Source organism: Oryza glaberrima, chromosome 6 (genome assembly GCF_000147395.1).
Source record: "Oryza glaberrima chromosome 6, OglaRS2, whole genome shotgun sequence".
Lineage (NCBI taxonomy): Eukaryota > Viridiplantae > Streptophyta > Magnoliopsida > Poales > Poaceae > Oryza > Oryza glaberrima.
In genome coordinates this window covers 21220982-21365160 of record NC_068331.1, presented here as the reverse complement: position 1 = coordinate 21365160, position 144179 = coordinate 21220982, and the positions used below count along the sequence as shown (strand labels likewise).

Below are 144179 nucleotides of genomic sequence, written 5' to 3'. Positions count from 1 at the left end.
CAGCGATTCGTCTCCCTCCTCCGCAACCGCGCCCGAGCTCCCCCCTCCTCCCCGCATCCGGTGGATGGCCTCTTCCGCGCCGTCCGCGGCGGCGGGGGCGACCCCGCCGGACCCCCTCCGCCGCGACCGCATCCTCTCCAGCAAGCTCTACCTCGACGTCCCGGGCTCCAAGGTCGGTCGCCACCGCCGCCAAGGCTAGCAGTTGATTCCTACCGGTCGAGTCGTCACCGCGGTTGCGTCTGTTCTCTTTCCCCTGCAGGCTCCGGTGGTGTACTCGCCGGCGTACGACATCGCCTTCCTCGGGATCGAGAAGCTGTGAGCTGCCTTCCCATGTATCCCCCTCACCATGTACTACTCCTTGCACACGAAGTCTCTCACTGCGCGCTCGCGGTGGACATGGCTGTGGCTGTGCAGGCACCCGTTCGATTCCTCCAAATGGGGCCGCATATGCAAGTTCCTCACCAAGGAAGGGCACCTGGAGAAGAACCGAGTGGTGGAGCCATTGGAAGCGACCAAGGACGATTTGCTGGTGGTAAGAACGGGAGCGATTAGGAGAAGCAAAGGGATATCTGTGTTCTGTTTGGTTCGGAGTGCAGACACCAGTGTTTCTTGGCCTGATATGTTCTGAATTAGTTGTTTGTTTTTGCTTGGACCAGGTGCACTCGGAGTCGTACTTGAACAGCCTCAAGAGCAGCCTGAAGGTTGCGTCCATTGTAGAGGTACTGGTTGTTTAGTAGAAGTCAGACTGGCTTGATTGTCTAGAATTATGTGATGTGCGGGTAGCTAATGAGATTGTTGCATCATAGCTTCCTCCTGTGGCATTCATTCCTAATTGGCTTGTGCAGCAAAAGCTACTGTACCCTTTCAGGAAACAGGTGATGCCTTGTGGTTTGGTGCTAGAAGTTGTATAGTTTGAGTATATTGAAGGCTAATTATATTTTCTTAGGTGGGTGGGTCGATTCTATCGGCCAAGCTTGCACTTGAGAGAGGATGGGCCATTAATGTTGGCGGAGGGTTTCACCATTGTTCGGCAGAGCAAGGGGGCGGGTTTTGTGCATATGCTGATATTTCTCTCTGCATTCAGTTTGCTTTTGTCCGTCTAAATATTTCGAGGTGAGAAAACCTTTATTGACAGGACCACAACAACTGCATATATGATTGTTTAGTTTTTGGAACTGTTCGTATCTGACACAGAACTCGCTCAAACATGTCAGTAATCTGAGAAGTGTGTAGTGCTAGTGCAGTGATGCACTTGTCCAGACCATTGTCATTCTGCAAGTGCACATGTCCGAGCCCAGCTCGGCACAGATGCACTCATCTTCCTGCCAGATTAAATGCTAAGCAGAAATAACACTTGCTTCTTCTTATTATACCATCATTCTAATGCCCTTGGTATCCCGCATTTTAGAAATACCCATAGCACATTGTGATAAAAGCGTCGCTGTGCATGCTTGCCCACCAGTGCTCAAGCTCTGGTGCAGGTGTGCTCACATTTGTACTATCATCATCAATACCAAGTCCCACCTTTGTCTCACATTTTTTTCTTCAACTGTCAGTATATTGTGCAAGTCTACAAGCTCTCTGTTTTGCCCCTAAAAATGTAGGGAAAATTTTAGCCATCATACTGCTTATATTCTCCATAAGTCATGGGTTCGTATCCTGGAAATTAACACAAACTATCCCCCAACCCATTGCATAGATTGCTGGGAATTAATTTCCAGTTACATCCAGAGAGATAAGGTGCCACACCAGGCTATGCTATCTAGCTTCTATAAACTATCTGTATTATTCCTCTGTCATGTCAATCCTTTTTCTTACTAGGAAGGTTTGGGATACTTGTTGGAATTTAATATTCGATGTGCTTTTCTTACTACTTATTGCATTAGTTGGCAGTGTTGCAAGCTTTTATATTCATTCTATACTGTTAAATTTATCTTTATATATGCCTAAATTGTTCGAATCATTTTAGAGTGATGATCATAGATCTGGATGCCCACCAAGGAAATGGCCATGAAAAGGATTTCGCTAATGATGGTATGACCTTTACTTTTTCTGCACATTATCTTTTCAATATATAGGTTATTATGATGCCAATTTTCTCTTGCAGGAAGAGTTTACACTTTGGATATGTACAATGCTGGAATATATCCCTATGTAAGAATAACATCTGGAGTATATGGGTTTGTGGTTATACAAGTTCTGGGTTTATTGTGTAGGCTGTAGGGGACACACTTTTGCATTTTATCAGGTTTAGACAACCAGTGTTGAACATATGTCAAAACTGAAACTCAAACTGTCTATTTCTGCAATTTATACAAAACTCTCTATTCAAATGTTGTGGTGTTGTTCTTTTGAGACGAAAATGTTGTGGTGTTCAATCTAAAAATGCTATGATTTTCATGTAAATTTTGACCAACTTAAAGTCCAGTCCTTGTCATTATCATTCCCTTTTATCTAATACCAGCTATTTTCTGACTTCCTATGTAAATTGACAACTTCATTTTAGGATCATGTTGCTAAGCGGTATATTGATCAAAAAGTCGAGCTAGTTGTAAGTTGCCTCATGGACCCTGCTTATTCCTTAAACTTTTCATTTAATTCAAATTTGAGTTAGATTTCTCATTACGTAATTGTGATTGTGCATTCTAGAGTGGGACAAAGACAGAAGACTACTTAGATCAACTTGACAAGGCTCTTAAGGTATCTTACACTTTTATGGCGTGATGTTGAAAACTGGCAGTTACATGATGTTTTCCCTGTACCAAGTGCAGTTTTAAGGAGATTTATTAGGTCAAGTATAACATTTTGAGGTGACAATTTTTGATTGATATATGTCCAGAATTTTAAGTAAAGTGAACAAAAAAGTGTTTTTTTACTAGTTAAGCTTCTGATGTTGAGTTAAATTGCATCCATGGCGCTGAGTAAGTTTAGCCTCTGTGCTCAAGGAAGATTGAAATGTGAAAATAAAATAGTACTTCATGGCCAATGCTTTATTGCCAGTACTGTTTCTTTATGTATTGGCAGCTTAATGCACTTGGAAGTTAGAAGCATACTTTCTGTTCCTCCATATCTTTGCAGAATGGCTGCGCTTTGAATCATCCATTCTTTGTGTATTTATTTTTCAGTTTTTACCTAACTTGTTACTTACCGGTTCCTCTTGGAGCATGTTATTTGCAGGTTGCAGAAAGTAGATTTCAGCCTCAGTTGATTGTTTACAATGCTGGGACAGATATCCTGGATGGCGATCCATTGGGAAGATTGAAGGTAACTTTTGGAACAATACATATTTCACAAAAAAAATGTTTGTTAAAGCAATCTAATATGTTCCCTACCAAATCTGGATTCTGTTCCAGTAATTCCTGGGTTTCATATCTATCTTGTGAACAAGATAAATAAGGAAAATGATCTGATGCAGAAGTATTACCTACCATGTACCAGATCGTTGTCTAATCCACTGAACTTAACATGATTTCTTTCACCTTCCAGATAAGCCCTCAGGGCGTGGTGATCAGAGATGAGAAGGTGTTCAGGTTTGCAAAGGATCAAAGCATCCCACTACTCATGTTAACATCAGGTAAGTACCAACACATTTATGGATTCTTAAGCCAATCACAGGCAACCTCTATTGCCATGGTATTCATGTGCACACTTTCCATCTGCCCGTTCTCAGGAGGATACATGAAGTCGAGCGCCCGAGTGATCGCCGACTCGATAATCAATCTCTCGAATAAAAACTTGATAGAGCTTGGTAGCCAGCTTGGCTGAACGAGTGCTTAACCTGAATCGACAGATCGCAGATCTACTGGATGTATATATCCTGTCTATAAGAGGCTTACACTAATGTGATAATGGTATTAATATAAGCCACAAAAATCGTTATCAACTCACAGAGTCACAGTTCACCTTGTACATAACCCCTGACTTGATGTCCCATTCTCAGCTATACTGTTGGCTTAAATGGTTTTCCGGCTGGATGCTGGCTGAAATTCCAACTTGACTGGACATTGCTTGGGATGCCTGGTTTATTTCAGAATTTGACAAACCTAGCTACATGTCAGCATGTCCATTCAAGAATCAAGCGGTAGCAACTTAGCTTCCCCCTCAAGATCATCAGACTGGTCATAGTTTTTTGAATGCATAAAAGGAGTTCTCTGAAACTTGAAGAAAGCCTAGTTTGATGCAGTTGATAATTCAAATATTCAATTAACTAACCTGGTATGACGAAAAAAAGACAAAACAAAGGGGAAAAAACATCTGTAACCAACAGTTAATGAATAAGCTAGCTGAGTTACACTATTTCACATACTGAATATAACTATAGGTAAATTCCTAACAAATCCCCTGAATTCTGAACTCACACTACGAAAGCAAGGTCCTAAGAAATAAATTAATCACCTAAAAGAAGCAACAAGAGTTACAAGACAGTGAAATGACTGAAGTGAAAACCGAAACCACCATTGCCACCAAACATAGCCATATCCTCCTGCCTTCTTCAGTTAGCCTCACCTCCTCCCTGATCCGGTCAAAACTGGTGTGCTCTGCCTCTGCCTACGGCGATGTCGGTGGCGGTGGCGCCACCGGCGGCGCTGTCCACGGCCTTCGCCACGGCTTCCTTCAGCGATGTCTCGTCGCAGACGTCGCCGGCCTACAGCAATGTTTTGACAAGTACACTCTTGTTAAGCTTCATTAGCAAGTATTTCTGACCATGTGATGCATCTACCTTGTACTTTTCAGTATGGACAATTAGCTGAGATTTCCCCACGGTGACTGAATTTGTTTTGTATTTGTAATTCTACTTGTCATTTTGTCAATGCCAAACAACAGACAAGTGATACAGATGTTAACTTGAATTGATCACATCAATCATGTTTGACAAGTATTTTACTTGAGGCGACCGTGATTCATAGCTTTTGAATGGTGGATAAAGATTTCCATGGTGGTGAAGAACATACATGGAAAAAGCTACCTTAATTACTTCTAATTTAACTTTCAACTCATAAACGTCATAAACTATTTGCCATGGAGCTGGAGTTGGAATGAGGGTAATTCAAGTATATTATATACAACTATATATATATGAGAGAGTTTAATTGGTCAGGTGAATCGTGTCTTCAAGGGCTAATTCAAATAGCTGGGTTAACTAAATACTATTTTGACCTATGTGGTCAACAGTTTTGGTTGATGTAAAAATAGTCCAGATTCTTTATAGATATCCTTTTTCTTTCTCTGACATTTCAAAGATTTTGTCTGATTTTGTCAAGTTATGATAAAAAAAAATTATTCTCCCCCTTCCTATTGAGAGCGATATAAACCGCAGGCCTCACGCAAGTGAAGCATCAATGCAAGTACACAGGAAGTTGACCGTACCATTCAACAACATTTGAATCCATGCATAGCTGTCACCACCAGAAAACCCTAATAGATAAAATCATATAACCACAACTCCACGTTATTATTTTTCCTAAAGTATATACTCAATCTATTCCAAAATATCTACATTTTTAGCCTATACCATTTGTTCCGAATAAGTTTACATTCCTGTTTTTCTCGTTATCTACGAAAGACTGATGAGTTTTATTCTTTCAATATATCTTACCTATCTTTACTTATCCACTCATCAATACTACTTTTCCATTGATAATGGATACTTTGTTTTTTTCCTTCATATCAATTTGCTTTTCTACAACTAAAGATAAAGCTATTTTTGGGATGACAATAGTACTCTAAGTTTGAAGTATAGTACTCCCTCCATTTCATATTATAACTTCTTTGACTTTTTTTTACATCTTTAGGTTTAACTAAATTTATAGAAAAAATAGCAACATTTACAACACTAAATTAGTTTCATTTAATTTAATATTAAATATATTTTGATAATATATTTGCTTTGTATTGAAAATATTAATATATTTGTTTTAGAAACTTGGTCAAATTTAAAGAAGATTGATTAAGAAAAAAAACAAATAATTTATAGTATGAAACAGAAGGAGTATATCGTAGAAAAGTCAAGAAATGTAAATAGTAAGGATCATACCATGACACGGAGCGTAAGGCTGGCTTGTGCAAACGAGCTGCTCCTTCGCCCCGCGTCGACGGACACCACGGCGAAGCGACCCATCTCTCTCAGCCGCGCGAGCACGGAGACGACGAGCTCCGACACGTCGCACTCCGCGCGCACCGTCACCCTGATGCTCACCTCCCGAGGCTGATCGGTCGACGCCGACGAGCCGGCGATGACAACGTCGACCTGCACTCTCTCCGACGACGACTCACCGCCACCGCCGCCGCCGCTTGCAGCCAGCCACTGGGCCTCGCCGGAACGCGCGGCGAGCTGCGCCTCCAGCTGCCGGTTCTTCTCCCCCAGCTCGGACACCTGAGATATCAGCTTGTCCATGTACTCCGTCGTGCTGGCGAGAATCGCCGCCTTGTCTTTCTACGATGATGATGATGAATGAATGAATTTGATGATCACAATGTGATGCAACGATGTTTGGATCGAGAGATGAGTTCTTGATTGGTTTTTGTTTTCTTGTACCTTTGAATCGGGAGGGAGAGGGAGCAATGCCCTGAGCGTCTGGAAGCTGTCGTTGATCCGTTCTCGCCGGCGGCGCTCCGAGATCATGTGGTGAAGCTGGCTGCTGCTGGGCGGTGGCGGCGGTGGCGGCGGCGGCGGCGCGGCGTGAGTGTCTCTTTGGCGCGCCGCGGCGAGCTCTCGGCTGCGCGTTTGCATGTGCACGCTGGCGAGGAGCGAGATGCCCGTCTTGATCATCCTCTGCCCCGGCGCGCCCGGCCGCGGCCGCGCCCTCGGCGAGAGCGCGGCGTTGTACGCCTTGAACGCCGTCGCCCTGCGCGGCGACGAGCTGGAGCGCGCGCGGCGCCGGGGCGGACGCCACGGCGGAGGCGGAGGCGCGGGGGTGGAGATGACCGCGAGCATCGCCTGCGCCATCGCGGCGTCGTCGTCGGAGCCCGGGAACTCGCCGTAGACAGGCGCGAGCAGGCCGCCGTGCACCGGGGACGGATCCGCGGCGGCGGACGCACCGACCGACGTCGCCATCGAGCGAACGAGCGAGGAGTATTCCGGGCTCCCGACGGACAGCGACAGCAGCGAGGACGACGAGGGCGACGGCGGCGGCGGCGGCATCTGGAGGAGCTCCTCCAGTATCGACTGCTGCATCTCACCCACCACCGCCGCCGTCGCCGTCGCCGAGGCGGCCGACAGCCCGACCTCGATCTCCCCGCTGTCGCATCCCATGAACACCGCCATCTGCCATGGCGTACGACACGATCAGTCGATCATATTCATCTATCGCCATTGATGATGCAATGCAAACGCATCACGAGACATTAATCGAACAGCTTGTCCGCGCTCCCTTTACCTTGGTGCCGGTTTCGTGGTAGAACTGCTGCTGCACCTGCAGCGACGCCGACGCCGCCAGGTCGTGCTCCGTCAGCTCCATGCACGCGGCGCCCTCCTTGTACGCCCAACCCGGCACGCACCTGCACGCCCGCCGCCATGTCCTCTCAAAATCTAGCTGCAACGCATGGAAGACGAACTCTCCTAGCCTAGCTAGCTTACCCGCTTACGGCGGCGCAGAGCGCCCCCCTGTACGCCTCGAACAGCTCCAGCGCGCGGTCACCACCGCCTCCGCCGGCGCCGACGCCGCCACCGCCGCCGATCCACGCGTCCAAGCAGAACAGATGGCTGCGCACGAACGGGCACATTGGGGAACAGATGAAGAAACCGAGACGGGAGAGAAAGGTGAGGATATATATACGCACTTGGGCTGGACGCCGCCGGCGATGGCCGCCGCCGGCGCCCAGAGGCAGAGGTAGAGGCACCCGGGAAGGCGCGCCGCGGCGCGGCCCATGGCGCGCGCCCGGGCGTCCGGCCGGAGCGCGAAGATGGCGTCCATGACGCCGAGGACGACGACGACGACGACGATGAGCCGGACCACGCACCACTCATGTCACGACACGCCACGGCGCGCCGCGCCGCCATGGGGGGTGCCTATGTATGGCCACCATGGGAGGAGGCGGGAGCTGACGGTGGCGGGAGAGAGGAGGAATGGAGGGAAATGGAAATGGTTGGTGGGAAGGTGGGAAGGTTTGAAAAGTTGGAAACGAAACGAAACTGCACAGAAAAAAGGGTGTCGTATGTCCGGATCAATTCAAAGGCTGGGCTCCGAGTCTTTCAGTTTTCAATTGGACGGATCATCGATGCACAGCACGGAGAACATGGGTGCATGTCAAAATTATAGGTTCTCACTAGCAACAAATTACCTTGCAATACCTTATGAAAAGTTTTGTAGGTGCCAAGTCCCAGTTCAAATCTTCATAAGAACAAATTTCACTCTCAATTGTTAGAGGGACTAAGCTCCCAATTTAAAAAGGCAGTTTACAACGCCTCAAACAACCGGGTATATAAAACGTCTTAAATTTTTCATCCAACCGGATATATGCAACATTTTTAAATACCCTCCTTAAAAAAATGAAAAGTTTCGTAACATAAGTGCTATTGTTTAGAGCGAGTACTAGCTTACTTATTCCCTCCGTTCTAGAATAAGTGGAATAAGTTGCACAGATAATTCCTTTATTTCTGCGGATTAGCTTAATTTCCCTACTAATATTAATATATCCCATGTGGGTCCATCAGGCTTACAGAAAAAGCACATGCCGATCTGCCTATGTATTTCCTCCGTTTCACAATGTAAGTCATTCTAGTATTTCTCACATTCATATATGTCTAGATTCATTAGTACCAATATGAATGTGGGAAATGCTAGAATGATTTATATTGTGAAACGGAGACCGTATAAGGTTATTAACCACATTCTATGAAATGGTTGACCTTGGGAAGACAAAAACAAGGGGCACTTCCTCATCATTCCATAACAAGAAATTTCATCAAGAATAATTTCCATTTGAACTTCTTCTGGCTTTCTTCAGAGATTTCCTCGGACCGTTTGTATTCTTCTAGAACAATTTAATTGTCCAAACTTTTTTTTTCTCTTCTCCGTTGATTCTCTTCTTTGTTTTTTTTCCTTTTCCATTCAAGCTAATCTGAAAGCTGTGGAAAGTCAGTAGTCTCTGAAGCTCGTTGGAAGCAGAGATACGATAGAATTCAACATCTTCCGCGTACTTCATCCATTTCATATTATAAGTCGTTTGATTTTTTTTCTTATGCAAACATTTTAAGTTTAATTAAGTTTAAAGAAAAATATCATAATATTTTTAATATAAAATAAACATATTATTAAAATATATTTAATGTTAAATTTAATGAAATTAATTTAGTATTATAGATGGTGCTAATTTTTTCTATAAATTTGATCAAACATAAAGGACTTTGACTTAAAAAAAAAAGTCAAACAAATTATAATATCAAACGGAGAGAGTACAAATCTAAGCCCCTCAGCATGTCCCTTGCATCTGAACCAGGGAGGAATACTGCATGGCTGCATTGTGAATTAATCCTTTATTTTTTATACTATATAATACCATTATTGATTTTTAACATAAGTTTGACTATTGATCTTATTAAAAAGATTAGTAAATATATAAGAATTTAAGTTGTATGTAAAGCATTTTTAATGTAACAATAAGACCAATCACAATAAAATAAATGATAATTATGTATATTCTAAATAAGATAAATGATCAAACAAAGTAACAACACTATATATTAAAAAATATCGAGGGAGTCTCCCCTTGCGCAATTAATTAGCAAGCTAATATCCACTATTCCCCTAACTAATACACATAGTTTTGACAGTAAATTGAAGTGTGAATATATAGTACAAATGATGCGACAGTTTGCCGACTGGATACTAGGATAATTTGTTTAGATTTATGGTCTCTTTCCTGAAATAATTTTTCGTAAGATTTTTTTAAGAAAGGAAGTATACTTTTGACCTAAGTACCAACTAAGAATGCACGTCAATCATATTTCTTCGTGAGAGAATAGGTTAGACAATTTAATGAGATATTTTTAATTAGCTTACTAATCGCTAGTGATAGAGATCAAGCAAGCAGCATCATCAATTCATCATCGGTGAGGAATTTCACTGTTATGGGGACAAAATAACTTCTTGGGACTTTTTTTTTAAAACAGAATAAGGGATTTACTAGGTGTGCATTCATACTGATTTTTTTTCCTTCTATGCTTCACCAGATACATTTATACTTGTTCTTATTGGGTCAATTGTTATAAGAGACAATCCAAGAAATACCATTGACAAACGTATAAATTCCAGAAATGCCATCAACAAGTGTGAGTTTCAAAAAATACCATCGTACAAACGACTTTATCCAAAAATGCCATTGCCGTTAGGGTTCCATCCATTCCACGCCGTTAAGTTCTATAGGATGGACAGTGTATTTAACGGCGCAAAATGGATGGAACCCTAACGGTGATGGCATTTTTGGGACAAAATCGTTTCTATGATGGCATTTCTTAGAACTCACACTTGTCGATGGCATTTCTGGGATTCGAACGCTTGTCAATGGCATTTCTTAGATTATCTCTTGTTATAATGGGATGCTAGGCCTTCCAGAAGATGGGATTGTATACCATATGTTTCTTAGTCACAAGTACCCCATCCATTTTATATTATAAGTAGTTTTAGATTTGTCCTAAATTAAACTTCTTAAAATTTGACCAAGTTTATAGTAAAAAAATCATTCTCAACACAAAACAAATTTATTATAAAAATATATTTAATGGTTCAACGAAACTAATTTGGTGCTGTAGATATTGCTACGCTTTTCTATAAATTTAATCAAATATAAAGAAGTTTAACTTAGTACAAACCTAAATAATCTTATAATAGAATGGAGAAAATAATAGGTTCCAGCTAGTGTACTAAAGATAAAATGTAACCTGCACTATGAAATGAAATGACCGTAGCTCGTCTTGTTAGGTCTCTTGTAGTAGAACCCGCCTATTGTTCTAGACTCGGTGGCAGATCTAGAAATTTTATGATATGTATTCGAGGTTTACAAAATCTCATTCAAGTAAAATGCCACTATAGATGAGATTTTTTTCTAATAAATCAATAGAAAAACAAAATTGAATAATTTTTAGGAAAGAAACAACATATGGAAGTTTCGAGACATATTTGTTTAAAAAATCTGCATAAATAATAAAAATTGTACAAGAGTAGAAGAATTAATAAAAGGAGACATATTGAATTTGAAGAATTACATATTTGTTTTGTTGGAACTTGTTGATGAAGATTCCGCGCTCGATCGATGGTGTCAGATCTGTGTTGGCGCGAACTAAGTCAACGAACACAACGGCCTAGGAGATCTGCTTAGCTTCAGTGCAGGTCTCAAATATCAATAAGAGGCGTGCGTGCGAGTCAGTTTGATCCTGTAACTGACAGGATATATAATTGAAGATCAAAGAGTCGATCGGCTGACAAACCGATGGAGTAATTCCAGCCGATGCTGATACTAGCCGATGTTAATAGGGTTTCGAGCAATCGGCTATATGTCCAATGTAGATAATGATATAAAGGCAATCGACTAACGATAATCAAAACAATAATGTAATTCAGTAAAAACCAATCAGCTAATAATGATATGATATAATGAACGCTGAACCGATGGTATAGCATACGTTGGCTAGAGGTCCGATGTCGTTAAATTCAAACAATTAGATAAACAGTGAAACCTATAAATATAATAATGTATAATTGTACAATTGTACAATTTAGAAAGGGACTGCCTATAAATATGACGCCATATTTTTCATGAAAAAATAGTCAGCATGTATTTACATTGTAAGTGCCTATATTACATATGTAATTTTAGTGTATTTACAATGTAAGTTCTAAAATAACACATGTAATAACTCCCTAAATTACATATGTATGTCGGCTGTCGGCTAGATTAAAGTTTTTTTTTCCCTTTTGGGAAGGCTAGATTAAAGTTGGGAGTACTGGATGACCAATATATATAAGTGGCAAAGCTAGCGATCCACCGAGTCCGAACTGTAAAATCAAAGGTGTTTTTGATTATTATTTTGTGATGAACAATTGGCATTGGAGATTATTGGTTTGATATTTGGAATTTATTTACGAAGTGGTTTTGGAGATGATTGGAATTTGTAGGTGAATAGGAACTGCTGCTGTGATTTGGGTCCGGTCAAACCGGGCATGTGCTGCCAGTCCGACCGGTGTGTTTTGTGCGGTCAGACCAGCCAGCCCACGGTCTGACCGGCTGACATTGTGTCGGTTTCGGTTTTGGGTTGTTTATTTCGATATCCGTGATTGTTTCATATTTATGGCTTTTAGATGGATACTATGCGTATGTAATACTGTGTTTGCTACTAATGAGTCAAGTTGGAGATAGCTTGGTCTCGGAGATGATTTCTTTGTTTGATTCATGTGTAGGTGACTTGATGCCTCGGGAGAGTATTGCCGGTGATGGATCGGGAGTCGGCTTGGAGATAAGACGATGTCCGTGACGGTCAGATATCATGCGGGATACTTAGGCTAGAGTTCAATACACGTGGTTAGTGAAGATTCCATATGGCATACGATGGAGGTATTGTGTGCGTATGGGATTCGGAGTCGAATTTGGAAGGAGTCCAAATTTGGTATGATTGGAGTTTGTACAATTTGTTTCTTGTACAAGAAGGTTTCCTAGGTGGATTAGGACTTCTAGTATGAGTTTGGTTCGTGGCTTTAGGCTGCCTACCTCATGTATAAATAGAGAGGGAGCGTGAGACTTCCCGGTATCGCTTTTGAGAGCAATTAAGTTGATAGTTTGGTTAGGATTTCGAGTTTAGTCGAGATTTTCGTAAGGAGTGTTGTTATTGCAATTTGTAAACACAGAGAGAAGCAATAAAGTTGTCATCTACTTTGAGGGTTCTTTGATTTGTGTTGTCTCGGGTTCGGCGGTCTAACCGGTGAGACATCGGTGGTCAAACCGGTGGCATCGCGGCAGTCAAACCGGTGGCGACTTCAGGCGCGGCAGGTGATCTCGGTGGTCCGACCGAAGTTCCAATCTCAGTCAGACCGACGGCTTGCAGGCGGTCAGACCAGCGCAACACCTTCGGTCAGACCACGATTCATCGAATTTGAGAGTAACTTTTAATTCCGCAAAAAGTTTGGGTTTTTAGGCATACCAACCATTCGCCCCCCTCTGGTTGGCTTAGTTCTTGTGTTTCGATCCTACACGAACAACTAATTAATAGTGTTTGTCAGGCATTGACACTCGCCAATTAACATATATAGCAATTGACACTTCGTTAATGGTGGAGGTAGGGCCGCCGCAGTACCTTCTTGGGAGGTGATGTTGATCATCTTCGTTCACATTGTCCAAAGCTTGGAAGAGGCCAAAAGGAAGATAATGGTGCAGAGAAGACCAAGGAGAACAAGCCGAAGAGCACATTCAAAGGGAAGAAGACTAAGGAGAATCTCAAGAAGATGTTTGATCAAATCTATGCGGCTTTTGAGCCACTAAGCAATGTAGATGGTGAGAGTGAAGATGAAGATAAGGGAAAGAACATCTCCGGTGTTTGCTTCTTGACACGTGGTGAATCGAATTCAGAGTGTGAAGACAATGAGGTGAGTTCTTTTGAGGAAGCTATTCTTATTTTAAGTGCAAAAAATAAGAAGTGTGAGAAGATGTATAAAAAACGGGAGTTTATTATTGAATCTCTTAATTCTGAAATTGCTAGATTAAAATATCTTATTCCCAATGATGATGATTGCAAAAATTGTGAGGTTTTAATGAATGAGATTTCGAAAATTAGAGAGGTCAATGCTGTACATGATTTGAAAAATAGATCTTCTCTAGCTCTTAGTTTTGTCTTACACACACGCACTTTGGATGAGTTGTTTTTGACTAAAAATTTGTTGAAAAAAATATCAAATTGCTTTTCATGCTAGTTTGATGTTTAACATGAATTGTGCCAAAAAGTTAAAATAACCACATGATGTTTTGGATTGCTCAACATGCTCACTAAATAAGTTGAAACTAAAGATGCCTTAAGTCGTGTTGAGTACATGGAAGATATTGTGAAAACCAATGAAGTGCTTTCTTGCCCCAAATGTCGTAAAAGCGAAGGTGTCATGGTAGATTGTGAAAATTGTGCTAATTTGGAAAAATAGGTTTCTTGTTTGAAAAGTTCTTTGCAAAGATTTTCTGATGGTAAAAAACAACTTAACATGATTTTGGATCAATCTAAAGTGACTAGCTACAATAGAGGTGTTGGTTTTGATGTTCATGACTATTTCACCAAAAATCAACCAAATGTTTTGAGTGTGACTGAACATGGTGAGATTTTGACAAAACCTAGTGCTAAGAAAACCGTTTTTAAATCTGCTGGAATTTTGCCTTATCTTTCTGCTACACTAAAAGAAACAAAAACAAATCTTTCAAAACCATCTTCTTCTAAAGAAAAGTATATTTGTTCTTTTTTGGTAAAGATGGACGTCTTGTTGGTTTTTGTTTTAGATTAGCTCGTAAACAGAAAAAGGAGAGAGAAATTTCTTTTGCAAAATCAAAGTGGCAAACATGAGGAGAGCTGACATTCAGTTCACCAAATTCCACCCCGAAGACTTCTTCATCACCTGCTCAAATCAAAGTGATCGTGATGCCATCCTTCGCCAGCCAAGGCTCTCCACTTCTTCTGGCAGAGTATACCTTTTCCGCCCCTGGGATGAAAGTCTACATGGCATCCAGTCTCGCTACCGCTACTGTGCCCGGCTCTGCATTGAGGGCATTCCCATGCACGAGCGAACTGATGAAGCAGCGGCAAAGGTGATTGGTCACAAATGTGCTATTCACTATGTGGAGGAGTACTCTAGGCGCGGCAACTACAACCGCACCTATGACATGTGGGTGTGGACGGACGAGCCAAGGGCCATTCCTCGTGGTGGCTCCTTCGCCATCACTGACGCCGATGAGGAAGGACTGCCCACGGACATCCCTTTGCCGGAGATGGATCCCCTCCGCAATCCCCCGCCTTCCGAGCCAAAGAATGGCTGGACCTACAATGTCCTGGTCCACGTTGATACCCTAGAAGACCTCCACACCCGCAAGGCTCGTGCTTACAAATGGGACTATGAATTTTAGGACGATGGTATCAGCTTCAAGGAGTACCCTCTCCCCTGCAGAGCTGAGCCAGACCATGCCCGGGGCCCGGACGATGAAGATGATGATAAAGAGGACCACTCCAGAAGCCGACACAGAAGCCGTTCACTCTGGGACAGGATCAGCGGCCGCTCTTCCAGTTGGAGTCGTGAGCCAGATCGGCGTGATGGTCAGCACCGCGACCAGGAAAGAAGGGGAAGATCGCGAGGCAAGGAGCGGTATGACCACAGAAGCCGCTCCCACCGTTCTCGTGAACCAAGCGAGGTTAGGCCTCCTTTTCCCTCCCAGTCTGGTTCTCGTGTAGATCACGTGCCTGTTTCTCCCCTCTCCTCCTCTACCCCTGCTACGGCCTCTCCATGCAAACTTCCAGCCACCCTCCACAACCCGAGTCCAGATGGAGACGCTGCTGCTGTCCTGATTGTCACCTCTGCGTCGGCCCAGACTACTCACCAAGCTGATTCTCTCCTGTCTTCGCAGGGTCGAGAGGATGTGCTCGAAATCCTGGAGAGCCATCTCGATCCCATGCTTCACGAGGCGGCGGTGAATCACTCTATATACTCTCCGGATACAAACTCTCCTCATGTTTCCTCCCCTGTTTTTGTGACCTCCTTTGCAGGACCGACAGCGGCTCCAACTCTGTCATCTCCGGCTGCAGCAAAGGACTCACAGATCGACGAGTTCATCAATGACATCGCAACGCCGATCCAGCCACCACTTCTCCCAACTCCGGATGTGAACGTGAGGAAGCCTTCCCGCGTTAAGGTGAAAATCCCTGCCATTGCCTCTGCTCAGCGTCACAGTGAACGACTGCTCTGCAAACGACGTGCAAATGCGAAATTTGAAAGTTTCGCCCAAGAAATACTTTCAAAAAAGTTCGGTATCATGAACGATTCTGCTTCTTTTGATGATAACGTCAAAAAGTTGTATTTGCAGCGATACAAGAAGCCACTCTCCCCAGCTTCACTGAAGACAATCGCTGATCTAGTGGAAAAGGGAGGATACAAGGCCATCCGGCTGAAGGTACCCAAGAAGAAGGCGTCTGTGGCGCCGCTGTGACCGACTCTTGCCGACCGGAAGCAGAAGCTTTTGCTCACCGATGATAAGACACCTTCTATTGTTGAAGACTCAGCTCTTCAGATGTATCTGTCTTTTAGATTGCTGCTACCTGTGCACTATGTTGCTTGCTGCTTCTCCTGTCAACTATGAATCAGAGTCACCGATGAGGTCTACCCCCTACCCCCTTTCTGGCTGTGTTTCTCCCAGCTGCGCTGGCTGTGTTTCTGCCATTTGGGCTGTGATAGTAGACCATTTACACTATGTCGCAGGATAATGTGTATCTGTTCAATTGGAATGTAAGAGGCTTGTACGCCAAGGCCAAGCAAGATTCTGTGAAAGTCTGTATTCAACAACATAGCGCTACTATTGTTTGCTTACAAGAGACCAAGCTTGCTGTTGTGTCTGACCAAATAATTTTAAACACACTTGGCCAACGTTTTGCGCGTCAAGTTGCTGTTCTACCAGCTGAAGGCACAAGAGGTGGAGTGATTCTTGCCTGTGATAACTTTTTTTCAATCTCTAATGTTCATCTGGGACGTTTCTCTGTCTCTGCAACCATAACTATGCAAGAAGAAGCTCAACAATGGTCAATTACAGTGGTTTACGGACCGCAATTAGAAGCTGAAAAAATTGCTTTTCTTGCTGAATTAGAAGGCCTTCAATCCTCAATGAAACCGGCCTGGCTCATCATTGGAGATTTTAATCTCATTTATAAAGCTTCGGACAAAAACAACGATCGCTTAAACAGAAGAATGATGCAACGTTTTAGGGGACTCATTGATAAAATCCAAATTAAAGAGCTAAATCTCCCAGGTCGGCGCTTTACTTGGGTAGGCGACGGCTCAAACCCCACTCTAACCAAAATTGACCGTGCTTTTGCGACCACGGATTGGGATTCCTTGTTTGCAAATTCGTGTCTTTATCCTCTATCCTCAACGTGTTCTGATCATGCCCTCATTTTCCTGGTTGGAAATGAACAAAGGAATAAATTTCCAAATTTTAGATTTGAATCTTTTTGGCTCCGTATCCCTGGTTTCTTGGAGGAAGTCCAAAGTTCCTGGCAAAAACTAATTCTCGCCATGAATAATCTCGCGATTTTGCGTCTGAAACTTCGTCGTCTAGCCCGCGACCTTAGAAGATGGAGCCGCTCTTAGGTAGGGGACATTAAACTACAGCTAGCAGTGGCATCGGAAGTCATCCTTCGTCTGGAGATAGCTCAAGAAACAAGACTGCTGAGCGATGGTGAGCGTCACCTTCTGTCAAATCTTAAATCAAGATTTCTGGGCCTTTCAGTCCTCAATAAAATACAAATTAGGCAAAGATCGAGATTAACGTGGCTAAAAGAAGGAGATGTAAACTCAAAATTCTTCCATATTAAAGCGAATTCAAGACGAAGAAAAAATTATATTCATTCGCTCCAAACCCCTTCCGGAATAGCCATCTCCTCAAAAGACAAAGAGGAAGAACTTTTCAGGTTCTTTAAAGACAGGCTGGGGACGATCTTTCAAAGGACAGTAAGCCTAAACTGGCTCCGTCTGAATTTACCCGACTTGGATCTTACCGAATTAGAGGAGGATGTCACAGAAGAGGAATTAAAATTAACTGTCTTTGACTTACCTCCTGAAAAGGCCCCTGGACCAGATGGGTCCATTGGAGCCTTTTTCAAAGCTGCCTGGGATATAATAAAAGATGACCTTCTAGCAGCAATTATATCCTTCATGCACCTCAACACCTCGCAGCTAGCTGACTTGAATTCAGCCTATATATGTCTTATCCCAAAGAAAGATGATGCTTCCGGTGCTGAACACTTCCGTCCCATTAGCCTCATCCACAGCTTTGCCAAAATTATCGCCAAGATCATGGCAAACAGACTAGCCCCTCGGCTCAACGAAATGATTTCCCAAAATCAAAGCGCTTTTGTTCGCAAAAGGGCAATTCACGACAACTTCCTTTATGTGCAAAACATGGTAAAGCTGCTTCACAGGACAAAAAAACAAAGCCTGTTCATCAAGATAGACATAGCGAAGGCTTTTGACACTGTGAATTGGTCCTACCTCCTAGAGATTCTTCAACAATTTGGTTTTGGAAACTGATGGTTAAATTAGATCACTAATCTTTTCTCCACCTCCTCATCCCAGGTGCTCTTAAATGGGTCCCCAGGGCAAAAAATCAACCACGCCAGGGGCCTACGACAGGGTGTTCCGCTATCCCCGATGCTCTTCATCCTGGCTATGGAGCCTTTTCATCGAATCCTAAAAGAAGCAGAAAATGTCAATGTCCTAGCTCCCCTTGGGGTAAGAAATGGGAGATTCAGGTGCTCGCTATATGCTGGCGATGTTGCGGTTTTTGCAAGCCCGAATCAAGAAGATTTGACAACCCTTTTTCATATACTGGCATGCTTTGCGCAACTATCTGGGTTACACACAAATATCAACAAAACTGAAATCTACCCCATCAGATGCGAAGGCATCGATCTGCAAAATCTTCTTGCTGGATGGCCAGGCCAAACAAAACAATTCCCCTGCAAATACCTTGGCCTACCTCTTCATTTCAGAAAACTAAGGAAAATTGATTTCCTTCCTTTAATAGACAAGATTGGGTCTAGGCTACCAGGTTGGAAAGGGCGTTTTTTCACTTCTGCGGGACGTCAAGCCCTAGTATCATCTGTTCTAAGTGCTATGCCAACTCATCATCTTACTGTCTACAAGCTCCAAAGTGGGTTTTCAAAAGAATCGATCGTTTCAAAAGATCTTTTCTATGGAAGGGTGAAGATCCGGACCATTCAAACCCGGGAGATAGTCTGATCAACTGGCAAACCGTCTGTAAACCAAAGGCCTTGGGAGGTGCTGGTCTCCTGGAACTAGAGCGTTTTTCCAGGGCATTGTGCCTTCGTTGGTTATGGTTTAATTGGAAGGAGGAAGAAATGCCTTGGGTGGGCATGAGCCTGCCCTGTGATGAATCTGACCATAGACTCTTTCAAGCTGCAACGACTATTTCGGTTGGAAATGGCGCCAAAACAAGATTTTGGCATGACAATTGGCTTCAAAATCGATGTCCAAAAGACATTGCACCAAGATGCTTTAGTCTGGCAAAGAGAAAACAAAGATCTGTGCAAGTTGAACTCACAAACAATAAATGGCTAACCTATTTCAGACAATTTACTTCAGTGGAGGAAATTCACGAGCTAGTGCAGCTAGGAGGCTTAATTCATCTGGTTATGCTTTCCCAAGAACCGGATAACATTACCTGGAATTGGACTGATTCCGGTACCTACACAGCCAAAAGTGCGTATCTTTACCAGTTTGAAGGGTCCTTTGCTAAGTTAGACTACCTTTCACTCTGGAAGGCCCCGGTGGAGCCCAAAATGAGATTCTTCGGATGGCTAGTCCTTCATCAAAAAACTGTCACTGCACAAAATTTACTTCCAAGACATTGGCCATGTAATTGGATTTGCTGCCTTTGCACTTGCGCCTTTGAAGATACAAACCATCTGTTCAGTGAATGCATTTTTACCAAACTTGGAGTCTAATCTGCCAGTTTCAAAACCTGACCCCTTTAACCTCGTCCCATTCACCTGACGTTGAAACTTGGTGGAATGGAACCAACCATGTGGGAAGCAAAGTTCAAATGCAGGTTATTAGAGGCTCATTACTAACTACTTGGTGGAACATCTGGCAAGAAAGAAACAGAAGAATTTTTCAAAATTCTTGCCTCTCAGTAAATGAAGTAGCACACCTTATCAAGCAAGATTTAGATTTGCGCAAACTAGCTTTTAAGCCCCCCTGATTCATTTTACTTCCTAAGTTGTATTTCACCTCTGTTATAGTCCTTGTAAACTCTTTGCTGGGCTTCGGCCTTTTCCCTAATTTAAATTCTGGCAGAACTCCTGCCGTCGTTCTTCTAAAAAAAAAATCTGGTTTTCCCTCGAGGAAACCGATCAGACCGCAGTGGGTCCCACGGTCAAACAGGCAGCTGTCTCACGGTCAGACCGGGCACCGGTTAGACCGACGGTACAGTGGCGGTCAGACCGGCCCCCGGTGAGACCGGTAGTACCTCGGCGGTCAGACCGGCCTCAGAGAGATTTTTCTAAAAATTCTCAAACTGTTTTTGCATGTGGATATATGCCTATTGGATCTACTGGTCGTGTCTTAGTACTGGATTCCTAAAGTTTTATTATCTAACCCCAGTACTGAGGCTTCGACGCCTGCTTGTGTGTAGGCTTTGGTGGCGAGGAAGGAGAACGTGTAGATCGTAGATTCTGGTTGTTCGCGGCACATGACCGGTGATAAAAATTGGTTCTCCTCCCTCAAACAGGCATCCAAGACTAAATCGATTATCTTTGGTGATGATTCTACTAGTGCTATTCTCGCTACAGGTTTGGTAAAGGTAAATGACAAGTTTGAATTGAAAAATGTAGCTTTGGTTGAGGACTTAAAGTATAATTTGCTTTCAGTTTCACAAATTGTTGATGAAAATTTTGAGGTTCACTTTAAGAAAACTGGAAGTAAAGTTTTTGATTCTTGTGGTGATTCTGTGTTGAATATTTCTCGATATGGAAGAGTGTTTAAAGCTGATTTTGAAAATCCCGTTTCACCTGTGGTAACATGTTTGGTTGCTAAGTTTGATAGGGATGTGATGTTTTGGCATCATAGACTTGGACATGTTGGTTTTGATCATCTCACGAGGTTAAGTAGTTTGGATTTTGTTCATGGTTTGCTTAAACTTAAGAAAGATCTTGATTTGGTTTGTACACTGTGTCGTCATGCTAAGATGGTTGCTTCTTCACATACTCCTATTGTTTCTGTGATGACAGATGCACCGGGACAGCTATTACACATGGACGCTGTTGGTCCAGCTAGAGTGCAATCTGTTGGAGGAAAGTGGTATGTGTTGGCTATTGTTGACAATTTTTCTCAATATTCTTGGGTTTTCTTCATGGCAACTAAGGATGAGGCTTTTCAACACTTTCGTGGTTTGTTTCTTCGATTGGATCTTGAATTTCTTGGTTCTTTGAAAATAATTCGAAGTGATAATGGTGGTAAATTTAAAAATGCTTCATTTGAACAATTTTGCAACGGAAGAGGTCTTGAACATGAATTTTCTTCTCCTCGTGTTCCGCAACAAAACGGTGTTGTTGAAATAAAGAATTGTGTTTTGGTTGAGATGGCTAGAATGATGTTGAATGAGTATCACACTCCTAGAAAATTTTGGGCTGAGGCGGTTAACACCGCATGCTATATTTCAAATCGGGTTTTCTTGAGGTCAAAACTTGGAAAAACTTCTTATGAGCTTCGGTTTGGACGTCAACCCAAAGTTTCACATTTGTGTGTTTTTGGTTGCAAATGCTTTGTCTTGAAATCTGGAAATTTGGATAAGTTTGAGGCATGCTCTACCGATGGAATTTTCTTGGTTACCCCGCACACTCTCATGGCTATCGTGTACTTATTTTGGAAACCAACAAAATTGTTGAGACTTGCGAAGTTTCTTTTGACGAGGCTAGTCCAGGTACTAGACCCGATATTGCAGGTACATTGTCACAGGTTCAAGGGGAGGATGGTCATATTTTTGAAGACGAGAGCGACAACGACGACGACGAGGTCGGCTTGGCCGGTTAGACCGGGCGTCAGGCCGGTCAGATCGCCGGCACACCTCCGGTCAGATCGGCACAGGAGGTGCGGTCAGACCGGCTAGGGTCGTTGGGATCTAGTTGTGTTGACGCTGATCAAGATGGTCCTCCAGAGGCTACAACTTCGACCAGTACTGGTATAGAACGTGAAACAACTTCAGAAGTCACTGCTCGTTTGCATATTCAACAACGACATCCGCCAGAACAAATTATTGGTAATATAGGTGAGTGGACTACAAGGTCTAAGGTAACGACTCATGATGTTTGTGCAAATTCTGCATTTGTTTCTTCTTTTGAACCCAAAGATGTTACTCATGCATTAACTGATGAATCGTGGATTAACGCCGTGCATGAAGAACTTGAAAATTTTGAGAGAAACAAGTTTGGACTTTAGTTGAGCCACCTTATGGACAAAATATTATTAGAACCAAGTGGGTTTTCAAAAATAAACAAAATGAGGATGGTTTGATTGTAAGAAATAAAGCTAGACTTGTTGCTCAAGGTTTTACTCAGGTGGAGGGTTTGGATTTTGATGAAACTTTTACTCCTGTTGCTAGAATTGAGGCAATTAGACTTTTGTTGGGTTTTGCTACTTCAAAAGGTTTTAAATTGTATCAGATGGATGTGAAAAGTGCTTTTCTAAATGGTTTTATATAGGAGGAAGTTTATGTCAAACAACCATCAGGTTTTGAAAATCCTGATTTTCCCAACCATGTTTTTAAATTGTCTAAATTGTTGTATGGCTTGAAACAAGCACCTAGAGCATGGTATGATAGGCTTAATAACTTTTTACTTGCGAAAGGTTTTCGAATGGGAAAGGTTGACAAAATGCTTTTTGTTCTTAAGCATGGTGATAATCAACTGTTCGTTCAGATTTATGTGGATGATATCATCTTTGGTTGTTCAACTCACGCTTTGGTTGTAGAGTTTGCTGAGACTATGCGCAGGGAATTTGAGATGAGCATGATGGGTGAGTTATCGTACTTTTTGGGATTGCAAATTAAGCCAACACCTCAAGGTACATTTGTGCATCAAACGAAGTACACGAAGGATCTTTTGAGACGGTTCAAGATGGAGAATTACAAGCCAATATCAACACCAATTGGTTCTACAGCTGTGTTGGATCCTGATGAAGATGGTGAAGCTGTTGATCAAAAGAAGTATAGAAGTAAATTGGATCTTTGTTGTATCTAACTGCTTCTAGGCCAGACACACAATTTGCTGTGTGTTTGTGTGCACGCTTTCAAGCTTCTCCTTGTGCTTCACATCGTCAAGCGGTCAAGCGAACAATGAGGTATTTGAATCATACACTTGAGTTTGAAATTTAGTATTCTACTTCATTTTCTATATGCTTGAGTGGATATTCTGATGCTGATTTTGCTGGTTGTAGAATTGATAGAAAAAGTACTAGTGGAACATGTCATTTTCTTGGTACATCATTGATTGCATGGTCTTCTAGGAAACAATCTAGTGTTGCTCAATCAACTGCTGAATTTGCATATGTTGCTGCTGCTAGTTGTTGTTCACAGATTCTTTGGCTTATTTCTACTTTGAAAGATTATGGTCTTACTTTTGAGAAAGCACATCTCTTTTGTGATAATACTAGTGCTATTAATATTGCTATGAATCCTGTTCAACATTCACGCACAAAGCACATTGATATTCACTTTCACTTTTTGAGGGATCATGTTGAGAAGGGAGATATTGAATTGACATTTTTGGATACAAAGTTACAACTTGCTGATATTTTCATTAAACCATTGGATTCTAATCGTTTTGCTTTTCTTCATGGTGAATTGGGAATTATTCATCCTTTTGGCATGGTGCGAGGGGGAGTTTTGTACCTCATGGTTTTATCAAGCAAAATTTGACAATAAGAAAAATTGAGAAAAGAGAGCTTTGTTCTATCATATGGTATTTTCTTGTGCATGCTAGCAATACTATGAAGGTTTATTTGTCTCTAGCATAGCTTGTATGTATTCTAGTATTTTTATGAGGCTTAGATATTGCTTTTAAGGGAGATGATGCATGACACTTAAATTCTATACTTGAATTAAGAAAATATGCAATATTGATGCTAGCATATGGTTTGATTTATAAATGCTTTATATATATATATATGTATATATATATGTATGTATATATATATATATATGTATATGTATATATATATGTATGTATATGTATATATATATATATGTATATATATATATATATATACATATATATACATATATGTATATATATATATGCTTTATTGAATTGTTGTTCCTCAAATAGTTTTGTAATTGCTAATTGTGCTAGAGAATAAAAATATCTTTGAGAGAAAAAATGAATACCGAATACTTGGAAATAGTCTTGACGACAAGGATGTATTCGATGTGAGCAAAAATAATGGGTGCCGAATCATTGGAAACAGTCTTGACGACAAGGACGTGCCCGGAATGATCGAGGGAAAAAATATGAGCAAAAAGGCTCAAGAAAAGAAAATGTTACACAAATTCTCTTGATTGTTTTGTGCTAAAGTTAATTTGAGAAAGAGTGATAAATGCAATAGGCATATATGTATAGTGTTTATTTTTAACCTACGTGCTTGTTAAGATGTTGCATTATAAATCATATGAAATCATGAATTTTGATTGTTAATTCAAACTTAATTGTAAAATCTTTGATTCATGATTATACTTTAATGCATGCTTGCTATATTATAGATGAGTTCATCTTCTTTTTATTGCAACACATGACTTGATATGATATATGTATGCTAAGCTCTTGAACATTAATGAACATAATTCTTATGCTTGATGAAATCATTGTCAAAAGGGGGAGAAGCAATGAGTTTTTGAAAGAAGAGGAATTTTTTTTGGAGAGTCTTTGAGAAGAGCATGTTTTTTTATTCAATTGGGAATTTCTTTATTTACAAAAGTGAGAGAAGTTTTCTTTTGGATTTCAAGCACGATGTGTACGTTTGTACGAAGTGTGCTTTTTACCACTTTTGTTTTTATTTTTCCAAACACCAAAACATTTTTTATGGGTTTGCCAATGTGTTCATCAAGGAGGAGATTGTAAAATCAAAGGTGTTTTTGATTATTATTCTGTGATGAACAATTGGCATTGGAGATTATTGGTTTTGATATTTGGAATTTATTTACGAAGTAGTTTTAGAGATGATTGGAATTTGCAGGTGAATAAGAACTGTTGATGTGATTTGGGTACGATCAGACCGGGCATGTGCTGCCGGTCCGACCGGCGTGTATTGCGCGGTCAGACCGGCCAACCTGCGGTTTGACCGGCCAGCCCGCGGTTTAACCAGCCAGCCCGTGGTCTGACCGGCTGACACTGTGTCGGTTTCGGTTTCGGGTTGTTTATTTGGATATCCGTGATTGTTTCGTATTTATGGCTTCTAGATGGATACCATGCTTATGTAATACTGTTGTTTGCTACTAATGAGGTAAGTTGGAGATAGCTTGGTCTCGGAATATGGTTTCTTTGTTTGATTTATGTGTAGGTGACTTGATGCCTCGGAAGAGTATTGCCAGTGATGGATCGGGAGTCGGCTTGGAGATAAGACGATGTCCATGACGGTCAGGTATCATGCGGGATACTTAGGCTAGAGTTCAATGCACGTGGTTGGTGAAGATTCCATATGACATACGATGGATGTATTGTGTGTGTATGGGATGCGGAGTCGAATTTGGAAGTAGTTCAAATTTGGTTGATTGGAGTTTGTAAAGTTTGTTTCTTGTAAGAGAAGGTTTCCTAGGTGGATTAGGACTTCTAGTATGAGTTTGGTTTGTGGCTTTAGGCTGCCTACCTTATGTATAAATAGAGAGGGAGCGTGAGGCTTCCCGGTATCGCTTTTGAGAGCAATTGAGTTGATAGTTTAGTTAGGGTTTCGAGTTTAGTCGATATTTTTGTAAGGAGTGTTGTTATTGCACTTTTAAACATAGAGAGAAGCAATAAAGTTGTTATATACTTTGAGGGTTCTTCGATTTGTGTTGTCTCGGGTTCAGCGGTCTAACCGGCGAGACACCGGCGGTCAGACCGGCGGCATCGCGGCGGTCAGACCGACGGAGCAACGGCGGTCAGACCGACGGTGACTTCAGGCGCGGCAGGTGATCTCGGCGATCCGACCGGAGTTCCAATCTTGGTTAGACCAACGGCTTCCAGGCGATCAGATCGGCGCAACACCTTCGGTCAGACCGCGATCCATCGAATTTGAGGGTAACTTTTAATTCCGCAAAAGTTTGGCTTCTTGGCATACCAACCATTTACCCCTCTCTGGTTGGCTTAGTTCCACCCCCTCTGGTTGGCTTAGTTCCTGTGTTTCGATCCTACACGAACATCTAATTAATAGTGTTTGTCTGGCATTGACACGCGCCAATTAACATGTATAGCAATTGACACTTCGTTAATGGTAGAGGTAGGGCCGCCGCAGTACCTGCTTGGGAGGTGGCTCCGCTGTTGGATCAATTAGATTTTGCAGGTTAATCAAATTGAGTTTAAATTTGCTTTCACTTTAATTTTAAGGGGCTGTACGTACGTGCGGTATATTTTGAAGGAGCTCGTGAGCTTTCCTACTCCATTTAAAAAATATGACGTGTATTATCTTGAACTGACAGTCCAACATAAACGATTCTTCTATCCCAAATAATCTACTCTTGGTTAAGGTGAACATCAAACAAATGTCAACACCAGTATTGCGAAAGTTATAATATCAACTTCAAACAATAAGGTACCGTTGAGAGAATATATCGATATATTTTGGGGGTGAAATGAGTATGTATATATACCGGTATTTGATTACAGTCTTTTTATTTTCTTTTGCGACGATGATTGTGAAATTGTAATATGTTTTTAGAGATATTTAAACACATTTCGACTTTTTGTGAGGACGCAGACAACTTTGTCAGTTCACTGTTCCAGACAATCAAAAGATCTTCTTGTGTAACAGTACTCCTACACAATCTAATGATCATCTTTTTTAACAGTAACAACAAGAATTAAGGGCTTAACATTGCAACGTGAAATTAAAGAGTAATTCTATTTGAAGTATATTCTACTAGTATATTTGATCTAACGGTGTAGACGCTGGGGCACGGGAGACGGCGGACACATGGAGGTTTGGCTTCTCCCGGCGCCGGAGGAATCGGGATGAAGGAGCCATGGCGGGAGTGAAGTGTGTCGGGAGCTAAGGATGCCGGGGACGCAAATGTATCGAGAAGAAGTGCTATCATGCGGATGACGAGATATTAAAAAACAACCGACGGAAAGTTAATCCCGATGAAAATAAATCTCTATTTTAAATAACTAAACAACTATTTTTAGATTTTTAATAAATACCTGTTATATACTCAGTACAACGTGTCGCTTCCATACAAGACAAGAGGAATCTCTCAAAACAAACCCGGATGGGATCAATGCTCCTGGTTCTTTTGTCATAGAGCGAGTCAAAAACTGACAAAAGCGGATCAGACGAATCGAAGATTATCCTGAAATGCAGATTATCCGTATGTTTGCAAGCGCTACACGTTAGGTCCAGTAATCTCTCTATGTGGTGTTCTTTTCTAACGAATATAAAAATTAAAGATCAAGTTAGGACACATAAAAAGAAAGCAATTAGCGCACATTTAATTGAGTTTTAATTATTATATAAACTTAAAAAAATGGATTGATTTGATATTTTTAAGCAACTTTTGTATATAAGTTAAGCTTTCACACGAAACACACTGTTTATTAGTTTAAAAAATGTGCTAACAGGAATATCTATATCTTATTCTGAAAACAACACCACAATAGGTTTTCTAAAAGAAAGCAATAGTATATGCCACCACATTAATTTTGTTGTATATATTTTTTAATTAACTACTTCGTTGTTTTAATATTCCGAAATAGTCCTAGTATGATTCTATGTTATTTTATATCATGCAAAGACATATAAATGAACGAAATTATTCCTAGAACCTAGTAACAGTTAATATGCTTTAAGCAATATTAGCACATGCATAATTTACTTTAACCTGTAATAAAGTGGCTAGTAAATATAAATATAAACATGCCATGAAACTTAATACTCTTCCTATGGATGTGTATCACTAGCTGGTTTTCGAGTATTATAATACAATGGCAAAATTTGCTACAGGACACCTAAAAGATATGTAATTAGCTATTAGACATCGCAAAAACGTGAATTTGCCCAAGGACACTTCAAAAGTGTGGTAATTTGCTGCAGGACACTAGACGCATTAAAATATAATATCCACCTAATTGATGAGAGAGAAACCACATCAAATGACCGTTTTGCCCTTATTTTCTTCCCTTTTTCCTGCTGTTCTTCCGATGCTTCCGAAAAGAATAAACACCAAACCAAATAAAATGCGCCGGCGAGCCACCCCATGGCTCCTCACACTCGAGACGCACCCTGAACACGCTGCTCGTCGTCACGTGCATAGGCATGGTGTTGCCCATCGCAAGCGCCTCCAATCGCGTGACCACGCCGCTCGCCGGCTCGCGCGTCGTGAATCACATGCCACCCACGCGCGCCGTGGCTCGCCCTTGCGACACGGCAGGGTCGTACACACGAGCAACGGCGACAAGTCAAAGCCCTTGGAAGGGACATCAGGTGGAAGGCGTTCAGCACCTTGCGCAATTCATCCTTGTCGTTGTCGACATTGCCAAGCATGTCCACTGGCTCCTGCGCGAGCTTGGTGATGGGTCACAGAACATATGCCATCTTCCGGAACCACTCCATCTTGTGGAGGCCTGCGAAGGTGATGCAGGTGTCTGGGTTGAGGTCAAACAACATCTTGATGAGCTTCCGTGCGTCCGTTGTCAACCACGTCGGGCAGCTGAAGTCACCCTGCCGCATCTTGTGATAGATGCACACCAGGTTCTCGTCTTGGAACAGTAGCGCGCCGGCGAGCAATAGAGGATGATGCTACAGGACTAGAGGTCGGCCTTGGTGCTATCGTAGCCACCTGGCGAGTACCTCGGGACAATGTACGTCGGCGTGCCATAAGCGGTGTGGAGGAGCCCGTCGGGGCACGCATGGTAGCTGACTGCGCTGAGCCCGAAGTCGGAGGTTCTCAGCCTAGTTAAGCAGCAGGTTCTCAAGCTCAAGGTCACAGTGATACACCACGCTGATGTGATTTGGTGTTTGTTCTTTTTAGAAACGTCGGAAGAAGCAAGATAAAGATAAGGGCAAAATGGTCATTTGATGTGGTTTCTCTCTCATCAATTAGGTGGATATTATATTTTAATGCGTCCAGCGTCCTGCAGCAAATTACCACACTTTTAGAGTGTCCTTAGGCAAATTCACGTTTTTGCGATGTCCCACAGCTAATTACACATTTTTTAGATATCCTACAGCAAATTTTGCCTAATACAATATACATCCATGGTTTTATATGTCTATTATATAGTTCTATGTAAACAATATATATTTCGCTATATTGGTATCACAAGCTTTTATGTGGTATATAATAACAATTATGCCTTACTAGCAGCACAAGTTTAATAATAAAGATAATGGTCACTTCTAATTTTATCTATATTATCTACTCCTTCCGTCCTAAAATAAGCGCAGCCATGAGTTTTCATGTCCGACTTTGACCGTCCGTCTTATTTTAAATTTTTTTGAAAAAACTAAAAAACATGAGTTACGCATAAAGTACTACTAATGTTTTATAATTTGATAACAATAAAAATACTAATCATAAAAAGAATTCAAATAAGACAGACGATCAAAATTGGACATAGAAACTCATGTCTGCACTTATTTTGGGAGGGAGTAGTCGTAGTGTAGTGCTCACAAAATAGGACACACACAACACATTTCATGTAGTACATCTGCCCAAATACCTCATTTATTTACTCCTAGTTTGTTGGTCCTTTTCTTTCATCTCTCTTGTATCTTGTAGAGTGTTCTTCTTATACGAGGGCAACTCGGCTCCTCCATATCATTATGAGAATCTACCTGACACTCTTTAAAAATAACTTTAAGGCCTTGTTACAGTTGCTCTCAGCAATAAGACGGAGAGACGATAGAATTCATCGTCTTCCCATATCTACCAATCTCAATCTCCTTCTAGTAACCTTTCGTTTAAAAGAAAATTGTGAAGATCATTGACCATATAAGAAGTAATTATTACAATAAAAACCTAACACTCGCGTGCGGGCCTCTAGCCTGTCTGCCCAAAAGTGTTTGCGATAATGACAATTTTTCTATGCAGGTGGTGCACCCGCACGCGTGCGGGTGCTTTTATGTCGTCCACGTGCAAAAACCAAAATCCGAAAAAAAAATCGCAAAATATCAAATTCCTCGAATCCACCGATCACTTGCCATGCGCCCGCCGCCCGCCCGCCTCCTGCCGCTGCCGCGCGCCTGCCGCCACCGCAGTGCTCCTCTTGCCACCGCCGCTGTATCCACACGGGGGATGGCTGTCGCCCCTTACCCGCGACCACGCGGTCGCTGGCCGAATGTCGCCTGCTGCTGTGCGCCCATCGCCTCCTACCGCGCGCCCACCGGCCGACTGCCACTCGCCACCACGCGACCACCAGCCATTGCTGCCCAGGAGTGGAATCGAGTGAGCGAGTGGAGAGAAAGTTCTCTCCCGGGAGAGAGAGAGGTGAGGAGATAAGGATGACTTAAAAAATTTGAAATGCTAAGAGGGAAAGATGAGGTAAGTCAGGTATTTAAGAGGCACGTCTAAAAAAATACATTTTTCCGTATGTCCGCTTAAGATATCCATTTGGAAAAATAGCCCTATTTTCGCATACGGCTACTTAAGATGTCTGTCTGAAAAATAGCCCTATTTTCGCATACGGCTCTTAAAGAGGACCATCTGCGAAAATTTATTTTTACATACGGACCTCTTAAGAAGCCATATGTAAAAATGTGGTCGATTTTTACGTACGCGGAAATTCATGGTCCGCTTATAATCTATTAAGGTGCTTATCCAGAAAAACCATTTGCATAAACTTTTATCTAGCACGAATGGTTAAACGTCACCATTCAAAAGGCAACGACGTCCTATACTTAACAGAGCAAGCATTCAGAAGAAACAAAACAAAATAGTACTGATCGATAATATTCCCTAAACTCTTTGAAGTAGATGCCATCTCAGAACGTGTCAAATTTGTTCTCAAAAGGAAAGAAAAAAGGACGTGTCAAACACCTCCTTTTTGTGGGGATAAAAAAAAAAGAAGATTAATGCCAGTTATTATTTTAAACGAATCTCGTTGATCATAGCAGCATGTCAGCATCTATATATGGCCTAGTCTCGCATCGATGAATTAAGTTGTAGTAGTGATGCCATCGTTGATCATAGCAGCATTGATTAAGTTGTCGCTTTTCCTCCCCCAACTCCACGATCAACTGAAGCGGGCGACGGCGACGAGCCGCGCGTGCGTGTGGGTGATCCATGGAGGCGTTCGTGTCGGGCGGCGCGGGCGGGGTCGGGGCGGCGGCGGTGGTCGGAGTGTTCGTCGCCGCGGCGGTGGTCGGAGGGTTCGTCGCCGCGGTCGCGCTCGTCGAGAGGGCCGGCGTGATCGCGCCAAGGAAACGCCCCAACGCGCCCCCAGGTCAGCCGCCCCCTCTCAATATCTCTCTCTCGCCTTAAAGCTTAAAGTACTATACTTTAGGGACATTTAATTTTTTCACCGCTTTTAAGATGTGGTAATTAATTATTTGTCACTCGCTGTCTATGACATATGGATCCTTATGTGTCTATGACATATGGGTCTAGTGACAAATCATTTATCACCCTCCGTGAGAGTGGTAAATAATTAATTATTCCTATACTTTATTCCTTAATGTTAGTTTTCATGCACACGGTGGTTGCTCATCTCCCAGTGACTTACTGTAGACTTCCGTTTACTTCTGGCTGGGAGCGTGATTTTTCAGTTGCAACAGTAGAAAGTGATTCTTCAATTGCAGTAGCTTTTTCCAAAGCTATCCTCATCGGACCACTTGGATATAGCAGTTAGTTGGTAATTATTGTTCTCTTGATTTTTTTTTCTAGCACATTAGTTCTTCTGACTAACGTAGTGTGGATTTGAAAATTAGGAAACTATCCTACAGTGAAACATTCTGAGTAAGTACATAATTAAATGATATCACATACTCCCTCCATTTCTAAATATTTGACACCGTTGATTTTTTAGCAAATGTTTGACCATTCGTCTTATTTAAAAACTTTTGTGAAATATGTAAAACTATATGTATATATACAAGTATATTTAACAAGGAATCTAATGATAGGAAAATAATTAATAATTACTTAAATTTTATGAATAAAACGAAGGGTTAAACATATTTAAAAAAGTCAACGGCGTCAAATATATAGAAATGGATGGAGTTACTACTATATAAAAAAACAACCCTAACTATGAATTTGTACACATATTATATTGTTATATGTGTCCAGGTTAGTTCGTAGGATTAGGTTTTTTAATGTGACGGAGGGGTAGAGACTAGCCTCTTGTAGTATGGAATAATTTTAACAAACTTTAGAAAACCTTCATCAATCCATAAAAAGTGTCCAAATTTATTCTTTCGTTTTATAAAGATATCATGCTAGGTTAGCATGCAATTATTGCCCCATGATGATGGAATAACATACATCTGTTTTCCGTTAACAGCCAATAAATTCACATAACTAGCTTTATTACTTTGCAAATAAAACTGAAATGAGAATCCCTAAATTTGTCGATTGTTACCTTCTTTTAGTATAAGTAGACAAAAGACTCCCGGTTCACTGGAGACACATGGTACATCATTTGTTCGTGGAACATGGACAATATGGAATTAACCGAGCCGAATCGGCCTGTCTAAGAATACGTCTATAAATTTATTAATAAATTATTTTTCATTTACAAATATACTGTTTCGCTTATTCCATCACTAAGCGAGACGATGGAGTCCTGAGTCGGCAGTTTTTTGTTTTGAAAAGTCTCGCAGATATGTGTGTGTTATATTTATATGCAATGTATTAATTATTCTGGTCTATAATCACCTAATTCTATTTGATATTCTGAGCTTATCGACCATCATCTTGTCAATATCTTACAACATCACCAAAGAAAGGGACAACACTAATTCATCACTAGGCTAGTAATTACTTGCATGAATATATGGTGTTATCATCTATGCAAACAAATTAAATAACGCATTTCAAGTTTTCAGTCTAGTGTACAAGTTAGTCTCCCATGATTCTATGATTTTATTTTATTGTCATGCAGCTGTTCCTGGTTTACCCATAATCGGAAATCTGCATCAATTGAAAGAAAAGAAGCCTCATCAGACCTTCACAAAATGGGCTGAAATTTATGGCCCAATCTACACTATAAGGATTGGGGCTTCTTCCGTAGTTGTGCTCAATTCAACTGAAGTAGCCAAGGAGGTAACTTAGAAGTTGTCTATCATTTCAATTGACTTGCTAACTCTAGAATGATAGTCTCACATTTGATTTGATCATAAATAACACAAACCAATACTGTACTATCTTTTGCAGGCGATGGTTGCAAAATTCTCATCCATATCTACCCGAAAGCTATCCAAAGCACTGACAGTGCTTACTCGTGATAAATCCATGGTTGCTACCAGCGACTATGGTGATTTCCACAAAATGGTGAAGCGTTATGTCATGTCAAGCACGCTGGGTACTTCTGCACAGGTATACTTCTCAACAATTTCATTTTTGATTTTTACTACTGATTATTCTCAATAACTCCAGTGTGCATTTTCAGTACTTATCATCTGCTACCAATTATACTTACAGAGTTTCAGTTATCTGTGGTCTGACAATGCAATGCTTCCATAAATTTCAGAAAAAATTTCGTGACACAAGAGATATGATGATCAATAACATGTTAAGCACTTTCCATAAACTGGTGAAAGATGACCCACATGTTCCTCTGATATTTAGAGATGTTTTCAAGGATGAGCTATTCCGGTTGTCCATGATCCAGGTTTGGATTGTCTCTCTGAACTTGAACTGTCAGATGGTCGATTTGTTATTTCCGGCACTGACAATGAATGTCGCAAACTTCAGAGCTTAGGAGAGGATGTGAGTTCAGTCTACGTGGATGAAATTGGGAGGGACATTTCGAAGGAAGAAATCTACAACGCCACTGTGACCGACATGATGATGTGCGCAATTGAGGTTGATTGGAGAGACTTCTTCTCCTACCTCAGCTGGGTTCCAAACAAGAGCTTCGAAACAAGAGTGTTTACCGCAGAAGCTAGACGAACCGCGGTGATGCGCGCCTTGATCAAGCAACAGAAGGAAAGGATTGTGCGTGGAGAGGTGACGAAATGCATACTTTGACAAATGACAACTTCTGTTTCTATGCCAAAAAAAAAAAGTTACTCCCTCTGTTTCTAAATATTTGACACCGTTGACTTTTTAATATATGTTTGACCGTTCATCTTATTCAAAAACTTTTGTGAAATTTGTAAAACTATATATCTACATAAAAAGAGTAAATTGTACTAGCAGTCCTTAAAACTTGTAACTAGGTTTCACTTAGATCCACGAACTTGTAAAACACGCATCGAGATCTTTAAACTTGATTTAATATATCATCGTGGTCCAAAGTCTCGTTTGACCGTGGTCTTACCTTACGTGGCATGCCACATGGACGATGACATGGCATAAATTTCTTTTTCCCTTTTTTCTCTCTTTCCTCCACCTTTAGATGTATCGGTGGCATGCAAAGGGAGAGAGGGAGGCAACGAGAAAGATGATGTTGACCATCGGAGGCAAAGCGCGTGGTCGATGGCGGAGCGGAGGCTGGGGGGACGATGACAACTCCGGGCGACGACAGTGATAACTAGTGGCATGGTTGCTCCCCAACGAGATCGTGCATTCTCCCGTGCAGAGCTCGTCGCCGCCAATCTCGTCATCCTCTGTCATACAGAGCTCGCCGCTGCCCATCACGTCGACCTACGCCGTGCAGAGCTCATCGCCTTCCACCGCACGGAGCTCTTTGCCCGACACTGACCGACTTGCCTGCCGAGGTCACGACTGGATCCAGCAAGATTGTGGCTAGATCTGGCGACCTCGCTGTCATCGTCGCCGCCGCGGTTCCCCGACCATCGTGAGGAGAGGGGAGAGGCGGTCCGATCCACGCACGCGCGCCCACACACACACACACAGAGGAGAGGTGAGGCCGCCGGGGATGGGAGAGGTGACGCTGCCGCTGGCGGTGGGCGGAGTGGGAGGGGAGGCATCGGCGCCTCGGTGGCGTCTGGCCATTTGTTGGCGTCAGTGGGGAAAAGAAGGTGGGCAAGGGATGAGAGTGGAAGAAGAAGGGAGGAAAAAATAAAAAATTCCATGTCATCGTCCACGTGCTACGCCACGTAAACAAGACCACTGTTAAACAAGACTTTGGATCGGGATGATACATTAAATCAAGTTTAGAGATCTCGATGCACGTTTTATAAGTTTGTGGATCTAAGTGAAATCTCGTTACAAGTTTAAAGGACCGCTAGTGCAATTTACTCACATAAAAATGTATTTAACAATGAATCAAATGATAGGAAAATAATTAATAATTCCTTAAATTTTTTGAATAAGACGGACAATTAATCAAACATGTTTAAAAAAGTCAACGACGTCAAATATTTAGAAACAAGTATTATGTCCACATATCATCTCTTTTTGGCTCCATGAAACTGAGATAAATATGCAGGCAAAGATATGCTATCTGGACTTCTTGCTGGCAGAGAACACACTGACAGATGAGCAACTGACGATGCTGGTGTGGGAGGAACTCATAGAGGCTGCAGATACTACCTTGGTCGCCACAGAATGGGCCATGTACGAGCTTGCCAAGAACCCTGACAAACAGGCAAGAAATATTTGTTACTCTGATCCAGCTCATTCTTGGCATTATCAACCCAAACGTTTTCTTTTGGGCGTTTTTCTGGTCATGCCAGGAACGGCTTTACCAAGAGATCCGGGAGGTGTGCGGCGACGAGGCGGTCACCGAGGAGCACCTGCCGCGGCTGCCGTACCTCAACGCCGTCTTCCAGGAGACGCTGCGCCGCCACTCCCCTGTCCCGCTCATACCCCCGAGGTTCGTCCACGAGGACACCAAGCTTGCAGGCTACGACGTCCCCGCCGGCACCGAGGTAAGCACAACCATACGACAATGGCAGGGTTTACACTTTCAGTTTGGGCCGAAGTTTCAGTTATTTCGGTGTCGCCAAAATTTCAGTGATTTCGATGTCACCGAAATTTCACGAACTTCGGTGTTTTTGGAACTTATTTTTGCACGAAATTATTTGAAATTTTAACTGAATTTGAATAAAATTTTAACCAAATTCACAAAACTTTGGAAAATTCTGAAAATGTTGGTTTTTTTTCAAGAGATTGGATTAAAATCCGACCTTTATATTCACACTGGACCGTAAGAAAACAAGAAAGCTAAGAAAAAAAATAGAAGACTAAGCTCTACTTATCTTGTATCCTTTGTTTCAAACCTGCCCGTTGAAATCCAATAACTTTTATCATATTGGACAAACTCGTCGTTCTTGACTTCTCGTAGAGTTTTCAGGTGGGCCTCATCTTTTTCGCTTATGCTTATACTTATCAACCAAAATTTAAATTTTTAACTTTAAATTTGAAACTGATTTTGAGAGTTTTTTTTTACAGAAGTTTATTTTTCAGCCTTTGCTTTTAGCTGAATTTGAAGCTAAGAACACGTATATAAAAGTTTTATTTATAAATTACTTTTTGTTTGCAAATATGCTGTTTGGCTTATTTCACGTATTCTTATTCCACGAATACGTGAAACAATGCGGCCATAATTGCTTTCTGGGGGAGTCCAAAATTTCAATCACCCTGACAATCTAACAAGTGATGGTCATTTGCTAGCAGATGGTGATCAACCTGTACGGGTGCAACATGAACAAGGAGTGGGAGTCGCCGGAGGAGTGGGTGCCAGAGAGGTTCACCGGCGGGAGGTTGGAGGTGGCAGACATGTACAAGACGATGGCGTTCGGCGCCGGGAGGAGGGCCTGCGCAGGGAACCTACAGGTGATGCACATCGCGTGCACCGCCATCGCGCGCTTCGTGCAGGAGTTCGGGTGGAGGCTGACGGAGGGCGACGAGGAGAAGGTGGACACCGTGCAGTTCACCGCCTACAAGCTCCACCCGCTTCATGTCCACCTCACGCCCAGAGGAAGGATATGAACCATTATATTCATTGGAAGCTGTTTTTCGATCGTTGAATAATGATATATACTTGTCTTTGGAGATGTATTTACTATTAGCAAAATCTCCATGCTTTGTTATGGATAGGAGAAAACATATATTATAATATATCTGTCGGAGGATGAACTCCTCTAGCAGGGAACCGTGAGGCCCCCCTTTGTGAGTTCGGCCAGGGGTAGCGGGTTAGATTCGAGGATTCCTGTGATGGGGGAGAGAAAGTGAGGGAGTCGGGCCCCTCAGAGAAGATGAGACAAAAGGGGATTATAAAGGTTCAGGCCGCTGAGAAGCGTAACACCTTGCTCCTGTGCTTGGTTGAAGCTGAGGGGATTACAAGCGCTTGAGACGAAGGATCTCAAGTGTGTGTTTGAAAAAGGGCTCATCCCCTCCCTTAGATGGCATGAACCTCCTTTTAAACCTCAAGGGGTTACCACATGGGCCCAGAGAACCTATCTAGGGGAGAAGGAGTACAATCTTTTTATTAAACGCATGTCTTGTTCCTTAACTTGGAAGCCACATGCACGCCGCCTCGGTTGTGGGGCCCATCAAATTATGTCGCCTGACACGGGGGACGCCCATGTCATTCGCTATTTAATGAGTGAAGACTTTTGGGTCCTTACTTGCGCGGGGATATGGAAACTCTGCTTTGACCGGGTCAGACGAATCGACTCCGGCTGGGATGAGAGGCTAAAAAAGCCTCCCATCATCACGATGTGACAGGGGATGCGCCGACTGACACATGGGCAGCGTGCAGGCGCACTACCCTAGTCCCATCGGTCACTCGACCAGTCACAGACCGGTCAGACGCGCTGCACGCCGCATTAAATACGGCGTGGTGCGCCCGTTCAATCCGCTTTCAATGCGGTTAGCTGGGCACTGGGTGCGCCCACCCAACTCGCACGCGTAGGCTGATGCGTCGAGGGGGTCGGGACGGCCCAACCCCCAAGTGAGGAGGGGGCAGCAGCCACTCCACCCCAGGCCCAACCCTCCTCGGGGGAGTGCCACATGGGTTTGGGGGCGGCCTACTCCCTCCAAACTCGGTACCCCAAGCTAGGAGGGGGCAACCGCCGCTCCAACTCGGGCCCGACCCCACTTGGGGGGCACCACGTGGGTTCGGGGGCGACCTCCTCCCTCTAAACATGATACCCCCAGGCCTATATCATGGACAGTAGCCCCCGGTGTTAGCCCTGACCAAAACCTTTCCCAGGTGGCCAGGGTTGACACCACTCTCCTAGTCTAATGAAATTTGGGCCTGGTCTTCTGTTCTGTCGTTCTGGGAGTTAGGCGGTGGGAGTTTAGCCACGTTCATACGTCACCTTAACTCCCCACTTCCTTCCCAGTTTCCGAGACGCTGTGGGCATGGGAGCGGAACCGATACGCGGGGTTTTTTTATGGCTCAAAACCCCCCTCCTCGCCATAATTCGCTCCTACTGTGACCTAGCTCCTCTGCTTTCTTTTTTCGCCGCCACCAATCTTCTCCTTTCTTTACTGGCACTAGAGCTCATGCGCCTTTTTCGCCCCAGCCTGAGGGTGACTCGCCAGCCCGTACCTTAGGCTGTGAACTTATTTCTTGTATCTATTCAGCAAACGTTGTTTGATTCTCTTGGGCCCGCGACCTCACGCTGCATACCTCAACAAAGCAAAAAGGGGTCTTATCAAACCAACCCACCCCATAAAATTGGAAAGAAAGATAAAGTAAGTGGACCTGACTCTTTGAATGAGGCCTCTATCCGCTATTCTGATATATAAATTCAATGTAGATGAAATTGTATAAGTGGATTTTTTTTGTATTTCTTTAGACTTAGACTACGCAAGGCAAGAATTTCTCGCTCGCTTGCCCCTGCCTTTTCTTAACCTCTGTTCGCGTTCTATTTCATATATCCAAACGATTATTTTCGCGTGAGTGTGAGGACCGAACTTTCCATACCCAGCAATCTTCACCCGCGATCAAGCCAAGGTGGGCGCCACAGCCAGCTGGTGGGGCCAAAGCCAGCTGCTACAAAAGAGCCAGTACAGGGGGCCCGGGCATCGACGGCGCCCAGAGCTCGACGAATTACTAGGATAGAGCTAGAAACCGTAGCCCCCACACTTTTAGCGAAGAACCGTTTGAATGGATGAAGCGAATACAAATTTCATGTTACCAAGGGGGCTAGCGAGCGCGACACGTGGGTACCACGAGACCGCGAGGAAGAGATGGGTGAGAGATAATTATAAGCCATAATTTTAATCATGCTGGACAAATGGTTTTCATGGATTTGTAAATTTTGCTGATAAGCATGAACAAGGAAGATATAAACTTAAAGGAAGTATTAAAAATGCTATGCTTAGAAAAAAACCCCTAGCCAACGCGGAGCTTTCCCAGAGGTGTCTGCTTTGGCCCGGGTACTGTAATACTTCCTTTGTTACCTTTGTTCATCCTTGTTTGAGAGTGTCACTTGGTTCATCTTGCTTGCACGTCGCAATCTTTCAAACCTTTGGCTCGAAGAGGGCTTCCCACCATAGGCTCCGAACCATTTAGGGAAGCCTGCGACCACTTAGGAAACGAGGTCAGGTTCCCACGAGCCTACGCCCCCATGCTACACATTCTGTTCGCTCTTTCCTTTCGGTGGCCTCCTTCAATCTTTCTTCCTTCTACACGTATGACTACTTTCGCACGAGTGTGAGAGCCGAAAAACTCTAGAGCCAGCAATCCCCGTCCACAACAGAGCCGAGCCAGGCACCATAGCCAGCCGACGGGACCCAATCAGCCGCTACAGAAGAGCCAACATGGCGGTCCGGGCTTTGATGGCGCCTAGGGCTCAACTTAATGCTAGGATAGGGCTAGAAAACTTAGCCCCCACACTTAGCGAAGAATCATCCATGTAGATGGGAGAGAGGTTAGGCTTTTCCCACCGAGGGAGCAAACAAATGCGCAACACACGAGCGTTGCAGGGCCATGAGAATAGAATGTGGGGAAATTTAATATAAGATTTCATGCTGTGTTATGCTGATGAATTGAAAATTTGAAAAATACTTGAAACTTGAATGGATGATTAATTCTTGAAAGATGGATGCTTTTGTGCATGGATTATGGTGGCGACAAGGCTTCCTCTTCGGCAACCAGCCTACAAAATCTGAGCACAGAACACTAGCAACTAAGAAAGGACCTTTCCGCTGGAGGAGAGGACTTGTCAATTACACAGTCATGCTAGGGCATGGTGTAAACCTGACTTCCCATCTTAACATTCTAATTCCCATAAACCCTAATCCCTTTTCTTCCTACAACCAACCCCATCGCCGGGGGCTAATGAAATTTTATCATACTTATTCAATGTATTGCAATATTTTTATGGAGTATTAACTCCATCCGGGTGATGCGGGCCCCGGTCACCCACCAGGTATCCTATGGGGGTGGGGACGGGTGATGTTTTTCGCCCGCCAATATAAATAGGCCCATTAGGAATGGAATTTAGAGAGGTGTCCTCTTGTCACACGATCGACCATGGGCCTGTTAGGTACGTATTTGTGTCCCTCTATTTGTCGACTTTGGGTCCCTCTATTTGTCGCCTAGTCCGATTTTTGTCCCTCAACCGTAAAACCGGGTACAACCCATCCCCCACTTATAAAAACCGGGCAAACAAGGTCCCTCGGCGGTTTTGAAGAAGGTTTGGCTGACGTGGCGCCTACGTGGCTTGTTTAACTAGGTCTCCATCCCACGTGGCATTGACGTGGCGCTTACGTGGCAATTATATCCTGGAAAAATAATAAAAAGCATGACCCCACATGTCAGCTGCACACAAAAATATTTTTAAAATTGTGAGGCCCACGTGGGCCCCACATGTTAGCCTCACTCCTCACTCCTTTCCCCTCTCTCTCTCCTTCCTGGGCAGCGGATGGCGCCGCCGAGGACGTCCGCGTTCAAGGTGTTCGAGATGGTGGACCCGCTGTCGGGCACGCGCATCGAGGCCCTGTACGCATGGAAGGAGCTGGAATCGCTGGGTGGGCGGATGCTGTTCGTCGCGCGAGGCTGCTCCAGATCGTATGACGCGGGCGACTATCCGGGCGATGAGTTCGGCGAGGGCGTCTACTTCCTGGATGACGGGAGGCTCTACCGCGAGTCGGCAGTGTTCACGGCTCGGCGACGGCGATATCCCTGCAGAGACACCGGCAAGTGGCTACCGGCGGCGGCGGCGGCGGTTCCGCGTGTGGACAGCTTCTTGCCGGAGCAAAGCCCGTCGGACTACTCGCCACCGGGGTGGCTTCTCCCCTGAGATTGCTCGTGTTAGTTTTGATCGTCCTGGTACAGGTATGATTCGCTGTCGATTTGATCCCTCGAGATGTGGTACAGGTATGATTCATGACGCTTTTTATTATTTTTCCGAAATATAATTAATTGTCACATAAGTGCCACGTGGGATGGAGACCTAGTCAAACAAGCCACATAGGCGCTACGTCAATCAAAACCGCCGAGGGACGTCGTTTGCCCGGTTTTCGTAAGTTGAGGGACGGGTCGTACCCGGTTTTACGGTCAAGGGACGAAAATCGGTCTGGGCGACAAATAGAGAGACTAAAAGTGAACTTATTCCATCTATTTCTTGGGCTTTGGCTTACACAAGTCTAAGAAATGTGACCAATACAATGTAATAAATCATTTTAGGCTAAAGGTTTTAACATCTACTCTTGGCAGTTTAAAAGCCAAGGATAAAAACAAAACGATAAAAAAGCAGTAAATTAATTTTACAGTTAAGTTAAAAAAAATTGGCTGCCACTGATAATAATATGCTGAAACAAGCATGCATGTCAATTTCTTAGCCTTTTCGATCAGCATGGCCCTAGACATGAAGATAAGGCTTTGCTTTCACCTTTCTCTAAAGGTGGATGATGCTTGAGATGAGGACACCCCATATGTATCTCGGCTGTCGGCTAGATTTAAGTGTTCTTTTTTTTTTTTTTGGTAGGCTGGATTAAAGTTGGGAGTACTGGATGATCAAATAGCGTTTGTCAGGCATCGTCGCCAAAACGCCAATCAACATAGCAGTCGGCACTTCGGTAATGGTGGAGGTAGGGCGCCTGCAGTACCTGCTTGGGAGGTGGCTCCCGTTGGATCAATTCGACTTTGCAGGTTAATCAAATTGTGTTTAAATTTGCAGGTTAATCAAATTGTGTTTAAATTTGCTTTCACTTTAATTTTAAGGGGCCATGTGGCATCTTAAATTTTAAGGAGCCCGTTAGCTTTCCTACTCCATTACAAAAGTATGACATATATTATGTTGAACTAATTAAACAGTCCAACATCAACAGTCCAATATAGACAAAATAAACGATTCTTCTATATATGTACCCCAAAAAATCTACTCTTGGTTAAGGTGAACATCAAACAGATGTCAACACCAGTGTATAATATCATCATCAAACGATAAGGTACCGTTAAGAGAATAATGATAGATATACAAATGGGTAATTGGGATTGTAAGTACTCCTACTCAATGATCATCTTTTTTTGTAACAGCAACAACAAGAATTAAGGGCCTAATATTGCAATGTGAAAGTACAACGGTCGCTTCCATGCAAGACAAGAGGAATCTCTCAAAACAAACCCGGATGGGATCAATGCTCCTGGTTCTTTTGTCATAGAGCGAGTCAAAAACTCGAGACAGTAGTGGCATGTCGCATGCAGCAAATACCTGACAAAGCAGATCAGACGAAATGAAGATTATCCTGAAATGCAGATTATCCGTATGTTTGCAACCGCTACACGTTAGGTCCAGCAATCTCTAGGTGGTGTTCTTTTGTAAAAAAGATAAAAATTAAAGATAAAGTTAGCACACGGAAAAAGAAAGCCATTAATAGATTAATTAAGTTTTAATTATTATATAAACATGAAAAAATAGATTGATTTAATATTTAAGGCAATTTTTTATAGAAAGGTTTTATACGAAACACACTATTTAGCAGTTTGAAAAACGTGCTAATAGAAATATCTCTATCTTATTCAGAAAAAAACACCACCTTAGGTTTTCTAAAAGAAAGCAATAGTATCTGCCACCACATTAATTTTGTTGTATAGATACTTTTTTATTAACTACTTCATTTGTTTTAATATTACAAAAATAGTCCTAGTATGATTCTATCTTATTTGATATTATGCAAAGACATCTAAAGGAATGAAATTATTCCTAAAAACTAACAATTAATTTTCTTTTAAGCAAATATTAGCACATGTATAATTTATTTTAATCTGTAACAAAGTAGCTAGTAAATATAAATATAAACATGCCGTGCATGGAACTAATACTCTTCCTATGGATGTGTATCTGCACTATCACCAGCTGGTTTTTCAGTATTATAATACATACATCCATGGTTTTATATGTCTATTATATAGTTCTATGTGAACAATATATTTTGCTATATCAGAATCACAAGCTTTTACGTGGTATACAATAACAATTATGCCTAACTAGCAGCACAAGTTTAATAATTAAGATAATGGTCACTTCTAATTTTATCTATATTATTTTCTAAGATTTACGGAGAAGTACAATATTTTCCGTGCAACATCACAAGCTTCTAATTTTGTAAGTTACGAAGCTAGTGAAAATATCATTTGCACTAATCTATATTAGTGCACGGAGAAGTACGTTCAAAGCTTGTGAAAATATCATTTTGTGCACTAGGATTTTCCAGCGGCATCATCTAGTAGTAGTGTAGTGCTCATTAATCAGGACACACACAACATATTTCATGTAGTATATCTGCCCAAATACCTAACTTATTTACTCTTAATTTATTGGTCCTTTTCTTTCGTCTCTTGTATCTTGTAGAGTGTGCGTCTTATATGAGGGTAGCTCATCTCTTCCATATTATTATGAAAATTTTCTTTCGTCTCTTGTATCTTGTAGAGTGTGCGTCTTATACAAGGGTAGCTCATCTCCTCCATATTATTATGAAAATCTACATGACACTCTTTAAAAATAACTTCAAGGCGACAAGGCCTTATTAGAATTGAGACAGAGACGATAGAATTCATTGCTCTCAAAGCAAGTTTTTTTTTTTTAACTTCCCATATGTACCAATCTCCTTCTAGTAACCTTTTTTGTTTTTAAAAAGAAAATTGTGAAGAGCATTGACCATATAAGAAGTAATTATACAATAAAAACTTAATATATACACCAATCTCCTTTATAGTAACTACTAGTAACCTTGTTTTTATTGTGATTTGTTTCATGGAACCGCATGAGTACTTTAATTATGACTTACATATTTTTATATGCACATTAAACTTTATTCTAGCACGAATGGTTAAACGTCACCATCCAAAAGGAAACAACGTCCTATATTAATAAAAACAGAGCAATCATTTATGTATATTCTTCTATTAGCATAAAGAAAGAAAACAAAATAGTACTAACAATATTCCCTAAGCTCTTGTAGTAGATGCCATTTCGGGACGTGTCAAATTGTTCTAAAAAAGAAAGAAAAAAGAACGTGTCAAAACACCTCCTTTTTGTCGGGATAACGAAAAAAAAAGATTAATGGCATTTTTTTAAAAAAAAAAAAACCGAATCTCGTTCTATATATGGCTTAGTCTCGCATCACAACCGCGCGACGCGAGTTGTCGCTTTTCCTCCCCAACTCCACGATCGAGTGAAGCGGACGAGGGCGACGGCGGCGAGCGCGCGCGCAGCGTGTGATCCATGGAGGCGTTCGTGCCGGGCGGCGCGGGGCCGGCGGCGGCGGCGGTGGCGGCGGTCGGAGGGTTCGTCGCCGCGGCCGCGCTAGCCGAGAGGGTCGGCGTGATCGCGCCAAGGAAACGCCCCAACGCGCCCCCAGGTCAGCCGCCCCCCCCCCCCCCCCCCCCCCCATCTCTCAATCTCTCTCTCACTCACTCACTGTCACTGTTTGATGGAATGCCGCCTTGGTGAGTGGTGGGGATTGGCACTTACCATCGGTGGAGAGGGGTGAGATTCGCATCGCACCGGGAATCAACAGGAAGTGGCCTCGCCGCCATCTCATCCATCGTGGTCGCGCCAGGCCCCGCCGACGAGGTCCGGGCCGCACGGCGCTCGCCGGACCACGGCTTGGTGCTGCCCACGGGCGCACCCCCCCAGCCGGCGCAGATGGAGCCGCTCGGCGCTCGTCGTCGCACGCGTGCTCCACCTCGCCGTCTCCGCCATCGCCGGCACCCACTCACACGGTCCCTCGCCGGGAGAGATCGGGGAGAAGAGAAGAATAGAAAGGGGGATTAGGGTCTACCTCAGCCGCCGGCGATTTCTCCGGCACGGGGGAGATCCTGGCCGTCCAACAGATCGGACGGTCGACCTCGCTCCCGCGTTGGCCCGCTGTGCTAATGGGCCCACCCGATTTCATGGGCCTTCCGCTTCCGCACCCACCTGGGCCGCGCCGCCGCAGCTCTTAGCCCGCGCGCACATGCGGCACGAACGCCTCTTGCCCCATTTCCACCGCCCTCTCCCGCTTCCGGCGATGTCCACGCCGAACAGCCTCACGACACGTGCTGCTTCGCTGCTTGTAATTGGCTTCTCGTCGCCGGTGGCCGCCGCCGTGTTGTTCTTCTAGCAGTCGATGAAGAGCAGCTCATCGGCGCAGTGGCCCTTCTCCCTCACGAATCGGCTCCATCCCTTGGTCAGCACGTAGCTCTGGCTGCTGTTGCTGGAAGAGTCACAGGTGGAGAAACCTTTGTATTCCGGTTCGTAACATCAATCGGGACTAAAGTTAGGATCTTTAGTTTGTACTCCCGGCGGGGTCGGGGCAGCAGCGGTGGCGGCAGTTGGAGGGTTTGTCGCTGCGGCCGCGCTCGCCGAGAGGGCCGGCGTGATCGCGCCAAGGAAACGCTCCAACGCGGCCCCGGGTCAGCCGCCCTCCCCCACCAATCTCTGCATCTCTCTCACTCACCCGCTGTCACTGTTTGATGGAATGCCGCCTCGGTGAGTGGCGCGCGATCGGCGAATTGGTGGAGAAAGGTGAGATTCGCATCGCACCGGTGAGTTTCTGAGGAATTGGAGATGTGTGTTGCTGCTTGAAATCAAAAACTCTGATCTCTTGATTCCCTTTGAAGATTTGAGAGCCAATCAAGTTTGCATTCGCCACAATTTTCGCACCGTTCTCCGTCACTGTCTCTTCTCACTCTCTGTCTCTTGATCTCTCCATTGATATCACTCGGAGACGGAGGCGGAGACGGAGACAGCGGTTGATGCCGCTGCTCGCGTAGGAACATGTTGAATTTTCTCCCCTCCTTTTGATCTCCCTTTGATGGAAACAGAAGCTTTTGTCCTGCCTTTAGGCAGAGACGATCAGAAGAATCTATCCTCTCCTTTGCTTTACATTGCCTTTTTTTCCTTTTCTTCATGTTATTCTTTTTTTTCTATTCAAGTAGAACGATATACCTCGTGGTGATCATGGTAGAGACCGAAAATGTAAAGCATTGCCATTATCTGCGAACAGAATGATGGGATGTTTAGTATTTTCTCAAACAAACATAGGCATTGCACTGACAGGATTGAATTCTAAATAAAGGAATAAATAAAAGATGGGCCAAATTGTTTCGAGAATCACTGGATCACACTTTGAATTGTTTGGATGAAATTTACCCGTATGTTTGCAACCGCTACATGTTAGGCCCAGTAACCTCTATTAAGGGAATTCGTTTCATTTTTTTTCCACAAAAAATGTTTCACCTAGTATATTCACAATGTTTCACTATGTATAAATCTAATGTTGTAATAAATTGAAACATTTTTTTGCAACAAATCACCCACATATTTAGAAACCCTCTATTAAGGGAATTCGTTTCATTTTTTGTTCCACCAAAAATATTTCAACTAGTGTATTTATAATGTTTCACTATGTATGGATCAAATGTTACAGTGAACTAAAACATTCTTTCGTTGCTGAAACATTGTTTTTATATAAAGTGAAACAACGTCTGGTTTAAACGATTGAAACATTTTCGATCTACTTATTGAAACAATTCTGATATACTTGGTGGAACATCGTGCAACATTTAAAAATAATTCAATAATAAGCTAATTTTTTTTTGTCAGAATATATCCATATATGGTCTTGTTTTAAAGATTTAATTGCAACGAATTTAATGGTGCAATCGAATCATGATTTAATTTGGATAAATAATTTAAGAGAAAAAATAGTTTAAAGTGGTTTTGCACGCATGCGTCATGCTGATGTCAGCGCCCGATTTTTCCCCTCCCTAATCGGGCGCCCGATGCGTAGCCTCCTCCATTCTTCTGTTAGATTAAAGAAAGAAAACAAAATAGTACTAACAATATTCCCTAAGCTCTTGTAGTTAGATGCTATTTTAGAACATGTTAAAACACGTCGTTTTCATCATCGGGATAACAAAAAAAATAAATAAATAAATTAATGGCCGTATTTTTTTTTTAAAAAAAACGAATCTCGTTCTTTATATGGCCTAGTCTCGTATGGATGGACGTGCAACCGCGCGACGCGAGTTGTCGCTTCTCCTCCCCAACTCCACGATCGAGTGAAGTGGGCGACGGCGGCGAGCGCGCACGCAGCGTGTGATCCATGGAGGCGTTCGTGCCGGGTGGCGCGGGGGCGGCGGCGCCGGCGGTGGCGGCGGTCGGAGGGTTCGTCGCCGCGGCCGCGCTCGCCGAGAGGGCCGGCGTGATCGTGCCACGGAAACGCACCAACGCGCCCCCAGGTCAGCCGCCCCCCATCTCTCTCACTAACTCGCTGTAATTGTTTGATGGAATGCCGCCTCGGTGAGTGGCGCGCGATTGGCGAATGACTCACTCACGATTGGTGGAGACAGGTGAGATTCGCATCGCACCGGTGAATTTTCCGACGAATTGGAGAGTTGTGTTTCTACTACTTGAAATCAAAACCTCTGATCTCTTGATTCCCTTGAAGATTTGAGAGCCAATCAAGTTTGTATTCGCCACAATTTTCGCACCATTCTCCGCCACTGTCTCTTCTCACTCTCTCTCTCTCTTGATCTCTCCATTGATATCACTCGGAGACGGAGACGGAGACAGCGGTTGATGCCGCTGCTCGCGTCGGAAAATCTTGAATTTTCTCCCCTCCTTTTGATCTCCCTTTGTTGGAAACGGAAGCTTTTGTCCTGCCTTTAGGCAGAGACGATCAGAAGAATCTATCCTCTCCTTTGCTTTACATTGCCTTTTTTTTTCCTTTTCTTCATGTTATTCTTTTTTTTTTTCTTCTATTCAAGTAGAACGATATACCTCGTGGTGATCATGGCAGAGACCGAAAATGTAAAGCATTTCCGTTATCTGCGAAGAGAATGAATGAATTTTCTGCACTAACAGGATTGAATTCTAAATAAAGGAATAAATAAAAGATAGGTCAAATTGTTTCAAGAATCGCTGGATCGCACTTTGAATTGTTTGGATGAAATTTACCAAAAAGCAAGTTGCTCTTCAGAGGGCATGCATTCATGCCCTTCAATAGGGCGTAGCAAGGAATTAGAGGTCCTGGTGCGAAAGGTATAATGGGACCTCAACATATGATTACATCTAGTTCTAATCGATTTAGCTTTAGATATTAAGCCCTGTTGTGCCTTCTACTTTTAGTTTTGGGTCTTAGGTTCTCTGACCGTCTGGGCTTTAGCATTTTAGTTATGCTGCTAATTAAGTACTCCCTCTGTACCTAAAAAATCAACATAGTACCAGATGTGTCACATCGTATTACTACAAATCTGGACATAGATCTATCATATTCGTAGTACTATAATGTATCATACCGGTACTATATTGATTTTTTATGTGACGGAAGGAGTATATACTTAGCACTTCATGTAATTAAGATTTGGGGCTGAACAATCGCACACCTCACTATGTTACTGTACGGCCTGTTCTCCAAACAGACAGCCCTTTCTCTCTCGCTATTACCAAAATTTCAGACGATTTTTTTATATTTGGAATTTCGAATATTTTTTCATGAATTTGATCCCCCCTCCTCCCGTAAATTCAAACAAATTTAAAATTTTTATGCCAGAGGCATTTCCTGCTTACTGGTACCTTCAAATTAACCGGTGCTGGATTACAGATAGAGGATGAGCCGAGGGGTTTGGCGGTAGCTTGCTTGTTTGCAGATAATAATTTTATTTAAACATATAAATTTGTATGAAGCATAAAGCGGAACGCCTTTCTTACCAGTGACTTACTGTAGCCTTCCGTTTATTTTTGGCTGGGAGCGTGATTTTTCAGTTGCAACGGTAGAAATTGATTCTTCAATTGCAGTAGCTTTTCCCAAAGCTATCCTCATCGGACCACTTGGATAGCAGTTTTTTTTTGGTAATTATTGTTCTCTTGATTTTTTTCTCTAGCACATTAGTTCTTCTGATTAACGTAGTGTGGATTTGAAAATTAGGAAACTATCATAGAGTGAAACATTCTAAGTGAAGAATTTAATGATATCACATAGAGACTAGCTTTTTGTATAGTATGTCATAACCTTAACAAACTTTAGAAAACTTTCATTAATCCATAAAAATCTTCCAAATTTGTTCCTCTGTTTTATAAAGATTTCGTGCTGTGTTAGCTTGCGCTTATTGCCCCATGATGATGGAAGGACATACATCTGTTTTCCATTAACAGCCAATAAATTCACATAACTCGCGTTATTACTTTGCAAACATAACTGAAATGACATTCCCTAAATTTGTCGATTGTTTTTCAATCTTCCTTTTGATATATCAAAATTTTAAAAAAGTAAATATAGTATAAGTAGACAAAAGACTCCCACTTTCACTGGAGACACATGGTACATCATGTGTTCGTGGAACAACATCGACAATATGTACTTAACCAAACCCAATCGGCATGTCTATGCGAATGGCAGAATGTGTATGGACAACACCAAGAGTCCAAGGCAGAAAAAAAAGGAGAGTAAATGGCATAATAAATAAAGAAAAACCTGATGACCCATAGAAACGAACAGGAGAATTTTGAAAATATTCAGATCAGCGCTATTCATTTTGATTTTTTATAAGTCAAACTTCTTTAGGTTCAATCAAATTGAAATAAAGAAACTATGAAAATATGTTCAATGTAGATAAACTAATTTAGTTCTATAAGTATTGCAATATTTTTTTTATAAACTTGATCAAACTTTCAAGAAGTTTGATTTAAAGAAAAAGTCAAAACAATTTATAATATGAAACAGATGGAGTATATATATTTTGTTGACCCACTTGTGAGTTGAGAGTGCAAAGTATTAATTATTGTGGTCTATAGTCACCTAATTCTATTCGACCATCATCTTGTCAATATCTGACAAAATCTGACAACATCACCGAAGAAAGGGACAACACTAATTCATCACTAGGCAAGTTACTTGCATGAATATATGGTGTTATCATCTATGCAAACAAATTATCAGAATAACTCATTTCAAGTTTTTAGTCTAGTGTGCAAGTTCTAAGTCTCCTATGATTCTATGATTCTATTTCATTGTCATGCAGCTGTTCCTGGTTTACCCATTATCGGAAATCTGCATCAACTGAAAGAAAAGAAGCCTCATCAGACCTTTGCAAAATGGGCTGAAATTTACGGGCCAATCTACACTATAAGAACCGGGGCTTCTTCTGTAGTTGTGCTCAATTCAACTGAAGTAGCCAAGGAGGTAACTTGGAAGTTGTCTATCATTTTTATTGACTTGCATAGCTCAAGAATGATAGTCTCAAGAAACCATAGATTTACTGTACTCTCTTTTGCAGGCGATGGTTGCAAAATTCTCATCCATATCTACCCGAAAGCTATCCAAAGCACTGACAGTGCTTACTCGTGATAAATCCATGGTTGCTACCAGCGACTATGGTGATTTCCACAAAATGGTGAAGCGTTATGTCATGTCAAGCATGTTGGGTACTTCTGCACAGGTATACTTCTCAACAATTTCATTTTTCATTTTTAGTACTGATTATTCTCAATAACTCCAGTGTGCATTTTCAGATTTTATTATCTGCTACCAGTTACACTTTCAGAGTTTCAGTTATCTGTGGTCTGACAACGCAAATGCTTCCATAAATTTCAGAAACAATTTCGTGACACAAGAGATATGATGATCCATAACATGTTAAGCACTTTTCATAAACTGGTGAAAGATGACCCACATGCTCCTCTGATATTCAGAGATGTTTTCAAGGATGAGCTATTCCGGTTGTCCATGATCCAGGTTTGGATTGTCTCTCTGAACTTGAACTGTCAGATGGTCGATTTGTTATTTCTGGCACTAACAATTAATGTCGCAAACTTCAGAGCTTAGGAGAGGATGTGAGTTCAGTCTATGTGGATGAATTTGGGAGGGACATTTCAAAGGAAGAAATCTACAATGCTACTGTGACCGACATGATGATGTGCGCAATTGAGGTCGACTGGAGAGATTTCTTCCCCTACCTCAGCTGGGTTCCAAACAAGAGCTTCGAAACAAGAGTGTTTACTACAGAAACTAGACGAACTGCGGTGATGCGCGCCTTGATCAAGCAGCAGAAGGAAAGGATTGTGCGTGGAGAGGTGAGGAAAGGCATACTTTGACAAATGACATCTTTCATATTTGCTTCTATGCCAAAAAAAAAAAAAACTTGCAGAGATCATCTTTTAACTCCATGAAACTGAGATATATGTGCAGGCAAAGACATGCTATCTGGACTTCTTGCTGGCAGAGAACACACTGACAGATGAGCAACTGACGATGCTAGTGTGGGAGGCACTCATAGAGGCTGCAGATACTACCTTGGTCACCACAGAATGGGCCATGTATGAGCTTGCCAAGAACCCTGACAAACAGGCAAGAAATATTGTTACTCTGTTCCAGCTCATTGTTGGCATTCTTGGCATTATCAACCAAAGCTTTTTATTTTTGGCCTTCTTCTTGTTGTCATGCCAGGAACGGCTTTACCAAGAGATCCGGGAGGTGTGCGGCGACGAGACGGTCACCGAGGAGCACCTCCCACGGCTGCCGTACCTCAACGCCGTCTTCCACGAGACGCTGCGCCGCCACTCCCCTGTCCCGCTCATACCTCCGAGGTTCGTCCACGAGGACACCAAGCTCGCTGGCTACGACGTCCCCGCCGGCACCGAGGTAAGCACAACCACTCGGGCCGAAACTTTCGTGTTTTCGGTACTTGTTTTGCACGAAATTATTTGAGTTTTTAACCGAATTTGTATAAAATTTTGACCAAATTCACAAAACTTTGGAAAATTCTGAAAATTTTGGGCGTTATTTTTAAGATAATTGATAGAAATCTGACCTCTATATCCACAGTGGACCATAAGAAAACAAGTAAGCTTTGAATAAAAATAACACAAGATTAAGCTACACTTTTCTTCTATATCCTTGTTTCAAACCTGCCTTGGCACATCCCGTTGAAATCCAATACTCCCTCTGTCCTAAAATATAGAAGCCTAGAACCGGATATGACATTTCCTCTATCCTGATACAGTGCTAGAAAATGTTCTATCATGTGCTAGGTTCTTATATTTTTGGACGGAGTATTTTTTATCATATTAGGCAAACTTATCGTTCTTGACTTCTCGTAGAGTTTTCGGGTGGGATATAATTGCTTGCCTGGGGAGTCCAAAATTTTAATCACTGGTCAACTCGCCGATCAGTGATCAAAATCCCCTAACAATCTAACAAGTGATGGTCATGTGGCAGATGGTGATCAACCTGTACGGGTGCAACATGAACAGGAAGGAGTGGGAGTCGCCGGAGGAGTGGGTGCCGGAGAGGTTCGCCGGCGGGAGGCTCGAGGTGGCGGACATGTACAAGACGATGGCGTTCGGCGCCGGGAGGAGGGCCTGCGCGGGGAGCCTGCAGGCAATGCACATCGCGTGCGCCGCCGTCGCGCGCTTCGTGCAGGAGTTCGGGTGGAGGCTGAGGGAGGGTGACGAGGAGAAGGTGGACACCGTGCAGCTCACCGCCTACAAGCTCCACCCGCTTCATGTCCACCTCACGCCCAGAGGAAGGGTGTGACCATTAATTCGTTGGAGCTATTGCTCGTTTAATAATGATATATACTTGTCTTTGAGATGTATTTACTATTAGCAAAATCTCCATGCTTTGTTATGGATAGGAGAAAACATATTATAATATATCATGGACTATATTTCTTTTATCAAATATGGCTGTATATAACTTGTTACTTGTTTACTTATTCTTTGTTATGGACAGGAGAAAACATATATTATAATATATCGTAGACTATTAATTTTTTATCAAATATGGTAGTATAACTTGTTACTTGTTTACTTATTCAAATATATGGTATTTATTTATGTGAACTATTCAATAGTAGCAGAAAATATCAGGGTGCCACTGTAGCCTTTTAAAAGAGTGCAGGCAAAGAACCTTACAATGTTAGCAGTGAATCTTTCTTGAGGTAAACCTCAAAAGAGCACCCAATACGACAAATCAACAGTTTCAAGGCTGAGATATTATAATCTGACCGACATCCACATATATTTCAAACCAATTTCACTAAAACAATCATTTATAAAGCCAATTGTTCACTACAAAATATTAATCATGACAATGATTTCACAGTTACTTATATTTTTCTATATATATACTTACTTTCTCTAATCGTACGGTTAAGAGTTACTTCGATTTCTTTACGGTGTTATCTAATCCTATGAAAAATTACTTCTATTTTTTAGTTCCTCTAGCAGTGTACTTGCTTCTAATGCCATAAAGAATTACTTCTATCTTTTAAAAAGTTACTTTCCCCTAACTATGTAATTACTTTTAATACCTTGAAGAGATATTAACCTCTCTAAATGCCGTGGGAGCGCTGAGATTTTAGAGCGCCACGTCAGTGATTTTTTTTCATAGAAGTCCCCGTACTTCCGGTTAATTATACATTGACCCCAGTTGCTATCCACCGTGAACCGTTTGATCTTGCTCTAGGGTTGATCTGCCGTCCAGGTGTCTCCCTTGTGGCGGCTCTTCCACATGCATGAAATTAATCGTTGGATGCGGAATGGATGGTGCCGATTTCGCCGACTGCATCAAACCCTAGCCCCGTCGCCCCCACCCTCGCATGCGCCCTCGCCCTCGCCCTCACCCTCCACCCTCGGTGCGTCGCCACGCTCTCCTCCCCTCGCATGTGCCATAGTTGTCGCTGCCGCCGCAGTTTCGCGCTCCTCCAACCATCGTTGCGGCGCCAGGCGCCGTCCTCCTCGCCGGCGTATCCGGCCACCCAGATGAGATGGATGCGAGTCGCTGCCCTCTTCTTCCCTTTCATCTCTACGCCGCCACAGGCCATCGCTTCCCTATCCCTCGCCCTCTCCACTCTGCTCGGCGAGGTGTTCATCAGAGTGTCATGGTTGTGCCATTGCCGGACATCACAGTGGCGACAAAGGAAGGAGAACAGGGGAAAGCGTAAAGTGAGAAGACGTGTCTTCGCCAAGAAAGCGTATTGTGTAAAGAGAGTGGTAAGTGTATGTGAATGCCAAGTGGGGCACAGGAGACAGCAGTGTGAGTGGAGGATAAAATCCCCTCGTCGTTGTAATGATACGATTACGAAATGAGAAATGAAAAAGAATCTCACCTCCCCCAAGTTCTGTCTCTTCTTCTCGCCTAAGTCTTCTTCTTCTTCTTCCCCATGCTAGTTCGCCGTGTCCCTCAACTCCGGTGAGCTTTGCCGCTGCGGATTGGGTTGTGACAAGTTGGTATCAGTCGCTTTGTTCGGTCTCGGGGCTGTCTCTCACATTCTCTCGGCTCGATCAGTAAATCCTGTGGCTCCGTTCGTGGTCTTCCTTCGGGTTGTCGCCGTGGTAAATCGTAGTTTGGTTTGATTGGGTTTGGAGGAGACGACGCCACGGCACCAGCAAAACCTAGTGCGCAGGTTCGGCACATGGTGGCGGTGATGGAATCTATGGAGGAGCGTTTGATGGATACTCTCAAGGCACTGGCACTCAAGGTGGATGGTGTGGAGGACATCGCCAAGCGTTTGACGCAGATCGACCTCAAGCTGGCGCAGCAAGGCGAGGGGCTAGATCGGGTGCAGACGAAAGTGGATCTCTCCATGACGTCCCTCGGCCAGGTTCAGCAAGAACAGAGTCAGGTGGCGCGTGCACTGAAGGCGGCCGCGGCACCACCAACACCACCACCGCCGCCCCCTCCGCCGCCTCCGCGTCCTCCACCACTACTTCCATCTCCGGAGCAGCCGTTGGGAGCATCTTCATCTTCATCAACACCACCACCAACACCACCGCCTCCACCACTTGTTCATCGGTCTCGTCAGGTACCAGGTCATCAAACTGCTCCTGATGTTTCTGATTTTGGGGATTTGGGGCGACGCCAGTGGACTCCGAAGATGGATTTTCCTAAATTTGATGGTACTGGTGTCCGCGTGTGGATTGATAATTGTGAAACATATTTTGCCTTTTATCAAATTGCGGAGGGGTTTATGGTGTCAGCTGCTGCTCTGCATCTAGTGGGGGATGCTGCTAATTGGTACCAGGTGTGGAAGTTAGAAGTGGGTTGGCATGATTGGACCATGTTAAAAATGGCTATCGCTGGAGAATTTGAGGTTAATCTCAGGAGTCTTAAGATGGATGAACTGATTTTGTTGACACAGACTGGCACAGAATATCGTTCCAAGTTCAATCAGTTGGTGTATCAGATTAGGCTCTATGATCCTTCTCTGTCTGGTTCGGAGCTAATTAATCATTTTTTGTTGGGATTGAAAGATGAGTTGCGTTCTTTTGTCCAAGCGGTGCAGCCAACTTCTATTACTCAAGCATATTTGGTGGCTTTGCCTAATGAGGGGGCACAGCTTGGTAATGTGGGCAAGAGACATTTTCAAAAGGGAGATCCTGTTGTTTGGAAACAACCTGAAAAGCCTAAGTTAGCCACTGGGGAGTTATGGAAAGCACAGCAACTCAAGGAATATCGTCGAGCTCACGACCTTTGTTTCAAGTGTGGGGATAAGTATGTGCCTGGACATGTGTGTGTGAAACCAGATAATGCTCAGCTAAAGGCCATGGAAGTTCAGGAGGATCAGGTGATTTTGTCTGATGATAATTTGGATGCTGTGGTGGCATCTGACATGGTGGAAGATGATTGCAATTTATCTTTGCATGCCATGGCTGGTACATGTTCTGCTTCTACTTTACAGTTGCGAGCAATGGTGGGCAATCAAGTTATTCTGATTTTGGTGGATTCAGGTAGTTCACACAGCTTTGTGACCGCTGATTTGTGTACTAGGTTACAGCTGCATCCTGTGTCAACTGTGCCAATTTCTGTTAAAGTGGCTAATGGGGAGTTGTTGTCTTGTGAGGCCACAGTGCCTCAGTTTACTTGGTGGATTCAAGGATTTCATTTTTCTTTTCCTATGAGAGTTATTGCTATGGGGGGGTTATGATGTGGTGTTAGGCATGGACTGGTTGACCAAACATAGCCCTATGCAGTGTGATTGGGTTGCTAGAAGCATTCAGTTTCCCTATCAAGGTGATTTGATAACCTTGCAAGGCATTCAGTCTACTCCTTTTTCTGCAGTTACTGAGGCATCTGTTCATCAGGTGGTTAAGTGGACTCAAGGCAATGATATTTGGGCTATGGCAGTACTTGAACCAGATTTCTCTAAGGGCTCCCCACCTGTTGAATCGGCTGTTCAGTCAGTATTGGATAAGTTTTCTTCCGTCTTTACTGCTACCAATTCTTTGCCTCCTCATCGTGTGTTGGACCACTCTATTGCTTTGATTCCAAATTCGGTCCCTGTTAATTCCAGACCTTATAGGTATTCTCCAGCACAGAAAGATGAGATTGAAAAGCAAGTTTTGGAGATGTTGAATGCTGGTTTGATTACTCCTAGTTGCAGTCCATTTGCTTCACCTGTTTTGTTAGTTAAGAAGCAGGATAATTCTTGGAGGTTTTGTGTTGATTATCGGCGGCTGAATTCTTTAACTATTAAAAATAAGTTTCCTCTGCCAATAGTTGATGAGCTATTGAATGAATTGGCTGGCACCAAGTTTTTCTCTAAACTGGACCTTCGCAGTGGATATCATCAAATAAGGATGTTAGAAACTGATGAATTTAAGACTGCATTCAAAATTCATCATGGCCATTTTCAGTTTCGGGTGATGCCATTTGGGCTCACTAATGCTCCAGCTACTTTTCAGTGTTTAATGAATTCTATTTTCGCTCCATTCCTTCGTAAATTTGTATTGGTATTCATGGATGACATCTTGATCTATAGTAGGAGTTTGGAGGATCACATTCACCATATAGAGTTAGTGTTACAATTGCTGCAGCAACATCAATTGTGTGCTAAGCTTTCTAAATGTTCTTTTCCTCAAAATAAGTTGGAGTACTTGGGGCATATCATTTCTGCTGAGGGTGTGGCTACTGATCCAGAAAAAACCAGGGTTATGCAGGATTGGCCACTTCCTAGCAATGTCACTGAATTAAGGGGCTTTTTGGGGTTAACTGGTTATTATAGGAAGTTTGTCAAACATTATGGCATCCTGGCAAAACCTTTAACCATGTTACTCCAAAAGAATGCTAAGTTTGTATGGACACCTCAAGCTCAGTCAGCATTTGTTGCTCTTAAAGAAGCTATGTGTTCTACACCTGTTTTGGCCCTTCCTGACTTTGCTAAGCCTTTTGTGATTGAGACTGATGCTTGTGCCACAGGAATTGGTGTTGTGTTGTCTCAAGAAGGACATCCTGTGGCATTTTATAGCAAGGCATTGGGAATTGTGAATCAGCGGCTGTCTATATATGAAAAAGAATTTTTGGCTATAATGATGGCAGTTGATCGTTGGAGATCTTATTTACTTCGGGGTCCTTTTGTTATCAAGACTGATCACAAGGCTCTTTGTCATTTAGATGATCAGACTTTGGACACTGAGTTACAGAAAAAGGCGATGACTAAGCTTATTGGATTACAGTACAAGTTCCAGTATAAAAAAGGAGTTGAGAACAAATCTGCTGATGCACTATCCAAAGTAGGGCATTTTTTTGGGATTTCTGTGGTTCAATCTGTTTGGGTTTAGGAGATTCTCAACTCCTATGCTGTAGATTCATCTGCTCAGCAGTTACTTTGTGAGCTAGCTGTCTCTTCTCCAAATGCTAAGGGTTTTTCTTTGTCTAATGGTTTAATCAGGAAGGCTGGTAAAATCTAGGTGGGTGCAAATTCTGCTTTACAGACTAAGTTGATTGCTGCCTTCCATGCATCTGCTATTGGGGGTCACTCTGGTGTGCTAGTCAGTTATCAGAGAGTAAAGAAGCTGTTTGCTTGGGTTGGTTTGAAAAAGGCTGTGGAAGAATTTGTCCAACAATGTTTGATCTGTCAACAAGCAAAGCATGAGCATTGCTCTTATCCTGGTCTCTTACAACCCTTGGTGATTCCCTCTGCAGCTTGGCAAGATGTTTCTATGGACTTTATAGAAGGATTACCTCTGTCAAAAGGTGCCAATGTAATCTTTGTGGTGGTGGATAGATATACAAAGTTTGCACACTTTTTGCCTCTCAGGCATCCCTTTTCAGCCTTGCAAGTGGCTGAGGTCTATCTGAACAATGTGGCATCATTATATGGGCTGCCTAAATCTATTGTCTCAAATCGTGATAAAGTCTTTACTAGCAACTTTTGGCAGACTTTGTTCAAGCACTTTGAGATTCCTTTACATCTGTCCACAACCTATCACCCACAATCCGATGGACAAACTGAGCGAGTGAATCAATGCCTTGAAATGTATCTCAGGTATGCAGTTTCTTCTACTCCACAACGTTGGTGTGCGTGGCTCCGTCTTTGGCTCAATATTGGTACAATACATGTTACCATTCCTCTCTGCAATGTTCCCCTTATAAAGCCCTATTTGGTCAAGAGCCATCTTGCAGTATGGTGCCTGAGCTTACTCTGTCCACTTTTGACAGTCCTTCTAATTCTCCTAATGCTGATCAGTTATTCCAGGAATGTGCTATGTTCTCTTCTTTACTGAAACATCATTTGTCTCGTGCTCAAAATCGTATGAAACAGACAGCTGATGCTAAGCGCACACCGCGCTCATTTCAGCCTGGTGATTTGGTCTTACTGAAGTTGCAACCTTATGCTCAGAAGTCTGTTGTGGCTCGTCCTTTTCCCAAACTGGCGTTCAAGTATTTTGGTCCATTTCCAGTTGTGGCTAAAGTGGGTTCAGTCGCATATAAACTGCAGCTCCCTGATCATAGTGAGATTCATCCCGTTTTCCATGTGTCTCAATTGAAGCAGTACATTCCAGATGCTTCACCGGTGTTTTCCACTCTTCCTTCTACTCTGCAGTTGGATGCCACTGAGTTGATTCCATCTGAGATTTTGGATCGCCGAATGGTTAAGAAAGACAATGCTGCAGTGGTTCAAGTCCTGGTGTGCTGGGGTACTTTGTCGCCGGAATTGGCCACTTGGGAGGATTATGACGTGCTGCGTGCTCGGTTTCCTTTGGCACTTGTCTGGGGCCAAGCTGGTGCTCGTGGGGGGGGGGGGGGGGGGGGGAGGGCAAATGTCACGTGTGCCATTACCGGACATCACAGTGGCGACAAAGGAAGGAGAGCAGGGGAAAGCGTAAAGTGAGAAGACGTGTCTTCGCCAAGAAAGCGTATTGTGTAAAGAGAGTGGTAGGTGTGTGTGAATGCCAAGTGAGGCACAGGAGACAGCTGTGTGTGTCCTTTTTTTGACTTATGCTTAATCTCTATGTGCAAACTTATTCCAGGTCTATAGACTACCGATTCCCCCTAACCTCGCTTTATTAATTGATGCCTAATTATCTAACCTAGCATGAGTGGCTATTTCTTTCAGACAAACACTACAATATTTATACACTTTTACCCACATAATGTTAAGTGATTCAAGCATTTTGGAAATTACAGGTGGTGATATTAGTCATCTGATATTGAAATATTGCCCCAATGTTTCTTACTTCTAAACTTTATTTGAATGAACCATTCGTAATAGCTCATATGTATTGCTAAATGCAACAACGGAGACAAAAATAACTGTTACATTTCCAATGCAAATGTGTTTAATAAGCTCCTGGTTGTTTGTCTGGATCCCAATGTGAAATAATACTTATACTTCAGTTTTTCTTGCAGGTCCAACAGATGGATATAAACTTGAGACTGTTTCTCTGAATGATGCGAGTGCTTATCTTCTGCCCAAGTCAGCTGATCTACAGTTGGGGAGGTTTCTTCTTTGAGCAACAAGGTGGGATCATTACCTTCTTTTCCATCCTTAAAAATCATTAGTGCTATTGCATATACAATAGAAAGATTCACATGAAAACATTGGTTCAAAAGTGTTCGGGTGGTCTATATTTTCGTGGATCCTGGTATTGATTCTGCCACTTTGTAGTTTGTTGATCGCCGCTGTTTCAAACCAATAGAACTAAAAACAGAGCAACAAAGTGTCTACTGCATCAGAAATTTTATGCATGGTATAAACTGTTATGTGTTGTTTCTGAATGCATTCTACATATATATTTATTGTGACGCTGACAAGTTTGTTTACACAAAATTTTTAGTAGCTTCTTTCTTGGCTATTTACGCACGTTGCTGCTGTGTATATGGTTTCTGTCCAGTCTTTTCAAAAGAAGCATAGTAAAAGTTGTTGGATTCTTACAAGGGAAAAGCATTTTTCTTCTATAAGATATGTCAAGATTTCAAACAATGGTTTTCCACTGTAGCGTTCCTTTACTCAAATACAAATTGCCATTTATGTCCACCTATTTGTATAATTATATTTTGTGCTTGGTCTACCTCGGTATCTTTTGGCATGTGAGATGCTGTTCTTTCAAATCTCTGCCTCAAATTTAATCAATTTTACACAATATGTGCCATGTGTGGGACTGCTATTATCTTTTTCAGGCAAGCATCTTGCACATGATTGTTTTGGAATTTGTTACTGGTCCATCCTTTCATACTGAATTTTTCCCTTGGTAAACATGCTTATGAACTTTTCGTTACAAGTTGGATTTCACGGTATGACTTTGTTAAGCCATTTTTTTGCTAGGAATTTTCATTAGATTATTTGGGATTTATCGGTGCCATGTTTATTGCCCCTCTTGGGAAGATGAGATCGAATATACTGATAAATGAGTGGCCATGCAAAATTTAGCTTTAGACATGATGTAGAACATATCTCATTATTCAATGCCACTTTGCAAAGGAAGTATCTGTCATCTACTATATAGATTGTTGCGAATACATGTAATGATGTGTTGTTTATTATCAATCTTAAAAAGACAATCATCTTTGCATCGGCAGGTGTCATGAAGAGCATAGCTATGCGGAAATGTTGAATGTTTCTCTGAAAGTCCATGTTTTTGTGGACTTCTCTAAAAATGAGGAAGAGCGCTCCTTGACTCCCCGAAAGAGATGGATCCTAGCATCCTTAGAGTTTTTCTAATCTATAGGCACGATTGTTTTTCATGTGTGGTTACTACTTTTGTCTAAGTGCACGTTATTATACAAATTCATATTGGATATTGGTTGCGATGTAAATTATTTCCCCATGTAGTGTTAGATTACCATATCGATGTTTACATACCGGACATTTGTATTTATTATGTGCCATTGACTATATATTCCGCGCACGCAGCGGAGTGGCTGTTTCTTCTAGTACTTATTATATGACACCATATTACTCTTTCCAAAAAAATATAGCGATTACTTCCAAATAAAAAAAATAATTGTATTTAGTCATGTAATCTTCTCCACATTTTACTTCGTATAGTTTCTTATTTCAATATAGTGCGATATGTTTTCTTTCAATGCTAGAGAAAAGTTTCTTCTATTGTAAAACTGAAAACTATGTTACTTCTACAATGTGAGTAAATTACTATTAAATATAAGAATATACTCTTGGACTCAATTTATGATATATTTTGAGTGTAGTATAATGGTTAAATTGGATCTTAAAAATAATGCACGGTTTAAAAATATAAATCATCGAAGGTTCCATAGAAAAATATCAGTGTAAAGAGATTATCAGTGTAATGATGGTTGATTGGTTGATGTTGTCATGCGCACGTGGATAGACATCTCTTTTCACCTACAATTTTAGCTAATTCCTTCTATGCCCCTGAATTTTTCTTACTTGTATGCCCCTAAAATTTAATTTGGATCCCTTCCATACCCCTCTTGTCAGTTGACCGTTACTTGACCGTCTAATTTCTATAAAAATGATCATTTTACCCTTTGGATAAACATAGAAATTTATGAATTACATTATTGAAAATGTAAAAGTTTATCGCATGAGACTATTATAGTTATGAGTTTGTTGTGCGATACATTATTTATGAAAAAATAATTTTAGATAATGAAATAGAAAATGTATTTATTTTATTTTTTAAAAAGCTATAAAAAATGAGGAGCATTCATACAAAGATAGACTACTAATGCTCATGATATTTTTTTATGAATGCTTCCATTCTATTATCCTATTAAAATTTCAAATAAGAATTTAAATTATTACATCTGTTTTATTTTCAAAATTTATGTCAAAGTTTTCTGCACTAATTATTTAATCTCATTAGTTTCATAAAATGCACATATTTTGCACTCAAACAAAATTTTCAATCGTTTTTCAAGCGTATATTCAAACCTAAATTATCAAGTATATAAAAGACATTTGCAACCAAACTTAGCAGCAAAATGAAGGAAAATGTAACAGCAGGGGTATGGAAGGGATCAAGTTGAAATTTCAGGGATATAGAAAGAATCGAGTAAATTTCATGGGCATGAAAAGAATTGGGTGAGTTTTCAAGGGTCTAGAAGAAATTTACTCTAGATTTGATACTTTATAAGTATCGTTCGATACCTGAAGGTACCAACTGATACCTCTTCAGTACCAGTTGATACATATTGATACCCGATACATATCTAAGCTGAGAGGGCGGAGATAAGAAATGATGAAGATGGTTTATTGATAAGTCTAGACGAGAGGAGGAGGAGGACCAGGTAACTTTATCTATACTTTCTATATAGTTGGTACCCACTAACAATTATTAGAAGCTAAAGCTCAATATGCAACCATGCCATATCATCACCCACTAGCAATTACTATTCTAGCCTATTTAAATCTCATGCAAGTATGACACATCATCTACAATATTATATTATAGATATCAAGAGTAAATTGCATTGGCGGTACATAAACTTGTTGGGTGAGTGCAATTTAGTACATAAACTTGTAAAATGTTCGTTTCAGTACACAAACTTGTCTAGTTCGTGCGAACGAGGACCAAAATAACTTGGCAATGTTAATTTTACGAAGCTGATGTTGATTAGGATCTAACGTGAGTACGTGTAGTGAGTATGCATAAGAAATGCAATATTTATAAATTTGGTCTCTACTTTATCCTTCATCATGGAAATAATGAATTTTATATATTTCTAACCCTTATATCATTGCTCGAATTTTTTAATCCTTTTCTCCAATCACTATATCCTATTCTATTTTTTATTGAAAAGGTGTATGTATAATACCAACCTTCTCAGATATATGTTTACACAATATCCTAATCTGCTTCTAAATCAATAAGATTAGACATGTAGTGTCCTTTTCACCTTCCTCCACATGCACCAGATAAGTTCATGCACCAAAACGAGCATTTTGCAAGTTCGTGCACTAAATTTTGCATCCACCTGACAAGTTCGTGTACCGGCAATATAATTTACTCATATATCAATAAGTATGTGTCAAATCATCTTCCTCAAATTATTTTCTCAACATTTTAACTTTCATCATTTCAAAAATATTTAACATATATTCATTCATGAATCCCGCGGCAATGCACGGGGTATCACCTAGTTGATACTATAAATGTCATACCAAAATCCCAATAAAAACATCTTTAATTTTAATAATAGTAGAGATAGAGATTATGTTGTATCGCAACAATTGTGGGATGTGGTATACATACTATACGAAAATGGACAATAAAAAATAGTTCCTGTTAGAGGCTAGATTTAATTCCTTTAATAAATATTTCCAACAATGATTTATTAAAGAAAATTTTATTTCCAACAATAACTTCACTTTGTAAATGGTTTAAGTTTTAGTATAAATTATCGAATAATTTAATCCTTGGGAGAAAATCAGAGCATGACAGCTATGAGTCATAATCACAAGCGTAATCTCGCAGGATAGCTAGGCCGAGAATGACTGGCTCACGAGAAGGCTCCTAATAGGGGCCACCTTGGTTATGTCCGATGGGCCCATGAAGGTCACTTAGACCAGATAGGCTATGAAAGGGTAAGAATGCCCCTGTAAATAGCCAAATCAAGGGGATAATCTTATAAAACCCTTATAAGTATTATAAGTAAACTCTAAGGTTTGTTTATCATGCCTGTAAGTTATAAGGACATATTTGATAGGGCTGCAACTCTTAATTTTTTGGGGCAATTTCGTTCTTGCCCCTACTCCGATGTCCAATATTGATTTTGCCACTGGTTTTCAAGATTTTCGTTTTTGCCCCTACTTTTTTGAAATGAAGCAACCATTTGCCCCTATTCTGTTAATTCTTACTAAGGTGTTAAATGTGAGGTAAAAATGATAAGTATACCCTTAGATATTTTCCCGTATTTTTGTACACCACTTTTCAAATTTGACCTAAATTTTGGCAACTTTCACAAAATTTTGACAAATTAAATTACTGCTATAATGACAGCAATCAATTTTTATTATGATTATGTCAAAAGTACGGGAAAATATCTAAGGGTATACTTGTCTTTTTACCCCCATATTTAACACCGTTAGCAAAAATTAATGAAACAGGGGCAAACGGTTGATTCATTTAAAAAAAAGTAGAGGTAAAAACGAAAACCCTAAAAATAGGGGCAAAATCAATATTGACAATCAAAGCAGGGAATACATGGTCCTAGAATGTATTACATCCCTCCAAAATCCATTATATTATAGGACGGAGGGAGTAATTACTTTATTGTTTTTATCCAAGTTTAAGAGAACTGTTTGTCTTTCGATGATAAATTGGCCATTATAGCAATATTAATTGTACACAAGTAATTTCAACGATTACTTCCAACTGATTCAAGCTTTAGTACGTACATGCTTCTGAAGTAGTTGTCCTGAGCAGTAACACATTGTTTGAACTTTGAATAATAACACACCAGCAGGACCGGTGGCTATGACCAATTAATGAACTAATCTGTGGTGCGGGTCATTTGGACTCCAAACCGTGCTGCAGTTATCGCCATTGACTATCAGAGTGCAGTGTTGGTTTTTACTATTTTTGTTCGTGTATGGATAGTACCGAAATTTCAGAAATTACGGTAGTTTTGTTCTTAAATAATTTTTTTTGAAAAAAATTAGTTTAAAATTGAATATTTTTTACCAAATAAATCCAAAATTTTGGGTAAAATAATTTCTTATCAGGGATCTGATAGACCCAAAATTCCCAAATTTTCACTCTGTAGTTTCAAACCATGCTCATGATATTGGTAAAAAAACGTTTGTTTGACTAGCTTTGGTGAGCCAACCAGCTGCTGGTATTTTCGGAAACCATGCTCAATTACATCTTCTAACATGAAACGGAGGGAGTATATCGATTTATATAATTTTCGGAATCCCTGAGATCCGAAAATTATGTTACCTTCTTTAAAAAAATAGATATAATTTTCGGTGGCGCTAATACACGCTGCGCGCGGAATATTAGTTCGAGCGCCGCACAATGCTCCCTCCTTCCGGTTTTACCCTTTTTTGGCACCCATCTTTCCTCTGCATCCCACCTTTCCTCCGTCCGTTTTTTTTACCACCCCACCTTTCGTGTTTTTTTTCTCTTTTCCATCTCATCTGCGCTCCATGAAAGGGCCTGATAAAATATTAACCATCCAGATTTCGTGTTACATTCATTCTCTCCAGTTTTTCTGTTTTTGTGTTTAGTAAAATATTTGCTGTTAGTTTTTCTTTCCGAGTTTTCTGTTTTTACAGTGTCTCCCCACATTTCAAAACTAACGAATTTACTCTGGCCCAGAGTTTTCCATCTACTCCCAGACTCCCACATCTGCTTATTTAAAAGTGACAAATTTACTCACATAAATACCCCCTTCAAAAGTAATAAATTTACTCAGATCATACGGCACCATTCCTAGATGGCTGTAAAAGAATTACTACCAGCTTACAAGGACGCGACTCCGGCTTGGGCGCCCGATGGGAGGAGGTTAAAATCGGGCGCTGATGTCAGCATGACGTCAGCGGCCGATTTACGTGCAAAACTACTTTAAACTGATTTTTCTCTTAAATTACTTATCCAAATCATGATCTGATTGCACCATTAAATTCATTGCAATTAAATCTTCAAAACAAGACCACACATGGATATATTCTGACGAAAAAAATTTAGCTTATTATTGAATTATTTTTAAATATTGCACGATGTTCCACCAGGTATATCGGAATGGTTTCATCGAAAATGTTTCACTCATTTAAATCGGGTGTTGTTTCACCTTATATAAAAATAATGTTTCAGCAAATAGCGAAAAAATGTTTCAGTTCACTGCAACTGCAACATTTGATCCATATATAGTGAAACATTATAAGTATACTAGGTGAAACATTTTTCGGCGGAACGAAAAATGAAACGAATTCCCTTAATAGGGGGTTTCCAAAATATGTGGGTTTTTTGTTGCAATGGAATATTTCAGTTCACTGCAATATTAGACCTATACATAGTGAAACATTGTGAGTACACTAGGTGAAACATTTTTTGTGAAACAAAAAATAAACCAAATTCCCTTAATAGAGGGTTTCCAAAATATGTGGGTGATTTGTTATAAATATTGTTTAGACTTCATGGTCTGCGAGTAAGATAACTAGCACCTTCCTCTCGATATAACCTATGATCTTATAGCCACCGTATAATAATATGTTTACTGATGTGTTCAATACACAGTATAAGAGTAAAAACTGATACTAAGAGTATTATTAATCTGTATCACAAAATGGCCATACGAGTAAAAAAAATTATAGGCTCAATCATATGCAAGTGATAAATTACTCACAAGTGAATCAAATTAGAAAAGGAAAAAAAATGATTCAGTCAAAAATCCATCTTGAAGCTAGGATCCTGGTGGCCTTGCTAGATCTTTTTATATATAAGGATGGAGAGGTTAGTCTATGTCTTGTGACTGGTAGTGGATAGGGCAACTGGGTGGTGAGCGGTAGTCGATGATGGAATCATAAAAGGATGTAGCGGCGTGGTATAGAGATGAGCTTGCTGATGCGCAGTAGCAGCCATCCATCATCTAGCAAGCATAAAAAAAATGCAAAAACACTCTCGTTCATGTCATAGACACGACGAGCCAAAGAAAAATAACAAACGATCACCATCACCAGTGGACTTCATAATATCCTCTACCTCTATGGCCATCCACATGTAGCACGGTGTGTAAATGTAGAACCTGTGCAGCCCATCAATTCACATCAGGTAATATTGGAGATTGTACGTTAATTTGATTTGCAAAAGGAAATTGGGCTTCATGCATGAAGGTGAAGGAGGGTATACAGATGCAAATTGGAGTGCCATTTCCTTACTTGCTTGTCCTATCAATCAACGTCGTCGACGTGGAGCAGCTGCCGGTTGTTGCTCTTGGCCCAAGTGAACACATCCTTGTTGGTTATGGTGCTACCCAGCGTCTGTCAACGAGGCCCCATGCAACACCTTCGCCTCAACTGCCGCCGGCCACCACCGTCAACTGCCACGGTGCCGTCGTCCTCCTCCATGGTGCGTCACAGATATGTGGGCTAGGATGGTGAATCGATTTAGATCCAAAAAAAGAGGAAAAAATGAAGTGGGGGTGAGAGTGGTTAGTTGGGTACATGGAAAAATATAATATATACCAGAAGTAGGGAAGTTGATTTTATCGAAATAAATCATTTGCTCCAATAATGATGGAGCGGGATGATGGGATGTGGAAACTGGAAAGTTGTTTTTATCGAAATAAATCGTTTACTTCGATAACGGTGGGAGCGGGACAAAGGGACATGGGGCGAGGTAGACCTGGGCTGATACATGTTTGGCGCTCAGAATACTAGGAGCGCAGCATAATTTTATCGACCTAAGTTCCCAAGTCAATCAAATTGAGGATAAAAGAAATTAAGCGCCATGCATGAACATATATGCGGGTTCGGACAGCGAAGGCGCCTCTGTTCGGCTGCCCCTTTTCCCAGCCCCCTCTCCCTCGTTTTTCGCGTGTACGTTTTTTAAACTGCTAAACGGTGTGTTTTTTAAAAAAAGTTTCTATAAGAAAGCTGCTTAACAAATCAAATTAATTTATTTTTAAAAAATATTAGCTAATACTTAATTAATCACACACTAATGGATCGCTATATTTTCCGTGCGTACTGTTCCCGTTGGGGACCAGCAATGGCAAACACAGCCGCAGCCCTATATATAATACTAGTACTAAACCGGGGATTGATCATCAAGAGAGTGCAGTGCAAGTGCAAACTCTCGCAGTGAGCCTGTGTGATCGATCGATCTGAGTAGGGGTCGGCCATGGAGTCGCTGCTCGCAGCCGGTGCGGGAGGGATCGGTGTGGCGGCGGCGGCCGTCGGGGGGTTTATCGCGGCGGCGACACTCGCCGTGGCACCGCCCAAGAACCGCCGCAACCCGCCTCCAGGTAACCGGCCGGCCGGGCCCGTTCGTCGATCGTTCGATCGATCCATTGCGGTGTTTTGCCGTCCGCTTCCTGGCCTGTGGATATATATCTACCTATCTAGCTTCATTGAAATGTTGGAGATGGCATGCAGCTGATGACCCTAATTAGCGATGAAAATGGAGTGGATAGTTTCTACTACAGAAGAAAAATGATATGGATATCGTGCGGAGTGGATAATTATTGGATAGTTTTTACATATATTTGTTTTTCCGGATGCGAACAAGAATATGTATCAGAATTTTTGTTGGATACATATATCGCATATCTGCTGAAGACATAAAACATATACCATTTCTCTCTAACTCATCTTTAACATACCTCTTTAGATTTTATTATTAATATTATTTAAATTTTTAAATATTTTTATAAAATATACTATATTTATATATTATAATATCAGTTATATATGTATTTGTACCAACTCTGTTATACATGCATGTAGAACTTAATTAGCACTGTTTAGTCTATGATCAACCTTATTATATAAAAAGAGCTAATTATGTGTGTTGGTGTTTGTTTCTATTAAATGTTTAGGTGGTTTTTGTGTTCCGAGAAATAAATTCTTGGTATTCGTGTCGGATTATATTTGATGATTATTTGCATTAGAGATAATTCTTATTTGTTTTCATATCTGACCTATTCGGTTCTGTATCTGGAAAAAAAATACAAAGATGAATACGGTATGACCCTTATCTGCATAAATTATAAAAATACAAAATCAAAATTATCTGCATAAATTATACAAAAAAATAGAAAAATGTTTGTAGCAACAAAATCACAATTATATGCATGTAAATTCAAATATAAATTCAATGATATTATTTTTGTCAAATAAGACATAATTTATAATAAAGTATTATTGGTCAAAATTTAAAGAACTGAATCTTAAATTGAGTGCACACCTTACTAAGTGGGACAGAGGGAGTACTACACTAGCTTACCCCCACGGTGTAAATATTTTTTCATCTTCGTTTTTATCAAACTGACAACTTAAAATAATGCACCACTTTTGTTATAGAGGCTATAAACTTCTATATTAATTGAAGAAAAAGAAAAATAAGTTCAAATACAGAAATAACATAAATTTGAAATTAAAACAAGAAATTTTCAAAGAAAAGTCTATCTAAACACAACCTGAGATTAATTAAAATTGAGAATAAACAAATAAAAGAATTCAAATAAAAATATAATTTGGGAATAACTAAAACTCGTAAAAAAGAAGTACTAAAAAGAGGAGTCAACCTGTAACACAACACGAGATTAGTTATATTCAAAATAGAAAAAATATAATAAACTATATTACAATACTAAATTCCAAATAAAATTTAAAAGAATCATGAAAATTTGGGAAAAAAATAAAAATAAGTAAGACAACATACCAAGAGGAGTCCATAGAATATATAATAATTAAATATTCAAAGTATGATTTAAAAATATAGAAATAACACGTATAAAATAACATTTGTGGGGAAAAAGAAAAAAGAGAGTCCATTCGGAAATACATTTTATATATAACTAAAATTGGATGTAAAAGTTATGGAATATTGAGAGAAGTGTTGGTCTAAAACATAACACGAGATTAATTATGGTTCGAGATGAAACTATATTTATCTATAATATTATTAAGATATTCTTGGAAGGAGATATCATGTTTGCAATGGAGACTAGAATTTACAACATTAATTGTAGAAAAAAAACAAAATCTACACTGTTAGATCATGGTGGAACCATATTATGTTGAATCCATGAACAAATTTGACTAGCTGTCTGCTTTCCAGTTTGAATACAAGGGTGTTTTTTTTTAATTGGACGTAGATGTGCGAGGGTAGCATGGTCCTAAAATATCAGGATGTTTAGATCCCACCCAAAATTTTACATCCTGTCACATCGAACATTTGAACACCTGCACGAAGTATATATTAAATATAGGCTTAAAAATAACTAATTGCACAGATTGCGACTACTTTACGATACGAATCTTTTAAGCCTAATTGCTCCATGATTTGACAATGTGGTGCTATAATAAACATGTTCTAATGACGGATTAATTAGGCTTAATAAATTCATCTCGTTCTAATGACGGATTAATTAGGCTTAATAAATTCATCTCACAGGTTTACTGACGGATACTGTAATTAGTATTTTTATTAGTGACCGAACACCCCATGCAACATTCTATATAATAACTTTACACCGATGGATCTAAACACGCCTAGAATAGAAAATTCCATTTCTATCAACGTAAGACAAAGACAAAAGTATGTCTGTGTTGGTAAAATTAGAGTAGAAAGAAATTTTGAATAGAAACAACACTTGTCGCACAGGAAAGTGACCAGGTCTGCATCCTGCTCAATCTGGTACTATCAAATAATTAAGTATGAATAAGTGAGAAGCAGACCTAGTCTGCATCTTGCTCAATCATCCTAGAATAGAGACTAGATTGTAGGGAGTATCAAATAGTAACTGTGATTGAGCATGATGCAGACTGGTATTGATGGTTGAATATAAGAGAAACTTTGGTAGTGTGTGATTGTGTAAATAGATAAAAATGCACATTATCAACATGCAAATATGTGAATATTTGTTTTTGAGTAATATTGTTAGATATTAAAACTTTAAAAAAAAATCAAGTTGCAAATGTGCGGACCACCCTACTATTTTATTTAAACGAACTATAAATGGAGGTGTGGTTGGTGGAATTAGAGGGCCGTAGAAGGAATTAGAGGTTATGGTGCGTAAGGTGTAATGGGGCCTTAAAACTTAACATGTTATCACGATCAACGTGATATGACTCGTAGAACTGTAGAAGATGGATAGCAGAATACGAACAAACGGCCAATCACGACGACTCGTAGAATATGATTACACCTCGTTCTAATCGATTTAGCTTTAGATATTAAGCCTATTGTGCCTTCCGTTTTTAGTTTTGGGTCTTAGTTGTCGAATTAAATTTAAAAATATACTATTAATTTGGTTTTTCGTAGAAATATTCGTGATATATACTTTTTAGCGAAAATATACCGGTGTCGTGTGATAGGAGCGCAAGACCGCACGGTATCACGTGATGAAGCATCGAGACCGAACAGTCTCGCATAAGGAATCAGCGAGACCGAATGTCATGTCCAACGGAGCTACTTAATTAGTCATTAATTACCCTAATTAATGATTCATTAACAATAATTAGTGATTAATTATTCTAATTAGTGATTAATTAATCACTAATTAACCTTATTCAATCGGCAGAGGCAGTCGCTATCGCTCACTGACTGAGCGAGACTGCTCGGTCTCGCGGTTTGGCCGCGCGAGACCACGTGGTCTGACGTCGCCACCGCGTACATCCTCGATTCCGTCGTTCGGTATCGCTGTTTCGTCGTACGAGACCGTGCGGTCTCGCGCTATGATCACGCGATACCGTGCAGTCTCGCGTTCTCCTCGCGCGAGACCGTTCACGACGTCACTCCCACGTCACTTTCGCGGAATAGTTATACGAGATCGACGGTATATTTCTGCTAATAAATTTACATTCCGAATATTTTTGAGAAACAAACCAATGAACAGTGTATTTTTAAATTTAATTCTTCTCTCTGACCATCTGGTCTTCATTTTAGTAATGCCGCTAATTAAGCATATACTTAGCACTGCATGTAGAGCCTGTTTAGATCCTTGGCAAATTTTTTTATCCTGTTATATCGAATGTTAGAAACATACATACATGGAGTATTAAATATAAACGGAAAAAACTAATTACACAGATTGCATCTAAATTGTGAGACGAATCTTTTAGGCCTAATTGCTCCATGATTTGATACTGTGTTGCTACAGTAAATATTTGCTAATAATAGATTAATTAGGCTTAATAAATTTGTCTCGTAGGTTACGGATTAATTAGGTTTAATAAATTCGTCTCGCAATTTAACCATTTTTAAATTATTTATGTGTGTAGCTGACATGTGAGCCCACGGTTTTTATTATTTTTCCGAGATATAATTGCCACGTAAGCGCCACGTCAATACCACGTGGGACGAAGACCTAGTCAAACCAGCCATGTAGTTGGCACGTCAGTTAAAACCGCCTTCTAAACCGTCAAGGGATCTCGTTTGTGCCGGTTTTGACAGTTCAGGGACCTGTTATATCTAGTTTTGGGGTTTAAGGACGAAAATCGGATTCGGTGTAAAGCTAAGGGACCCCAAATGAACTTATTCCTTATTTCATTATCATGCAGCTGTTCCTGGTTTACCCATAATCGGAAATCTGCATCAATTGAAAGAAAAGAAGCCTCATCAGACCTTCACAAAATGGGCTGAAATTTATGGCCCAATCTACACTATAAGGACCGGGGCTTCTTCCGTAGTTGTGCTCAATTCAACTGAAGTAGCCAAGGAGGTAACTTAGAAGCTGTCTATCATTTCTATCGACTTGCATAACTCTAAAATGATGGTCTCACATTTGATTTGATCATAAATAACACAAACCAATACTGTACTCTCTTTTGCAGGCGATGGTTGCAAAATTCTCATCCATATCTACCCGAAAGCTATCCAAAGCACTAACAGTGCTTAGTCATGATAAATCTATGGTTGCTACCAGCGACAGTGGTGATTTCCACAAAATGGGGAAGCGTTATATCATGTTAAGCATGCTGGGTACTTCTGCACAGGTATACATCTCAACAATTTCATTTTTCATTTTTAGTACTGATTGTTCTCAATAACTCCAGTCTGCATTTCCAATATTGATTATCTGCTACCAGTTACATTTTCAGAGTTTCAGTTATCTGTGGTCTAACAACGAAACGCGTTTTCATAAATTTCAGAAACAATTTCGTGACACAAGAGATATGATCATCAATAACATGTTAAGCACTTTCCATCAACTGGTGAAAGATGACCCACATGCTCCTCTGATATTCAGAGATGTTTTCAAGGATGAGCTATTCCGGTTGTCCATGATCCAGGTTTGGATTGTCTCTCTGAACTTGAACTGTCAGATGGTCGATTTGTTATTTCCGGTACTAATAATTAATGTCGCAAACTTCAGAGCTTAGGAGAGGATGTGAGTTCAGTCTATGTGGATGAATTTGGGAGGGACATTTCGAAGGAAGAAATCTACAATGCTACTGTGACCGACATGATGATGTGCGCAATTGAGGTCGACTGGAGAGATTTCTTCCCCTACCTCAGCTGGGTTCCAAACAAGAGCTTCGAAACAAGAGTGTTTACTACAGAATCTAGACGAACTGCGGTGATGCGCGCCTTGATCAAGCAGCAGAAGGAAAGGATTGTGCGTGGAGAGGTGAGCAAAGGCATACTTTGTCAAATGACATTTTTCATCTTTGCTTCTATGCCAAAAAAATGTTATTACTTCCAGAGATCATCTTTTTTTTTTATAATGGAATAGATAACATCCCGGCTTTTGCTCAATAAACAGCCCATTATTACAAAGAATCACTCAAACAAAAGAGTGTAGATCAAACTAAATTAAACACACTCAAGAAAAAAATAAAGCGACCAAACCAAAGATAAAGAGCAAACAATTATTCAAGTCTATTTGTGAATCTTTATCCATAATTGACAAAAAGTTGCATGATCGTCGTCTCAATCTTACGACATGCAACCTTTAGAAGCTCTCCATCTTCATCACACTTTTGTAGTTGTGCCTAAGACCGGAGCCAATATGTTGCCCTGAAAATTGCCTGCATATATGAGAAAGATGGTAATTTGTCAAAAATCAAATCATTACTATTCAACCACTGAGCCCAACATATAGTAGATGCTCCTACAAGTATTAGTTTGCTCTTCTTCTTGTCAACCCCAAAAGCCAACCATCAAACATATGGGATATGGTATTAGGGAGGTATAAACCAAAAGCAAACTGTACCGCCCTCCAAACAAATTTCGCAAAATGACAATCCATAAACAGATGTTGGATAGTCTCATTTTTCATGCAGAAGTAACATCTTAAGCTTCCATTCCAATTTCGTCTTGCTAAATTATCTTTGGTTAACACAACCCCTTCGAGCAAGTACCACATGAAGATTTTAATCTTGAGCGGCATCTTAAGTTTCCAAATGATCTTATTTCTCTCAATATAACCGTTATTGATTAAGGCTAAATACATTGGCCTTTCTGAAAACTCACCATTTTGATGGTAATTCAATCTAAAGCCATCAGGAAAATGATTCAATTGAAGAGATCATCTTCTTTTGACTCCATGAAACTGAGATATATGTGCAGGCAAGGACATGCTATCTGGACTTCTTGCTGGCAGAGAACACACTGACAGATGAGCAACTAATGATGCTAGTGTGGGAGGCACTCATAGAGGCTGCAGATACTACCTTGGTCACCACAGAATGGGCCATGTATGAGCTTGCCAAGAACCCTGACAAACAGGCAAGAAATATTGTTACTCTGTTCCAGCTCATTTCTGGCATTCTTGGCTTTATCAACCAAAACTTTTTTTTTTTGGTCTTTTTCTTGGCATTTATGACAGGAACGGCTTTACCAAGAGATCCGGGAGGTGTGCGGCGACGAGGCGGTCACCGAGGAGCACCTGCCGTGGCTGCCGTACCTCAATGCCGTCTTCCAGGAGACGCTGCGCCGCCACTCCCCTGTCCCGCTCATACCTCCGAGGTTCGTCAACGAGGACACCAAGCTCGCCGGCTACGATGTCCCCGCCGGCACCGAGGTAAGCACAACCACGTGACAATGGCGGGCCGGCAGGGTTTGCACTTTCGGTTTCGGCCAAAAATTTCACAAGCTTTGGTGTTTTTGGTACTTCTTTTTGCACGAAATTATTTGAAATTTTAATTGAATTTGAATAAAATTTTGACTAAATTCATAAAAACTTTGCAAGATAATGAAAGGCTTTTTTAAAGATAATGGTTAAAAATACAACCTCTATATCTACACTGGACCATAAGAAAACAAGAAATCTCAACTATTATAAAAATTGAAGATGTTTCTGCGATCCGTCATCATCCGTGTTTGAGTCGGTTTTAATTTTATGTTCTGATTTTAATCTATGTATCTTCTCTATCTCTATCTCTACTATTATAAAAATTGAAAATGTTTTTGCTGGTATTTTGGTACGTCATGCGTGTATGAGTCGGTTTTTAAATTCGTTTGCTTTTAAAAATATATATCCGTATTTGAGTCAGTTTTTAAGATTGTTCACTTTTGGTAATACAGAAGGAATCATATAAGAAATATGCTTAAAAAAACTCACATGTTAACTTGAGACGATCGAACTCCTAACTATATCTCATGATTTTCTATATATATATATACACATATATATATATATATATATACAAGTGATCTCCCACAGTGAATTTTATCTTAACTAAACCATATAACAATAATAAGATTAAAATAGACTTCACACGTTGCAACGCATGGGTATTTTTTCCAGTTATTATAAAAATTGAAGATGTTTTTGCCGGTATTTTGGTGCATCATCTGTGTATGAGTCGGTTTTTAATTTCGTTTGCTTTTGGAAATACATATCCATGTTTGAGTCGGTTTTTAAGATCGTTCACTTTTCGTAATACAGAAGGAATCATATAAGAAATCTATTTAAAAAAACTCGCATGCTAACTTGGGACGATCGGATTCCTAACTACAGCTCATGATTTTCTAAAAATATATTTATCCAAGCGAACTCTCACAATGAATTTCATCTTAACTAAACCATATAACAATAAGAAGATTAAAATAGACTTCACCCGGGTATTTTTTCTAGTCTAAGAAAAAAAAAGAAGACTAAGCTCCATTTTTCTTCTATATCCTTTTTTCAAACCTGCCTTGGCACATCCCGTTAAATTCAATACTCCCTCCGTTCCAAGGCAACATATCCTATTCACACAGGCCCTCATGTGTATACACGTGCACACCAACTAAAAAATGTCACCAAAAAATCTAGAAAAAATCATACACATGCTTTCAATTGTATTACACCTAGGGTTAAAATCTTAACGTCAAATTCATTATATTTTAGCCGTAACAAAAAAAAACAAAAAATCTGACAGTTTTAAGGTTGCAATTTTGTCAGAATTTTATCTTTTTTGTTATTCTCTATGTAGAATGAATTTGAAGATGCGACTTTGCACGTAGATGTAATACTATTGAAAGTACATGTATAAATTTTCCGAGAATTTTTTGTGATAATTTTTAGGTGGTGTACATGGTGTTTACACGCGAAGGCCTGTGTGCATAGGATACGCTCCCCCGTTCCAAAATATAAGAGCCTATAACTAGATAGGATATTTCCTCTGTTCTGATTCGTAGTATTAAGAAATATCCTATCTGATCCTAGATTCTTATATTTTGAGATAAAGAGAGTATTTTTTATCGTACCGGACAAACTTGTCGTTCTTGACTTCTCCTAGAGTTTTCTCGGGCGGGATATAATTGCTTGCTGGGGGAGTCCGAAATTTCAATCACTGGTCGGCCCGCCGATCAATGATCAAAATCCCCTGAAAATCTAACAAGTGATGGTCATCTGTTTCAGATGGTGATCAACCTGTATGGGTGCAACATGAACAAGAAGGAGTGGGAGTCGCCGGAGGAGTGGGCGCCGGAGAGGTTCGCCGGTGGGAGGTTCAAGGTGGCGGACATGTACAAGACGATGGCGTTCGGCGCCGGGAGGAGGGTCTGCGCAGGGAGCCTGCAGGCGACTCACATCGCGTGCGCCGCCATCGCGCGCTTCGTGCAGGAGTTTGGGTGGAGGCTGAGGGAGGGTGACGAGGAGAAGGTGGACACCGTGCAGCTCACCGCCTACAAGCTCCACCCGCTTCATGTCCACCTCACGCCCAGAGGAAGGATGTGAACCATTATATTCATTGGAAGCTGTTGCTCGTTGAATAATGATATATAGTTATCTTTGAGATGTATTTACTATTAGCAAAATCTCCATGCTTTGTTCTGGATAGGAGAAAACATATTATAATATATCGTAGAATATTTTTTTTATCAAATATGGTAGTATAACTTGTTACTCCTTCCGTTTCAGATTATAAGACATTCTGATTTTGGATAAAGTTAAACTACTTCAAATTTGATGAAATTTGTAGACAAATATAGTAATATTTACAACCAAAATTAGTTTCATTAAATCTATGCTTAAATATATTTTCATAATATATTTGTCTTGGGTTAAAAATGTAACTACTTTTTTCTATAAACTTGGTCAAATCTAAAACATTTTGATTTTGACTAATGTCAAAACGACTTCCTTCTTACTTATTCAAATATATGGTATTTATTTATGTCAACTATTCAATAGTAGCAGAAAATATCAGTGTACCACTGTAGCCTTCTAAAAGATTGTAGACAAAGAAACTTACAATGTTAATGGTGAATCTTTCTTGAAGTAAACCTCAAAAGAGCGTCACAATTAGACAAAACAACTATTCCAAGACACAGATATCACAACTGACCGACGTTAGTAAGTCACATTCACTCCAACATCCAAGTATATTTCAACCCAATTTCACTGAAACAATCATTTGTAAAGCCAATTGTTCGTTATAAAATATTAGCACAGTTACTTCTATTTCTCTATATGTACTTACTTTCTCTAAAGTACGGTTAATTCGAACAGATAAATTAAACACATGTAAGCTTGTACTCTAGCAGCTTACTTGCTTCTACATAAAGATTTTTTTTTTAAACGAACCGCACAAGACAGCGCAAGTTTCATGTATTGATAAAGGAGGAGGAAAATACAAGTCTATAGTTCTGTAAGACTATAGTCAGAAAAGAAAAAACAGCCACACCGCACGTCTACCACAACACCTGCTATGAGAGCGAAAACAAGAACTAGCAATCTTCAATACGACGCCGAGAAGAAAGTAACTAGGAGAGACGAGATTATGCAGCAATGCCCCAAGAGGAAGACGGCACCCACAGGCGTCGTCGTTGCCGGCCCGAAGGCATAGCTTTCGCCCATAATTATTTCGCCCCTCCCACGAAAGGTTCCCGTCACACTCCGCTGCCACCACCGTTCGAAAACCTTCAATGCGCAGCCACCACTTTGGCGCCTCTGTAACACCCTGAAAATTTCAAATTTGAAATAAAAAACAAAATTCGGAATAATCAAAAATCTTTTTCCAAATTCCTTCGTGCTGGAGTTTATATTCCTTCGTGCTGGAGTTTATTGGATCTTATTTTACCTTTTCTGTTGTGCTTGGACCACAAGGATGGGAATCTGGAATAAAATCTATTTTGGATTCAAATATTATTAAAAGAACTATGATTATGAAATAAGAAAGTATTTGTAAAGATAAATCATTTTCCTCCCCTTGTTTTTATAATTTAGAACCCCCTTTGGGTGTTTGATTTACGAATGTCTATAATCATTAAATCTTTAAAGAAAACCGCTTTAGGGACAATTCCCGGAGGAAGTTATTTTATCAATATTGATTAATTAATATTTGAAAATCCTTTTTAAGAAATAATCTTTTATATTTGTTCTATAAATAAAGGCTAGTGAGAATTTGCCATCAAAACTCTATTTACAAACCTAAATATAAAAAGATCTTATTTCAACATAATTCATGAAAACGTCTAGTTTTCCTCCCTGAAGGGCCTAGCCCAGCTCACACAATAGAACATGTGTTTTCTTTGAGTGCATTTAGGATTTTGTGCCAAAGATCTTGATTAAATCAATCCTTGTAAATCCCAGCTCTCGCCATACATTAAATCCCTTGGGATTCAAATTCCGTAGTTCCATCCTCCTTTTAAATTGATCGTCTCCCGAACAAATTATTCCCGTAAATGGAAATACCCAAACCTAGTAGTTTCTCCAGAATCGCCTCTCAAGGTAATCTCCCTTCATTGACCTCTCAACCCTCCATTTATTCCGGTAATTGCAATTCCATAATCGATATCCCGAGAAGCCTATTATCACAATATTGCGTCATTCCCTTGAATCTTTGACTACTATGATTAAATCGTTCCTTCTAAAGGATGTCCTCCGTTCGATGTCCTTCCTAGTCCTCTCCCCTCTCCGTCTGTTTCGTTAAGCACTTTGGTGCAAAGCTAATAGAAGTCCCGAAACCCTTTTCAATTGTTGCTATATCGTATCTTTTCCTGAAACCTTGGAACACTAGAGTTGAATCGAAAAACACTCCAGCTTAGCCTTCCTCAGATTCTTTTTCCCTGTTTCCTTTTACTCAAAATCCTTGAGTTCAGCCTTTCATTTAAAACCCTAAAATCGTTCGGCGAAGTCGACCGTCGTGTGTTGATCCAAATATCGTTGAAATCGTCCCTACCTTTGAAACATCCAATGAATTTGTATGCCATGCGCCGATTCTAAACCCTTCTTCGATATCGTCATCCGTTCGTTCAGGCAATTGCAAAGAAATCCTAAGTTTAGTCCTTGATCGACTAAGCAGCCGAATCAAATCTCATCCTATTTAACAGTCCAATTACAAAGGCAAGATAAATGTCCAACTATACAATCCATTTATAATCTCCAGAGCAAATTCTAATACAAATTCCTTTCAAAATTCTAATCCAAACTCATTGGCAAAATACAAAAATTCCTAGCAATTATCCAAAAGGATCCTATTACACATCTTTTCGTCTTCCAGCACATGGCAGGCCCAGCACTACAACCGGCCCAGTACTCCCCCTCCTCCCTGTGGAGTCCATCCATCCCAAAAGTCTAACTCAGGTCCCTTTAGTTATTCTTTACCAGAAAAGATGCCCGTGCGTTGCAACGGGTAGAGCCAATTTAATTTGAACATATGTCAGTAGATAAATAATCAAAGTTCATTATTTCGTCTATTCATGTGCATACCTGAATCACTTATTACCAAATAAAAGGCTATTTGTGTGTAAATAAGTTCTAAAATTTAAATTCGGCTTATAAGAATAAGCATTAGCCAAACAATGAGGCATTCAAACACGAGCCCAATTTGTCATCCAGCTTTATCTCAAGTCAGGCAAGAATTGATGACGGACGGAATCAACAACTTCGATCATCTTTTTATTTTAGTTGGCATCCTCTTTTCGAAAGTAAAATTGATTCTTATGTATTATTGTAATGGTATCCCTAATAGTACATACGAGCATGTGTGGAGACTGACTTGAAATCATGCTAACATGTCCTAGGAATCATGTTGTGTAATGCGAATAGAATCGGATGATCTAAGCAACGATGTACATGATATCCATACGGAGTCTGCGAGTTTCATTCACTTGGTATCTACATCACACGGACTCTCTTTCGCAGTTCGTTTGCGAGTAATGATTTTGCAATGAATGTTACGCGTGACGGGAATCAGATACGGTCGACATTCCATAGTTTCGACAAAAAACATCTTCAATTTTTAAATCACGGGTGAGGACGATACAGTCCCAATCAAACATGCGACAAAGGCAAATCGTGCACGCGAGGGTGTCGCGGGCCCAATCTGGCATGCAGAAAATCACACACACAAGGGTGTTGCGTGCGGCAAGGGACGCATGAAAAGTGCGTGCCCAATTAATTTACGCGCGTCTCGGATAAGACGGACACTTTGGCATAAAATAAAAGAAAAGGATTTGACTGAAACATAAAATTAAAACCGATTCAAACACGGATGACGTACCAAAATTTTGGATGAAACATTTTTACATTTTATAATAGTAGACTAGCATAATGCCCATGTGTTGCAACGGATTCTAAATAAAATTGATCGATATAAATTAAAATTATAAACCACATATCACAATTGGACCGAAAGAAATATGATTAAATTAAAATTGTAAACCATATATCGCAATTCGACTGAAGGAAATATAATTATAGAAATAACACCATAAAATTAAAAATAACATTCGCCGAACGATATTTCAAAATTTTTTAGAGGAAGGAAGATGGCTTGACCCTACCGCCCGAGCTCCCGTCAGATCCGCCACCCGTAGATCCAATTGTCCTCTCCCTCGGCATCTTCTTCCTCTCTCGATTCAACGGGAGGAGTGGAAACCGGCGGCAACGGAGCTCGAGTCATGGGCGATGGTACTGGTGACGAAGCTCAAGGCGGTGAGGTCAAGCCACAAGAGGTGGAGCTCGGTTGTGGGCCATGGGTGGTGAATCTGGTGGCGACTCGGGTCGTGGGTGGCGGATTCGGTGTCGGCTCGAGGCGTGGGTGGCGGTATCGACAACAAAGCTTGGGGTGGTGGAGTTAAGTCTCGTGGATTTTTTTTGCAATTGTTATTTTTTTATCTCAAATAAATATTAATGTGAAATATTTATATAATGTTAACGATCTCAATAAAATAAAATATTTTTGGCAGAATTGAATCCCCTTGGATTAGCACAATGTAAAAACACACATTGACATTTGACTGCAATTTAGTCCAATCTGAAGCTCTTGTTTTTTCAAGAAAAGAAAAGAAAGATTGTTGCTGTACATTACCGAGGAGAGAAATTTGGAGATCCTTATCCTCTCACTCTCACTCTCTCGTTCTCTCTCTCCCACTCTCTCTCTTTCTCCCTCATTACTCTCCAAGCCGTCCCTCGTTCTCTCTCTCCCCCATTACTCTCCAAGCCGGCCAATGGGGGCGCGGAAGGGGGGGGCGCGTCCAGGTGTAGATCAGGGTCGGAGACAGCGACTCTAGCAACGGCTAACTGGCCTGGCAGCGCAGATCGGTGAGATGGGTGTAGGGGCAGCGCCGAGGAGATCATCGTCGGTGGTGGTGCGGAAAGGTGCGATGGGCGCACGTTCTCACCAATAATCCATGCCGTGCCGCTCATCTCTCCCCTACTGGCAACGGCCCTCCTCCCACCGTGAGTTGCCCCTCCCCCATCGGCTGCGCCCCTTCCCCTCCCTCTCCCCCCACCGTTGGCTCCTTCCCATTTCGTCAGGGTGCCGACGCCGCCTCACTCCTCGCTAGATCCGGCTAGTCGGCGGCTCCCAGGCGGCGCAGTGGCTCAGGATTGGCTCCTCCCACCAGCGACGGCCCTCCTCCCACCACGAGCTGCCCCTCCCCACCGGCGGTGCCCCTCCGTGTGCCTCCCCACCGGCGGCGCGACTACTGAAGAAGCTGAAGAAGGAGGTCAAGATGGATATGTAAGAAGGGATTTGTCGATTGCTTTAGGCTGCAATGCTAATTTTGTTGGGGTGGATTGGAGTTCTCCCATGGATCCCTTTGTTGATTTTATTTGGGTGAATCTTTGGTTATTGTGTTTGCCTTATGGTGTTGTGCATCCGATTTGGTTGTGTCGAACTATGAAAGTCTGGTTTTGGAAAGTGCTTCCATGAGATTAGATTATTGGTAGGATTATCTCTCGGTGTAGTTCTAATACTAACTATGATGTTCGATTGATTTGTTAATCGATATTTGATTTTGTATCGAACTCTTTTTTTTCTTTTTTTTGGGCTTTGGCCGTCGTATGGATGTAATTGCGCGTGTGTATGGAGGATGCCGCTTCTCAGATTGACGGACGAAAAATTACTGTGACGAAAGGAAAATTACGAATATTTTAATTAGTTAAGACTAGCAAAAATGTCCGTGCGTTGCAACGGGTGAAAACATTCTAATGATAATATGCGTTTTTCATGAATAATCATGTCAATGACAATGTTTGTACTTTAATGAGAACCTTTTTTTTATAAACAGTTTTTTTCCTGCGCGATTTTCTCAAACCATTCAGCAATGGCTCATTTCTTTCTAAAAGTTTTTTTTCTAGCATGTTTTTTTTGCTTTTTATTTACAATGAAAACCATATTTTTCTCCCTTTTTTCTTTTATTTTCTTTTCTCGTGTGTTTTTTTGCCTTTTTTTGACAATTATTATCTCGCGCGTTTTTTTGCTTGTTTTTTTTTCAAATGTTCCTTTTTTTTTGCTTTTTTTCAATACAGGAGAATATATGACAAAATAAAAGCCGTGTAATAGGTGGCAAAAAATCGATGGATCCTATCCGACTCAGAGCGATTTTTTTAATAGACGATGTTTTTTCTTGCATGGTTTTTTAAAACCATTTTTTAAAAAGGCATGTTTTTTCTGACATTTTTTTCGTCGCATGTTTTTTATATTTTTTTATGGAAGATGGAAAGCCTTTTTAGCATGTTTTTTTTATTTTCTTGTGTATTTTCTCTTTTTTAATAGTTAGATTATATTAGAGATAAAGAAGAGATATATATTGATTAGAAATCAGACTTTGTTTCGCCCTTTCTATCTTTTTTCTCGTGTGCATTATTTATTTTATATGAACCAGCTTTTTATTTTTTACGAACCATTTTTTCGCCACTTTCTTAGGGAATCGGATGAACTTTTTTAAGGTGTTTTTTTTGGTTTTTTTGCCTTTATAGGAATCAGACTTTTTTTTCCTTTTTTTCAAGGAATCGAATCTAGTATTTTTTTTTCACCACTTTTTTTTTCCTTTTATAGGAATCGAATTTTTTTTCCGTTTGGATCTATGGTGTTTTTTTCGCCACTTAGGGAAAACAGAACTTTTGTTGTTGTTTTTCTTTTCTTTGTGCAGCTTTCCTTACTCTTTTCGAGTAAATTGCATATTGGTCCATGTTTTTTAACCATGGTTTCACATTGAACCACCATTAACTCCATGCTTTCACTTCACACCAGATTTTGTTACCAAAATGTATCACTTTGGACCAGTGGCCCACTTGTCAGTGTGGCTGAGGGAGGAAAAGGAACACCTCGGTTTGGAAGGCACCAGCGAGTCCGTTTACTCCTATTCTACCACGCCGGCGATATCTTCCCAATTTCCCTCAACTATCTCGTGGCGGTATGGGAGATTACGCTAATGCCTTGGGGGCAACATGGGGGAGCTTGGGACTGGAATGACGCGAGCGGAGGTCGATGTCAAGCGACGCGAGCAAAGAGGAGCTCGTGTGCCCAGGTACAGCGGAAGTCGAATCGGGGAGGCGACGGCGGTGGAGAAGAGCTTGAGCCCAAGGATGGTGTGTCCGTGTGTGGGCATCGGTGAAGCCGTGGAGATCGAGGTCGAGCCGGGACGGCGGAGAGGAGCTTGAGCCCAAGTACAACGTGCGAGTGCTACTAGAGATCGAGGTTGAGCGGGGTGCGACGACAGGGAGAGGAGCTCTAGCTCGGAGACGACGTGCGGGCGTAGGTATGGACGTAGTCGAGCTAGAGAGCGGCGACGGCCGCGGAGAAGAGCTCGAGCTCGAGGACGGCACGTAGGCACGACAGAGCCACGTAGGTCAAGCCGAAGCCGGGTGGTGGAGAGGAGCTCGAGCTCAAGGACAGCGTGTGGGTGTTGCTGGAGCCTGAAGGTCGATGTTGAGTGGGGGGAGACACGGCGGAGGTCAAGGCCGGGGGTGACGTGCGGGCATGGGGGAGTTCGTGGTCAAGACGGGGCATGACGACATCAGAGATTGAAATCGAGACAGGGAAATGCGTGCGTGTGAGAGCAGGCGGAAGTCGAGGTCGAGCCAGGGGACGACAGCGGCAGAGATCGAAATTAAGCTAGGGAATGGCGTGTGAGTGTGGGCGGAAGTCGAGATCAAGCCAGGGACAACGCTAGCGGACATCTATCGAGCTTGAGCTTGAGGCTGGCTGGCACGACGGGAACAAAAGTCGAGCTAGCGTGACGCCGTGTTAGCGGAGGTTGACCTGACCTTGTACTGGCGGGACTACGAGCTTGAGATGCATCGGCGTCAGCCCTGTTATGCTCGAGCTCTGCCTTGGCACCACATAAAGCAGTCGTGGTCTTTGGGCCTATTTGGATTGTTACCAAAAACATGCCCTACCAATATTTTGGTAATTTGAATAGTAGTTGTGTTTAATTTGGATTGAAGCCTATTCATTGGTAATACCTAATTTAGATTTGGTATCATCTAGAACATTCTTCACTACAATTTTACATTTTAGCTATATATTGGTAGCAAACCAAATATGATCAATGCAATCTTACTTTACCAAAGATTTGGTAGTGCCAAAACTTGCCTACATTTTGGCACTACCAAAAAATTGGTAGGGTAACAATCCAAATAGACCCTTTGTGATCTATAGAGCCATGGACGAAAAGAGTCGAAGATGACCAGGTAGATAGTGATGAGAGATAGGCTTTGAGAGACTGATTATGGGCCAATGGCCCAAAGTGAAAGGTTTTGGTAATAAAATCTGGCCTAAAGTGAAAACATTATGTTAAGAGTATCCCAAAGTGAAAACATGGTAAAAAAATATGGTCCAAGATGCAATTTACTCTTTTCTCTTTTTATGCACCTTTCTGCTTTTGTTCTCTCTCTTTTATTATTATTTTTAATAAAAACGACCTCAAGTAGCTTATTGCAAGATTATAGGGACTCAAATATAAAAGTACAAACCCAAAAATTAAAATCATATAAAAATGGAATGCTCTCGACCTGTAGGTTCCATTTTTTAAACAGATTTTCAATCCGGAACATCATTTTGTTTCACCAAGATGTGTGAGATATCACGATATAGATTGAAACTGAAAGGAGCAGTCGCTCGTATCTCGGACTCAAAAGGATGGCGCCTTTTATTTTTCGTTTTTAAGGGGGAACCGGATCTATAGTCGGACTTTTTTTTCGTTTCTGAGAGGGAATCGAACAGGAGTCGGATTTTTTTTATTTTTTTCGCTTTTTTTATCTTTCGCCCGGTTTCTTTTTTCGGTTTGTTGTAACCATGCCACCCTATATTTGCAAAATTTGAGACATGCCACCCGTATCTCAATGACATGTAGGACCCACATGAGTCAATAACATGTGGGTCAGGGTGGCATATCACAAATTTTGCAAAATTTGTGTGGCATGGTTCAAATTCTCCCTTTTTTTATCGGACAATTATTTTTGGGAATCAGACAAATTCATTTTTTCCAGCGATTTTTCTTTTACCGCGTTCAGATTTGGTTTTTCTTTTCTTTTTTTCGCACGTTTTCTTTCGCCCGGTTTTTTTGATCGGACAATTTTGGTTTTTTTTCACCCGGTCTTTCTTCGGCTTTCTGGATCGGACAGATTTGAGATTTGGTTTTTCTTTTTTTTTTTGCACATTTTCTTTGGCCCGGTTTTTTATCGGACAATGTTGCTTTTTTTCGCTAGTTTTTTTTGCCTCTTTTTTTCTGGATGTTTTCTTTCGCCCGGTTTTTTTAGATCGGACAATTTTGGTTTTTTTTCACCTCTTTTTTCTGGATCGGATAGATTTGGTTTTTCTTTTCTTTTTTTCTCGCCCGTTTTTTTGGATCGGACAAATTTGGTTTTTTACGTCCGGTTTTTTTGACAGATGATGAAAGTACCTCTTATTTTTTAAGTAGCAGAGATAGAGATATAGAGATGGAGATATGGATAGATGAAAATAAGGTCACCACGTCATCTGAAGGATGGAATTGAAGGACGACATGGGACATGGGCTTGCATACAATCGATCTGGTCTTGGGCCTACATGCAATAGATCCTGGAACTGGAACGCGTGGGAAGGAAATCGCACGGAAAAAAAAATCAATCCCGTAAAAGAAATCGAACGGCCATATACACGCACACGGGGTAAAAAAAAAGGACGAGAAATAACTGCGGGTGGATAGAGTCGGACAATGTATGAAAAAATTTTGACAAAAATATTTTAATTTTTTATAATAGTAGAAAATTTTTATAATAGTGGATAGAGTCAGACAATGTACGGAAAAACTTGTTTTTTATAAAAATATTTTAAATTTTTATAATAGCAGAGAATTTTTATAATAGTAAAGATATAGATAGAGATAGAGATTTCATTCCTTACTTACCCAGCCCACGAGCAGACGAGCCATCAAGCCGAGCCAGCCACCACCACCTGGCTCGATCCCTTTTCTCTTCAGTCGCGCCTGGCCACCGCCTTTGCTCACAGTCGCGCCGCTTACGGGGATGGAGCAACCCAGTCACCGCTCCTCTCGCCGGCACCTCCACGCGCCGCTCGCCGTGCCGTGGCGCCGCCATTTTCCGCCGAGCCGTCGCTGCAGCTCGCGTGCGCCGCCCCCAGTTCTCTTGGTGCGTCGCCGCAGGCGTCTGCTCGACCCGGCCTCACGACGCGATGCAGTGGCGGACACCCTGGGTAGGCCTAGTAAAAAAAATCTAAATGCAATAACAAATAACATTGAAACTTACCTAAATGACAATGTAAATTGCCCCTTCATCAACAAGATCTGGAGGTGGAGGTGGTTCTTGTTCTTCACATGCCCCTTCATCACCTAGAATCGAAGATGCGTCTTCATCAATTGGAGCATCATCTACAGCAGGAAACTCGTTTTATCATGGAGGGAGTGGTTATCTTACATGAGGTGCTTAACTCAATTCATCAAAAAAAACAAAGTGGCATTCTTTATTTATAGAATGTTGAAAGCAAAAGGTTTTCCAGATCAGTGGTGTGATTGGATTATGAAGGTGGTAATGGGTGGAAAAGTGGCAGTCAAAATAAATGATCAAATTGGTCATTTCTTTAAAACCCATAAAGGCTTAAGACAAGGAGATCCCCTCTCTCCTTTGCTGTTCAATTTGGCAGCAGAAGCTCTAACCTTGTTTCTGCAAAGAGCTGAGGAGAATTCCCTTATTGAAGGATTAGGGACCACTGGAGATAACCAAATTGCAATTTTGCAATACGCAGATGATACAATTTTTCTCATCGATGACAAGCTGGATCATGCAAAAAATCTGAAGTACATTTTATGCTTGTTTGAACAACTTTCTGGTCTTAAAATAAATTTCTATAAGAGTGAGGTGTTCTGCTTTGGAGAGGCCAAAGAAAAACAAGACTTGTATAGCAGTATCTTCACCTGTAAAGTGGGTAGCCTGCCCTTGAAATATTTGGGGATACCCATTGATCAAAAAAGAATTCTTAACAAAGACTGGAAACTGGCTGAAAACAAGATGGAACACAAACTGGGGTGCTGGCAAGGCAGACTTCAATCTATTGGAGGGAGGCTGATTTTGCTTAATTCTAGTCTCAGTAGTGTACCTATGTATATGATCTCTTTTTACAGATTACCAAAGGGGGTTCAGGAAAGGATTGATTATTTCAGGAAAAGGTTCCTCTGGCAGGAGGATCAGGGTATCAGGAAATACCATTTGGTTAACTGGCCCCTGGTTTGCTCACCTAGGGACCAAGGGGGGTTGGGAGTTTTAGATTTGGAGGCAATGAATAAGGCAATGCTTGGGAAATGGATTTGGAGACTGGAAAATGAAGAAGGTTGGTGGCAGGAGATTATTTATGCAAAATATTGTAGTGACAAACCTCTCTCTGGGCTGAGACTAAAGGCTGGTAGTTCACATTTCTGGCAAGGGGTGATGGAAGTGAAAGATGCATTTTTTTCCTTTTGCACAAAAATTGAAGGGAATGGGAAAAAAAACTTTGTTCTGGGAGGATAGTTGGTTGGGTGGTAGACCATTGGCTATTCAGTTTCCTTCTTTATATGGAATAGCGATTACTAAGAGGATTACCATTGCAGATCTTAACAGAAAGGGGATAGATTGCATGAAATTTAGGAGGGACTTACATCGTGATAATCTCAGAGATTGGAGGAAAATTGTAAATAGCTGGGAAGGGTTAAATTTAGTAGAGAACTGTAAAGAAAAACTCTGGTGGACTTTATCTAAAGATGGGAAGTTCACTGTGAGATCCTTTTATAAAGCTCTCAAGCTACAGCAGACTAGTTTCCCTAATAAGAAAATTTGGAAATTCAGAGTTCCTTTGAAAATCAGAATCTTCATTTGGCTTTTTACTAAAAACAAAATTCTCACGAAGGATAATCTTCTAAAGAGAGGTTGGAGGAAGGGAGATAATAAATGTCAATTTTGTGACAAAGTGGAAACGGTTCAGCATCTCTTTTTTTATTGTCCTTTGGCTAGGCTTATCTGGAATATTACTGCATGTGCTTTGAATGTGAGACCTGTGTTGAGTAGACACTAGACATGATCTGTTTGGATCCTGGATTCAGAGCATGGACAAATTTACAAAAAATCTTGTGATTGTTGGAATAGTAGCTGTTTTATGGTCTATATGGAAATGCAGGAACAAAGCCTGTTTTGAAAGAAAACTTCCAAACGATCCTATTGAGTTAGTTTATATGGCGTGTAACTGGGTGGATTCTTGGGCGATTTTGCAGAAGCAGGAGGCAAGTCGAAGAAATTTGCAGCTGGGAACCAGACTTCTAAAACAGGTGGCAAATGATGTTTTTAATTCAAGACATGGATGGAGGGGCGGCACCAGAAGAATTGGAGTAGGATGAAGGCAGATGGTTGTCCCTGATTAGTTTGTTATAGCTTTTCAGGATCTGTGTCGAGCTGTGTTAGTTTACTGATTAGTCAGTAATTGTCAGACTGAATGCTTCTTTTGTAAGCTATCAGATAGGGACCTGGTCTTCCTATCGATAGTTATCTTCCTACCTTTTCTTTTTTTGTCAAGACTTGTTTGTAGCTACTGTTCATTTCTAGTAATGGAAATGGGGGTGCTTGCACCCTGGATAAAAAAATCTACAGCAGGAAACAAACAACCCTTCATCCACAGGTGGGATTGGTAGATCACAACATGACACTTTTTTGCTTCATGCTTCTGAAAAAGAAATGCAATGCTTGACTTCTTCATGCCTCAATCTCCTGACAACCATCAAACCAAGCAAAAATGTCATATGAGATTCATTGTGGCGCACAATTTTGTGGTAATCTATACAAATTACTATATCCCCAATTGGCTAATCATGGATATAAAGAACTTGATTGTTGAAGGAGATAGTACTGCCTACTGACTACTAGAAGGGGGAGAGCAGAGGGACTGAGGGAAAGGAGAGCCAGACTGCCGGAGAAGCAGTGGTGCAGTGCTCACCGGAGGGGGAGGGCCGCCGGATGCGGGATGCCGGCCGGGCGGCGGGTGCTGGCCGCCGGGGCAGGGTGCGCGTGCCTACGCGCGTCGGGGAGGCCGGGGGCGGTGCGACCGCGACGGCGCGAGTTGGGACTCGGGAAGGTGGGTAGGCCGGCGCTGGCGTGAGGGGCAGAGCGTCGCTGCGCCGTCGCGGCGCCGTCGAGACTCGGGAAGGCAGGCAGGCCGGCCGCCGGCGCGAGGGGCAGATTGCCGCTGCGCCGTCGCGGCCTTGCGGGACGCGGGAGCGGAGGCGGTGGCGTCGGGCGTTGACAGGGTCGAGTGTCAGGGCGTCGGAGCGACGGCGCATGCGTGTGCGACTGGGAGGACGGTTGGAGCCTAGTAGCAAAGTTAGGGTTTTTTTATGAGCCAGGCTATGTTTATGGGCCATGAAAAATGAATATTTGCTCTTTTCTAGGCCAAATTCTAGGGTAGTCCTGGGCCTACCTGGACTACCCTCTGGGCCCACCACTAACGCGATGGGCACGGCACGGACGCCAAAACCCATGTGCCAACCGTTACAACAAATGTGTAACAGATAAGGTCTATCATCGGTAACAGTTGAAGGCCCGTTACAGATGAGGCCCTCATCTATAACGGCTCCAAGTTTTGAGCCTTTATAGATGTCGGTACATTTTTTTCTAAAACAAATTCAGATCTAGCCCGTCGCCGTCGTCAGGGTCTACCGCTGATCATCAGCATCGCCTTTGTTGAGATGGGTTCATCACCGACCATCGACACCGCCACTGCGCCCACGCCCACCACCGCCATCCGTGCCAAGAGCCCAACACCAGAAGAAATGGGAGGGAGGAGGGGACCGCCAACGCGAGGATGGGATGCTGCCCTGCCAAGCTGCAAGGACAGGGAGATATGGTCATCGCAGGTTATTGTTGGGGGGAGAGGGCGCTCCCGAGGAATGGGCTGGTAGATCCGCCTACCGCCACCGCGCCTATGCGCAGAGCCGAACATATGAAGAAGGGGGAGTGAGGAGGGGGCCATCGACATGACGGCCATGATCGCCGGTCATCGCCACGAACTGGCAGATCTACCTACCATGGCGCTCGCGCCCGCCGCCACCACACCTAGAGCTCAACACAGGAAGAGCAAGGGGGGGAGGAGTAGGCCGCCACCACCATCCACGCCTAGAACCACTAGCCGCCGACACGAGGAGCCGCGAGCCCACTTCTGGATCTATGTTCCCGAGGGCGGCCAATGATGGATTCGTGACTCCTAAGGCATGCCAATGCCAGTGGAGGAGATAGTGGTCGCATGGGTTAGGGCCTTGGTGGGGGAGGAGGAGAGGCCAAGAAGGGGTTGCAGAGCGGATGATAGCCGCTGGTGGGGGAGGAGGAGGGACAGAGGAATGGCGGTGGTGCTGACACGGCCACATGTCGGCACCAGAGGAGGAGATAGGTGTTAACAGTGAAATTTGGTAAGCCCGGAGTAGTCATTGGTTTAGAGTCAGCATCGAAGTTCTGAGATTAGCCGATGAGAGTTGTCAAGTCGTCAGTTATCGGATTCTTGCTATATTCGGTTAAGGAAATTGATCTACTAAAGGAAGCTTATCTAGAAGAGACCGAGTTCAAAGAGAATGCGGCATGGCAAGTTATCTATTAATAGTTTGTTAGTTTCCTTTTATCTTTAGGAAAGTGTGTTTAGTGTCCTATGCATCGTCTTCGATCTCCAACGAAGGGATAAGTCCAATGTTCCGCCGATCCAGGCAATTATATCGTTTACGTCGGCGTCGTTCAAGGCTGCATCAGTACATTCGACCTCTTGGATTGCTCTGGTTTGGATGATATATTTGCCTACCTATTTATCATATATCTCTGTTAATCTAGTCCCAGCATATCAATTTAGCTCTATCGGCTGCTTCTCGTTTTAGGGTTTCTGCCAGTATCGGCTAAATCGCCTTGCTAGATTATATTAGCTTAGACATCTACCACCCTGAAAACTCAGTCAACGGCTTGATTGTTTAGATATTATGTTTCTTTTCATACTTAGTGCTGCATCAGTTGAGTTTGATCTACTAAGTCATGCTTAGAAAATCGTAATCTCTAGCCTGCTTCTTGATTGCCAATAAGGGTTTCATTGGAGTTTCAGCCGGTGAGTTATCTGGATGTTGCATCGGCTCATAAGGATTGCATATACATATAAGTTGGATTTAGTCGATGTCAACAAAGGTTTCATTGTTTAATCTAATCTTGTGGATTTCATGACATCGGACCTCCAGCCGATGTGTGCTTTAACCTTCGGATCGATGCTTATTTATCATATCATTATTTGCCGATTGGTTTATACTGGATTATATTGTTATTTTATTACATCATCATCAGCCGATTGCCTTTATATCATCATCTATATTGGATATATAGCCGATTGCTTAAACCCTATCGCTATCGGCTGGTATCGACATCGGCTATTATCGGCTATCGGCTGGAACTACTCCATCGGCTTGTCAGCCGATCGGCTGTTTTGATCTACTATTTGCATATTTTGTCAGTTGAAGGATCAAACTGACTGGCACGCTCGCATCTCACCAACCTTTGGACCTGCACTGGAGCTAAGCAGATCTCCCAGACCGGTGTGTTTGATTTTTTCGTCAACAATAGGAGTGGAGATGAGAGGCGAGGAGATGGGTGTGGAGGAGAGCGGAGGACAGCAATGACGATTGAGGGACTAATTTTTTTTTAGGCTAAGACATCCATCTGTAATAGCCCTAAATTATGAGCCATTATACATCACTAGATAGACATCTTATTAATGGCTCTAAATTATGAGTCGTTACAAATATCCAAATCATCTGAAACGGTTCTAAATTGTGAGCCGTTGCAGATGATTAAATGAAGATATGTAACAGCTTTTTTTTTTTAATGAGCTGTTACATATGTATCAGTAATGGCTCTTAGTCGACTTGGCTATCTGTAACGGCTGTCAAGATTACCCGTTATAAATACGGTCATATGTAACAGCTCTCTTTGGCCTTTAACAGATGGCCAGATGTCAGGATCCGTGCTAGTGACTTACCGCTAATGCCAAAATATCAACCTCACAGGTGCCTAGCCAGTCAGGAACTTTTCTACTTTGCTTGGTATATTTTCCACACCCTTCTCATGAAACTCAACTGCTAACACTACCTGATGACAAAACAACTATATTATTCTAAAATTCCACAGAAGTACGTAATTTCAACTTCCAATCCAAGATGATTCAAGCTTTAGCGCACATGTACACATGTTTCTGAACTTTGTCCCGAGCAGCAACACACATGGTTTGAACTTTGAACAATAATACACCAGTAGGGAGTACGTGCATGGTGGTTATGAGCCTATGACTAACAGATCAATCTGTACATGTGCCGGCCATTTGGACTCCACCGGATCGTGCAGTTAGATAGCTAGACACTCATCTCCAAATTTGGACAAATATTCTTCACGCCATGGACAGAAACCGGCATATGGCATGACTAAAATTAACTGGCTCAGGTAACGTTGTTGACTGGCTGTCATAGTCACAAATATATAGTCCTAGATCTGCTTAATTACACGCGTGAACTGTATATGAATATGTTAATTAGTATTGATATATTCTTCACACGAGCTAGCTAGTATACGTGTGGCAATAAATTATTGCATACATTTCAAGGAAAAAAAAAAGGGAGAATAGCCAACATGATCCTTGAAGATTTGCTCGGGGATTAATTTAGTCCCTAACCTTTTATATTGTCCAAACGAGTCCTTATAATTTGTCATGTGGGCTAATATAGTCCTTGGGCCCACTTAAATCGCCGTGTGAGCATGCCATGTTATGCTCTCATGCAAAATATATGGTGAAATGTCCAATATACCCTTCCATATACCATACAAAAATAATGAAAAGAATTTACAAACTTTGTTCAATGTGACTTAGGATATATGGCAAACTTTTTTCACTGGATTATGCTAATACAAAGTTAAATTAGCTACAACCACTAAATATATAATTACCATGCCAAATAAATTTAATGTACGTAGTTGCATTTCAATGTTAAAACTCTAATGGATATTTAATATGCAAGATCATCTACTTTTTTTATTTTTCTCCTTTTCTTTGCATCTTTTTCCCCATGACGATATGTGTAAGGGCAAATTGGGTATTTCATCATATATTTTCATTCGAAGATGACATGGCATGCCCACGTGGCAATTTTTAATGGGCTAAGGACTGTATATATCCATATGATAAATTTTAAGGGCTTGCTTGGACAATTTGAAAGGCCAACGACTAAAATGATCTCAGAGCGAAACTTCAGGGACTATAGTGGTTATTCTCCCGAAAAAAATTAAGCATCGCGGTTTTACCATGACCGGTAACTGAATATTAACCTCTCTAATTAAACACCGCGTAGATCGCTGGAAATTCACCGCTTCATGTCAGCCTTTTTTGCAAAGAAGCCTCCGCACTGTCAGTTCATTACGCATTACCACTATTGTCCACTGTACGATCTTGCGCTAATTAAGATAAACTAAGGATGATTAGAAGGAAATATATCCTATGTAAATAAACTTCCCGTACACACTCCATGCATATTAAATAGCAAATGCCATAGAAAATTGTAGAAAAAATCGGACAAATACTAAAAATCTTAGTTCTCGGATTGGAAATTTATGTTGCGAAGTTTTTTTTTTCACTTTTTAAGACGCCAGTACTGATTATGAATGAATAAAAGAAAAGGGACATCATCTGCTATCTCACTATCATATCCGAGTTGAGAGAGCGGAGATAAAGAAAGGACGGAGATGGTCATCAGTGTCATTCCTCCCACTTCGGGACGGTGACGAGGAAGCGCTCAAGCGGTGCCAAATCCGATGGCCAAGGATCTCGGGGTTTCAAATCCACCACGGACAAGCAACGAAGACAAGTAACGGAGTTTCAAATTCCCCCATTGTGTGAACTACGAAGTTCTGATTTTGATCACAATGACCGCTTCCTCCCTCGCCATGACCCTAGGCAAGAGGAGGAGGAGGACCAGGAAACTTTATCGATACTATGCTATTAGCCATTAATACGAGCACATGTGCCACGTCTAAAACTTGAATTTGGGTAGGCAAGTTTCACCATAAGAAATCTAAACAATTGAGTTATGCTCACTTTACAGTTATATAACTTTTAATTAACCCGTTCCAATGGTCATATCTTAATTTTATTTTGAATGGCGTAGTTCCTATATAATATTATTATAAAATATATGTGTTTTCTATTCGGTATTTTAGTCTGCATATTGTTGTCAGGAAGGAGATAAGGATTTGTCACATAACTTCGTATCCTTTTATTATCTTTTTAAAATTCTTGACCGTGTTTATGTTGACAGAGATACTGTTTTTATTATTAAAAATTGATCGGGCCTTAATGAAAACTATCATGGTCGGACTAATTTATAACTTCTGTGTTTATTTTTTAAGGCAAACTAATATGGTCGACACTAGATAAAGAACTGACGTAAATTCTTTGAGTAAAAACTTTCAAATATAACTACTACAGTGTAATTCCAATATAACTATACTATAACTACACTAAAAATTTTATGTAACTTGTATATATATAAGTATTAAAATGCATGTCACTTTATAGTAAGTTATATATATAAAGGCATATAGTTATAGTGTAATTACACTGTCGTAATACCAACATTACACCACAGTTACATTGAAAAATCTTTTAAGTCGGTATTTAGCAATTACCAAGTGGGTATTAATAACGAGGAGAACAGCAAAAGTAATTAGTCGAAACTCGAAAATCAGGTGTACTTGCATATGGGTATTACTTGGCATAAAGGCTGGTCTTAATTTCAAAGCACGTGAGCTGACCGCGCGATGAATACCTACCTACTACATGTGGCTCCCAAGGAGTACAGAAGAAATTAAACGCAAATTAATGAATGTGCATGCGTATGTGTACATGGCCCTACCAAACAATGACGACAACGACACTACAAGAACGACGTAATATTTTTAATTGAGGTAGCTGCTACACGTGTTAAATTTGTATTACAAAGCTCTAAAAAATTTAATGATATATTCACATCGTGAAACAAAGTGATGTTAAGAGTTTATTTTTTTTTAAGAATAGTACGTATAGACTTATTATTCTAGTGTGTTTGAAAGAAGAAAGAAGATTAAGAAAATAAACCATTAAATATGATTAATTAAGTATTAATTATTTTAAACATAAAAAACAAATTAGTGCAATTTATTTATAGAAAAAATTATAAAAGAAAAATGATGATTACTACTCCCTCCGTCCCATAAAAAATCTATCAGAGGTTGTTTAAGGGAGTGCTCACGTGGAAAGGGAGCGAAACCTCTCTCTTTCTTCTAGCAACAAACGGTCGAACGCAGCCAAAAAGCAACAAAAAAGACTTCCAAGTTGGTACAGCGACGACGCCGCCCTTTCTTATTTCCTCGCTCTTCGACGTGCTGCGGCCTCTATAAATAAGAAAGCCGGGATTAATTAAAGAGTGCGTGTGATCTGATCGTGTGCCATGGAGTCGATGCTCGTAGCCGGAGCGGGCGCGGCGGCGGTGGCGGCCGTCGGGGGCCTCGTCGCGGCGGCCGCGCTCGCCGACAAGCTCGTCGCGGCGCCGCCTCCGCGCAAGAACCGCGCCAACCCGCCTCCAGGTAATTAATTAATCCAGCTCGCCGTGTTCGTTTCGATCGATCAAATGATCTTCTCCAATTGGTTTGATCCTCACTGCTGCTGTGTCTCGGTGTTCGTCGTACTCTCTCCATTGATTGATCTCTGTCGGAGATGGCAGTGTATGTGATTAGTTTGTTCGTCGGAAAATATCTCGAATTTTCTCTGTTTCAGCTAGTGCGTAAGCTTTTTTTTTTTTTTTGATGGAATGGTAATTTCTGGTGTCGCAACAATTAGAAATGAGCATGAATGATCAGTTTGGCGTAGATAACAGGATTTGAGCTATAACAGCACTCACGGCTGCGACAGCACACCTATTGTGCACAAACAAGTACTCCGCCGTTCTAAAACGTATTTTTTTTACATGTACACGATCTCCGAGATGATACTTTAATCAACAATATCTACAAAAGTAAAATGTCTTAAATAAAAAGAGTTGCATATTATGATAGTTCATTTAATGATAAATATAATAAAATCAAATTTACATGATTAATCTTTTTTAAAAAGTTTGACTTAGCACTATTCTAAAATGCTTATATTTTGAAACAGAGGGAGTAATATAAATGGAGGAGGTGGTTAGTGGTTTTGGCAGATGTAAATATAGTATAATTGTAGTGTAATTACATTGTAACTTGCATATAACTACGATATAAATTTGAACCGTTCGATTTGCTTTAAAATTCGCAAGGGATGTAGGAAAAAATCACAACCCACTCACATGTGAGGCGATTCAGTACCATTACCTCTGTTTTCACATAAGAAGCACGTCACCTAGGATTTTTGAAAATTACATACTCCCTCCGGGCTGATAATATTAGTCGCTTTAAATAATGATAAAATCAAACCTTAAAATCTTTGACTATAAATAATTTCTAAAATATTTATCTTAAAAAATGAAAACCATATATATATATATATATAAGTCTTAAAAAGTACTTCAATAAAATCATATATTTGTTGATATTTTTATATATATTATAATAGAAAATAGTTATCAAAGCTACTCTTTGGAGACTGTGCCCTTGTCCAAAACGACAAATATTATTAACCTGGAGGGAGTACAAGTTAAACTATAGTTACATGCAAGTTACGTTGTAATTACATTCACGGTATTTACACCTATCAAATTTTTTAGCCAAAATTTAACGACAAATGTATAGCTAATCCCTTAATTTTGATATATTGCTTGAAAATCGAATTTTCCGAACAGCAATTTGTCGCGATGGACCATATAGGAATTAAAGTGGATAATCCAAATCCACTAGATTTTATTGAAACTATATATCCTAATCCTAATACTAATCCGTTGGATTTTGAAAAAATACTTACCATATCTCCGTTCGATTGGATTCAGAACGGATCAGATTGAAAAGTGTTAAATCATTTTTCATCCTTTTTTTTTGAGAAATCCTTTTTTTTTCTGTAGTCCTTGGTTCAGTTTTGACTGAATGTCTGAAAGGGATGTTGTTTAATTAACTTGAAACAGTTCAAAATTACAAGCATTCATGTCTCTGTCAGTTGAAGTAGCCTTCTCCTTCTCTTCTATATGTTCGTCAGACTACTTCAGAAAGTAGGTACTTCCTCTAGTCACGAATATGTTACTGAGAGGCTATAACTAAAAACACAGTACCTCTGATTTGTAATAGATAATGCCCTTAACTTTTAAAAATATGTTTACTCATCCATCTTATTTATAGAATTTATATAATAATTATTTATTTTTTGAGTTATTTTATTATTAGAAATATTTTAAGCATAATTTATATCTTATTCACTTACCTAAAATTTTTAAATAAGATGAATAGTCAAACGTGTATCAAAAATTAACTGAGCCGGATAGAGGATATCTGAAACTATGAAAAGAGGAGCAATTAACCATTTCTTCCTTAATCCGCCTGCATGCAACTTGAAATCACAAAAGCAAACTCAAGTCAATGCCATGGGGAAAATTTACAGTAGCCCCTGCTTGTAGGTACCAAAAGAAAATCGATCAATTTCATGCAGGTGTGACCAAAGTACTGGATTCCAGGCATAGCACAAGAACATTCCACGGAAGTACCACAGCAAACTCAATCAATCGTTTTACTTGGTCCAAAAGAATTAAGAAAACTGTGCACCTCTTAACTCATTCTAATGATGAGGATCCATTTCCTAATTAAAGGACTTTGTTGTCAATCAATTAGACTATATTAATAAAGATGAGCCATTTATTTTATCTTTTTTTTTTTGAAAAAAGTTGACCAGAGAAGAGAAACATCCCAAAGGCATTGCCATCTTACCCGTATACGGACTCTGTTGCCACCGTTCTAAAAAAACTTTTAAACCGATTTTCATTTTCTACGGAAAAGAGTATTAATGTAGAATAGTCAAAAAATGATTAAATCATTATCGGTATTTCCGACGGTGGCGGGGAGTTATATAATATATTTTTATGATGAATTGTATTCCCCTGCTTTTGTTGAAACAGAGTGTTCTTTCAATATCTCATTCACTATTCATTTGACTTATATGGATTTTAAAAATAGGCAATTTATATGCCATACCGTTATCCATTCTGAACATGGATTAACTATACTTAGAACGTAAATTTTGAATAGACTAACCTTTTAGTGTGCCGGAACTATTAAAAAAAACTCTAGAAAACTTTTATTAATCCATAAAATGTGTCCGGGAATGTGTTCTTCGGTTTGTTTTCTTCTGGTTAAGTATGCACTGGTTCTGGTTGGCACATGTATAATAGTTCTGATTGTATAATAGATATCTATTTTGCTGATTAAGAGCAAACAAATGGAAATAACTTTCTTTGAGTTACACTTTCAAGTAAGATTGTTTTGAAATTATTAGTGTGCAAAATGAAAGTAGTTATTATATAGATCATTTCAGATATGTCTATTTTGGTGAGCCACTAGTGCCTGTGTTGAAAATGCAAATTATTCTAGGCAAATTTTGCCAGAGGACATCGTGACTTCGTGATTTCAGCTGTACGACACTGCACAAAGTAACTTTGGGGGACAACACTCTGTGAACGTGAAAATTGGCTCGTCGGCACCGTTTCTATTAGAATATTCATTTCTGGTTGAATAGGAGAGAAATCATGTGAAAGTTCTTAAATACCTCTGAGCCTACATGTGAGGTCTACCATCTCTCTATCTCAAGCCGGAATTTTATCAGATATTTTTAGCTTATTTGATTGTGTTTACTCCATTTGTCCATCTATCCATGTGCATAGCTAGCACTCTTACTGAAAAATGACCCAATAAAAGGAAATATAGAACCAGTACATGTTAACTTTACTTGCTTGACTAAGTTCTGGCTAGATAATTCTTGTAACTTTATTTCTCACGTGGCTCGTGAGGAGGCTGTTGCCGAGTAATATATCTCCCGTTCCCCGCAAAAAAAAAAACTTTACTTGCTTGAATGTTTGGTGTTTACATTTATGCAGAGACGAATTACCACAAACAAATTAATTTCAGTCCACTACAAGAGCTTTAGTAATAACATCGTTAGTTATTGTAATGCAGCTGTTCCTGGTTTACCCATTATTGGAAATCTACATCAATTGAAAGAAAAGAAGCCTCATCAGACGTTTGCAAAATGGTCTGAAACTTATGGACCAATCTACACTATAAAGACCGGAGCTTCTCCAGTGGTTGTGCTCAATTCGACTGAAGTAGCCAAGGAGGTATGCAAGTTGTCCTTTTTCAGCATTTTTTTTACCTGTTAATGTTTTCATTTTCTTTCCGACTACCCAAATTGGTGTCCCCATATACTCTCCACTCTTTTACCCACACTTTTCATTCACCGATCTCCTGGACTAGCACCACAGTTTGCTCGAGCTAAGGGTGCTGGTGGTCCATCTTTGTTAGGAAATAGAATAAAATTATCATGATCGTTGCATCAAGCAATGCATGTATTCTTACATAATTGTAACTCTGGTGACCACATAATGTTATAAAATCAACTTATCCGACACATATTACAACTCCAAGTCTTAAACTATAACCGACTTTATACACTTAGTTTTTCCTTTTTTTTTTTCAAAATTTTCACTTAATCTATCTTTAGACTCTTTTGAATTTCTATTCAAACAGCTAAAACTCTGAAGAGCAAGGAATTCAAAAGAGTACAAATATGTGATGTTTTTTTTTAAAAAAAGATGAATTCAAACTGATGAAATTTAGAATAAATAGGCAAGGTTTCAGATTGATCAACTCGAAAAAAATTGCTCTAAAATGCTAAAACACAAATGAAGGGGTAGTTACGGACAAGGAAGCACACGTGGTTACAGTTACACCATTGTTTTTACGCTTTTCAAATTATCCTTACACATGCAAAATAGAGGTGCTTTTAGTATGATGCGTGTGTAAATTGCATGGTTTTGACAATTTCAAATGCTATCCTATCCAGTTACTTAGTTTACAGTTGATTTTTTGACTTGTGCAAAAGTTTAGAATTGTAAGTGGACATTTCTCTTGATAAATTAAATGTGAATATCATAATTACAATTAATTCAGATCATAAATGAAATTAACCTACAGCATGAACTCTAGAGCTAATATGATATTATTTTTGTCTCTCTTTTTCCATGGAGGTAAAACTGTAAACGCTTTGGTTCATGCAATTGTGCTATGATGTTGGCTTCTAGTTCATAACATGGGTGCTATGATGTTTGATATGTTTTATCTTCCTTATTATTCTTGGCTTCAAGGTTGACATGTTTGTATATGTTTGTGCAAATACCTTGTTTGGAAAGAAAAATAAAGGCAACGTAAGAGATAGCATCCCTAAGACTTGAACTCTGTTTGATCTTCAATATATCTAAGTCTTCAAAAAAGAACTTTTATACTATTTTTTCTTATTCTTGCATAGTTACATATACTCAAGAATGATAATCTCATATTAATTGGACTGTAAATAACAAAAACATACATTCTGTACTACTTTTTCCAGGCGATGATTGACAAATTCTCATCCATATCTACTCGAAAGCTACCAAAAGCAATGTCTGTGCTAACTCGTAAAAGTATGGTCGCAATCAGCGACTATGGTGACTACCAAAAGATGGCGAAGCGTAATATTATGATTGGCATGTTAGGTTTTAATGCACAGGTACAAATCTCAGCAAAATTTAAATTCAATAGTAGTTTTCGGGTACTAATAGCACTCAGTTAATTGAGCTCTAACAATGAAATGCTTGCATAAATTTCAGAAACAGTTTCGCGGTACAAGAGAAAGGATGATCAGTAACGTGTTAAGCACTTTGCATAAGTTGGTTTCTCTTGACCCACATTCCCCTCTGAACTTCAGGGATGTTTACATTAATGAGCTGTTCAGCTTGTCCTTGATCCAGGTTTGTATTACCTCTGAACTTGAACTCTCCAGTGGTCCGTTTGTTACTTCCAATACCTGTCATGATTGTTATGAGCTTATAATTGTTGCAATTTCGTAGTTACTAGGACTGATCTTGATTGTTATGAACTTATATATATTTGTTACAATTTCAGAGTTTAGGTGAGGATGTGAGTTCAGTTTATGTGGAAGAGTTTGGGAGGGAGATATCCAAGGACGAAATCTTTGATGTCCTTGTGCATGAGATGATGATGTGTGCAGTTGAGGCTGACTGGAGGGACTACTTCCCCTACCTCAGCTGGCTTCCAAACAAGAGCTTCGACACAATAGTGTCTACTACAGAATTCAGACGAGATGCTGTCATGAATGCATTGATCAAGAAGCAGAAGGAGAGGATTGCACGCGGAGAGGTGACACAAAACTTCTATTCGTATCCAAAAATAACTTTTTTTTTCTGCAGATCATCTGAACTGAACTGTAACGTATTGCATGCAGGCAAGGGCATCCTACATTGACTTCTTGCTGGAAGCTGAGAGGAGTGCACAGCTGACAGATGACCAACTGATGCTGCTGCTATCGGAGTCCATCCTGGCTGCAGCTGATACTGTCCTGGTGACCACCGAATGGACCATGTATGAGATTGCCAAGAACCCTGACAAACAGGCAAGAAATTAACTGATACTACCTCCAGTTTTATTTTTTGGTTTCGGACAACACATGTTTTAGCATGTTTTCTTTGTAACTTGTCGTAAACGTCAATTAATCTTGTCCGGAGGGAGTACTTTCAATTATCTTTTATATATGCTCTTTCTTGTATTGGGATCCTCTGACATAACTTTCTCTTGATATGGTCATTGACATGTCAGCAATCATGTCTCTATAGCTTTACGAGAAAGAAAGTCAGAGGATCTCAATCCCTCTTTCTTTCAAATGCATTTCAGCATTTTGTTGCCAACCAAACTAATAAACAATTGATTGTTTCTTGTTCTTGGCACATCGATCAGGAGCTACTCTACCAAGAGATCCGAGAGGCGTGCGGCGGCGAGGCGGTGACCGAGGACGACTTGCCGCGGCTGCCGTACCTCAACGCCGTGTTCCACGAGACGCTGCGGCTGCACTCCCCGGTGCCGGTGCTGCCCCCGAGGTTCGTCCACGACGACACCACGCTCGCCGGCTACGACGTCGCGGCGGGCACCCAGATGATGATCAACGTGTACGCGTGCCACATGGACGAGAAGGTGTGGGAGTCGCCGGGGGAGTGGTCGCCGGAGAGGTTCCTCGGCGAGGGGTTCGAGGTGGCGGACAGGTACAAGACGATGGCGTTCGGCGCCGGGAGGAGGACCTGCGCGGGGAGCCTGCAGGCGATGAACATCGCGTGCGTCGCCGTGGCGCGCCTCGTGCAGGAGCTCGAGTGGAGGCTGAGGGAGGGCGACGGGGACAAGGAGGACACCATGCAGTTCACCGCCTTGAAGCTTGACCCGCTGCATGTCCACCTCAAGCCCAGAGGAAGGATGTGAGCTAGAAGAAGCAGTTCCATGCATGATGAAGAATTAATGATATTCTCGAACGTATTTTGCAGGATGAATAGTGATATTAAAAATATAATGGTATATACTACCTCTGGTTTTTTAATATGCTAGAAAAAAATGTATGTGCACTGCTAGGGGAGAAATTAAATTTATCATGAACATCATAGTATCTTCTTTTTAAAATGTACGACGCCAACGTTTGACCATTTGTCCCTTATATATTCAATGGTACAATTTAGATTTAATCAAATAGAGAAAAAAAGCATTACACCTCTCCAGGTACGATGGATATATGTGTTTTCCTTTTGTTTGCACTAGTACAGATCCTTCCATCTATGACGGCCTCTAACATGACTAGAATTATTGGGCTATCATAAGGAAGTCATCTCAATCGGGCCAAAAAAAATGCCCGATTAAGATATAGTCACATAAACATATTAGATGGGTATAAAACTCAGACCCGTCACGGATGACATCTATCGGGCCGTAGTTTAGGACCGATTGAGATAGCATTCCATATCTCAATCGGGCCCCAAGTTTACGCCTATCACGGATGACAATCATCCGTGACGGGCGCCAACTTAGGCCCGATTGAGATAACAACTAGGTCCGTTACAGATGACTCATTCGTGATGTGCTCTATACTAATGCCCGATTGAGATGACTTAATCTCTATCGGGCTTTAACTAATGCCCATCACCGATGAGTATTTTTCTATTTTTCATATGAAATGTTTATATTTGTAAGTTGACCTGTAGTAAAATAATTAACTGCAGTATAATAATTTATTTTATTTGTCAAAATAATTTTTCGGGTAGTAAATAATTTCAAATGGAAAAATTATCAACGACAAGGTTGTATAACTTATCAAGATTTACAACTTTTAGTTTGGTCATTTTTCTATATAAGTTTTTTTTAACAATTTGAATTTGAATTTGAAAATATGACAACTTCAAAACAACATTTTCAAATATAAATGATTTCAAATGGAAAAATTGTCAACAACAAACTTATATACCTTATCAAGATTTACAACTTTTAGTTTGGTCATTTTTCTATATAACTTTTTTTTGAACAGATTGAATTTGAATTTGAAAATACGACTAATTCAAAATAACATTTTCAAATACTAAATGATTTCAACTAAAAAAGTAAAAAGTTATGAACAACAAAGTTGTATAACTCATCAAGATCTGTAACTTTTATTTTTGTAATTTCTTCATCCGATAAAGTGTTGGTAACATTGTTCACAAAATTTACATATATGTGTTATAGTTTATAAAACTAGATGAAAGATATGTGAATTTTGTGAAAAGTATTACTATCATTTTGTTGGATGAAGAAATGACCAAAATGAAAGTTATAGGTCCTGATGAGTTATACAACTTTGTTGATGATGACTTTTTCTGTTCAAATCATTTAGTATTTGAAAATGTTGTTTGAAGTACTCATATTTTCAAATTCAAATTCAAACTATTCAAAAAATGTTATACAGAAAATGACCAAAATAAAAGTTGTAAATCTTGATAAGCTATACAAGTTTGTTGTTGACAATTTTTCCATTTTAAATCATTTACTACCCGAAAAATTATTTGAATTTCTTATATTTTAAAATTCAAATTCTATGTAATTCAATCAAACCCGAATGGAGAAATGACCAAAATAAAATTGGCAAATCTTAATGAGTTCTACAACTTTATTTTTGACAACTTTTTCATACGAGTTCATTTAGTATCATAAAGTTCAATTTGAAATTCATTTTTGCCTAAAAGTTTTATTTACCTTCTCTTTCCTCTCCACCACTTCAAAATTTCAGCAACCTTATCTTCTCTTCTCACCCAGTCCTCTCTCAATCTCCACCTTATCTTCTCCTCTTCCCTCTCTCACTCAGGCGGCGGCCGGGCGGTGGTTTGGCAGGCGACGGCGAGACGGCAAGAGTGGCGGCGGCAGCAGAGAGGCTTGGCAGCAGTGGGGAGGGTCGGCGACGCTGGCCTCAGGGCGGTCGGATCCGGGGTTGGTGGCCCTGGAGCCACCGGATCCGATGATGCTCAGCGGCGCAAGGCGATGGTGGGAGCTCGGTGGCTCAAGGCAACGGTGACGAGCGGATACGGCGGTGCTAGCCTCGGGGCGCCCGGGTCACGACGACGGGGGAGCAGCGCGCGGCGGCAGGCGGGAGCGGATTCGGGGCCGGCGGTGCCCTCCCCCACGGCGACGACGACCTCGGGCGGCGGCACCACCGCCATCCCCTCGTCAGCGCCGCTCCCCCTTCTCACCGCCACCACAGCGAGGGCAGCTCTGCCGTCTCCGGCGGCCTCGCCCCGCGCAGATCCAGCGCTAAGGGTGGCGGGGGCGCCGATCCGGTGCCGGCGACGACGGCGGGCGGCGGGGTCGACGGATCCGGCGCCGGCGACGGGAGCGGGGGCAGGTTGCGGTGGGAGCGGCCGGCGAGCTCGGGTGGCGGTGCCGCCGCATGCGGCTAGGGTTTCTTTTTTTAGAATTTTGTTTTTTTAGCGATTTTTTCTCATCCGTGACGGGCTATAATTTAGGCCCGATTGACATGAGAGTCATCCGTGACGGGGTATAGTTTAGGCCCGTTTGAGATGAGAGTCTTCCGTGACGGCCTTTTGTGTTGGCCCGATTGAGATCTGTGTCATCCGTGACAGCCGGATGCCTGATTAAGATATTTTACCACATCAGTGACCTTTGCTCTGTGACAGGGGCTCTACCCGATAGAGATGAGACTTGCTGCCTGTTACAGATGACTGAACCCGTGCTACTGTTGGTTTATGAAGGAAAGCTGAAATTTGGCAGCCAATAAAAGAAAGGGTTAATTGAATACATATGCCATTAAAAATTTACAGGTTTTAAAAAATACCATTACTACTAGACTATTGGCAAACATGTCTACAAATTGGGTGAAACAACCTCCATACCACTTTCTAGGCTGGAATCGTCATGGTTGACCACGTTTGATTTTACTACCAATTGGGACAAATGTTTACCTTATGCAGAATTCTCCTATAATAACAGCTACTACCTTCGTCCTAAAATATAACAACTTTTAGCTATGAATCTGGATATACAGTTGTCCAGATTCATAGTTAGAAATGCTTATATTTTGGGACGGAGGGAGTATCAAGCAAGCTTAAAAATATCACCCCGTGAAGCTCTTTATGGAAGAAAATATTGAACACCGCTTATGTGATCTGAAGTTGGAGAAAAGAATGTATTTGGAACAGATCTTATTAGAAACAGACTTAAAATAGCTCAATCTAGACAAAAAAAAAAAAGGTTATGCAGATTCTAGGTGTAAAGAATTAACTTTTGAGCAAGAAGATTTTGTTTATTTAAAAGTTTACCTTTGCGAGGGATAAAAAGGTTTAAGGTAAAAGGAAAATTAGCCCCTCGCTATATTGGACCGTTTCGAATAAATGCTAAACGTGGAGAAATAGCCTATCCACTAGCTTTACCAGATTATTTGTTAGAGGTACACCCTACATTCCATGTCTCACATCTAAAGAAAACTTTTCTACTGACATTTTTCTATTTTATTTTGTACAACTCTTATTTTAGGTTCAAAATATAGACATTACGGATCATGTATTTTTGGTTTGATTATTTAATAGAGCAACAATTAAATTAAAAATTAGATTTATAGCTTTCAATATTATTGATAGTTTGTGTTTTAGTTTGAGAGCTTAAAGTAGAAAGGGGGAAGTAGTGGAGAGCAGAGAGTGTGAGCCAAGGGGGAATGTGTCACGCCCGGAATTTCTATCCAAAATTCCAAACGATTACATGTGTGTGAACCCTCGTCCAGGAATCAGCCGAGGCACACAATAACAAATTGATAATAGAGTACAATTATTACTCTTAATTAATAAGCGAATAAAATGTCATTACAGAGGTAGATAGTTCCTCTCAATCAATAAAGATCTAAGCAGCGGAAAAATAAGATAAACGGCGCAGACGACTCCACTCCACAGGCATCTTGACCAGGGCTACACCTAATCCTCCACACCACCAGCATCACTGTAGAACTCCTACTCTGATGAATGATTGCAAGGTGAGTATATGACATACTCAGCAAGCCACGCAGCAATTATGCAAGTGCACAGGGTAACAAAGGATGGCATAGTAGGGTTTCATTTGCATAAACATCATTTAATAAACATTTCAGAATTTAATAAAACAGTTAAGTAATAATTAAACAATATTAATCTAACGCTATACAACATACCCTGTTGCATAGGCCCAACCATTCTGAACAACCATCCCGGCTGCACAGTTCTATCTCCAAACCAGGAATATACCATTCCAAGCCAGGAGCTAATCAAATTATTACCAGTTATAGCATCTTTCATTATGACGAGAGGTGTGAGACTAATCACGAAAGACATTGTTAGACCCGCCCATAACCGCGGGCACGCTATTCGAATAGTTTTACTCTGGCCAGAGTTGTACCACTGTACCCACAAGACACAGCCCCACGACATGTCACCATGCGCCTTGATACCACCACGGTACCTCGGAAATGAGCTGTGACAGTACCCCTCGCACAACACTATCCACCACAGCGCACCGTTCCTGGATCATAATCACCCCCTTATAAACAAGGCATGGACTCCCCAGCGACCCCCGTGGGCTTATCTCCGCCACTTCTCAGTCTGGTGCCCCGCAATGAACCATGCTATACAAAAGGTAAAGTCGTTGCCCACGCTGGCTTGTGGTTGGCACGGTTAATGTTTCACAACCGAAACTCGTGAACCGGTCCTTAATTGTCATGAGCACGACCATCAGAACCATGTGCTCACAACCCACCATTATCAGGTTTTAGTTGGGAAATTAATTAATTAACCAATCATGATTAACCATCATGATCTATCATTAAGCCATCATTAATTAGTAGTGAGTCATAAGTTATCCCAATAGTGTGCTAAAGTTTCTAAGCATGGCTAAGCAATCATATCTAATATCTAGCTGAACCAATATATAAAGCCCAACTAGTCAAGTTATAATAACCCAAGGTATCAAGGAATAAAGTGAGCAAGAACAAAAGGGCTACAACAAACAATAGGTTAATTCCACCCAATAACATTCGAAAATAAATGCAATAGTTGAATAGAAACAATAGCTTTAAATGGGATCAACATGCTCAAAGGGTTGTTTGCAATCTGTGTGACTTGCCTTGCTGGCCTTGGAACTCTTCAAATTCTTCTCCTGCGAAAATGGACTCTCCGGAAACGTCGGAATCTAAACAGAAAAGAGAAAAAACACCAAAACAGCACATAAACAAGCATGAACAGTACATGTGGATATTTTTAACATGTAGATCTCAATTTTAGAAAAATTTAGAAAAATTTAGATGAATTAGTTATGAATTTTTAAAGATTAAATCGGATTAAAACACTTATATGGATTTTAATTGAATTATGACGCAATAATGAATTATTTTTGAAAAGGAAAAGAGGATTTATTGTGTCAGCGGCTAGGGTTTGCGGTGGACCGGGTGCACGACGGCGGTTCACGAGATTGGACGGCTGAGATCTATCCTACCCACAACGGACGGCCGAGATCGATTGAATCCACCGCGGCTCACGGATGGACGACGACGATGACGTCAGCGACGACGTCACCACCGGCGGCGACCGAACCGCGCGAGCTCGCCGGCGAACCACGGCACGACAGCGCGAACGGAAAGCCTCTACGGGTTGCGGGCGGCACGGCGAACTCACCGGCGACCAAAGCGACGGCGGACGATGACCGGATGACGTCGGCGACGAGGAAGAAGCGGCGGCAACCTTCGGCTTGACGACGGCGACAGAGTTCCGGTGGTCGATAGCGACGGTGGAGGGGCGGACGAGGACGGCGACGCGACGGCGACCACGACGGCGGCCTTCCCGAGCGACGGCGATGACCGGAGCGACGGTGGCGTACAACTGGAGCGACAGCGGCGACGGCGGCGCTAGACTGCACGGGGCTAGGGCGCTACGGGCGGCGAGGGATGAAGGCGAGGGTGGCGGCGGGTAGCGGCGGGCTTGGGGGTGCTTTTATAGCGGCTAGGAGGCGGCGACGGAGGCCCACGGCGACCGGTGGCGGGAAGGAAAGTCTAGGGTTCGGAGGAGAGAGACCGATCCGATTCGACCTCGAATCCACGAATTTCCAAGCGATTTTAGCCGATGATTCCAAAAGAGAAAAGATAGAGGAGATCGAGAAGATCATTTCCCCTCTATCGATTTCATTGGAAACGGAAAGGATCGGCCGGATTGGAATGGCGGCGGCGGCGCGGCGCGGCTAGGGTTTCGGGCGGTGGCGGCGGCGCGAGGAAGACGAAGACTGACAAGTGGGCCCCACCTGTCAGCGGGCGGACGCGCGCGTGGGCGGCGGCTGCGGGCCGGCTTGGGCCGAGGGATAGAGAGAGGGTTTTGGGCCGACTTTCGGCCCAAAGCCAAAAGAGACTTTTAAAAACCTTTTTCAATTTAAATTATTCATGAAATGCAATTCCATTTATTAAAAATACTTCCTTAGCTCAAATAAATCCGAGAAAAATCTAGGAATTATAGAATCAAGCAAAGTATTTAATGAAATTTTATCTGGCCCTATTTTACATTGGAATTTATTATTTAAAATTAGATCTTCTTTTCAAGGCTTTTAAAATCAATTCTAATAATTCCAATTAAACAACAATTTATATTTTTAGGATTTTTAGGATGTGACAGAATGGGGCGATGCATTGGGGACTTTATTTTTCTAAACAATTTAATTAAAATCAATGATGATATGTTTTGCTTTTTTCTTATAGTTTCTAAGAGTTTTTCTACTTTTGAAGACATGACACATAGCGGCTTAAGATTTTTCTATAGGTAGACCTAATGGTTGAAAATAATGAATCCACTGACTTAAGCGAAAACCCATTGTCAAATATTATTTTCCCCTTAGAACTTATATTTTTTGTTCTAATTTTTAATACTTGACACGTGGCAAGTTAAGACCACTACAAAGGATTTAGAGTGATTTAAGATTAATTATGTAATGCATGTTGTCATTTTATTTATATTGTTTCATTAATGTTGTTATTATTTGGTCGGCATACAAAGGACATGGGTCTATGTTCAAATGACATATTTTATTTTTTATAAAGTAAAAAAATATGAGGAATATGGATCTTAAATTATTTATTTGATTATAAATAAAGCAATAGTTCAAACAAACTAAAGGCTTAATAATTATGATTTTTTAGCTTCTTATTTATTGATTGTTTTTATATTAATAAGTTGTTAGTTAAAGAAAGGAGAGGAAGAAGTTGAATGGGAGAGAATAGGATGGGAGAGAGTACATGCACATATAATAAAAGTGGAGGGAATCATATGGTAGGGTGAAGGGAGTTTGTTTTCTTTAACATAGATCAATGGGTTTGAGTTCTTAAGATGGTATAAAATAATAGGTCCATCGCAGTAAGTAAATTTGGTAAAACAATATTACCATTATCTTTTGTTTGTGTTTTATAAGTTTAATATGTCTCAGTTAAGAGCTTTATTGATTTATAAAGATCTATCCGCTTCTACTTGTCTTTTTGTGCAATATATTCATAGTATTTGTTAAAAATATGAGCATATAAAAGTATATAAATGGGTTTATTTTGCATAGCATGCTTGGTGTCCATCAAGGAATAAAAAGAGAGAAGGTACGTGATTAAAGTATTTTTCCAATGAAAATTTGTTTTTCTTAAAGTTTTGTGTAGAAACAATCATTTCTCTTTTGAAATGAGCGAGATTGATCATTAAAAAGTCATATCTAACCAGATGTATGACCGTGACAATCTTCGGAGCACCATATCATTGTTTATATTTTGATAAAGATCAGTAGTTCAGCGTCTGGTTTGTTTTCGTCTATGTATTGTTCATAATTGCATGAGACATCTTTGCTAATCCTAAGAATATATTTATTTTTTCCAAAATTATTTAAAGTAATTAATTTGTTAGAGTGCACTTATAGTCACTTAGGTAGGGTGTATGGCATACATCATCTACTATAAGAAAATATATGATAAAAGTTGAATGCATAGGATTGTTGATTTGTTATCGTATCTATTTGGCAAAGAAAAGACATATTTGACTATAATTCCTGTGATGGATTAAGGGGTTGTATTATGGCAAGATCATAGCTTGGAAATTCCAATCAAATAGTTATAAAAATTATAACAAAAATTGAGAATCTTAATCTCACATTAACTAAAATTATATCAAATCTAATTGAAAAACCACAATGTTGTTCCACTCTCCCCGCATGTGGATTTGAATTAGTGTTATATATTTGTCAATGTATATTTGAGATCATGCTGATCCTTTCTGTCATGCGAAACTATTTAAAAAAATAATCATGACATTAATTATTATATGTTGGCTAAGTTATTTAAAAATAATTATGTCGGCCCTATGTATTCAGCACTACAATATAACTATTATATGTGATCAATATTTTACTTAGAGTAAAATATATTGCTGGTCCTTAAACTTGAGTGCGGGTGTCACTTAGGTCCATAATCTTATAAATTGCACATCTAGATCTTTTAATGAATCGTAGCCGGTCCATACCCTGTTTGACCGAAGTTGACCGTCTACAAGGCATTCCACGTAGGCAGCTCATTTGCAAATAGCCCCTTCGTGCTACAGTAGAGCCCTGGGCACCAAAAAAAAAAATCCCCAAATCCCTCGGCCGCCTCCGTCGTCACCTCGCCCGCCGCCGCCACACGTCGTCCTCGTCGCCAGCCCCTTCGCCGGCCACATCATACTGATGGTCGAGCTGGTGCGGTGCCTCGTCCATGGACGTGCATCCTACCGCGGCGATCGCGTCCCTCCCGACGTCCTTCGTCGACGCCGTCACGCTCTCAGAGGTCAAGCTCGATGATGTCCCCGCCGGCGCCAACATCAGCGGCGTGGTGACGATACGATACATGTAATAGTACGTGTGTTATTAGCTGGGAAGGGGATGGTAGTGTAAAGAACAGAGGTGCAAGCGTGGAGAACACCTCGGTGGGTGGTTTCGTGTTAATTCAGAAGCCTCAAATCAGGCTGATCACAAGTACATGCATATATACAGTCGGCAGGGTTGTTGAGCTCATCTCCTAATACAGAGGGATAACAACAAACTTTATCTAGAGCTAACAACCCTATCCAAACCGTATGAAACAATATTTCACGTAAATCCTAACACCCCCTCAATCTCAACCTACCAGGTTCAGATTGTTTCTAAACATCTCCATCTGCCTTACTGTCAAGGTCTTGATAAAGCCATCTGCAACTTGATCTTTAGATGAGACATACTCTACCTCAAGTAACTTGCGAGCAACTCGTTCTCTAACAAAATGATAATCCACCTCTATATGCTTTGTTCTGGCATGAAAAACTGGATTTGCTGTTAAGTATTTAGCTCCAATATTATCACACCATACCTTAGCGGCTCTAGGCCCTTTTACACCAAGTTCCTGAAGTAATGTTTGTATCCACATAATTTCCGCTGTTGTATTTGCCAATGCCTTGTATTCAGCTTCAGTACTTGATCTAGAGACTGTAGCTTGTTTTCGTGCACTCCAAGATACAAGGTTAGGTCCTACAAAAACAGCAAATCCTCCAGTGGATCTTCTGTCATCAAGACAGCCTGCCCAATCTGCATCAGTAAATGCACTAACAAGCAAAGAACTAGACTTGTTAATCTGTAGACCAAGTTTCACAGTATGTTCTATATACCTCAATATTCTTTTTACCGCTGCCCAATGATCTGTAGTTGGAGCATGTAAATACTGACATACCTTGTTTACTGAAAATGATATATCTGGTCTTGTTAATGTCAAATACTGCAGTGCTCCAACTATGCTGCGATACTGAGTGCTATCATTGGGACCAAGGGACGCTCCCCCCTTGACTTGACAACTTTTCAGAGATGGACAGAGGTGTATTCACTGGTTTACAGTCACTCATACCTACCCTTCTCAGGACATCTGAGGCATACTTTTCCTGTGTTAGCAGTAGCCCATCATTTAACTTTTTAACCTCAATTCCTAGGAAGAAGTGAAGATCTCCCAAATCCTTCAGTGCAAACTCCTGATTCAAATCCTGCAGAAGAGCAGAAGAGCTGAGGTGGCATTTTCGGAAGAACTAGCCACAATGATGTCATCAATATATACAAGCATAAACATAGTAACTCCATTCTTATCATAGAAAAACAGAGATGTATTTGATTTTGATGACACAAACCCCAACTCATTCAACTTTGTACTCAGCCTCGAATACCAGGCCCTAGGTGCCTGTTTCAATCCATACAATGCCTTATCTAATTTGCACACATAGTTAAGTGCCTCAGATTTTACATATCCTAGTGGTTGTCTCATATACACCTCTTCTTCTAGAACTCCATGCAAGAAGGCATTTTGAACATCTAACTGACGAAGACTCCAACCTTTAGAGACTGCTAAGGATAGAACAGTTCTTATGGTTGCAGCTTTAACAACTGGGCTAAAGGTATCTTCATAATCTATGCCATACCTCTGCTTGAAACCCTTTGCAACCAATCTAGCCTTGTATCTATCTAAACTCCCATCAGCCTTTCTTTTAATTTTATAGACCCACTTACAGTCTATAATATTAATTCCCTTTTTAGGAGGAACTAAATGCCATGTTTCATTTTTCATTAATGCATGATATTCTTTATCCATAGCCTCTTTCCAGTTCTTATCTCCTAGAGCCTCAGCTAGATTTTGTGGTTCCCCAGAGGATGTAAAACAACCATATTTGACTGTACCATCAGTATAAATTTTCTCTTTTCTAATCCCACTTTGGAGTCTAGTTTTTGGTCTACCATTAATCTCACCTTGCTCTATTTCAGCGATAACCTCCGGAGCCGCAGACGATCCTGCCGCATCATGACGAGGCCCTAGCGACGTGTCACCTCCGGGCTGGTGGTGGCTTGCGATGGAGCGAGAACTCGCGCGGGAGCTCTGTACAGCCGACGACGTGGCGGCTGCTGGTTCGGTGGCGGTCGCAGGTTGCTCGGGGGCCTGCATGGCGCGCCACTGATCAGTACGAGACGGCGATTCTTCCGCCACTTCTGTTTCTGCTGTGTGTACCCCGGTTGATGCACCAGGATGAGTTCCATCAGGTTGTTCTGCGTTAATCTCTGCATTGCTGTTGCTAGCATCTGCCTCAGTGTCATCTACAGCATCATTCTCAAAAGAGGAATCAGCAACAACAGGTAAGATATTATGCATATGATCATTGCTATGTGCTACTCCCCCTTGATTAGATGCATGCGATGTAAGATCAGCAGGAAGAAGGGAAATTTCAGCACGTAGACGCGCTCCAGCATTTGGCTGAAGCTTGGAGAAAGGAAATTCCTGTTCATCAAAGGTGACATCACGGGAAATATAGACTCGACCGGTTGCCACTTCTAAGCACTTAAACCCCTTATGTAAATTGCTAAAACCAAGAAAGACACATTGTTTGGACCGGAATTGCAATTTGTGAATATTGTAGGGACGAAGATTAGGCCAACAAGCACAACCAAAAGTTCAAAGAGATTTATAATCAGGTTGTTGGTGAAAAAGGCGTGCAAGATGTGTGTCAAAGTCGATTACTTTGCTAGGCAAGCGATTAATGAGATAAGTGGTTGCAAGAAAAGCTTCGTCCCAAAATTTCAAAGGCATAGATGCATGAGCAAGGAGAGATAGCCCAATCTCAACAATATGACGGTGTTTCCATTCAACGGCACCATTTTGTTGATGGGTATGAGGGCACGACACTTGATGTGCTATGCTAATTTTCTTAAAGAAGGAATTCAATTTTTGATACTCTCCTCCCCAATCTGTTTGCATGCCTACAATCTTACGATTAAATTGTCTCTCAACCATGCTTTGGAACTCTTTAAATTTCTCAAAAACTTCAGACTTAAATTTAAGAAAGTAGATCCACACAAACTTACTATAATCATCAATAAAACTCACATAATAGCGCTTGGCTCCAACGGAGTCAGAGGCAGGACCCCATACATCTGAATGAATAAGTTCCAAAGGATTACTAGAGACACTAAAAGACTTAGGAAATGGCAACTGGTGAGACTTTCCCTGTTGACAAGCATCACAAACAGACTCACTAGGAGACTCATTGCTACAAGGCAATTTATTTTGATTAATAACCCTAAGAACAATGGGCTTTGAGGCATGCCCTAGACGACCATGCCATTGCTCGAACGATGGCATCACAGCAAAGACTTGTTTTATTGGATCTCCAGCAGGCAAGGGGTAGAGACCGCACCGACATGGTCCTTCAAGAATTGTCCTCCTCGTGACCTTGTCCTTAATTAAAAAATACTTTTGATGAATCTCAAGGAATGCATAATTATCAGCAACAAGTCTATGAACTGAAACAAGATTTTTTGACGCCTTAGGAACATGCAAAATATTTTTAAGATGGAGGGGGCGGCTAGATGTAGGCACATAGGAATGACCAATATGCTGTATATCCATACCTTCAACACTAGCTGTGTGGATTTGGTCGGTGCCCTTGTACTTCTCCCGTGTGGTCAGCTTGTCTAGCTGCCCGGTGATGTGGTCGGTTGCCCCGGTGTCAACATACCAATTGGTGTCAACACCGTAAGCGTGCGTCGCAGCGCCTCCTAGCTTCTCATCGGGGACGTAGTTCTCGTCGTAGCGGTGCCAGCAGTCCGCCGCCACATGCCCTTTCTTGTGACAGACTTGGCAGGTGGGTCTGTTATCAGCGCCGCCGCGTCCATTGCCACGGCCGCGCCCACCACCTTGGCCACTGCCGCCGCGTCCAGCGCCGCGGCCGCGGGGGTTGCCGCCACCATGTCCCTGATTTCCACCGCCACGGTTTCCACTCATAGCAGCGCACGCCGTTCAGATCTTCACCCTGTTTTCAAAGCCAAGAAGCTGTGAGTAGACCTCTGCAACTGTGACAGATGCATTCTTGGCGACGAGGGCTTCCACCACTGGATCAAACTCTGAATCAAGACCATTAATAATGTAAGCAACAAGTTCTTCATCATCTATTGGCTTCCCTGTTGCAGCAATTTCGTCACCGAGAGCACGCATCTTGTTGACGTACTCAGTGACAGTCGATTGGCCCTTCTGAGTGGTGGTGAGAGCCAATCTAACGTTGATCGCGCCTGCGCGAGATCGTGTCGAGAACGTGTTCTCGATCGTCTTCCATGCCGCGGCTGCCGTCGGTGCGCCTGCGACTTGCGACAGAATCTCCCTGGTCAGGGAGGTGAACAGAAAACCAAGGACCTGTTGGTCAGTGGCAAACCATTCGCCATACGCCGGGTTTGGGACTCTGACGGTCTTCTCTCCTTTTTCTCCTTCCTTCTGCTCAAGCTCGGCTTCTGGCGGAACGGATGTTCCGAGGACATGGCCCTCCAGTCGCGCACCCCTTAGGGCTGTGAGAACTTGCACCGACCAGAGGGAGTGATTTTGCTTGGTGAGTTTCTCAGAAACTTGGACGCCGAACAAAGGGTTTGCAAAAGCGGTGGAGGAGGAGGAACTCCCCATGAGACTAATCTAGATGGAGTTTTGCTCTGATACCATGTAAAGAACAGAGGTGCAAGCGTGGAGAACACCTCGGTGGGTGGTTTCGTGTTAATTCAGAAGCCTCAAATCAGGCTGATCACAAGTACATGCATATATATAGCCGGCAGGGTTGTTGAGCTCATCTCCTAATACAGAGGGATAACAACAAACTTTATCTAGAGCTAACAACCCTATCCAAACCGTATGAAACAATATTTCACGTAAATCCTAACAGGTAGTAGGGTAGAACGGTGGGATGGTAGTCATGCACCAGCATGGCGCGGTGCCGGTTCCAGGCTTCCAGCTCCGGCCGCAATACTCCATCATGTCGCCGTACAGCTCGCCGTAGCAGTTGGTCACGGCCTCCAGCTGCGGCCGACGACATGAGGAGCACGTAGCTCGCCACCCGCTGCATCTCCCACCGGCCCCGGTTCTGCTCGTACGCCACCAGGTTAGCGGGTATGGCGCAGTTGGCGTAGTTCTCCACGGTGGGATCTCCAGCACGCCGTCACGTACGCCGGCTGAACGTGACGTCGACAAGGCTGCACGGCGGCCTCTTGGCGCGGAACATCACCCCGGCGTCCTGCAGCTCCGTCGCCGGCGGCATCTGCCATGGCATCCGCTCGTGGATCGGCTTCGCCAGCCACTCGTCCCACGCCTCGTCCTCCTCCTCCTTGCTGCCCACGCCGCCGCCGCCGCTGTCGCTTGTCCTGTCCTTCGGTGGCAAGAACCAGGTAGTAGAGGTGGAGCAGGTGGAGGATCTCGCCATCGGGCGGCGTCCTGTGGGGTGTCCATGGTGAGGTACTTAGCGACGGCGGGCTGTACGGCGCCAGCCCACCGGTGGGGTTGTCGTCGAGCTTGACCTCCGGGAGCGTGACGGCGGCGACGGAGGACGCCGGGAGGGACGCGATCGCTGCGGCGGAGTGCACGTCCAGGGACACGGCGAGGCCGGAGAACGTGATGAGCGAGGCGGCACAGCCGTGGTGCGCGACGAGGACGATGTGCGGCGACGAGGATGACATGAGGCGGCGGCGGGCAAGGTGACGACGGAGGCGGCCGAGAGATTTGGGGATTTTTGTGGCGCCCAGTGCTCTACTGTAGCACGAAGGGGCTATTTGCAAATGAGCTGCCTACGTAGAATGCCACGTAGATGGTCAACTTCGGTCAAACAACGTCCGATTTAAACGATTGAAACATTTTCGATCTACTTAGTGAAACAATTCTGATATACTTAATGGAACAGCGTGCAATATTTAAAAATAATTTAATAATAAGCTAAAACAATTTTCATCGAAATATATCTATGTGTTGTCTTGTTTTAAACATTTAATTGCAACGAATTTAATGGTGCAATCGGATCATGATTTGAATAAATAATTTAAGAGAAAAAATAGTTTAAAGTAGTTTTGCATGCACGCATACATGCTGACGTCAGCTGACGTGGGTGGTCGATTTTCCCACCCCAGATTGGACGCCCGACGCGTAGCGCCCTCCCAATTTTTCTCGTAAAAATTATCTTGTATATACCTGATAATAAGCGGAAGCGGGGACCTTTTAAATGGATCTAATCTAATGGTAAAGAAATAACAAACTCACCAAGTAAAAATCAATGGTTAGTTCTAAAGTGCCACGTGGCGGTTTAGAAGTGTTTGAAGGAGCACCACATGGCAATTTAGGAATGTTCGTAGGAAGCGTTAGGTGGCAGTATAGGATCGTTTGTAAGAAGTTTAATGAACTTTTATTATATAATATAATAGATAGATGTTAATCGTACACATGTAATTTCAACTATTACTTCCAACTGATTCAAGCTTTAGCAGGCACATGCTTCTGAACTTTGTCCAGAGCAATAACACATGGTTTGACCTTTGAATAATAACACACCAGCAGGACTGGTGGCTATGACCAATTAATAAATGAATATGTGATGCCGGCCATTTGGACTCCTCACCGTGCAGCAGTTATATAAAAGTTAGAGCAAGGTTAATAGTATAACCAACTGCTGGCTCCAATTTATTTAGTCAAAGTTAAACTACTATCAGTTTAACTTTAGTCAAAGTTATAAGACGTTTCGACTTTAGTCAAAGTTAAATTACTCTCAGTTTGACTAATTATATAGAAAAAATTACTAGTATTTATAACACCAGCATAGTTTCATTAAATCTATAATTGATTAAATTTTCATAATATATTTAGCAGCTACTGATGATAAGAAGTTTTAGTGTTCATTATTTCGGTTGGGTATCGACAGTACCAAAATTTCGAAAATTACGGCAATTTTGTTCTAAAGTAATTTATTTTTTAATTAAAATTAGGTCAAATTTGAATATTTCTTGCCAAATAAATCCAAACTTTCGGGTAAAACAGTTTTTTTATCAGGGATTTGATAGACCCGAAATTCCAACAATTTTTAGTCCGTAATTACGAACCATTGCTCATGATATTGGTAAAAAAGACATCTAAATAAAATAACTTTCTCGCCATGGACAGCGACCTACGCGCAGCATCTCCCCGCACGAAAACTGTGGTGGTTTATTAATGTATAATTAATTAAATATTAGCTAAAAATAACATAAAAAATAGATTCATATGATTTTTTTTAAAGCAACTTTTGTATAGAATTTTTTTTAAAAAAATGCACTGTTCAGTACTAAAAAGAGTGCACGTGGAAAATGGAGAGTGGTAAGTTGGAAAAATGAGCTAGTTCAGCTTAGCTGTTCCTCCTTTTTCATTAGCACGTTTTTTAAACTACTAAACAGTGTATTTTGCATAAAAATTTTCTATATAAAAGATGCTTTAAAAAACCAAATAAATTTATTTTTAAATTTTTAATAATTAATACCTGATTAATCATATGCTAATCCTGTTTCTCGTTTTACGTGTAGCTAAATATCCAAACCGGCTAGCTGAAAACAACGCGGCCAACCAGCTGCTTAATTCCATGTGAATATGCGGCTTTAATTTACGATGATCGGTGACCGATCGAATTAAGATAAATCAAGGATGATGACACAGGAGTATATACTCTCACGACCGGATATGGATATCTGCATAATTATGGCAGGGAGACACAAACAGCAATAATAAAACCGAGAGTACTCTACCATAGGGATTCATTCCCGTGAACATCATTGAGCTACGTAGCAGCAGTAACCCATTAATTTTGCTCCGTGTCCTTCATAAATACTATATCGATTTATATAATTTTCGGAATCCCTAGTTGTAGATCTGAAAATTATATTACCTTCTTTTCTTTGTGATTTGTGAAAAGATAGATATAATTTTATCGATTCTCTCTTAAAAATGCATTATATGGAAATATATATGTCCAGATGTACGTATATACTAGTTATACGTTCCCTAAAGCTCATGTTATTAGTGATTTATTTTTTAGATGATGTGGCAAATTATAAAGGATTGCTTATATGGATTAATTAATATTGTATACTCCTTTCGTTTCATATTGTACTCCTCCAGAAACAAAACACTTATCATTTTGAATAACTTTAAAGTTTAAAAAGTTTGACTATAAATAGTTTCTAATATACTCCAAATCAACCTGTTACGCTAGCCGAGAACTTGACCATCCCCATTAACACATCAGCTAGCCCGTCCGGATGCAGACGAGTGGTTGGGTCAAATGAGATCGACAATAGCCAACGTTGACACTGCATTCAAAGCGGTTGTGGCATAAGAGCAGGTATAATAACAGGCTATAAGACAGGTATAAACATATTTTAAAAGATAAAGAAAGAGAAAAAAGTAGCGGGCTACAGATTTGTAACCAGCGACAGCACGGGCTCTAAGACGTACTGTGTGTATGACAGGTAGGACCAGATATTAATAGTACAATAAGCAACTATTATATGAATTAGCTATTATATTGGTTATAGATGGTCTGTAGCTAGTAATTAGCTATACTATTAAGCGTGTCTCCTACCAGGGACCGCGAGGTAGAAGCTAAGCCGAAAATCGTCCCAATAAGAACAAATCTCCGCCTCGACAACAAATTAAGACACTCCCCAAACGATGCCGACGATCTCCGACAGCCCATCGATCGAGGGGTTGGAGGGATCATTGTCAAGACAATAGCGATAACTGCATGCCGGGCTCCAGACCAAGATGACAATCGTGGCCATTGCGAGGATCGAGAATGAAGAGACTCTCTCGGTCACCCCGGCGGCAAGATGACAATAATTGTTGTTCTCGGACCATTGCTCCTGATCACGGTGACCCTTCCTCTTTGTCCTTGTTGTCCTCCTCAAACAAGTAGTACAAAACTTTCCCTTTCTTTGTTCAAACTTCAATGATTGACTGCAAAATTTTAATCATTGTTAGAATTAATAGATGGGTCTTAGCCCATTCAAAAATTAATCTTTACAAAATCACAAAAGCCCACCTCATGGGATGGCATGCATGGAGAATTTAGTACCATCTTATTTATTCTAGGAGAGGGGGACCTCCTTATAAGGGAGGATGTAATCCTAGCCACTTAAGCATGTGAGGTGGAGAGAAGAAGGGGAACACACGCGCGTGCTTGCCTCGCCTCGTATGACATGTCATGGCGGTGCGCGTGCACGATGGTACGTGTCGAATGTTCCGCTAAAATTGGCTCCTCACCCTTGCGCATATGCAGAAATTTAGAAACACTCCGCGTGGTACGTGTCGAATGGCAAAACCTCTAATGGGCGATCGATCGCCCTGGGGATGGGGTAGCGCCCCCGCCCCCCCTCCCTCCACCTGGTTTCCATTTTTGGCACCGCATTACTTTCCTATTTTGGTAAATTTATGCACCTAAAGTTTATACAACTCAAGTTTACACATCTAAAGTTTAGACACCAAAAGTTTATAAGTCAAAAATTTATATATCCGATTCAAATTTAAATTTGAATTCAAATATTTTTTATATATAGTATTTCTATACATCTAAAGTTTATACACCTAAAGTTTATAGACCCAAAGTTTATAAGTCAAAAGTTTATATACCCGTTTCAAATTTGAATTTTAATTATATCCGATTTGAATTTGAATTCATATATTTTCTATATATAGTATTTCTATACATCTAAAGTTTATACACCTAAAGTTTATAGATCCAAAGTTTATAAGTCAAAAGTTTACATAGCCAATTCAAATTTGTATTTGAATTCAAATTTTTTATATATAGTATTTCTATACATAAATTTTCTAACTTTTTGTTTTTTTTTAAAAAAAATTGTGGTGAACTGTAGTGGGAAGAGAAGAAGGGGAGGAGGAAGGGGGAGAAGAGGGAGGAGTGTATGTGATTATAAGGGAGGGGGCGGACGGGTGATCGCTGGGAGCGTTACCCGCCCATTAGGCGTGCCCATCGAATGGTCCGCTAAAATTGGCTCCTCACCCTTGCGCATATGCAGAAATTTGAAAACACTCCGCGTGGAGTCCGGATAAGTTTCGCGCGACTTATCTGGTTACGTGGAGCGGAGATCGTGCACGCCGCCTGGCCTGGCATGGCAGCACACGTGCACGACGTACGCGTCAAATGATCCGCCAAAAGTGGCTCCTCACCCTTGCGCAGATGCAGAAATTCGGATTTGTTTGTTTTGGAATCCGGTGGGTGAAACGGTGTGGAGTCCGGATAAGTTTCGCATGACTTATCCAGTTTGGTTACGCGGAATGGAGATCGTGCAGGCGTCCTGATATCTCTATATAAGCTGAGCCGCCGCCTCCACGCAAAAAAAAAGAAATCAATCTAGGGTGTGCCTCCTCTCTGTACTGCGTCGTCGCTTATAATCTACTCCATCCCACTCATCGGCGTGCACTGGCGATCGGGAGAGCACGTCTCTGGAATCACTGCCTTTGATGTCCTACACCGGGAGAAGGCGGCAGTAAGTCTTAAGCTCCCCCAAACAGACCCATAGATTGATCTGGAAGCAAAGATCCAGCTGATGGAGCATTTAGGCCTATGACTGATGTCACGCCCGGAATTTCTATCCAAAATTCCAAACGCTTACATGTGTGTGAACCCTCGTCCAGGAATCAGCCGAGGCACACAATAACAAATTGATAATAGAGTACAATTATTACTCTTAATTAATAAGCGAATAAAATGTCATTACAGAGGTAGATAGTTCCTCTCAATCAATAAAGATCTAAGCAGCGGAAAAATAAGATAAACGGCACAGACGACTCCACTCCACAGGCAGCTTGACCAGGGCTACACCTAATCCTCCACACCATCAGCATCACTGTAGAACTCCTCCACTGATGAATGATTGCAAGGTGAGTATATGACATATTCAGCAAGCCACGCAGCAATTATGCAAATGCACAGGATAATAAAGGATGGCATAGTAGGGTTTCATTTGCATAAACAGCATTTAATAAACATTTCAGAATTTAATAAAACAGTTAAGTAATAATTAAACAATATTAATGCAACGCTATACAACATACCCTGTTGCATAGGCCCAACCATTCTGAACAACCATCCCGGCTGCACAGTTCTATCTCCAAACCAGGAATATACCATTCCCAAACCAGGAGCTAATCAAATTATTACCAGTTATAGCATCTTTTATTAGGGTGAGAAGTGTGAGACTAATCACGAAAGACATTGTTAGACCCGCCCATAACCGCGGGCACGGCTATTCGAATAGTTTTACTCTGGCCAGAGGTGTACCACTGTACCCACAAGACACAGCCCCACGACATGTCACCATGCGCCTCGATACCACCACGGTACCTCGGAAAGGAGCTGTGACAGTACCCCTCGCACAACACAATCCACCACAGCGCACCGTTCCTGGATCATAATCACCCCCTTATAAACAAGGCATGGACTCCCCAGCGACCCCCGTGGGCTTATCTCCGCCACTTCTCAGTCTGGTGCCCCGCAATGAACCATGCTATACAAAAGGTAAAGCCGTTGCCCACACTGGCTTGTGGTTGGCACGGTTAATGTTTCACAACCGAAACTCGTGAACCGGTCCTTAATTGTCATGAGCACGACCATCAAAACCATGTGATCACAACCCACCATTATCAGGTTTTAGTTGGCAAATCAATTAATTAACCAATCATGATTAACCATCACGAGCTATCATTAAGCCATCATTAAATAATAGTGAATCATAAGTTATCCCAAAAGTGTGCTAAAGTTTCTAAGCATGGCTAAGCAATCACATCTAATATCTAGCTGAACCAATACATAAAGCTCAACTAGTCAATTTATAATAACCCAAGGTATCAAGGAAGAAAGTAATCAAGAACAAAAGGGCTGTAACAAACAATAGGTTAATTCCACCCAATGACATTCGAAAATAAATGCAATAGTTGAAAAGAAACAATAGCTTTAAACGGGATCAACATGCTCAAAGGGTTGTTTGGGATCTGTGAGACTTGCCTTGCTGGCCTCGGAACTCTTCAAAATCTTCTCCCGCAAACTCAGACTCTCCGGGAACGTCGGAATCTAAACAGAAAAGAGCAAAAACACCAAAACAGCACATAAAGAAGCATGAACAGTACATGTGGATATTTTTAACATGTAGATCTCAATTTTAGAAAAATTTAGAGACTTGAACCAACTAAATCCGAGCTACGATGAATTAGTTATGAATTTTCAAAGATTAAATCGGATTAAATCATTTATTTAGATTTTAATTGAATTATGACGCAATAATGAATTATTTTTGAAAAGGAAAAGGGCATTATTGCGTCAGCGGCTAGGGTTCGCGATGGACCGGGTGCACGGCGACTGTTCACGGGAACGGACGGCCGAGATTGATCCAACCAAAACGAACGGCCGAGATCGATCGGTCCACAGCCAGACCACGGCGGACGGCACCGATGACGTCAGCGGTGACGTCACCACCGGCGGCGGCTCGGGCGCGCATGCTCGCCTGTGAACGACGGCGCGAACGGAGAGCACCTACGGGTAGCGGACAGCACGGCGAACTCACTGGTGACCAAAACGGCGTCGGAAGATCAACGGACGGCGACGGCGACAAGGAAGAAGCGGCGGCGATCTTCGGCTTGACAATGACGGCGGTGCTCCGGCGGTCTACGGCGACGACGGAGGGGCGGACGAGGACGGCAACGAGATGGTGAACACGACGGCGTCCTCCCCGAGCGACGGCGACGACTGGAGCGACGGTGATGCACGGCTGGAGCGGCGGCGACGACGGCGGCGCGAAGCTTCACGGGGCTAGGGCGCTACGGGCGGTGGCGGATGAAGGCGAGGGTGGCGACGGGTAGCGGAGGACCTAGGGATCCTTTTATAGGGGCAAGGAGGTGGCGGCGAAGGCCCACGGCGACCGGCGACACGAAGGAAAGGTCTAGGGTTCGGGAAAAGAGATGAATCCGATTCGAGATCGAATCCACGAATTTCCAAAGCGATTTAGATGAAGTTTCCAAAAGGGAAAAGGTAGAGGAGGTCCCGAAGATCATTTCCTCTCTATTGATTTCACCGGAGAAGGAAAGGCGCGGCCGGATTTGGAAGGAGACGGCGGCGGCGCGGCGCTAGGGTTCTTCCTCTGAGTGATTACTCCATTGAACCTTGCAAAAACGGATAACTCTATTTCTGGTTCTTCTCTATCTGTTTCCAAGATACGGATTGGTTTCTCAACATAGGTCAGATCCTCTTGGACTTCTATCTGTTCAAGATTAGCTTCTTCGGTAGGTACCCTTAAACACTTTTTCAATTGCGACACATGGAACACATTATGGACTCCTGCTAAAGATTGAGGTAACTCCAACTGATAAGCGACCTCTCCTCTTCTACTGACAATTTTGTAAGGTCCCACGAAACGCGGTGCCAATTTTCCTGTAGTGTGGAAGCGATGAACCCCTCGAAGAGGCGTGACACGAAGGTACACATAATCTCCTTCGTCAAAACTTAGATCTCTACGACGATTGTCGGCATAACTCTTATGACGAGACTGGGCCACACGCAATCTTTCTTGAATGATTTTTACCTTTTCTTCTGCTTCCCTCAGGATATCAGTCCCAAAAACCTGACGTTCTCCCGTTTGATCCCACAAAAGCGGAGTACGACACTTCCGACCATACAGTGCTTTGTAAGGAGCCATTTGGAGACTAGCTTGATAACTGTTGTTGTACGAGAATTCCGCATAAGGTAGATTCTTATCCCAACTTCCACCGAAGTCTAAAGCACAAGCTCTCAACATGTCTTCCAAAATCTGATTTACCCTTTCGGTTTGTCCGTCTGTCTGCGGATGATAAGCAGTACTAAAGTTCAGCTTAGAACCCATCTCTTCTTGAAGCTTCTTCCAAAACTGTGAAGTAAACTGACTACCTCGATCAGACACTATTTTCTTAGGGACGCCATGCAAGCACACAATCCTTGCCATATACAATTCCGCCAACCGACTTCCGGAATATGTTGTCTTTACTGGGATGAAATGAGCCACTTTGGTAAGTCTGTCGACTATCACCCAAATAGAGTCGTGGCCTGACGACATTCTGGGTAGACCAGTGATGAAATCCATACTGATTTCCTCCCACTTCCATTCAGGTATCTTCAAAGGTTGCAACAACCCGGCGGGTTTCTGATGTTCTGCCTTGACTCACTGACAAACATCACATACTGCTACGTATTCTGCGATTTCACGCTTCATACTTGCCCACCAAAATCTTTCCTTGAGATCCTGGTACATCTTAGTACTACCAGGGTGAATGGAGTATAAAGTATCATGAGCTTCTTTCAGAATTGCATCTTTTAAATCTTTGTTGTCGGGGACACAGATTCTCTCGCCCAACCATACAGTTCCTTGCTCATCTTTCAAGAAACCGATAGCTTTTCCTCTTCTCATATTCTTCTTGATTTCTTGGATATCAGGGTCATTAATTTGGGCTTCTCTAACCTGATCGATTAGCGTGGGCTTTGCTTCTAAGGCTGCAACGAAACCTCTACTGACAATTCCCAAATTTAATCTTTCAAATTCCTTGCATAACTCCAACGGCAACTGTCGTCCTTCCGTAGCATTGCAATAGCCTTTCCTGCTAAGAGCATCTGCTACAACATTAGCCTTTCCCGGGTGATAATGAATCCCCATGTCATAATCCTTAATTAATTCCAACCATCTCCGTTGTCTCATGTTCAGATCTGGCTGAGTAAAGATATACTTTAAACTCTTGTGATCAGTGTACATCTCTGTACGAGTACCGAAAAGATAATGACGCCAAATTTTCAATGCATGAACCACTGCAGCTAACTCAAGATCATGAGTAGGGTAGTTCTTCTCATGTGGACGTAACTGACGAGATGCATAGGCAACCACCTTCCCATCTTGCATCAGTACACAACCTAACCCAAGCTTGGATGCATCGCAATACACTTGAAAACCCTTCTTTGGATCAGGCAAAATCAAAATAGGAGCTGATATTAAGCGATTCTTCAACTCTTGAAAACTCTGCTCACATTCTTCTAACCACTTATACTTTACATCTTTTTGAAGCAGTCGTGTCATGGGCTTGGCAATCTTGGAGAAATTCTCTATGAATCGCCGGTAATATCCTGCGAGACCTAGGAAACTGCGAATCTCTGAAACTATCTTCGGTTGTTTCCAGTTGGTTACGGATTCCACATTGCTAGGATCAACAGCAACTCCTCCGGCTGAGATGACGTGACCAAGGAACTTCACTTCAGACAACCAAAATTCACACTTGCTAAACTTGGCATACAGTTGATGTTCTCGTAGCTTCTCTAATGCCAGGCGAAGATGTTCTTCATGCTCTCCTTTTGTTCGGGAATATATGAGAATGTCATCAATAAAGACCACCACGAACTTGTCTAGGTATTCCATAAACACCTTATTCATTAAGTTCATGAGGAAAGCGGGGGCATTGGTAAGTCCAAAAGACATAACAGTACATTCAAACAATCCATACCTAGTGGTAAAAGCTGTCTTAGGTATATCTTCCTCTTTAATCCTCAACTGGTGATACCCTGATCGAAGATCTATCTTGGAGAAAACGATGGCACCTTTAAGCTGATCAAACAAATCATCAATTCTGGGCAGCGGGTACTTATTCTTGATAGTCACATCATTTAGTGCACGATAGTCCACACACATCCTCTGGGTATGATCTTTCTTTTCCACAAAAATAACTGGAGCTCCCCATGGAGACGAACTCGGTCTGATGTATCCCTTTTGAAGCAAATCGTCGACTTGCCTTTTGACTTCTGCCAATTCATTGGCTGCCATTCTATAAGGTCTCTTATGGATCGGAGTTGTTCCGGGTATCAGATCTATTCTGAATTCAATATCTCTCTTAGGCGGCATACCAGGTAAATCGTCTGGGAACACATCGGGGTATTCCTGTACTGTGGGAATCTCTTCCAAAGCTATTCGGTTCAAACTTGACCTTAAAGACTCAGAAGACAGTGCATGAACAGTTACAACTCGACCATCATTGCTGGTGAGAGTTACTTTTCTGTTGGCACAGTCTATCACACCTTTATATCTAGCTAACCAGTCCATCCCTTTGATGACATCAAGGTCTTTGGATTCTAATAGGATAAGATTGGCCAGAAATGGTACTCCTTGAATTTCTATTCTGACAGAGGGGCTACGTTGCAAAGAGAGTGCTTGATTACTCGGGGTACTAACCATCAAAGGACGTCTAATATCTTCTACTTCCATCCCATGATTTCCCGCAAAACTCATAGATAAAAATGAATGTGTAGCGCCATAATCGAAAAGCACTGTTGCAGGAATTGAGTTAACAAGGAACGTACCCAAAATCACATCTCGAGCACCTTGAGCTTCTGCAGCAGCAACATGATTGACACGAGCCTTTGATGCTGGTGCGGTAGAGTTGCTCTGGGCAGGGACAACCCTCACGCGGTGGGGCTTCGGACACTTGTCAGAGTAATGGCCTGGTTCACCACAGTTGAAGCATACTCCGGGCTTGCTGCCTTGCTCCCACTTGGCAGGCTGTTGTTGTGTTGGAGCTGCAACAGGACGTGGAGCTTGATTGCGGATGTTGTTGCCAGCATTGTTGTTGAAGAACTGACGCTGCGGACGAACAACAGACGAAGAACCTCCTTGTGGCATGGACTGGGGTCCCAAAGCAAGACGCGGCCTCTGACTATTTCCCTGCTGTGCCTTGAAGTGAGCAATCCGACGTTTCTTCTGCTCCATGCGGTTGTACTTGTCCTCCTGACGAATAGCCTTATCCACTAACTTCTGGAAATCATGATAATCCCCAGTCATGAGTCGGTAAGACAGCTCATCATTAAGTCCTTCCAAGAACCTCTCCTGGCGCTCTTCATCAGTGCGCACATCTTCCGAAGCATAACGAGCCAGACGATTGAACTCGTGCAGATACTCGGTGACCATGCGAGATCCTTGGGTGAGCGACCTAAATTCTTTCTTCTTGAGAGACACCACTCCCGATGGTATATGCGTCTTCCAAAAAGCAGTGGTGAATTCAAGCCAAGTGATAGGTTCGGCAGTAGTCCTGTTAAGGCGGAAGTGATCCCACCACTCAGAGGCATGGCCATGCAGTTGGTGTGATGCAAATGAGACCTTCTCCTGATCAGTGCACTGAAGCAAATCCAACTTCTTCTCTATGGCGTGCAGCCAATCACCAACTTCCAGAGGATTAGTGGTGCTAGAGAAAATGGGCGGCCTCACACGAAGAAATTCTGCTAACTTGTTCTGGGGAGGTGCATGGTTATTTCCCTGGTTCTGCTGATTCTGGAGTTGCTGCATCATCATGTTCATAAGCTGTGCCTGTTGAGCCAGGACATGGGCAAGCGTGGGATTCTCTCCATTGTTGTTGTTGTTATTGTTGATGTTGGGGCCATTCCCGTTGCTGCGAGTGAGCACCATCTGGCATGGGCAAGAGCACAAGAAAAGAAACCGAGGAAAACTACTTAGGATAGGGAATTAAATTGATTAACTTAACTTTTATTGATCTTAACTGAGTTTCATTATTACAAAACTGAAGACTCTCACACCACTAAACTCACCAACTACCTAACACTCGAAAGCAAACAAACGCATGCACTTATATCCCACCACTGATGTAAACCACATGCAAGACCCACACACAACCAAGCTTAAAACAAGCCAACTAACACAACGATCTAGGACAACGACTTGACAAGGCATTCTAGGTCTTCCGGGCATCGGAGTTGATTGAAGGCTCGTTCGGCTCGTCTTCATCATCTTGAGTAGCTCCCCATTAGACCTTTGAGTGGGTGCGCTTCGATTCTTCTCCTTCATCATCACTTACGCTGACGATCGGAGTATCTGCTAGGGCTGGGGTAACTTCCTTTTCCACCACACGAACCTTTGGCGCCAATTGGTAGCGAGGGACGAATAGAGCTCTCTTCCTTGCGGTAAGGCGAACCCTGGCCTTCTACGGCGGTGCTTCTCCCTTTAATGCGGCTAGTTCCTTCTCCAAACGATCCATCTTGTCCTCTAGCTTGCAAATCTTACCACGATTCCGGTCTTCACGATCTTGAGCTGCCAACACAATCTCCGCGCGGGTCTCATCCATAGCCCACAGCATCTCGACCAAATGCCTTGTGGTAGCATCGTTCTCAATCCCCTCAGTCTCAAGGTAGCTGCCACGGTCACTTCCCTGTGGTTGGCGAGGATGGTAGCGATACTCAGTGTCGGCCAACTGATCACTGTAGCGATCGCGGAGCTCTCCTATGGCGATCCTTGCCACCTCCTGACATGCATGAATGTAGTTTCCTCCTCCAGCTTCGAACATCACTGATGGGATATCTTCACTATTACTGTTCAAGGTGACTTTGACTCGGCACTTTTCTTCACCACGATCATGAGGAATCTGGGCATACAAAGGGGCAGTCCCAAATCCTATGGCAAAGGACATCGTACGCAACTCCTGGACAAATCCCTCAACACCAAACAAGTACTTAGGCTTGTAGCGCGGCATCTAAAGACAAGTGAAAGGAGGGAGTTAAGACATTTATCCAATTAATAGCACAAGTTTTTGGATTAATTTGAATAAAGTTAGAAAATCCAAGTAAAAGGTAAGTAAATAAATAAAGTAAACCAAGCTTGCAAGATAAGTTGAAACAGTTGGAAACAGGATCACAAATTTTGCACTTTTGAACAACAGGTTTCAGAAGAAATAAAATAAAAGAAAGTTATAAAATCAACATGCTAAATTTATTTCATTGCAGCAAGATTAAATAAAACAGTGTTGTAAAACTTTTGCTGGTAAATGGGTCATTAGTACAGTAATAGATGTACGGTACTAATAACACAGGAATAATAAATAAATTTTTAAATGAGAACAATTAAAGGAATTATAAACTGCATATGCCATTAGTTTGGTTTAATTAAAAGAGAAAGGGAGGAGAACAGTTCTACTTTTCCAAAATTTTTAGAGGGCTTCTATGGGTAACCATTTGGCATAACCTAGGGTCAAGGAGGCTCTGATACCAACTTGTCACGCCCGGAATTTCTATCCAAAATTCCAAACGCTTACATGTGTGTGAACCCTCGTCCAGGAATCAGCCGAGGCACACAATAACAAATTGATAATAGAGTACAATTATTACTCTTAATTAATAAGCGAATAAATTGTCATTACAGAGGTAGATAGTTCCTCTCAATCAATAAAGATCTAAGCAGCGGAAAAATAAGATAAACGGCGCAGACGACTCCACTCCACAGGCAGCTTGACCAGGGCTACACCTAATCCTCCACACCATCAGCATCACTGTAGAACTCCTCTGATGAATGATTGCAAGGTGAGTATATGACATACTCAGCAAGCCACGCAGCAATTATGCAAATGCACAGGATAACAAAGGATGGCATAGTAGGGTTTCATTTGCATAAACAGCATTTAATAAACATTTCAGAATTTAATAAAACAGTTAAGTAATAATTAAACAGTATTAATCCAACGCTATACAACATACCCTATTGCATAGGCCCAACCATTCTGAACAACCATCCCGGCTGCACAGTTCTATCTCCAAACCAGGAATATACCATTCCCAAACCAGGAGCTAATCAAATTATTACCAGTTATAGCATCTTTTATTAGGGTGAGAAGTGTGAGACTAATCACGAAAGACATTGTTAGACCCGCCCATAACCGCGGGCACGGCTATTCGAATAGTTTTACTCTGGCCAGAGGTGTACCACTGTACCCACAAGACACAGCCCCACAACATGTCACCATGCGCCTCGATACCACCACGGTACCTCGGAAAGGAGCTGTGACAGTACCCCTCGCACAACACAATCCACCACAGCGCACCGTTCCTGGATCATAATCACCCCCTTATAAACAAGGCATGGACTCCCCAGCGACCCCCGTGGGCTTATCTCCGCCACTTCTCAGTCTGGTTCCCCGCAATGAACCATGCTATACAAAAGGTAAAGCCGTTGCCCACACTGGCTTGTGGTTGGCACGGTTAATGTTTCACAACCGAAACTCGTGAACCGGTCCTTAATTGTCATGAGCACGACCGTCAAAACCATGTGATCACAACCCACCATTATCAGGTTTTAGTTGGCAAATCAATTAATTAACCAATCATGATTAACCATCACGAGCTATCATTAAGCCATCATTAAATAATAGTGAATCATAAGTTATCCCAAAAGTGTGCTAAAGTTTCTAAGCATGGCTAAGCAATCACATCTAACATCTAGCTGAACCAATACATAAAGCTCAACTAGTCAATTTATAGTAACCCAAGGTATCAAGGAAGAAAGTAATCAAGAACAAAAGGGCTATAACAAACAATAGGTTAATTCCACCCAATGACATTCGAAAATAAATGCAAAGTTGAAAAGAAACAATAGCTTTAAACGGGATCAACATGCTCAAAGGGTTGTTTGGGATCTGTGTGACTTGCCTTGCTGGCCTTGGAACTCTTCAAAATCTTCTCCCGCAAACTCAGACTCTCCGGGAACGTCGGAATCTAAACAGAAAAGAGCAAAACCACCAAAACAGCACATAAACAAGCATGAACAGTACATGTGGATATTTTAAACATGTAGATCTCAATTTTAGAAAAATTTAGAGACTTGAACCAACTAAATCCGAGCTAAGATGAATTAGTTATGAATTTTCAAAGATTAAATCGGATTAAATCATTTATTTAGATTTTAATTGAATTATGACGCAATAATGAATTATTTTTGAAAAGGAAAAGGGAATTATTGTGTCAGCGGCTAGGGTTCGCGATAGACCGGGTGCACGGCGACGGTTGACGGGAACGGACGGCCGAGATTGATCCAACCAAAACGAACGGCCGAGATCGATCGGTCCACAGCCAGACCACGGACGGCACCGATGACGTCGGCGGTGACGTCACCATCGGCGGCGGCTCGGGCGCGCATGCTCGCCGGCGAACGACAGCGCGGCGGCGCGAACGGAGAGCACCTACGGGTAGCGGACTGCACGGCGAACTCACCGGTGACCAAAACGGCGGCGGAAGATCAACGGACGGCGACGGCGACGAGGAAGAAGCGGCGGCGATCTTCGGCTTGACGACGACGGCGGTGCTCCGGCGGTCTACGGCGACGACGGAGGGGCGGACGAGGACGGCAACGAGACGGTGAACACGACGGCGGCCTCCCCGAGCGACAGCGACGACTGGAGCGACGGTGATGCACGGCTGGAGCGGCGGCGACGACGGCGGCGCGAAGCTTCACGGGGCTAGGGCGCTACGGGCGGCGGCGGACGAAGGCGAGGGTGGCGACGGATAGCGGAGGACCTGGGGATCCTTTTATAGGGGCAAGGAGGCGGCGGCGAAGGCCCACGGCGACCGGCGACGCGAAGGAAAGGTCTAGGGTTCGGGAAAAGGGATGAATCCGATTTGAGATCGAATCCACGAATTTCCAAAGCGATTTAGATGAAGTTTCCAAAAGAGAAAAGGTAGAGGAGGTCCCGAAGATCATTTCCCCTCTATTGATTTCACCGGAGAAGGAAAGGCGCGGCCGGATTTGGAAGGAGACGGCGGCGGCGCGGCGCTAGGGTTCGGGCGCGGCGGCGGCGCGAGGAGGACGACGAGTCCGACAGGTGGGCCCCACCTATTATCGAGCGGACGCGCGCGCGTGAGCGGGCGGCTGCGGGCCGGCTTGGGCCGAGGGAGAGAGAGAGAGAGTTTTGGGCCGACTTTCGGCCCAAAGCCAAAAGAAACTTTTAAAAACCTTTTTCAATTGAAATTATTCATGAAATGCAATTCCATTTATGAAAAATACTTCCTTAGCTCAAATAAATCCCAGAAAAATCCAGGAATTATAGAATTAAGCAAAGTATTTAATGAAATTTTATCTGGCCCCATTTTATATTGGAATTTATTATTTAAAATTAGATCTTCTCTTCTAGGCTTTTAAAATAAATTCTAATAACTCCAATTTAGACAACAATTTATATATTTGGGATTTTTAGGGTGTGACAACTGATGGGGCCATTGCATCCCCAGTAGGTAGCTTTGCTGCAGCATAAACGATTGGTTGGCCATTTTTTCTAACAGTTGGAGGAGGCTGGCTGATATCCTAAAAGGCAAAATGATTGTTGAATTTATCAGCACATAACAATTTAATTTATTCCATAAATAAATCATGATATTGCAGATGTAAACTAGCATGAACCATCATTAGATCTACACATGTAAACTAGATAGTAAAGCATGAATAGATCAAATATGCGTAACATGTTGAACACGTACCGAGGGTACCAGAAGATTGGCTGCTGATCTGGAATTACTGGCGGTTGCGGGCGTTGACAATGGCGCGTAGCACACAAGCGAACTAGAAGACGAGCCATTGTGGTCGAATAAGGAGCAAACAGTCGCGCGAAGAGCTTCCCAAAAACCTTACTGAGAAGTAGCTAGTTGGTAGCCAGCTTCCAAGAATATGAAAAAGCTGTGTTTCCCAGCTACTAGCTTCTAGTTCATTTTCTGGATTCTACAACTACAGCTTCTCGGAATCTAAACCAGAAGCTAGACTGTTTGAGGGAGCTTCTGATTCTGGGAGAAGCTACAGCAGCTAGCAGTTCTCCCCTAATAGGCCCTATGATAGAAATTGCACCATCTGCTCCCAAGCTTATTAAGCAACCCAAGAAGAAAGTGTCGACGAGTGGTACTCGTAGACCGGATGATTAGGGTATTGGGAAACGTTGGAACGAGGATCTACGTAATACGACATCAAGCAAATAAAAGACAAGGATATACTAGTTCAGGCCCCTTATCAGGTAATATCCCTAGTCTAGTTTATATGAGATTGATGACGGAGAACCACAGATTACAATGGAAGTTAGCGAAAGTGCGAAACAGACGATACCGACAAGATCGTAATCGATGTATTCGACGAGATCTCCCAGTGAGTTGGCTCCGCATACTCCATCTTTGTAAACTATGGTGGGTGTGTTGAGATGAGATTCGATGCCTTGCACCCCTCCATGGGGTCCCTTTTATACCGTGGATCATCTTGATCCCCAAGTAAGACTCAGAAACATTGGATCTTGTATGATATAACACAAACTCTATCCCTTCCGAGTATTACTTTGGAAATCACTTGTCTTGGGGAGATATTTTCCATAATTTATAACAGATTCCAACAGCGTATACGGGAACGATCTGTATACGTGAAGGTATACCTTATCTGTGTATTCCATAAGTCATAGGATAGAAGGTATGCCTTATCCGTAACCCTGACAGTAGCCCCCGACATCAACTTAAATGAATTCACGTTGTCGCCCGCGACTTCTCCGGCCAGTGCCTTGTAGTACTTACTTTGTCGATCTCAGTGCAGAACCGTGGAGATGCAAAGTTATCGACAACGCTAGAGGGAGTCCAATGGTTCAAATATGAATTTAAATTGAAGTCTGAACAACCGCCCTTAACAAGCCTCAGGATTTTTCGGCGGCAATCTCTTTCCTTCCTTGGAATGCGAACCGTCAGGTAGTGCGCCTATTTAAAGGGGTTTTGGGATCCATTTCAAGTTCGTTTGCCAAAAATCCTCCAGCTTCCTAGCAGCCTCGGACCCTTCGTCTCCCCAAAAGCCTTAGGTTTCTTCGTCTTCCTCCAGCGATCCCCTTGCAATGGCGGACCTCGGCAAATCTTCCTCCGATGCGGCCTCCTTGAAGAATCTCTACACAGACGGGGCCATCCCTCCCAAGCAAACCATGGCGAGGGAAAAAGGAGGTACTGATCCCTCTCCTGCTTTAGGCCGTATGGTAGTGGTAGAGGATTTCATCCGCTGTGGTTTTTTGACTCCCCCTTCGGAATTACTTTTGCTGATTCTCAACTTCTATGGCATTTCGCTTTTGCACCTTAACCCCAACTCCATCGCCTTCCTGAGCATCTTTGCTCACCTTTGTGAGGCCTACATTGGGGTAGTGCCCTTCCTGGATCTTTTCCCTTTTTTCTACGAACTCCATTGGATGGAAGCCAGCAGAGTCTCTGGGTGTTGCAGATTTCGTCTTCGTGACGATATGAAGGCTAAGTATATTCCCTTCCAGAGCCATTCATCTCGGCGCCAATGGCAGCCGACAAGGCGGCTGTTATCAACGTGAGCGAAATCGAACGCTTTTTTGCGTTACTGTCTTGTAGGGAGGTGAAGTGTCCTCAACTTCCACAGGTCCTGCCTTTGACAGATGTTATCGTGCCCCTTGTCGATCACTAGACTTCCTCCTCCCTCAAGGAGAAGGTTGTGGAGGAAGTCGCTGCAGGGTCTACTGCCGCTGGAGGCAGCGGGCTTAAGAGGAAAGGTTGGGCTCGTACGAGCGGCGCCCCCGGATCTCGTCAGAAGTCCAGCGGCTCCGAGGTAGGCCATTCTGTTCCTATCTTCGCTGCTTAGTTTATCCTTGCGGGGCAATGGGGCTAAGCTCTTAATTCTCTATCTTACTCAGGATGCGGGCAGACTCCCTTCTCCTTCAAAGAGGAGGATAATAAAGAGAGCCGTTGGCAAGTGAGTGGAATCCTAGATCTCTTTTTGTTGTTGTGTTGACAGGTCTTCTGAATGTCTTTCTGATGTCGGCAGGACGGCCTCGACGATATCTGCACAGAGCGGGGATGAGGTCGCGACCAGCGCGACTCCCGCCGCTGCTTCTCCTCGTGCGGGCGCCACGCCCAGCGTCGCCGAATCCGCCCCATCCCCCGTCGTGCCCATGGCTGCCCTGCCGCCTCCTACTCCAACGGAACCATCGACCTGGTCTCAAATGATGGCCGAGAGCCAGCGCCTTCTCGAGATGGCTTCTCGAGAGGTGGCCGCCGAGATGGACCGTGTGGCTGCCCGTGCAACAGCGTCGGATGGGCGGGTGGCCCAGCTGATGTCGGAGCTCAATGTCGCCTGCGACGACCTTCAAAAGATAAGGGAGATCGTGGCCGGCAATGAGATGCAGCGCCAAGGGTTGGAGCTGCGGATGAACGATATCCAAGATCACATCATCTCCATCCGCGAGTCACTCCAGAAGAGCTTCACCAGTCTGCACCAGCTGGCCTTGGCGTGCGGCGTGAAGTCTACCATCCCGGAACACCCCGACGAGACCTCTGTGACATCGTCGCTATCCGAGCTGGCAAAGACGATGGAAGTTATCCCCTCCAAGCACGCTGCCAAAGTCTCGGAGGAGATCTCTAACGGGATCCACACGGGGGCTTGTCACGTGCCCGCGTGTGTGAAGCTCGCTCTCCCTGATGCTGATCTAAAAGAGATCTTGTCGAAGGGGGCAGCTGATGCAACGCGCGAGGACGTGATGTTAGACGTGGCGGGTCTCGGGGAAACTGTTCCCCCTCTATTTGAGGAGTATTCTTTTTCTTGTACTTTGTGTCCATTGTATAAACACTTTGGGTTTGCTCTGTCCTTGGTAGAACAGTTGTCCCTTTTTATGCCATGGTAATTTAATTTGTAGCTTGTTTTTCCTTCATAGATATCTTGATACCGAGGACGTCCAGCAAGGCGGACGCCTTGATGCCGTGGTGATCGCTCCGGCTTTGCCAGCCGCGGCACCCGCTTCCGACGTTGTCGGGGATATCATCGTGTTTGAGGGCACGTATGTGGTCCCTCGCCGCCGGGTTTAGGCGCGGTTTCGCTCCTCCAAGAGAACTCAGGTGGGATATCTTAGGATTTTTGCTCTCTACCTTTTTGTTCTCGCAAGGCGAATTTCCTTGAACCCTTGCCTTCCGCGGACCTCAAGAGCATGGTGGCTGAGCGAGATCATCGAATCCTTTACTGGAAGACGAAATTTGAGGGGGTGGAGCTTGAGCGGTCCGTCGTGGTCGTAAAGAAGGACCAGGCTATAGAGGCGCTCCGAGGTCGTGAAGTCTGGTTGAACTCGTACCTCAAGAGCTACTGCAGTGCTATGACTGAGGTCTGTCGCCAGCTGAAGATCGATCGTGCAGAGCCCGAGGAGACTACGTGGGCTATTTGTCTTGGATGAGGGGCGCGTGTGCTCAGCTGGAGGACGTCGGACAGCAGATTGACAACTGCCTAAAAGAGGAGTGTCTCGTGCTAGCCGATACGCTGGAGGTCACATTCTCGCCTGCATCCGAGATCACCGCTCGCAGATGAATCTCGAGTTCCTGCGCGAAGGGTTTCGCCATTCGTGGCTGTCAGCGAACGAGATTGACCAGCTGGCGCGTTCCTTTGCTCCTTTGGCTGAGAGGGTCTTCTCGTCCATGAACTGGCAATGGCCGTCGTGGTAGACTCCAGCCCTTGTAAAAGAAACGCCTAGAGAAGGATTTGTAACATATGGATATTTGTGTCAGAACTTTATAATTAGAATGGAAATCCATCTACTAAATGTTTGAACAAGTTGTGTTGTGTGCGAGTACTACTCTTTATACAGGCTGTTATTTGCCTGTTGTCGAGTTGGATACTCTCCCTAGCCCCCAGCCTTGTCCTTGGAGGAGCCCGTTCTTGGAGGAGAAGGCTCGACGACCCGAAACCTACCGAGCTGAAACTGCGATTTACCTAGCCCCCAGCCGTGAAGTTGGAAAAATCAATTTCCGATTACACGGCTTAATTAATTCACCACTATTGAGCACTCTTACATGACTAGGTTTTACATGGTCGTTTGGCTCTTAGAATCCGACAAAACCTTATCTGCTCTGGGCATCCCCAGCCGAAATTCCCGTGGGTTTCTTGGAGGCTTGTCGGAATGGCGTAAAGGGTCAATAGGTCCGATTGCAACATTTGGTGTTATCGTGGTAAGGGATCTCTGGGTGAAACACTGTTAGAGTTGTTTTGTTCATAAAGAACTCAAATACCTTTGGGTAGCTTTTATTGATCGGATATTTTTGCAAAGAGTGCTTACAGACTTGGTTACATTGATTCTATACATAGAATTTATGTAGTTGATCAATGTTTCAAGAGTTAGATAATTCACGGCCATCGCAATCTGCAATCTTGAATACACCTGGTCATAAGACTGGCACCACAGTGTACGGTCCTTCCCACTTAGGCGAGAGTTTGTTCCGCCATGCCTGGTTTTGAACTCGTCGGAGGACGTAATCGCCGATGGCAAGTGTACAAGCTCTGATGCGCTTCTCGTGATATCGGCATAGGGCCTGCTGATATGCAGTTGCTCGAACGGCAACTCGTTCACGATGTTCCTCGAGTAGATTCAGATCGTCGCTTTGCCTTTCCTCTTGCTCCTCGTCATAATATTTCCGCACTCGTGTACTCTGATGCGGCTGCTCTGTGGGGAGCATGGCTTCTGTTAGTTTTAGAACCGGAAACATCTTTAGTTACCGGTTGGTGTTACCAACCGGTAAAAAATGCATCTTTAGTACCGGTTTGTAACACCAACTGAGACTAAAGATATTTTTAGTACCGGTTGGTGCTACCAACCAATACTAAAGATGCCAGTTACCAACCGGGACTAAAGATATTTTTAGTACTAGTTGGTAACCGGTACTAAATATGCCTCTAGGAATAGTTCGAAAAGAAAGCATATCTATCCAAGTCAGATGTGTGTAGTAGGTGGAATGGTAACGCGCGTGAGGGCTGAAGTGAGAGATCTTGAGTTTGAATCCCACATCCCACATATTATATTTTATTTAGTATACATATTTATTACCAGTTCCTTCAACCGGTAATAAAAATTGAGATCTTTAGTCTCAATAATTTAGCTCCGTTGCTATAACTGGTAATAAAGGGGGTTACAAACCGGACTGAAAATCGCTTCTCCAGTAGTGAAGGAAATGGGCTTGGGCATAGGCAACTTGATCTGGGCCAATACATGAGAGCCTTCCTTCATGATGAGACCTGGGAACTCCTATTAGATTGGTCTCATACATGTAATCCATGTAGAACTCAATTGCCTCCTCTGTCTTGTAACCTTCGATAATGCTTCCTTTAAGTTTGGCTATATTCCGAACATGCGACTTCGGAATTCCCATGTATCTTTCAATCAGGTGTATGTCACAACCAGAAAAATACCTTTTTCCAATCACTAGTGTATCCCAAGAAAAGTTGGGGCAAACCTAAACAAACTTGATACAAACTTTATTGTATCTATAAGATTTAAATTATCACAAAGGTACATCAAGCCTGGCATAAAAAAAATAGCGGTGGAAAAGCGGGCATGTGACTTCATATTCACAGGCACTCAACTAGGGTATAAGCCAAAACTACACCTAGGACTTTTACTCCAAAGCTTGACTTACTAAACAGGGAAAGATTGAGCAATAATAAGTATAGCCACTGTTGGTATTTCTTAACGATATTATTAGAAATATGAATTCCCAGCAATGGCGTAGAAATAGTCCTGATATATTTATGGTTTGCAAAAATAATCCGCAAGCGCATGGATATACCATTGTAGCATTTCACCCAGAAGTATTCCAAGGTATTATATTTATTTAATCCCAAGGGAAGATTTATAAGAGAGAACTATGGTAATAATTTATATACATTAAGTTATAAATTCAATTTTTGGCTTATATATACTCCCTCCCAGTGGCGGAGCTAGAAATTTCGTGAAGCCTATGCAAGCTTAACTAAAACTGCGCAAAAAAGTGCATCTATAAGCTCATTTTGCTACTAGATTTGAAGACAAGACAATTTTGTTATAAAAATAAAGTTCAATACGTGAAAACAAAGATAATTTTGATGCAGAAGTAGACGATTTCTTCTATACATAGGCCTGCTAGCTGCCAGCACAATGTCCATTGCTATTCAAGAAAATTCCCTATGTAGCATAAAAAAAAGTTGCTCTTCCCACTCTAGCACCCAAACTTCAAAAGTTCTCTATCTAGGAACTTCTAAAATTTCCCTTCCCTATATAGCACTTTCATTAGTTTTTACACTTGATGGTGTTAACTAGCAGGAGAAAAGACGGTTTTGCCCTTCTTTTCTTTAGTTTTCAGACTTGCCTGTACATGATCATTGGTATTTTAGGTGTACCTTTTTTTCCCTTTCTCTGTTCACGTAGTCTACATTTGCCGTTGGCTGCTTTTGCCGCTGTTTTTTTTTATTCTTTATCTTTTCATTTAGTTTCCTTTTCCGCTGGCTGCTTTTGCCGCTGTTTTTTTTAGTTCTTTATTTTTTTTCATTTAGTTTCCAGCCGTGTTCAAGTCTGTGCATACTTTTGTTTTTGGCCAATATAATATAACAACATTAGATCAACAACTTAGGATTTAAATGCACCATGACAATACTAGGAGAAATTTGACATAACTAATTTGAGAGAACTTACGTGCAACAACAGCATGTATGCAACACAATAATGAACCAAATAAATTTTAGAGAGCATCCAAATTCACATCCACAGATAACCATAACCATGACACATTACAGTTCTCTAAACCAAATTTGCATACAAATTCAGATGTAATAACAAAATACATATGACATTACATAGAGTTCATACAGTTTAGAATCACAGGCTCAATCTTGTCACGCCCGGAATTTCTATCCAAAATTCCAAACGCTTACATATGTGTGAACCCTCGTCCAGGAATCAGCCGAGGCACACAATAACAAATTGATAATAGAGTACAATTATTACTCTAATTAATAAGCGAATAAAATGTCATTACAGAGGTAGATAGTTCCTCTCAATCAATAAAGATCTAAGCAGCGGAAAAAAAAAACGGCGCAGACGACTCCACTCCACAGGCAGCTTGACTAGGGCTACACCTAATCCTCCCCACCATCAGCATCACTGTAGAACTCCTCCTCTGATGAATGATTGCAAGGTGAGTATATGACATACTCAGCAAGCCACGCAGCAAATATGCAAGTGCACAGGATAACAAAGGATGGCATAATACGGTTTCATTTGCATAAACAGCATTTAATAAACATTTCAGAATTTAATAAAACAGTTAAGTAATAATTAAACAGTATTAATCCAAAGCTATACAACATACCCTGTTGCATAGGCCCAACCATTCTGAACAACCAATCCCGGCTGCATAGTTCTATTTCCAAACCAGGAATATACCATTCCAAACCAGGAGCTAATCAAATTATTACCAGTTATAGCATCTTTCATTATGATGAGAGGTGTGAGACTAATCACGAAAGACATTGTTAGACCCGCCCATGACCGCGGGCACGCTATTCGAATAGTTTTACTCTGGCTAGAGGTGTACCACTGTACCCACAAGACACAGCCCCACGACATGTCACCATGCGCCTTGATACCACCACGGTACCTCAGAAAGGAGCTGTGACAGTACCCCTCGCACAACACCATCCACCACAGTGCACCATTCCTGGATCATAATCACCCCCTTATAAACAAGGCATGGACTCCCCAGCGACCCCCGTGGGCTTATCTCCGCCACTTCTCAGTCTGGTGCCCCGCAATGAACCATGCTATACAAAAGGTAAAGCCGTTGCCACGCTGGCTTGTGGTTGGCACGGTTAATGTTTCACAACCGAAACTCGTGAACCGGTCCTTAATTGTCATGAGCACGACCATCAAAACCATGTGCTCACAACCCACCATTATCAGGTTTTAGTTGGCAAATTAATTAATTAACCAATCATGATTAACCATCATGAGTTATCATTAAACCATCATTAAATAATAGTGAGTCATAAGTTATCCCAATAGTGTGCTAAAGTTTCTAAGCATGGCTAAGCAATCACATCTAATATCTAGCTGAACCGATATATAAAGCTCAACTAGTCAATTTATAATAACCCAAGGTATCAAGGAATAAAGTAATCAAGAACAAAAGGGCTATAACAAATAATAGGTTAATTCCACCCAATGACATTCGAAAATAATTGCAATAGTTGAATAGAAATAATAGCTTTAAACGGGATCAACATGCTCAAAGGGTTGTTTGGGATCTGTGTGACTTGCCTTGCAGGCCTCGGAACTCCTCAAATTCTTCTCCTGCGAAAACGGACTCTCCGGAAACGTCGGAATCTAAACAGAAAAGAGCAAAAACACCCAAAAAACACATAAACAAGCATGAACAGTACATGTGGATATTTTTAACATGTAGATCTCAATTTTAGAAAAATTTAGAGACTTGAACCAACTAAATCTGAGCTAAGATGAATTAGTTATGAATTTTTAAAGATTAAATTGGATTAAAACGCTTATATGGATTTTAATTGAATTATGACGCAATAATGAATTATTTTTGAAAAGGAAAAGA

The 144179-nt window shown here is 41.9% G+C and overlaps 6 protein-coding genes, 1 long non-coding RNA gene, 1 other non-coding gene and 1 pseudogene across 11 annotated transcripts in view; 5 read left to right on the top strand and 4 right to left on the bottom strand.

Moving 5' to 3' along the window:
- The window catches only part of LOC127775413 (histone deacetylase 2), a 4119-nt gene extending 133 nt beyond the window's left edge, over window positions 1-3986 (top strand). The window contains exons 1-13 of the mRNA XM_052301657.1: window positions 1-172; window positions 260-315; window positions 415-532; window positions 657-719; window positions 807-875; window positions 947-1113; window positions 1970-2034; window positions 2108-2154; window positions 2507-2551; window positions 2650-2700; window positions 3178-3264; window positions 3487-3574; window positions 3671-3986. The exon at window positions 1-172 is cut by the window's left edge and continues 133 nt beyond it. Of these exons, the coding sequence (XP_052157617.1) occupies window positions 65-172; window positions 260-315; window positions 415-532; window positions 657-719; window positions 807-875; window positions 947-1113; window positions 1970-2034; window positions 2108-2154; window positions 2507-2551; window positions 2650-2700; window positions 3178-3264; window positions 3487-3574; window positions 3671-3765 (1059 nt within the window). The 5' untranslated portion in view covers window positions 1-64 and the 3' untranslated portion in view covers window positions 3766-3986. The remainder of the gene's footprint in view (window positions 173-259; window positions 316-414; window positions 533-656; window positions 720-806; window positions 876-946; window positions 1114-1969; window positions 2035-2107; window positions 2155-2506; window positions 2552-2649; window positions 2701-3177; window positions 3265-3486; window positions 3575-3670) is intronic.
- Window positions 3987-4548: 562 nt separating this feature from the next.
- LOC127775412 (putative transcription factor bHLH041) lies at window positions 4549-7722 on the bottom strand (annotated as a pseudogene).
- Window positions 7723-15241: 7519 nt separating this feature from the next.
- Window positions 15242-16531, top strand: LOC127777627 (uncharacterized). Its single transcript, XM_052304227.1, has 3 exons — window positions 15242-15369; window positions 15583-15867; window positions 16039-16531. The coding sequence occupies exons 2-3, from the start codon at window positions 15628-15630 to the stop codon at window positions 16159-16161; spliced, it is 363 nt and encodes a 120-aa protein (XP_052160187.1). The 5' UTR covers window positions 15242-15369; window positions 15583-15627; the 3' UTR covers window positions 16162-16531.
- A 14579-nt stretch (window positions 16532-31110) lies between these two features.
- On the top strand, window positions 31111-53154 carry LOC127776064 (ent-kaurene oxidase 2). 4 transcript variants are annotated; one of them, XM_052302383.1, is made up of 8 exons: window positions 31195-31369; window positions 50465-50625; window positions 50720-50881; window positions 51037-51177; window positions 51261-51515; window positions 51631-51789; window positions 51889-52083; window positions 52660-53154. In XM_052302383.1, exons 1-8 carry the CDS (start codon window positions 31210-31212, stop codon window positions 52975-52977), a joined length of 1551 nt encoding a protein of 516 aa, XP_052158343.1. In that variant the 5' UTR covers window positions 31195-31209; the 3' UTR covers window positions 52978-53154. The 4 variants fall into 4 exon arrangements, with proteins under 4 accessions (XP_052158342.1, XP_052158343.1, XP_052158344.1 ...); XM_052302384.1 differs by lacking the exon at window positions 31195-31369 and adding an exon at window positions 44586-44817; XM_052302386.1 differs by lacking the exon at window positions 31195-31369 and adding an exon at window positions 47457-47683.
- LOC127776069 (uncharacterized) lies at window positions 42342-45209 on the bottom strand. The gene is made up of 2 exons (XR_008018105.1): window positions 44931-45209; window positions 42342-42668 (listed from the first exon to the last, which is right to left on the bottom strand). It is a non-coding gene; the product is annotated as an uncharacterized LOC127776069 (long non-coding RNA).
- Window positions 53155-68498: 15344 nt separating the features above from the next.
- On the top strand, window positions 68499-77640 carry LOC127776067 (ent-kaurene oxidase-like 3). Its single transcript, XM_052302389.1, has 8 exons — window positions 68499-68622; window positions 72884-73044; window positions 73157-73318; window positions 73475-73615; window positions 73699-73953; window positions 74895-75053; window positions 75154-75348; window positions 77173-77640. The coding sequence occupies exons 1-8, from the start codon at window positions 68499-68501 to the stop codon at window positions 77488-77490; spliced, it is 1515 nt and encodes a 504-aa protein (XP_052158349.1). The 3' UTR covers window positions 77491-77640.
- Window positions 77641-96982: 19342 nt separating this feature from the next.
- On the top strand, window positions 96983-104281 carry LOC127776065 (ent-sandaracopimaradiene 3-hydroxylase). Its single transcript, XM_052302387.1, has 7 exons — window positions 96983-97134; window positions 100675-100835; window positions 102104-102262; window positions 102363-102503; window positions 102658-102912; window positions 102998-103165; window positions 103507-104281. The coding sequence occupies exons 1-7, from the start codon at window positions 96999-97001 to the stop codon at window positions 104017-104019; spliced, it is 1533 nt and encodes a 510-aa protein (XP_052158347.1). The 5' UTR covers window positions 96983-96998; the 3' UTR covers window positions 104020-104281.
- A 9356-nt stretch (window positions 104282-113637) lies between these two features.
- LOC127776994 (uncharacterized) lies at window positions 113638-116920 on the bottom strand. The gene is made up of 4 exons (XM_052303522.1): window positions 116548-116920; window positions 115028-115236; window positions 114078-114140; window positions 113638-113694 (listed from the first exon to the last, which is right to left on the bottom strand). The coding sequence occupies exons 1-4, from the start codon at window positions 116918-116920 to the stop codon at window positions 113638-113640; spliced, it is 702 nt and encodes a 233-aa protein (XP_052159482.1).
- Window positions 116921-116952: 32 nt separating this feature from the next.
- LOC127778187 (small nucleolar RNA Z247) lies at window positions 116953-117091 on the bottom strand. The gene has a single exon (XR_008018453.1). It is a non-coding gene; the product is annotated as a small nucleolar RNA Z247 (small nucleolar RNA).
- Window positions 117092-144179: the final 27088 nt, after the last annotated feature.

Coding starts and splice junctions, on each gene's coding strand:
- LOC127776067 (XM_052302389.1), top strand. CDS start 68,499: ATGGAGTCGCTGCTCGCAGCCGGTGCGGGAGGGATCGGTGTGGCGGCG. Junction 68,623..72,883: donor CCGCCGCAACCCGCCTCCAG/GTAACCGGCCGG, acceptor ATTATCATGCAG/CTGTTCCTGGTTTACCCATA. Junction 73,319..73,474: donor TGCTGGGTACTTCTGCACAG/GTATACATCTCA, acceptor CATAAATTTCAG/AAACAATTTCGTGACACAAG.
- LOC127776064 (XM_052302382.1), top strand. CDS start 31,210: ATGGAGGCGTTCGTGTCGGGCGGCGCGGGCGGGGTCGGGGCGGCGGCG. Junction 33,463..33,616: donor CGCTGGGTACTTCTGCACAG/GTATACTTCTCA, acceptor CATAAATTTCAG/AAAAAATTTCGTGACACAAG. Junction 35,925..36,672: donor ACGTCCCCGCCGGCACCGAG/GTAAGCACAACC, acceptor ATTTGCTAGCAG/ATGGTGATCAACCTGTACGG.
- LOC127777627 (XM_052304227.1), top strand. CDS start 15,628: ATGCTTCACGAGGCGGCGGTGAATCACTCTATATACTCTCCGGATACA. Junction 15,868..16,038: donor GGAAGCCTTCCCGCGTTAAG/GTGAAAATCCCT, acceptor TTGTATTTGCAG/CGATACAAGAAGCCACTCTC.
- LOC127776065 (XM_052302387.1), top strand. CDS start 96,999: ATGGAGTCGATGCTCGTAGCCGGAGCGGGCGCGGCGGCGGTGGCGGCC. Junction 102,263..102,362: donor TGTTAGGTTTTAATGCACAG/GTACAAATCTCA, acceptor CATAAATTTCAG/AAACAGTTTCGCGGTACAAG. Junction 102,504..102,657: donor TCAGCTTGTCCTTGATCCAG/GTTTGTATTACC, acceptor TTACAATTTCAG/AGTTTAGGTGAGGATGTGAG.
- LOC127776994 (XM_052303522.1), bottom strand. CDS start 116,920: ATGAGTGGAAACCGTGGCGGTGGAAATCAGGGACATGGTGGCGGCAAC. Junction 115,237..116,547: donor CCACACAGCTAGTGTTGAAG/GTATGGATATAC, acceptor ATGATGCTGTAG/ATGACACTGAGGCAGATGCT. Junction 113,695..114,077: donor ACTTCTTCCTAGGAATTGAG/GTTAAAAAGTTA, acceptor TTACTGATGCAG/ATTGGGCAGGCTGTCTTGAT.